This window comes from Medicago truncatula, chromosome 2, assembly GCF_003473485.1.
Source record: "Medicago truncatula cultivar Jemalong A17 chromosome 2, MtrunA17r5.0-ANR, whole genome shotgun sequence".
In the NCBI taxonomy this organism is placed as follows: Eukaryota; Viridiplantae; Streptophyta; class Magnoliopsida; order Fabales; family Fabaceae; genus Medicago; species Medicago truncatula.
The window spans coordinates 16,844,274-16,988,452 of record NC_053043.1 but is presented as its reverse complement, the minus strand read 5'-3'; the positions used below and the strand labels follow the sequence as shown (position 1 = coordinate 16,988,452).

The window sequence follows — 144,179 nt, the reverse complement described above, 5'->3', positions numbered from 1 at the left end:
GGAGTGAATGGTGAGGCATGGAAATGGCGTAAGATGTTGTTTGTGTAGGAGGAGGAGTTGGTGACGGAGTGTGTGGATCGATTGAATCATGTTGTTTTGCAGGTTAAGGTGGCAGATCGTTGGGTTTGGAAGCTTCATTCTTTTCAACGGTACACGGTCAAAAGTTCTTATGACAACTTAACTACTGTAGAAATCGATTTCAATATGGATTATAATCATGTTTTGTAGATTAAAGTGGTACCTTTCAAAGCTGACATTTTTGTTTAGAGGTTGTTTTTTAATCGGACTCAAACAAAGTATAATTTGTTTAAGTGACATATTTTGGTGAATACTGATATTAATTGTTCAGCTGATTGTGGTTATTTGGAAGAAAGAGACCATTTATTCATTAAACACGACCTATTTGGATGACTTTGGTCTTTGATTTCTGGTTGGCTAGGTATATCCAGGGGCGGATGTAGAGTGAAACATGGTGTGTCAGCTGCCACACCAGATTCTAGCCTAATTTTTTTTTTATATGCATAAACATAAGGCACGGGAAGGAAAGTGGAAATTGGAAAATATACACAATACAAACAAAACAAAACACATTGTTTCTTCTCCTTTTCTCTACTCTCACAAACAATCGGTTTCTTCTTCTCTTCTCACAAATCACAATTCACAATCGTCTTTCTTCTCACAACAAACAAACAAACCTCTCCTTCTTCCACTCTCATCAGTCAGCAACAACATTTTCTCTCTTCACTCCTTCAAATCTAGTGTATCTCTCAGTTCTCACTCTAAGTCTAAGTTAAGGTAAGTGAAATAGTCAATTGATTCTCTACTTTCTCATTCATTCTACAATTGCTTTTTTAGGGTTTTAGGCCTCCAATTTCAAGCTATCATCCTGACATCCAAGATGAGGTACGTAAAGCTTACTTGAAATTTTGCCACACTAATATGAAATGTCTAAATCCGCCCTTGGGTATATCAACGGCTCTTTATGGAAAATTACAATATCATCTTATGTAGTTTGGTGGGCTGCGGTGATTCTCCAAAAACTCTTGCTTGACCTTAAATATTATCTGGATTTCTATGCTTTGTGTCATATGAAAGGAGAGGAATGGGAGAATTTTCCAACATAAGGCTCATCAAAAAGTCAAGGTTCGAACTTATTAATGGTTAAAATCGTATTATGTTTTGTTCGATTTTTATTATAGGCAGGATCATTGTCATGCTTAACTGCAGTTTCTTAATTTTTTTTCTCCTTTGGTTCGTAGTTGTTACTGTTTTTGTAATGTAAATTTCATGGATTGTTAAGTTTCGCTGAAACTTCTTTAGCCTTTTAAAATAAAAATAAAATATAAAAGTGGTTAATATAACCAGATGCGGCGATTTTCCGAAGGAAAAGATTCTTCTATCACAAAATACTTCATAAGCAACAATATAATAATGTTTTGGATTTTTGTATTCGACCACATGTGTCTTTTACTTGTATTTGGCCGACACATAACCTTGTTTCGGTCAATTCTATGGGACAACCTTTGAATACTTCTCCTTCTATCTTTACAATGACAACATAGAATTAGATATAGATCCCAAAGAAACAAAATCTATCTAGATATTGTCCCAAAGCTCACTTTGCTCCCCAATTATGCCTCTCCGAGTACTTCAAGGTTTTATATTTCTACCAAAACTCATTACTCTCATTTAACTTCATTTTTGTTTTTAATTTTTGCAATTCATCGAATATTTATGATCATCATTCATTTTTCAGTGTTTCATGAGGTTTAATACTTAGGAAAACTTGTTGAATTTTATAACATCGATCATGCATGCAATATACACATATGTAGCTATATATATACTATTAAGATAATGTCAAGGCATTGATCCAAAAAATTTCTACATAAAATCATGATTTCAAATTGTGATATAGCTATTGTGTTACGATTTTTGATACTACAAGAAATTAGTCAAATGATCTAATGTGGCCCCAATTTTATTTTGTCGCAAATATTTTTGGTAATTAATCAAATTGTCTTTTATGAACCAATCTAGGAGAAGCTTCTTTACCCTCAAATGATGAGTCAAAGAAGTCAAGTGAACACAAACGTGAAACAATGTTCTTTGTCCTAGGAGGGATAGTAGTGGTAACCATAATATTGATTCTTGGTTGGATTGTATTTAGAAAACGTGTGAAACGATCACCAAATCCAGTGGGAAAGACAGTTCCAAATGAAGGTAGCTTTGAGAAATTTGTTTAAAACTTTACTTTGTTTTATATTTAAGTGCTTATGATTATATATAATTATATACAAATGATATAATAATTTTGTTATTTGTGGTTGGTGTTTGGGAAAATAGCTGAACCTACAGAGGTGATGAAGGCGATATTTCCATCCAAACAACAATCATCAGGTAATTCAAGGGTTGGCATTTGATATAGTCTAGCATACACTAAATTTATGTGTGGTTGGTTCATCATATCTAACAAATTTAAATTATTACAATTGATCTACCATGATGTCTAACAAATTTAAATTATTAAAATAGAATCAAGTCCAATTCTTCCACTAGTCCTAGCTTTTGGCAAAAATGCCTAAATTACTAATCCAGATCCGACTCCTTCATTCATGTGTGTGAATTTTCAATGATCCTTGTCATTCCATCTATCAATAAATAAATAAATAAAAGAATCAGATCTAATTCAACCATAGGATGAAACAATATTTTGTCGGGTCTTTGTTTCTCTTTCGGCCTAACTCTAAATTTCTGATTACCATGAAAAATGGAGGGTTAAATCAAAATAATATATTGACTATTTTCTTTTCATTAAAATTTGTAATTCCTCATTGTCTGCCTATATATTTCCTTTTTTTTTTTTTTTTTATATTCATAAAAGAAAAGTCAGGATTTCAAAGAGGAAAATTTTGGGTAATATGATTTTGGGTGAAGTTTAAAACCATGAATTGTTTGAGCATAAGATAATTTAATACAATTTATTTATGTTAAATTTTTGTAAAAGATACATTAATCCACATTTTCAACGCTGTAAGATTTTGATGATTGATGATGTCGATGTTTTTAGAATTTGTTTGGATTTATTGAATAGAATGAAAGAGAGTCTAGCGGTATGGAATGGGTGTTTGGATATTTAGAAAGTATGTAGAATTAAGTGGAACATAGGGATGGTAATGGGGCGGGGTGGGGATCGGTTTTACCTTCCCCATCCTCGGTCACGATTACCATATGTTATTCTACCCATATCCAACAGGGTTCGGGTATCCTCGTCTCCGACAAGTTTGGGTATCTCCACCACATTTCCGTATCCGCAGTGAATCATTTTTTAAATACAAAAATATGTTTTTTTTTTCAACCTCAAGGACAATATTATAATGCACAAGAGTGAGATCGTGGGTGTGATTTGTAGAAGGAGAAGAGAGAGAAATCGAGTGAGTGCAGACACTTATGTCGAGCTCTTCTCTAATTTGTTTTTTTTTTCTATATATTTATATTATTATCATAAAGCTTAATCATTTTAATAAAAAGTATACTATCTTTCAATTCTACATAATATACTTTTTAAATTGATTAAATTTTATGAGACATTCAACATATTATAACACATTTCATTCCCTTCACTCTCTAAACAATCAAATGGACATTTTATATCATTTTGTCGTAAAATAGTCAAATAATAAAATGAAGTATTTTTTTTTCTTTTCAATTTCACTGTTTTACCCCACCCCTTTTAAACTATCCAAACGCAGCATTCCAATCAATAGCTTATTGCTGCTCTCAATAATTATAGTTGACTTCGTCATTCATTCAAAGAGTCCCTTTAATTTGAAATAAGAAAACCAAAACGAAAGAAAATTGTGGGAAACCAAAGTAAAAAATAATACTATGTTGTGAGCACTAAAACAATTAAGTTAAAAACAAATCTGAGAGATTAATTTTGAAGAAATAATAATATAATTCTCGATCTAACACCCTATTTTCAACACTTATTTTTTTTACTGAATATAATACACATAAGTCTCGCCATTTTAAAAATATGTCGCACATAATGCGATTAGATTCACGTAAATTTGATATTATTAAGAGATTGAGTGTTGAAAATAGAGTATTAGAATAAGTGTTATTAGTGCTACTATTATTCTAATTTTAAACATGTTCTTACATTTAAAATTTTCATTATTACCTCTATCAAATTATGTTCATGTTGGATAGGGTCAATGGAGTTCTTTAGTGGGAGCCTTCGGTCTATTAGCTACTTTGATTACCAGACGTTGAGGAAGGCAACCAATAACTTCTTTCATGGAAATCTTCTTGGAAGTGGTGGATTTGGACCTGTATATAAGGTATGAATGGATAAGAAAATTGCTCTTTTAATTTTTGAAATTGATCATCTTTTTACAACTATCGTGCAGCGACAGTTAACTACCGACAAATTCTAAACCACAATATCTATTTATGTTTTGATAGGGAAAGTTGGAAGATGGAAGGATCATTGCTGTTAAGGCATTATCTCTTAACAAATCTCAACAAGGAGAAAGAGAATTTTTGGCTGAGGTTAAATTGATCACAAGTATCCAACACAAAAATTTGGTTCGCCTTCTTGGAAGTTGTATAGATGGTCCTCAAAGAATACTTATTTATGAATACATGAAAAACCGAAGTTTGGATCTCTTCATATATGGTTGGTATCCCTTCTCTAATTTTATAATTTTTCTTTGTTATGATATGAGGTGATCGAGGTTCGAGAGTGATGGCCGACATATGATACTACAAGTTTCTAATGCTAAGTCGTTAAGAGAGCGAGAGACAATTTGGATAGAAGATTGTGTACCTTGTATAGTTGTCGGAGATAAATTTGTACAAATGAGAATATAGTTTGTTGAGACTCTTACAGACGGCGATTTTAATAGGTGACACCGGTGATCATGGCGGGATAATAATGAGTTAGGAGGCGTTATAGATTGCAAGGATCGTAGGTCTTGTGACCATTGCAAGCATTATGCCATTCATGGATGAATGAGTGTTGAGCTCATATAGGATTGAGTCTTCACTTGGTCCGAAACGGATCCTCTTAATATCAATTATAGAAGATTTTGACAAAGCATGTCAACTCCTCTAACTTATAATTAAATTAATTGATGGTGAGACCTAGGTTGTTTTTGAAGCATCGTACATATTTTTCTAACACTTAATGAAAACCAATCACATGAATAAATTTGCATATGGTACACACAAGTTAATTTTTACTTAGACTTGTAAATTTACTCATGTGGCTAATTTTCATTGCATTGCATGTCGAATAAATTACCTACAATTCTTTAAAGACAACAATCTAGGAGGGAAAAAAAATCATAATATTTAACAAATTTTTTAATAAGACTAAAAGTTACCATAGTGTGTAGCAAATATCTTTTTAGATAGGGCAGGTCCAACGGCAATGCCATTAAAGTCATCGCTTTAGGCTCATCAACAAAAATAAATATTTTTTTATTAGATTTTACAAGCGAAAAGACCTCATATTATAACAAAAATGACTTCATATATTTAACCTTACTTTGATCTCACTTACTAAAACAAATTATTGGGCCGACCTTGGTTTTAAAATGAATTTAAGCTTAATTGCACTTTCGCCCCTATAGTTTGCCAATTGTGCGATTTTGCACCCCATAGTTTTAAACGAGCGATTTTGTCCCCTATAGTTTTCCCCCTTTCTGATTTTATGGTCTCCGTGACATTTAGTGCTGGTTTTTTTATCAATTAATGTGTGCCGCATGTGTAATTCCATTTTTTAAAAAATAAAAAAAAATGATATTTTTTCATATTTTGAGAGAAGGGTGCACGTGATTTTTCAGATTTTAAGAAGAAATATCACGTGCCTCCTTCTCTCAAAATCTGAAAAATACCATTTTTTTTATTTTTTAAAAAATAGAATTAAACACGTGGCACACATTAATTGATAAAAAAAACAGACATATCAACACTAAATGTCATGGGGACCATAAAATCAGAAAGGAGGAAAACTATAGAGGGCAAAATCGCTCGTTTAAAACTATGGGGTGCAAAATCGCACAATTGGCAAACTACATGGGGGAAAAGTGCAATTAAGCCATGAATTTAAAATGCTTAGTTAATAATTGATAATGTTTGAATTTTTAAACAAATTAATTCATGAAACAACAAGCAATTATTATATGGAATTTTTATTTTTATTTTTTGAAAGAATTATATGGAAAATGTTAAAAATAGCATATTAAGCTTTTTGAAATAAAAAAATTGTTGTTTTCAATATATATATATATATATATGAAGACATTTCTTTGATTTTGCTATAAATGTTCAAAGTATCCATTTTAGGAAAGAAGGTTGTAAGTATCCTAGAACTAGTAATTACTACATTCCTTGTTTTGATTACTCTTTTATCCCTTAGTATAATGTTTCTCTTTTAATCACTTAAAATTAATTCAATTATTATGTAATTGTAGATTATGAAAAGATGAAATAGCCTAAAGTTAAATTTGTATTATGATCCATCATTTACCTATTTAAATGTAGGAAACAATGATCGATTTTTGAATTGGAGCACTAGGTATCAAATCATACTTGGAGTAGCACGTGGACTTCAATACCTTCATGAAGATTCACACCTAAGAATTGTTCATAGAGATATCAAAGCAAGCAACATTCTTCTTGATGACAAGTTTTTGCCTAGAATTGGTGACTTTGGGCTAGCAAGATTTTTTCCAGAAGACCAAGCTTATCTTAGCACACAGTTTGCAGGAACATTGTATGTCTTCTATTGAAACAAATTTTACATTTTTATTAAAAAATGCATACTATCGACAAAACATTACTTTAATTTTCTATATCTATCCATGTTGCCTTAATTCAATGCGTTTATGGTGTTCGTCACATAAAAGTGTCCTACACCGTGTGATTATACTCAATTATGCAACTTTCAGAAACTATTTCATGTGTCGCATGCCAGTGTTGTGTCCAGTGTCCTCTTTTCTATGTCAATACTTCATAGTTGTCTATACTATATGTATTCATTTTTTGAACAATTAATTAATTATCTGCTACAGGTTTAGTATTGATTGTGTTTTTTTTTTTAGAGGATATACAGCTCCTGAATATGCTATTAGAGGGGAATTATCAGAAAAGGCTGATATCTATAGTTTTGGAGTTCTCCTTCTTGAAATTATATGTTGCAGGAAAAATACAGATCATACTTTACCACCAGATATGCAATACCTCCCTGAATATGTAAGTTTTTGAGTTCTAAACTTTAGTAGTGCTTCCTGCATTGAGGCTGATTCATACCATATCAAATTCGTAATTCTCAGCATTCACGTAGTTGGCATATCGTTGGCAAAGATTGAAATCCGACGTCCATATTTCAATTTAGATTTTGACTATATCTTAGCTAAAATACCAATCTTGCAATTTGGACCGTCTAATTACTATTCAACGTTCATCAATGTGTCAAATATGTAAATGCGGAGAATATTTTATATATATCTTGATAGTTTTTAAAATGAATCCTCGTGATATAGGCATGGAAATTATATGAGAAATCAAGTTTATTAGATCTTGTTGATCCAAAGCTGAAACAAGATGGATTTGTGGAAAAGGATGTTATGCAAGCAACCCATGTGGCTCTCTTATGCCTGCAACCTCATGCACATTTGAGACCACGGATGTCGGAAATTGTGGCATTGTTAACATTCAAAATTGAAATGGTTACAACACCAATGAGACCAGCCTTCCTTGGCCTTCGGTCAAGGAAGGATGAAGATAATCATTCTTTTGAAGTTACATCTATGGCAAACCACTAATTGAGTTTATGATCTCTATGAAGGGAATAAGAGAAGGAATTTGAAGACCATAATAGTCCATATTAAATTCTCATTTGCTTTTGGTGTTTGTATATACATTGTGTGAGTTCATAAAATTATATATGGTGTCTCAAGTAAATATCACAATGAATTCAGCAGAAGTTGAATTTCAAATTATATAAAATTCCAATTTTAATTGCTTTTTGTTCACCTATTAAAATAATGAATTTAAGATTTTATGAAATTTGAGGTATCCGAGCCATGAGGGACACATTCATAAATTTTTGTCAGTGGGACATGTTTGCAAACCTTATTATATGGTGAAGCAATTAATTATGCATAAAAAATACATGCATGGTCAATTCAATAATAAAATATAAAGTATGGCAATTTTTGGGGAAAAAAATTAAAAAGGGAAATTACTTTTTGGGAAAAAATGGAAATTACTTGGACTTTATTGTTGGTTTGATTGATCAGCTTATTTTTATCTCATGAAATTGGTTTGGTGCAATTTAGCTTATTTCCTCGTATTTCTCATTTCTAGACAAAAAAAAAAAAAAAAAAACTATGATATGACATGTTTTAAATAACATGACATACAACTTAACAACTTCTAATCATCCATATGAATTAATTACTTATATCTAATTAATTAAATTAAAAAAATCTAAAATGGAAATTGAAGTTTTTAGGTGGTTTTGATCATTCCACCCTTTTTTGCATATCCAAATACACACTTGCAATGGACGTATTGGTTCAATGGTGAAACTCGCGCCTCTCCATCCTCATGAAACATGGTTCAATTTTTAATCAAGGGTAATTAGATGAGATGACATGTGTTTGTTATAGCTTCACTAAGATCATGAGTTTGGGTATCCACAAATGTTAAAATTCTCGGCAACAGTTTGTAATCCATCTAGGTTTTGTTCTAGATCGGCTAGAAAGTCAGTCCCATAAAGACACGTGGACACGAAACCCTCCGAGCAAGACATTATGGTCTGGGCGAACACGCTAGTTCCCATGCATGTGACCGCACTCAAGCACCCCCCGCCTGCCACATTTCACGGAATCTGTTAGCGCCTCCTTCTTCTATAATAAAGGTGATTATGCGTCACCCATAAACGTACGATTCATTTCCCGCACACTTTTACACATTCAACCTCATTTTCTACAATGACTTGAGTGTCGCATGCACCCTTGGTTCCACCGTGAAGAACGCACTGCCACCATACCAGAACACCGCACTACCACCGTTGCATTGATCTGTCGTTACCGGACATATCTAGTTTCATAAATAGACGAAAGATTAATCTCCACAATTAGAGACCGAAGGTACCCCTTTACACTAAAAAAATATCCTAGCACATGGTGAGTAAATTTACGCAAAAACAACTAAGAAAAGTCAAACCATCTATTCATTTCATTACTAGATCCATTATAACGGTTTTGCATAGTATATTACATATGTAATTTTCTTTTCCTCAGTTAATATGTACTGTATTATTCCTAGGAGAACCAAGTTGAAGTATCAAAAAATGGTAGACAACGTCTTAACTTTTTTTCCTCTATGATAGGTCAAACTGTCTTCTGTTTCATTTAAGCTTCCTTTTTGTGGAGAGAAATCAGAGGTAACCTAGTGGAAGATAGGTAACAACTAGCCTCACTGTAGTAACAGAATTAGAATTTAGACCTATTTCCAGGTTGTCTCTCTATTAATGTTCCATACAAATGCTACATGTTCAATATGTTTGAGTAAATTCTTGTACATATATCAACACAACCATCATTCATTCAATCAATACTTTCACAGCAAACAAGTTTTTCGAATTTCAATTCAAGTGAAGGGAAAAAACACTCTGATTTGAATTCAATGCATGCACGTTATAGTGAAAAAAAACACATAATAAATTCTTCTGCATGCATTACCTTCTTCACAATGATGGTCAGCTTTTTCATGTTGGGTCCTTTTATCAAAGAGCACGTGGTGAAGTTTTATTGCTGAAGGAAACAAGTTGGTTTCATGATAATTAAATTTTAAGGGTGGTTTCTAGTTTCTTAGCTAGGGTCTCATCAACTATGCTTAAGACCCTGAGGTACAGAATGTTGCTCTTTGGCTCTATTAGGAGTACATGCTTTTCACTAATATAGGCCTGACTAGCTAGTTAACCATATTTTATAAGACAATCATATATTATATGTTTAAGAAAAATTTGAATTTCAAAGAAATATGTAACCATTATTTTATTGAAATTTGTAATATTTGAATGTCTAGTGCTAGAAATATGGTATCCAAAATTTTATTTGAAGGTAAATAAAATCTAACAAAGAATTATTCTATCCAGAATTCGAACATGGATTATCTCAAATGATTTATCGTAGGGGTTCATTTACAACTTTATTTCAGTCATTTAATGTCAAATAATTGTTCTATTCATAATTTGAACTTGGATCCTCTTAAATGATTCATCGTAAGAGCTTATTTACCACTTGAGTTAAATCACTAAATGTCCAGTTCTGATAAAAAAAGATCGAGTTTTTTAACATCTTAAACCAATATCAATAATAATTTAGATGAGAGGTTAAATTTTCCCTAAATAATTTTTGGGTCATGCTAACATAATTTTTGAAAAATAAATTGACACAATTTTCAGCATTTTCCATGGTTTTAACTTAGTTCATTTTAGGGTTGGATTCAAATTTAAGAGCACTACTTAATTAAGCTCAAAGGTACCAACTCAACTTGAGCTTTTTGTCTCTACAATATATGTAAAAAAAAAATCTTAAATGTAATTTGTAAATTGACATTGGTCAAGTTGAATTGAAGTCAATTAATGAGGTTTGGTACAATTTCTGACCAAATTGTGATGTATCAAGGTCTCTTTAACTGCATATCCGAGGTACCATAGTTAATGTCCTATTCCTTTAATATCTCACTTTTTCTCAATTCTACCCCTTATATCTTTTTTCACTAATATCATCATCACCAATTCCTTTTGCTTTGTCTTCTTCACTCACTAAGTACATGATCTTCCCCTTTTCTATCTGTCTCTATCTCTATCTCACTATCTCTAGTCATTTTATCAATCTTTTCTTTACCAAACTCATTTTTTTCTTGCTATTTTTGAAACAAGATTTAGTGCAATGAGATTATCCAAGTTGATATTGATAGTTATGTTGTTATGCTTTTTGTTCTCTGCTTGTGTTGGTTCCAACATGATGGTAAGAAAGACCTTGTTTCATGGTGCAAAGAAGACAAGTGATCAGACACTTCATGTCCACAAATGTAACCACAAGAAAAACAAATTTGTGCTATGCTCTAAGAAGAACACTGACTCAGATGACAAGAGACATGTTCCTACAGGTCCAAATCCATTACATAACAGGTAGAAGTAGAAGCTAGAATACTCATTGGCTTTAATTTGAAGCAACTTTTTCCTTGAGTTAATGTAGTTGATTTCTGTCTCTATTTCAATGTGATTTTTAGAAGATATGTAATTATACCTTTCTTTAGTTAAATTTTGCCACCTTCTTAATTAATTCTCTTTTCTATTAATATTATGTGCCTTTTTATATTTCATTTATTTATCATGTATATTTATGAGAATAACAAGAAGCTAGCTAGTACGTTACATGTAGTTATTTATATATAAGAGTGTGATAAAATTATGCTAGTGTGAGATATTTGATAAGTTTATGATTTTCTTCCTCTTTGTATCCATAATTCATCATTAGTTAATCAATAATATGAGTTGAGTTTGGTTTGTTAAATAAAGACTCCCTGAGGCAAATTTAAAATGTTGAACTCCAACCCTTGCATATATCATGCAATGTTTTTATCAATTGAACGAAATTCACTGGGATATTATAATTGCACTTTATGTTACAAGTTTTTTTTTGTTACAAGTTAAAATTTTATTAGGAAGTTTATATTAATGTAAAACCAAATTGCTACTTTTTTCTTTTCTAAAATTTTAAATTTGAAACAATATATATTAATTGGCACTTATATATTCTGCCAGTGTGAGTTTGTAAGAAATTTCAAACATGTGAATGTGTCTTCTGATGATTCTAGACACGGTGTTTTGGAGATAATTTTTAGTATTTTTAGATTTATTTATTTGTTTAATTTCCTTTGCTGAACGGAAAATAACATAGTACAGTCTACGGTTAATCAAAAATAGAGCGTAGTATTCTTTTTTTTTTTGTCAAGTAGCTTAATGGTTAGAGCTCACACAATTAATTGTGGAGAATTGAGGTGTACGGAATTCGAACTTCAACCCCTACATATATTATATAATATCGCTGTCAACTGAGTTAAGCTCACGGGGATGAACATAATATTCTTATTTGAGAGTGAATGAGGGGATGGGCAAAAGTACACTGCATGATTGGATTTCATAAATTTGTATGTCAATCTATATTCTGTCAAATTAAATAAATAAATTTGTTGATCAAAATTACAACGAGCAGCCGTGATTTTCAATAACATATTGTGATGTCAAACATACAAACAAATGAAATTGTTATTAGGGTCTTTTTAACGAGTTTATTTGGGACACTCTTTAAATATTTTAAAATAAGAAATTATTTCATAAACCAAATATTTCAATTATCAATACATTTACTATACAAGTTTTCTAAAAAGTTACCCCTCCGACCCATAATAAATGAATCTTTTGTAAAAAAAAAATATATTGTACCAAAATAATTTTCCTAAAAAGTTGCCCTCTCCGACCCATAATAAATGAATCTTTTGTAAAAAAAAATAGGCTTAACTGCACTTTTGGCCCCCTATCTTTCCAAAAGTTACGATTTTGGCCCCCTAATTAATTAAAATACAAAAGCCCCCTATGTATTAGATCTTTGTCAGTTTTGGCCCCCAAAGCCAATTTTGACTTGGTCTTCGCTGACGTGGACACCCCATCACTTAATTTTTTTAAAATTTTTTAATTAAAAAAATCAAAAAAAATATTTTTAACAAAAAATCATTAAAATAAATAAATATACTTTAAATAATTAAAAAATAAAAAATAATTTTTTTTAAATTTAAAAAATAAAAAAATCTTTTTTTTATTTTTTAATTAAAAAATATACTTTTTAAAATAATTAAAAATTACAAAAATTAAAAAAAAATACACGTGGTGTCCACGTATGCTTTGATCGAGTCAAAATTGACCTTGGGGCCAAAACTGTCAAAGATCCAATACACAAGGGGCTGTTTTGTATTTTAATTAATTAGGCGGCCAAAATTGCAACTTTTGGAAAGATAGGGGGCCAAAAGTGCAATTAAGCCAAAAAAATATTGTACCAAAATAATTGACTCATTTCATTTTTCAATGCATTATTAACCACTCCCTCTGTCTCAAATACATCAACCACTTCTCACATATTAATCCACAACTTTGACTGTTAATATCTTTAATTATCAAAGCAAATCGAACAACAACTTACATGCTAACATTTGTATTTATATGTTAGTTAAAAAGTATCGTCAAAGTAAGTCATATGAATATTGTATATTGTAAAAATGCGACATGTATTTTAAAATAGAGTGAGTACTTTTTTTCAATTATAACTCTAATTAATATCACTTTCATCATTCACAATTCAATATATTTCACTTTACATTTATGAAATGGTTAATGCATCAATACTTGACAAGAATACTTAAAACCATTTTTCCCAATCATTCACTTTATACATTTTTCTTAATATGTGTTAAATGAACAAATAGCTCACTTAATATGGAACGGAAGAAGTATCATTTAAAGGTCTTAAAGAATGCCTTAAATACTCATTCGTATTTTTTTATTTTTACAAAACGTTAGCATTTTCCTTGTTAATTACGAAAAAACTGGCATAATAATTAGGGAAGTTTCTTACTCATTTTTGGTGAGAATGAGTGTGATGCATGCATGGGTTAAAAAGAGAAATCAAGTGGTTGTGATCTGATCCAACGGCCTGTATTTGTAAGATTAAACGGCATTGAAGGCATGAAGAATTGAATGTGATACATATGGGGTATCTCTGCCATGCAGTACTATTAAAATCGAATGGCAAGGGTTTAACATAACAAGTACAACACATACATACTGTCGTTTTGCGTTTGTTTTTCTCCCTCTTTGCATCTGCCCAAAACCTACGTTTTGCATATACCACTATGTCTTTCCCTTCTTGTCATAGGTCTCTTTCTATTGTGACGTATACCTCGAGGTTATGGATGTACGTATAATAACTTGTGTTATCTACGGTCAATTTTAGGAATGTGAGGTCTAAGGCTGATGAGGGCCTCGACTGATCGTTGCTACAAAATGCATGTTCAATTAGCAGCTTTTGAGAATGTTTCTGGGCAAAAGGGACACATGAAGTATTGTTGAATAGTGACTTATAATAATTGATCGATTGTATCTATATCGGCAAGATGCATCTTTTCGATAGTTTATATCATAAGAGATCAAAGTTAAGTGTATTTTAGTGAAACAATTTTGAGATGAGTGACCTTTCGAGAAATGTTGTAGAAGTATGTTGGTGATCGATGACAAAACATGTTTAAACGACGTGTGTTGGTAGTAGCGACATTCGACAAACTAAAAGTAAAAATGATATTACAAATTCTATCAGAGAAGATATCTCCCAATACGACGTCATTCAGAAAGGAACCAAGTAGTAGTTGGCGGATATGTGATGCCTCAGGATGACTATGGCGAGAGTGATCGCAGGTGTAAAAAGTACATTCAATGAACGGCTCTTGGCATACTTTTAGTCAAAAGGACACATTGATGAACCCGATTTAACTCAGAATCTTAGGGAATTTGAGATTGTTAAAGTCTTGGACTTGTATGATTGAAGGACGACTTCTAAAAATTGATTGATATTATGTATACCAACAAGTGGTAACTTTTTGGGGTATCTCATACGATGAATATTTCATAGTTAATCGTGTTTGACTTAGAGCAAATTTGGGATGAATAACTTTATGGGAAGCTTCCTAAAAAGTAGGTGAGTAATTACCCCTTGAATAATTTGGGGTAATTTACGCTCAATGACAAGTAGGATTCGATTCTATAACGAAGGAGATGTAGATCACATATTGAATAAAGAAGATGAAGAAATTTGATGTTCTTGAGATGAAAATGGTAACTGATTGTAAGAATAAAGAGAAGAAAAAGGAATTTTTCTTTGATATGGATAAATTACCCCAATTCATGGTGGGGTAATGTAGAAAAAACCTAAGCAAAGAAACCAATCAAAGGAGAGATTTACGAAGTGCAAGAATCAGGAGCTAAAACCACTTTTAGCTTTGAATCCCTTATACAAAGCCTCGATTTCAATTCCATAAAAACCCTTCCGATGGCAGAATGTGACGGAGTTACGAGAAAAGGTGAGTTGAGGCTTAAAGTTGACCAGTCGACTGAAAAGGGGGAAACCTTAGCAAATCTCAAATTAAAATCAAGAAATCACAACAAAATCTTAGAAGAAACGCGAGATATTCAAACATCAATAAATGTTAATATATTAATTATTATGTTGGTATTTTTCTCGCTTGCCAGAACTTGAACTGTCAACCTTGAACTCCTTTAGAACAACGTGAGAACAGTGAGGTTGAGAAATGTATGTAACGTGAGAACGAGAAAGGAAAAAATGGAACAACGATAGAGTTTAGAACAACGAGATAACAAATGGTTTTCATTATCTCCAATTGAAAGGTATTATCTGATATTTTGGAGATTTGAGCTCAAACGATTGCTTTGTTTTGAATCTCTATTGTATTCTTTTTTCAAACATTTTGAAGAATTGTCTATATATTTTGACTCTATAGTGAATTGAATTGGTTTTGAGTTCTATTCTAGACATACACAACATTAACTTTAATTTGATATCATTTTGTTTTAAAAAAACAAAATGATATATATAAAAAATCACAGTCAGACGCTTTAGCAGAAGGAGTGCCAAAATGTCGAGACAATATCAAAGTTCAAAATACACTGTACAATGCCAACAAGGCGAAAATCGAAGAAAAAGAAAGAAAAACTAAAACTGAAGTCAAGCAAATTAAAGGACTCTGCCGCCATAATTGGTAGTCAAAATCGAAAGTAGCGTATTTTGACTTCAACCACCAAAAAGACTGAAGCTTCACCCTTTCACTTATCGGCAAGGGTTGGATTAATGAAGAGAATAAGTGGTAATATAAACGGTTGATAAAGACTAATGATGAGGAATCCTATAACTACAACAAAGGGTGTCGATGATTAATATTATATATATATATGTGTGTGTTATACCCTGTTTTTGGACCTAAAAATACTGGGCCCAATTTCATTTCAAACTTTGTCAATTATCAAATTTCAACTGCACAGTTCAAATTGTCTCTGCCTCGCAGTATTTTCAATCACAATTTTACCTATGTTTTTCTTGCATAAAACCTTTCGAAATGTCTCTACTTGTCTTGTAAGTCATTCAAAAGTGTCTCTGAATCATTACATTGCTTCTTCTACAGTTTATTTCAAAATTTGCAAAAAGTCGTACAGAAGGGTATTTTGGTCATTTCCTGCAGTGGGACCCATTTTCATCCTTGTGACTGTCTCTGAGTCTTTTCAGATTGATTTTTAACATTTCATCAGTAAACCTTGTTAAATTCATTTCAAACTTGCATCTGAGTCAGTGTCAAGTCAATTTGAATCTGTTTAGGTCATTTTTAGCCCTAGGGGCATTTTGGTCATTTCACACAAAATTTTGGCATAGAGAGGTTACTTTGAAGTACCTCATTTAGGCCATTGGTTCGTTTTAGTCCGTTTGTTGATTTTATTTTAGGTTCACTTTACGTTTGGTCAAAATTACAAATTTTAATTCATTTTATTTTTACTTTGCATTTTAGTCCCTTAATTTTGTTAAAATTGCATTTAAGTCCAAATTGTCCAATTTTTATATTTTTTTAGTTCTGTTTTTAAAATTGCAGTCCAGTTCCATATTTTACAAAATTGCAGGGAGGTCCTCAAAGTCCAAAATTACAAGGCAGCGCCCAAATCACAAGTCCAGGACATGTGTCAGTTTTCCATTGGCCAGACAGTACACTTGTCAGCTATAAAAGCAACACAGTGGCAATGAATTTCGAGGGGTTTTTTCATTCACCAAGCGCCAACTCACCAAAACAGAATCCAACTTTCTCTCTCTTTTCTGTTAGATCAAAACAGAATCAACAAAAAAGCTTCAAAGGTTCATCAATGGCAGAAACCCTAACCACCTCAATCCACCATTGATTTCCACCGAATCAACACAAAAACACCAAATTCAACAGAATTCAACAAAGTTTCTTTGATTACTCATTGATCCTCAGAGATTCAATACGGAATCATCATCACAGAACCAATTTCCTCGCAATTCAAAGTGCGAGTTCATCACTGAAACGCGACGAACTCAAGCACTGATCACGAGGAAGCAGTGAAGAGAAAGAAGAGGGAAGAAGCTAGGTTTAAACCGGTGAAGAATATGAAGATTCGCGTGCAAAAATACTGATTTATTTTCAGTGGCTCAACAACAAAAATCATCAAAAACGCAGCAAGCAGATCACGGTTTTCTGAAGAAAATCAACCAAAATCTCCATTAAAACCTCAGGTATAACTTCAAACATCTCGTTTTCCTCATAAAGAAGTTCAATCACTGGAGAACGATGTAGAGCTTAGTGATAAAAAAAGTTTTGGTTTAAGAAAATTCGAAAACCAAAAAACACCTTTGAAACCGAAACTGAAATCAATAAGATCTACATCGTAAAAAACGTTTCCTCTCAGTTTTTCTTCATCAAGAACAGTGGCGAGGCCAATGTGATGTGGATTTGTACGAATCAAAACATTTCGATTCGAAAAAGATGAAAAAAACCTCAAAACAGTTTCACATCGCGTCAAAGTTCTAGATCCACATCGCTTAGAGCCTCTGTTCACTTCATCTCTTTCGAAAAACATCAATCCAAGTGAATCAACGAAGATCTGTGCCAAATCCATAGAATCTTATCAAGAAAAAAAACGAAAACCCAACCTTCCGAAGCCGTAAAAGAAAACATCAGATCTGCGTTGATTCACGATTCGAATACAAAAACAGATTATGGATTCATGTTTAGAAGAAGAAGGCGAAGGATTTGATGCAATTTTCGTTGGTTTCTGGGCACTGGTTCACCGGAGAAGATGAAGCTTCCGGCGAACCACTTAGGTTTCCGCCGTGGCTTCATCAACTCCGGTGAGGAGGCCTGATGAGAGAAGAGAGGAGGTTTTGTGTGAAGAGAGAGAAGGGAACCAGTAAAATGAAAATAAACCGGTGTCGAACATATTTATAGACAGGGTGAACCAGAGCGGTTTATTTCGGTTTTACTCTGGATGAATATGAGCCCTTGGATCTAGGGTTTCAGCACTTTGGATCAATCCAAGGGCTCCTGTGCATCCAGACCCCTTTGTGTGTTTGGGCCTTGGTTTGGGCCTCGTTCAGTTTATTTTCTTGTTTTTTTGCTACTTGCACCATACTTGCCTGCTGTTTGCACCCTTTGTTCATGTTAATTTTTATCAATAAATTCCAAGAAATTTACCATGTCATTTTACTATTTTTCTTGATAATTTTCAGTGGTATTTTGCTTGGAAAAGTTGGTAAAAATTTTAGTGTTGTTTTGTCAAGGGTTTTTACTATTTTAAGTCACTTTTCTCGCATTTTTACCTGTTACTTCATGTGCATAATGTTCGTGTTCGTCATGTTTGATTTGCATACTATTCCATATGAATTTTGCTACTGTTTGCTATGCATATGTCACTGTTTTGATGTGTTGAGTTTTGTTCTTGCATCATGTGCATTATTCATTACATGTTTCCGGCTTATTTTCATCGTCACTTTACCGTTTTATGCCGTACTTTCTTCCATCGCTTCATGCCATATTCTTTCTTTTTTTTACCATTTTCTACTAACATTTCCTTTCATATTGATCACTTCATAGCACTTCACCATCTTCACTATTGTCTCCATTAGTTTAGTTTTCTTTTTTTTGCAAATTGTAATTCATTCGGTGATGTAATATTTTACCATTGGTTTGTAGCTTGGCAAAGGGGCCATAGAATGTATTTAGGGAATTTTTTGTAATATGGACTATGGACACTATGACGCACCGGCACGCACACACTCACCTTAGATGTATGCATAGGATTGTATGGTTAGATAAGCGCTTAGGCTTAAACACTTAGAAAAAAATCAACTTTTCCAAGACATGCAAATAACCTCACTTGAAAACTTTTTAAAAAAATAAAATGGAGTCAAAACTCCTTATTTCCCTTTATTTTCTTAAGTAAATTTTTCAATAAATCTTAATCCTCCTTGGACTTTATTTTTGCAAGATGACTAATTCCACCTCACACTTTCCAAATCTTATGCCCTTGAGGCCTCTCATCTCTATTCTTCAAAATCTCTTTTCAAACTTAAAATCAACCAACAAAAACAAAAACCATTTTTGAGAATGAACTACGAACGGTTTTGATCCCTTAAAAGGGTACGTAGGCAATGAGTCAAAACTCATCCAAGCCGAAATAAAAATCAAATTCTACTTCTTCTCACCCCCCATTCTTAACTAATCACACCTTCTTTTTTACAAATAAGCAATAAAATTAAAGCGTAGAAATAAACTTAGGAGAGCGGTTCTTATGGAATACCATAATCGCTCCGGGTGCCTAACACCTTCCCGTAGCGAAAACGACCCCCGAATCTAGAACTTTTTAAGGGTTTTTCTCCTTTTACCCTTCCCAAGAAAAAAGAGAGATATCAACGGTCAAAAGGTTCAAGTCCAATTAATGGCTTGGCACCCAAAAACCATGATAACAATATGTAATAAATAAATACGATGAGAGTGATGATGATTAAATTATGATGAAGATGTGGATGATAATGTTTATACTTTAGTGATGATGAGAATGACGATAACTATACTATTATAATGATGAGAGTGATGCTGTTTATCTATGATGGGATTAAATTATAATGATGGGAGTGTTGATGGTTAATTTGTGATAGATAATGATAGTGAGGATGTTGTCTATGATGATGATGAGAGTAGTGATGATTTGTGTGTTTGTATTAGAGTTGTGCATTTTAGGGAGGAGTCTTGCATTAATATGTGGATTATGTGATTAAGTGTATACATGTAATACTTGCCGAATTTAATTCTTCGCGTCCATATAAAGTCTAGGTCATGGTGTCGTGCATTATGATGAGAAAAGTCTAGTAATACAACTTTGGTGATTATGACAAGAAAAGTCCATTAATTTAATTCTGGCAATTATGACGAGAAAAGTCCGATAACATAACTTTGGCAAAATGACGAATAGGTGTGGTACCACATTCATATAGGTCGTTAGGAGAGTCCATATGCATGTATATGTGAATGTTTGTGTTTGGTGTTTTATGTGTGAAAATGATGTGTTGTGGTCATATGAGAAATGAAGAGATTATTATACATAATGGTTGTTGAGACAATGTGATAGTAGAGATTATATTCTTCGGATGCTTATTAAATGTGCGTGTTTATCCCTATGTTTATGTTATAGCTGGATTTCTCACCCCTTTCTTGTTGTATTTATGGTGTCTGTACCGCAGGACACCTTGAAGGCTGCGATTGAAATTATCTTTCGTCAAAGTTATTTTAATGATGATTAGACATGTAGTCGAATACGAGCTCTGATATGTAACACCATGGTTGGGGTCGATGTTGGATTTATTTATCTTTAAGTTCAAATCTTGAGAACTATAGTTATTTCTATCTCGATGTTGAATGACAAGAGAAAATTTTAATAATGAGATCAGAGGATTGTCCTTTCGCTGTTGGAATTATTATTTTAAAAAGGAAATTTATGTTGTTATGTGACATCATTCGAAATTTTGTAACATCCTAATTATTAAATTTATTCTTATTATTTTATAATTATCGTCAGGAAATAGGGTGTTACAGATTGTCGTTTAACTTAGCAATTAATAGAAATTATCAGAGTAGAGAGATTAATGGGTTGCCAGTTTTTTAATTGTTATGCATAATGCGATATTAGGTTTTTTGATTCAGATAATTAACGGCGATTATGATTTCCTTGAATCCCTTCTACTTTCTTTGTTGGAATTAACTCGAGGTAGAGACTTTTAAATTCTTGGGGGACATAGTAGTGATGGACATGGCTGAGTGTCTAGTGACCTTAGGCACACATTTTCTAGCTACTTCAAAATCTTGAATCAACTTGGAGTATAAAGAGATTGGGCTTAGGTCAAAGGTGAATACTTGATACATCATATCTTACAAGAAAACATGAGGCAAGATGCATGTATTGAATGCAATGTAGTTGAAACCATCTGTTATACCCTGTTTTTGGACCTAAAAATACTGGGCCCAATTTCATTTCAAACTTTGTCAATTATCAAATTTCAACTGCACGGTTCAATTTGTCTCTGCCTCGCAGTATTTTTAATCACAATTTTACCTATGTTTTTCTTGCATAAAACCTTTCAAAATGTCTTTACTTGTCTTATAAGTCATTCAAAAGTGTCTCTGAATCATTACATTGCTTTTTCTACAGTTTATTTCAAAATTTGCAAAAGTCATACAGAAGGGTATTTTGGTCATTTCCTGCAGTGGGACCCATTCTCATCCTTGTGACTGTCTCTGAGTCTTTTCAGATTATTTTTAAACATGTCATCAGTAAACTTTGTTAAAGTTCATTTCAAATTTGCGTCTGAGTCAGCGTCAAGTCAATTTGAATCTGTTTAGGTCATTTTTAGCCCTAGGGGCATTTTGGTCATTTCACACGAAATTTTGGCATGGGGAGGTTACTTTGAAGTACCTCATTTAGGCCATTGGTTCGTTTTAGTCCGTTTTGTCAATTTTATTTGTGTTTCGCTTTACGTTTGGTCAAATTACCAATTTTATTTTAATTTTTAGTGTTTTTATTATTTTTGCATTTTTGTCCTCAAAGAGTTCCAAAATTGCAGTTCAGTCCACCTTTTTTTAATTTTCATTTCAGTCTTTTTTGTCAAATTGCAGTTTAGTCCTTGAAGTTTTATTTTTTGCAGAAAAGTCCAAAGTTCATTTTTCAGGTCCAGGCCGTGCCATTTCCATACAAATCCAGGTGTCACATTTTCATTGGCTCAAGTGTACACATGTCAACTATATAAGCATTGAGTCAGAATCAAAGCCATAGAGAACACGCCACTTCACCAAAACAGATTCAATTTTTCTCTTTCTTGTCAGTTAGATCAAACCAAGAAAATCACAGAGAAATCACCAAGAACACAAGAACCCTAAGATTTCCAGAACCAAATTCATACACAAATTCATTGATTTTCACATCAATCCTCAGAGATTCGTGTGAATCTTCATCACCGGATTGAAGATTTCCCCTACAATTCAAAGTGCGAGCTCACATTGAAGCAAGCTCAAGCACTGATCATAGGGATTTTTCACGCAGATTCAAAAAACGTTGAAGCAAGCTCAAGCACGTAATCACAGAGAAGCAGAGAAAGAATCAGAGAAGATGAAGATGAACCAGTAAACCGATTTATTTTCGGTCCAAAAGCAAGCAAAATCATCAAAACCGTCAAGAACATTCAAGTTTTTTCCAAAGGTTTTCCTCCATTAAAGGTTTCAACCAAAACCTTAGGTAAAACTCATACTCTTTTTCAAAAGCAATATCACTGTTAAACCTAAAAATCACGCAAGCAAAACAGATCCAAAGGTTCCAGAATTCAAAGAAAACCATAACCGTAAACATCAAAATCTAGATCCGTAAGGATCAACGTTTTGAAAGCGAAAACAGGCGTCAAAAAGTAATCAAACGACGAAACGATGTAGATCTTTAAAGATCTAAATGATCTCATTCAAAAAAATCAAAAATCATTTCAAAACCGTAAAAGCTTTTTCAAGATCTACGTCGTTCCAAGCCGTTTTCAAAAAAACAAATGCCGGATTCGTGTTTAGGGTAAGAAGGCGAATCGTTTGATGTAGAAACTTTGAAGTTCTGGAAAATTAGGTCACCGGAGTGGTTTAGGCGCGCCGGAGAAGATGAAGCTTCCGGCGGACCTTCAAGGTCTCCGCCGTGGCTTCATCCTCACCGGCGGTGAGGGTTTAGAGAGAGATGAGAGAAGAGAGAAGAGTTAGAGAGAGAAAGGTGTGTGACAAATGAAAAAACCGGCGCGTTAGGGTTTTATATAGGGCGCTAGACCGGACCGGTTCAAGACCGGTCCAATCCCCTGCGTTGTGAGCCCTTAGATCTAGGGTTTGGGACCTTGGATCAATCCAACGGTCCCTGAGTATCCCTGTGAGATCCGTTTCCTCTGGTTTTGGGCTGGGCCTTCTGTTGTACGTTTTTTTGCTTCTTTTGCTGCTTGCACCATTTTCTTTGCTATTTGCACCTGTGGCCTGCTCATTCTTGTTTACAAAATTTCTAAAAAAATCCTAGTTGTTTCTTGGTACATTTTTGGCATTTTTATGGTGTTTTCCTGCATGTAAAAAATATCAAAATGGCATGAACAAATTTCCATGTGTTTTTACACTTTTGGTATACTTTTTGCTATGTTTTTGTTCTTGATACTTTGATATGTGTTATGAATAAATGATACCATATCTTATGATGAATATGCCTCTGGACATGTGCTTCTTTTTGCTGTTTTGAATATGATTTTATGGATTTCTTGTTTTACAAGCAACAAATGTTTGTTTTAGAGAATAAAGTGTCAAATTTCTCTATGAATTTGGTGTGATACCTTGCTTGCATATGTTTCCATTAATTTCATGTCATGGCTTGAAACCAAATTTCTTGCAAAATTGCCATGATGTGATGATTATGGGTTGCAAGCACCTTTAGGTATCACATCAAAGTTTTTAGGTTCATTGCCACTTTATTACCTTTTCTTTGCCATTTTTATGTATTTCCTTTTGATTACTTCCTACTATTGTGTGCTTTATGATTACTAACCATTTCATCTCATGTGCCATACCTTTCATAGCATTCCACCACTCTCTCCACTTTCTTTAGCTTAGCATTTATTTTTTTTTACAAGTTTTAATTCATTTGGTAATGTAATTTGTTATCATTGGTTTGTAGCTTGGCAAAGGGGCCATAGAATGTATTTAGGCAATTTTTGTAATATGGACTATGGACACTATGGCGCACCGACACGCACACACTCACCTTAGATGTATGCATAGGATTGTATGGTTAGACAAGCGTTTAGGTTTTAAACCCTTAGAGAAAATCCATCCTTTTTCCAAAAAAAACAATTGAACTTCACTTCAAAAATTTTCATAATAAATATGAAGTCAACACTTCATTTTTTTTTTTCCTTTCTTTTTTTCTTAAGAAAAATTCAATCCATCTTAATCATTTAGACTTCCTTTCTAATCACTAATCAAACCTCGCTTTTTTTGCTAAATCTAATGCTCATGAAGCCTCCCAATCTCCTTCTTCAAAACCTTTTTTTCAAAACTTAAAATCAAACAATTAAAACAAAAACAAGTCTTTTTAGCAAGAACTACGAACGGTTTTGATCCCTTAAAAGGGTACGTAGGCAATGAGTCAAAACTCATCCAAGCCGAAATAAAATCCAATTCTACTTCTTCTCTCCCCCATTCTTAACTAAATAAACCTCCCATTTTCAAAAAGTAAGTAAAAAATAAGCGTAGAAATTAACTTAGGAAAACGGCTCCTATAGAGGACTATAGTTACTCCGGGTGCCTAACACCTTCCCGTAGTAAAACCGACCCCCGAACTTAGAATCTAAGGGTTTTTTCTCAATTTTTCCCTTCCCAAGAAAAAAGAGAGATATCAACGGTCAAAAGGTTCAAGTCCAATTAATGGCTTGGCACCCAAAAACCATGATAACAGAAATGGCGACTTCACTGGGGAACTTTTTAAGCGGGTCACGCCTAGTTTTCCTTAGCTTATTTACGCTTTGTTTTATTGCTTACATATGTGAATACTTGTTTATTTTCATTTGACGTGTGGGGTGAGAATATCAAAAGTCCTATACCCGGGCTGAGTGAACTTATGTTTAGGTAGAGATACAATCGACAATTCGATCCGGGGGTTGCCTCGTGTATTGGATTATGCGATCAATCTCACATAGCTGAGGCATTTTGGAGGTGATATTGTCGGCATGTGTTGTCATGCTTAGGCACTTCACTTTCAATTGTTCGACGAAGCTATGAACCGTAGTTACCAAACCCATCCAAGCCTTTTTAGGGCGTAGTGCGGTGGCTAAATTGAGTGTTGTCTCAAACTTTAGTCGTCACGCGATACTACACTCAAACTAGACCTTCTCACAAATAATCATGGAACGGGTGTCGTCCTGTACTACCATGATATATGTGAGAGAGGTTGCAGTTTGGGAACTGTGTTAGAACCTTGGTTACTACTATCCAAAGCCTTAGTTCACCGGACGCCGTGTCCATCCGTGGCCCCGTTACTTTGAACCTCAACCCACATTGTAATTAAACAACACAATCATGCATACATGCATTCATGCATAAACATTTTTCATGCATTCATCGAAGGGTTTAAACAAATGGAAATTTTTGTAAATAATCACAGGTATGAAGAAGACTAAGTGCTACAAGTTCAAGGAAGTGGATTTGGTTAGTTTGAGAGAGTTGGCACTCAAGGTCAAGAGTCAAACAGGGTTCCGACTCCGGTATGGGGGATTGCTTACTTTGCTCCGAACCGATGTGGACGAGAAGCTAGTGCACACTCTGGTGCAATTTTATGATCCGAGCTTCCGCTGCTTCACTTTCCCGGACTTCCAGTTGGTTCCTACTCTCGAGGCTTACTCCAATCTAGTGGGTTTACCTATAGCCGAAAAGACGCCTTTCACCGGTCCCGGGACTTCTCTTACTCCTCTGGTTATCGCTAAGGATCTCTACCTCAAGACTTCCGACGTCTCCAACCATCTTATTACCAAGTCTCACATCCGGGGGTTCACTTCAAGGTATCTTCTTGATCAGGCTAATCTCAGTACTACTCGTCAGGATACACTCGAGGCTATTCTTGCTTTGCTTATCTACGGGCTCATCCTCTTTCCGAACCTCGACAACTTTGTGGACATGAATGCTATCGAGATCTTTCATTCCAAGAACCCGGTTCCTACTTTGCTAGCAGATACCTACCACGCCATTCATGACAGGACTCTCAAGGGCCGTGGGTATATTCTTTGCTGCACATCTCTTCTGTATAGGTGGTTTATTTCGCACCTTCCGAGTTCCTTCCATGATAACTCGGAAAACTGGTCCTACTCGCAGCGGATTATGGCTCTCACTCCTAATGAGGTGGTCTGGATCACTCCCGCCGCTCAAGCCAAGGAAATCATCATGGGTTGTGGAGACTTTCTCAATGTACCTCTTCTTGGTACCTGTGGAGGAATCAACTACAACCCCGAGCTTGCTATGAGACAGTTCGGTTTCCCTATGAAATCGAAGCCCATTAATCTTGCTACATCTCCAGAGTTCTTCTTCTACGCGAATGCTCCTACCGGACAAAGGAAAGCTTTCATGGATGCTTGGTCTAAGGTCCGAAGGAAGAGTGTGAAGCATCTAGGTGTGAGATCCGGTGTCGCTCATGAGGCTTATACTCAGTGGGTGATAGATCGAGCTGAGGAGATTGGTATGCCTTATCCAGCTATGAGATACGTGTCTTCGTCTACTCCATCTATGCCTCTACCTCTACTCCCCGCGACTCAGGATATGTATCAGGAGCATCTAGCTATGGAGAGTCGTGAGAAGCAAGTGTGGAAAGCTCGGTACAATCAAGCCGAGAATCTAATCATGACTTTGGATGGTAGAGATGAGCAGAAGACTCATGAGAATCTGATGTTGAAGAAAGAGCTAGCTAAGGCCCGGAGGGAACTAGAAGAGAAAGACGAGCTGCTTATGAGGGATTCCAAGAGAGCCCGAGGACGACGAGACTTCTTTGACAGATACTGTGATTCAGATTCCGAGTCCGATGATCTTCCGACTACTTCCTATGCTTGAGAGCTCTATTTGTTTACCTTGTTGAAAATGTTGTGTAATTTTGTTTATTTGCAAGATTTCTAATTTGTTTTAAAATCCTTCGATAAAAAAATAAGTCTTTTGCATTCGCATTTGCATATCATGCATCATATGCATCATGCATTGGTCACAAAGGCTTCCAAGTGCTCACTATCTCCTGGTTCCTCTGCCGCAGTGTGAAAGGTGGCTCGTGCTCAGAGAGTTTACGAACCAGATAGAATTGATCGAACCAGAGAATACAGAAGAAAGAAAAGGGCTATGGAAGAAGAGAACGCTCAGCTTCGCACCGAGGTAGCCTCTCTAAAGGAGGAATTGGCTAAAGCTAATGACGTCATGACTGCTCTACTAGCTGCTCAAGAGCAATCAGCTACAGCTATCCCTACAACCACAGCTGCACCAGTAACTACAAGCGTGCTCCCTACCACTTCTGCAGACAATCGCTTTACTATGCCAGTGGGGTTTCCGTATGGGCTTCCACCGTTCTTCACTCCCGTCGCTACAGCAAGTACCTCGGGCACTGCTAACAATGTTTTGATCCCGGCAACAAATGCCGCCTCCGTCATTGCTACTTTGCCACAAACAACAGTAGCCGTCACTGAGCCTCTGGTCCACACTCTGCCTCAAGGTATTAACATCAACACACAGCGCAGAAGCATCCCCGTAACCAAGACTATGGAAGAGATGATGGAGGAACTTGCTAAAGAACTCCGTCACGAAATCCAGGCCAATCGAGGGAGTGCAGACTCTGTCAAAACTCAAGACCTTTGCTTAGTGTCAAAAGTGGATGTTCCTAAAAAGTTCAAGATTCCGGACTTCGACCGGTACAACGGGCTAACTTGTCCTCAAAATCACATCATCAAATACGTCCGGAAGATGGGCAATTACAAAGACAATGATTCCCTTATGATCCACTGTTTTCAGGATAGTCTGATGGAGGATGCCGCAGAGTGGTATACTAGTTTGAGTAAGAATGACATCCACACCTTTGATGAGTTAGCCACCGCTTTCAAGAGCCATTATGGGTTTAACACTCGACTGAGGCCAAATAGGGAGTTTCTCAGGTCCCTATCTCAGAAGAAGGAGGAAAGTTTCCGTGAATATGCGCAAAGGTGGAGAGGGGCGGCTGCCCGTATCACTCCTGCTTTAGATGAGGAAGAAATGACCCAGACGTTCTTAAAGACGTTGAAGAAAGATTATGTTGAGAGGATGATCATCGCTGCCCCGAACAACTTTTCGGAGATGGTCACTATGGGAACCCGTCTTGAGGAAGCAGTCAGGGATGGAATCATTGTGTTTGAGAAAGCTGAATCTTCTACGAGTGCATCGAAGAGGTATGGTAATGGACACCACAAGAAGAAAGAAACTGAAGTGGGGATGGTGTCAGCTGGAGCCGGTCAATCCATGGCTACCGTTGCTCCCATCAATGCAACTCAAATGCCTCCGTCATACCCATATATGCCATATTCTCAGCATCCGTTCTTCCCACCGTTTTATCATCAGTACCCTTTGCCACCGGGCCAGCCTCAAGTGCCCGTCAATGCAATTGCCCAACAGATGAAACAACAGTTGCCGGTTCAACAACAACAACAAAATCAGCAAGCTAGGCCTACTTTTCCTCCTATACCAATGTTGTATGCAGAACTTCTTCCAACCTTACTCCAGAGAGGTCATTGTACAACTAGACAGGGCAAGCCACCACCTGATCCGTTGCCTCCAAGGTTCAGGTCTGATCTTAAATGTGACTTTCATCAAGGTGCCTTAGGTCATGATGTCGAGGGGTGTTATGCTTTGAAGTATATCGTGAAGAAGCTCATTGATCAGGGAAAGCTGACTTTTGAGAATAATGTCCCACACGTCCTCGACAATCCTCTTCCAAATCATGCCGCTGTGAATATGATCGAGGTGTGTGAAGAAGCTCCGAGACTTGATGTCCGCAACGTCGCAACTCCTCTGGTACCTCTACACATCAAGCTGTGCAAAGCTTCTCTGTTCAATCATGATCATGCCAAGTGTCTGGGATGTCTCCGTGATCCTTTGGGTTGTTATACTGTTCAAGAAGACATCCAAAGCTTGATGAATGATAATCTTCTGACTGTCAGTGATGTTTGCGTGATTGTGCCGGTTTTTCACGATCCGCCTGTCAAGAGTACACCTTTGAAGAAGAATGCTGAGCCTTTGGTGATAAGGTTGCCAGGACCAATTCCTTATGTTTCGGATAAGGCTGTTCCATACAAATACAATGCTACTATGATAGAAAATGGAGTAGAGGTGCCTCTAGCCTCCTTTGCCACAGTAAGCAACATTGCCGAAGGGACTTCTGCAGCGCTAAGAAGCGGGAAAGTCCGTCCGCCGTTATTTCAGAAGAAGGTAGCTACGCCAATCGCTCCACAAGTTGAAGAAGCAACTCCAACCGTTGTTTCACCCATTGCTACAGATATGAATCAGCCAGGCAAATCTATAGAGGATTCGAATTTAGATGAGATTCTGAGAATAATAAAGAGGAGCGACTACAAGATCGTTGATCAATTGCTGCAGACTCCTTCAAAGATATCTGTATTGTCATTGCTCTTGAGCTCCGAGGCTCACAGGAATACCTTGTTGAAAGTGCTGGAGCAGGCATATGTTGACCACGAAGTTACGGTAGATCGTTTCGGTGGCATAGTGGGAAATATTACTGCTTACAACAACCTCTGGTTTAGTGAAGAAGAGTTGCCGGAAGTGGGAAAGAGTCACAATCTGGCTTTACACATCTCAGTGAATTGTAAATCAGACATGATATCAAATGTGTTGGTGGATACCGGTTCCTCTCTCAATGTAATGCCCAAGACGACTCTAGATCAGTTGAGCTACCGTGGGACCCCGTTGAGGAGAAGTACTTTCTTGGTCAAAGCTTTTGATGGATCTCGAAAGAATGTGCTGGGAGAGATAGACTTGCCGATAACCATTGGCCCTGAGAATTTCTTGGTTACTTTCCAAGTGATGGACATTAATGCATCCTACAGTTGCCTGCTGGGAAGACCGTGGATACACGATGCAGGTGCGGTAACCTCTACCTTACATCAGAAGTTGAAATTCATAAGGAATGGAAAGCTTGTTACCATTCATGGTGAAGAGGCATACTTAGTTAGCCAGCTATCTTCCTTTTCTTGTATTGAAGCAGGGTCTGCTGAAGGGACTGCTTTCCAAGGATTGACCATTGAAGGTGCGGAGCCTAAGAAAGCTGGGACTGCTATGGCTTCATTGAAAGATGCTCAGAAGGTTATTCAGGACGGTCAGACTGCCGGTTGGGGCAAGGTGATACAGCTCTGTGAGAACAAGCGTAAAGAAGGTCTCGGGTTCTCCCCGTCATCAAGGGTTTCCTCGGGAGTCTTCCACAGTGCAGGGTTTGTTAATGCTATCTCTGAAGAAGCCACTGGATCTGGTCTCAGGCCTGTATTTGTTACACCAGGAGGCATTGCGAGAGATTGGGATGCCATTGACATTCCTTCAATCATGCATGTTTCTGAGTAATGTGTCTTGTTGCTTTAATGCTTTGTTTTCAAAATAACAATCCTCTCGCTCTGCCCAAAGCGAGAGTGATATTTTCTGTAAGGGCATGTTTGTTTCGGCATTGCCGTTGATTAATAAAATTTTGTCGTTTCTTCCACGACTACTTTTTTTTAGTGCTTTTTCCCTTGGAAACAATGGTAATGCCAGAAAAAACCAAAACGTTTGTATTTTCTTATTAATTTCAAAAATCTGCATGAAAAAAAAAAACTCTTTCTAAAATCATCCAATCATTATATGCAGGTTGAACCATAATAAACCCGTTGAACACAGTAATCCTGCGGTTCCTCCGAATTTTGAATTCCCTGTGTATGAAGCCGAAGATGAGGAAGGTGATGACATACCATATGAGATTACTCGGTTACTTGAGCAAGAAAAGAAAGCCATTCAGCCTCACCAGGAAGAGATTGAGCTTATCAACATAGGTACCGAGGAAAACAAGCAAGAAATCAAGATTGGTGCTACTCTAGAGGAAGGGGTTAAACAGAAGATCATCCGACTCCTCCGGGAATATCCGGATATTTTTGCATGGTCCTATGAAGATATGCCAGGTCTAGACCCTATGATTGTGGAGCATCGGATCCCTACCAAGCCTGAATGTCCTCCCGTCAGGCAGAAATTGAGAAGGACTCATCCTGATATGGCTCTCAAGATCAAGAATGAAGTTCAAAAGCAGATTGATGCGGGTTTCCTCATGACAGTTGAGTATCCCGAATGGGTTGCCAATATTGTGCCTGTGCCAAAGAAGGATGGTAAGGTCCGGATGTGTGTTGACTTCAGGGACTTGAACAAAGCCAGTCCGAAAGACAACTTTCCATTACCTCATATTGATGTGCTTGTTGATAATACTGCTCAATCTAAGGTGTTCTCCTTCATGGACGGTTTTTCCGGTTATAATCAGATCAAGATGTCTCCTGAAGACAGAGAAAAGACGTCTTTTATCACTCCATGGGGTACTTTCTGCTACAAAGTGATGCCGTTCGGCCTAATCAATGCTGGTGCTACCTACCAAAGGGGAATGACCACTCTGTTTCATGACATGATCCACAAAGAAGTTGAGGTATATGTGGATGACATGATTGTGAAGTCAGCAGATGAGGAGCAGCATGTTGAATATTTAACAAAGATGTTTGAAAGGTTGAGAAAATACAAGCTGCGATTGAATCCCAACAAATGTACATTCGGTGTCAGGTCTGGAAAGTTATTAGGCTTCATTGTCAGCCAAAAGGGCATTGAAGTCGATCCTGATAAAGTCCGGGCCATCCGAGAAATGCCGGCTCCACAGACAGAGAAGCAAGTCAGAGGTTTCTTGGGACGTTTGAATTACATCTCCCGATTCATATCTCATATGACTGCAACCTGCGGGCCGATCTTCAAGCTACTTAGAAAGAACCAGCCTGTTGTATGGAATGATGAATGCCAAGAAGCTTTTGATAGCATCAAGAATTACCTGCTGGAACCACCTATCCTTGTCCCACCCGTGGAAGGAAGGCCTTTGATTATGTATTTGGCAGTGTTTGATGAATCCATAGGATGCGTGCTTGGTCAACAAGATGAAACTGGAAAGAAAGAGCACGCTATCTACTATCTAAGCAAGAAGTTCACCGATTGTGAAACTCGGTATACAATGCTTGAGAAGACTTGTTGTGCTCTAGCTTGGGCTGCCAAACGCCTGCGTCATTATTTGGTGAATCATACAACTTGGTTGATATCCAGAATGGATCCGATCAAGTATATCTTTGAGAAAGCTGCTGTTACTGGAAAGATTGCACGCTGGCAGATGCTTTTGTCTGAATATGATATTGTGTTCAAAACTCAAAAGGCAATCAAAGGTAGCATTCTCGCCGATCACCTTGCTTATCAACCTCTTGATGACTATCAACCAATTGAATTCGACTTCCCTGATGAAGAGATCATGTATTTGAAATCCAAAGACTGTGAAGAACCGTTGATTAATGAAGGTCCAGATCCCAATAGCAAGTGGGGTTTAGTCTTTGATGGTGCTGTCAATGCTTATGGTAAGGGAATTGGGGCAGTCATTGTATCCCCGCAGGGGCATCACATTCCTTTCACCGCTCGAATTCTGTTCGAATGTACCAACAACATGGCTGAGTATGAAGCATGCATCTTCGGGATCGAGGAAGCAATTGACATGAGAATCAAGCACCTCGACATCTATGGAGATTCTGCGCTCGTCATCAATCAGATAAAGGGTGAATGGGAGACACACCATGCTAATTTGATTCCTTATCGTGATTATGCGAGACGTCTTCTGACATATTTTACAAAGGTTGAGCTGCACCATATTCCTCGTGATGAGAACCAAATGGCTGATGCTCTTGCTACTCTATCTTCCATGTTTCGAGTAAACCATTGGAATGATGTGCCATTAATCAAAGTGCAACGCCTTGAAAGACCTTCGCATGTGTTTGCTATTGGGGATGTGATCGATCAGGCTGGTGAAAATGGGGTTGACTATAGACCTTGGTACTATGACATCAAGCAGTTCTTGCTGAGCCGTGAGTATCCGCCGGGTGCTTCCAAACAAGATAAGAAGACCCTGAGAAGATTGGCCGGTAGATTCCTGTTAGATGGAGATATTCTGTACAAGAGGAACTATGACATGGTATTGCTAAGATGTGTTGATGAACACGAAGCAGAGCAGTTAATGCATGATGTACATGACGGTACCTTCGGGACCCATGCTACAGGGCATACTATGTCAAGAAAGTTGCTACGGGCAGGTTACTACTGGATGGCCATGGAGCATGATTGCTACCAATACGCCAGGAAATGCCACAAATGTCAAATCTATGCTGATAAGATTCATGTGCCTCCGCACGCTCTCAACGTTATGTCATCCCCATGGCCGTTCTCAATGTGGGGTATCGACATGATTGGAAGAATTGAACCAAAGGCTTCAAATGGTCATCGTTTCATCTTAGTGGCAATTGACTACTTCACCAAGTGGGTTGAAGCAGCATCTTATACCAATGTGACCAAGCAAGTGGTAGCTAAGTTCATCAAGAACAACATCATCTGTCGATATGGTGTTCCCAGCAAGATTATTACTGACAATGGTACCAACCTGAACAACAATGTGGTGCAAGCTCTTTGTGAAGAATTCAAAATTGAGCACCATAACTCTTCTCCCTATAGACCTCAGATGAATGGTGCAGTTGAGGCCGCCAACAAGAATATCAAGAGAATTGTCCAGAAGATGGTAACCACTTACAAGGACTGGCATGAGATGTTACCCTATGCTCTGCATGGATACCGTACTACCGTGCGCAGTTCAACCGGGGCAACCCCTTTCTCTCTTGTATATGGTATGGAAGCAGTTCTTCCTTTGGAAGTGGAGATCCCATCTCTCCGTGTGATCATGGAAGCAAAGTTATCAGAGGCTGAATGGTGCCAGAGCCGGTATGATCAGTTGAATTTGATTGAGGAAAAACGTATGGATGCCATGGCTCGTGGACAGTCATATCAAGTAAGAATGAAGACTGCTTTTGATAAGAAAGTCCATCCCCGAGAATTCAAGGTAGGGGAACTTGTATTGAAAAGGAGGATAAGCCAGCAACCCGACCCAAGGGGCAAGTGGACGCCTAACTATGAAGGTCCTTATGTTGTCAAGAAGGCCTTCTCCGGTGGTGCTTTAATCCTTACACACATGGATGGTGTAGAGCTTCCAAATCCAGTAAATGCCGATATAGTCAAGAAATACTTTGCCTAGAAATATGAAAAGAACAGCGTGGTAGGTCGAAAACCCGAAAGGGCGGCCTAGGCAAAAATGCGCTTCCCGGTGGATCGAAAACCCGAAAGGGCGGTCCAGGCAAAAATAAGGGACAAAAAAATATATATGAAAAGCTCGCTGAGATTGTAAACAACTCAGGCAAGAATGAGCGTCTCGATGAGCCGAAAACCCGGAAGGGCGGTTCATGCAAAAATGAGATTGAAACAAAAGGCAAGTAACTATATCTGGCTAACCACCGTCCCCTTGGGGGGCATCTGCAGCTGTTAATGACCGTCTTCATCAAAAAGCTTCTGTACTTGTGGATTCAAAGTTCCCAGGAAATGTAATGATTGCTGTGTTCAATGTACCACCAACCAATAAAATTACCATTTTCCAAGCTTTGTGAATCCGTGGAGTCATGCCTTCGGCTGACCACCACTCTTATACATCAATTTGAGACTGTGCTTTTGTTTGAAACTCTGTTTTCTTTTTACTTTCAAAGCTATATACAAAAACATTTTCTTTCTATTTTGATAATGACAATGCTTGAAACAAACATTTTGAAAATTGAAAACCTTTTGTCTATTTTGAAAAGCAAACCCGAGCAACAGGGTACAATCAAATGAAACATGCATGAGCGAGGGTATGTGAATGTCTATTTCAATATATGCTACAAGCAGGTTCTCCTCCAGGATAGTCTGTGGTCAATGGCAAGAATGAAAAAACAGAATGAAAATGCATGAAAATGAAAAGGCTCGCTAAGTCGAAAACCCGAAAGGGCGGCTTAGGCAAAAATGAGCACCCCGCTGGATTGACAACCCGAAAGGGCAGTTCAGGCAAAAATGGGGCATTGAAAAGAACTTATTTCCCCGGTGGATCGAAAACCCGAAAGGGCGATCCAGGCAAAAATGGGATGAAAAAAAATGATGAATGAAAATGAGAATATAACATGCAAAAGCATTGACCACAGATGCAATGTCTACAACATACCCAGCGCTGAAATGCCCAGCACAACGGCGTTTTCCCCGGTCGGGTCTTCCAAGATTCTATCCCCAGCAAGATGCATAGCTACCTGCCCTCAGCTATGGTTCCGACACGTCTCCCAACGACGTCATCTCCAAAGAGGATTTCCAAGAATGTGTAATATAGCACGAGCCACTACGTGCCCAATACTCTGATGTCTTGTCTTCCCCGTGAAGTCGTGCCTACAAAATGCCAACAGTCATGCATTACAAGCATTCATACATGCATAATCATGCATATTACGTGCCCATGCATTTAATGAAATTGTTATATCATCCATGCATATTGCATTTCCAATGTCAACATCAGTCTCAATTCAATACTCATGTCAGGTTCTCTGTCAAAACCTTGTGAGCCAATAATATCAGTCAATTTTTACCTTTCAATTCAAATCGACGTCAAGTCAATCTCAATCTATATTTTGTCAACAAACCAATCCCCAGTGAATGTGTTTCTGTTTGGTCAAGTTACTAGTTCGCATCCAAGAACGACTTGTACCCGTTTACTTTTCAATGTTATCGGTCGAGTGCCTAGCTCAATCCAAGAGCAGCTTGTACCTGGCTATCTGTTTCTGTCGGTGGAGTAACCAGTTCGCATCCAAGAACAAGCTCGCACCTGTCTTTTTGCCTTGCTTTCAGTCGAGTAACCAGTTCGAATCCTTAAGAACAACTCGTACCTGCCAATTTTACATGTTTTCAGTCGAGTCACCAGTTCGAATCCGTAAGAACAACTCGTACTTGCCAATTTTCTTTTTTTCCCAGTCGGGTCACCAGTTCAAATCCATAAGAACAACTCGCACTTTCCAATATACCCAAGTGAGTTACCAGTTCGAATCCATAAGAACAACTCATGTTTGTCCGGTAACCTCTATCCCCTGTGAAGTGACCAGTTCGAATCCATAAGAACAACTCGCAGTTGTCTGTTTGTTTCATCCCCGGTTAAGTGGCTAGTTCGAATCCAAGAACAGCTTGTACCTGTCCAACTTGTTTCTAGTTTCCCGTTACTCTGCTATTCACTATCTTTGTCAATGTCTACCAATCCCGCAATGGATACGACATATTTTGTTAATTCCAATCCCCATGAGGTCTTGCATCCATAATCCAAATGATGCATGGCATGCATATTATTTGAATATGGGTAGGCGTATTTTTACGTCCAAACATAGTGCAAATGCTAATATTTAAGTATCTTCGTCCTGTCAAGCCAAAGACTCCGTCTCTTGACTCTCCAGACAAAGAAACTTAAATAGGGGCAGCTGTTATACCCTGTTTTTGGACCTAAAAATACTGGGCCCAATTTCATTTCAAACTTTGTCAATTATCAAATTTCAACTGCACGGTTCAATTTGTCTCTGCCTCGCAGTATTTTTAATCACAATTTTACCTATGTTTTTCTTGCATAAAACCTTTCAAAATGTCTTTACTTGTCTTATAAGTCATTCAAAAGTGTCTCTGAATCATTACATTGCTTTTTCTACAGTTTATTTCAAAATTTGCAAAAGTCATACAGAAGGGTATTTTGGTCATTTCCTGCAGTGGGACCCATTCTCATCCTTGTGACTGTCTCTGAGTCTTTTCAGATTATTTTTAAACATGTCATCAGTAAACTTTGTTAAAGTTCATTTCAAATTTGCGTCTGAGTCAGCGTCAAGTCAATTTGAATCTGTTTAGGTCATTTTTAGCCCTAGGGGCATTTTGGTCATTTCACACGAAATTTTGGCATGGGGAGGTTACTTTGAAGTACCTCATTTAGGCCATTGGTTCGTTTTAGTCCGTTTTGTCAATTTTATTTGTGTTTCGCTTTACGTTTGGTCAAATTACCAATTTTATTTTAATTTTTAGTGTTTTTATTATTTTTGCATTTTTGTCCTCAAAGAGTTCCAAAATTGCAGTTCAGTCCACCTTTTTTTAATTTTCATTTCAGTCTTTTTTGTCAAATTGCAGTTTAGTCCTTGAAGTTTTATTTTTTGCAGAAAAGTCCAAAGTTCATTTTTCAGGTCCAGGCCGTGCCATTTCCATACAAATCCAGGTGTCACATTTTCATTGGCTCAAGTGTACACATGTCAACTATATAAGCATTGAGTCAGAATCAAAGCCATAGAGAACACGCCACTTCACCAAAACAGATTCAATTTTTCTCTTTCTTGTCAGTTAGATCAAACCAAGAAAATCACAGAGAAATCACCAAGAACACAAGAACCCTAAGATTTCCAGAACCAAATTCATACACAAATTCATTGATTTTCACATCAATCCTCAGAGATTCGTGTGAATCTTCATCACCGGATTGAAGATTTCCCCTACAATTCAAAGTGCGAGCTCACATTGAAGCAAGCTCAAGCACTGATCATAGGGATTTTTCACGCAGATTCAAAAAACGTTGAAGCAAGCTCAAGCACGTAATCACAGAGAAGCAGAGAAAGAATCAGAGAAGATGAAGATGAACCAGTAAACCGATTTATTTTCGGTCCAAAAGCAAGCAAAATCATCAAAACCGTCAAGAACATTCAAGTTTTTTCCAAAGGTTTTCCTCCATTAAAGGTTTCAACCAAAACCTTAGGTAAAACTCATACTCTTTTTCAAAAGCAATATCACTGTTAAACCTAAAAATCACGCAAGCAAAACAGATCCAAAGGTTCCAGAATTCAAAGAAAACCATAACCGTAAACATCAAAATCTAGATCCGTAAGGATCAACGTTTTGAAAGCGAAAACAGGCGTCAAAAAGTAATCAAACGACGAAACGATGTAGATCTTTAAAGATCTAAATGATCTCATTCAAAAAAATCAAAAATCATTTCAAAACCGTAAAAGCTTTTTCAAGATCTACGTCGTTCCAAGCCGTTTTCAAAAAAACAAATGCCGGATTCGTGTTTAGGGTAAGAAGGCGAATCGTTTGATGTAGAAACTTTGAAGTTCTGGAAAATTAGGTCACCGGAGTGGTTTAGGCGCGCCGGAGAAGATGAAGCTTCCGGCGGACCTTCAAGGTCTCCGCCGTGGCTTCATCCTCACCGGCGGTGAGGGTTTAGAGAGAGATGAGAGAAGAGAGAAGAGTTAGAGAGAGAAAGGTGTGTGACAAATGAAAAAACCGGCGCGTTAGGGTTTTATATAGGGCGCTAGACCGGACCGGTTCAAGACCGGTCCAATCCCCTGCGTTGTGAGCCCTTAGATCTAGGGTTTGGGACCTTGGATCAATCCAACGGTCCCTGAGTATCCCTGTGAGATCCGTTTCCTCTGGTTTTGGGCTGGGCCTTCTGTTGTACGTTTTTTTGCTTCTTTTGCTGCTTGCACCATTTTCTTTGCTATTTGCACCTGTGGCCTGCTCATTCTTGTTTACAAAATTTCTAAAAAATCCTAGTTGTTTCTTGGTACATTTTTGGCATTTTTATGGTGTTTTCCTGCATGTAAAAAATATCAAAATGGCATGAACAAATTTCCATGTGTTTTTACACTTTTGGTATACTTTTTGCTATGTTTTTGTTCTTGATACTTTGATATGTGTTATGAATAAATGATACCATATCTTATGATGAATATGCCTCTGGACATGTGCTTCTTTTTGCTGTTTTGAATATGATTTTATGGATTTCTTGTTTTACAAGCAACAAATGTTTGTTTTAGAGAATAAAGTGTCAAATTTCTCTATGAATTTGGTGTGATACCTTGCTTGCATATGTTTCCATTAATTTCATGTCATGGCTTGAAACCAAATTTCTTGCAAAATTGCCATGATGTGATGATTATGGGTTGCAAGCACCTTTAGGTATCACATCAAAGTTTTTAGGTTCATTGCCACTTTATTACCTTTTCTTTGCCATTTTTATGTATTTCCTTTTGATTACTTCCTACTATTGTGTGCTTTATGATTACTAACCATTTCATCTCATGTGCCATACCTTTCATAGCATTCCACCACTCTCTCCACTTTCTTTAGCTTAGCATTTATTTTTTTTTACAAGTTTTAATTCATTTGGTAATGTAATTTGTTATCATTGGTTTGTAGCTTGGCAAAGGGGCCATAGAATGTATTTAGGCAATTTTTGTAATATGGACTATGGACACTATGGCGCACCGACACGCACACACTCACCTTAGATGTATGCATAGGATTGTATGGTTAGACAAGCGTTTAGGTTTTAAACCCTTAGAGAAAATCCATCCTTTTTCCAAAAAAAACAATTGAACTTCACTTCAAAAATTTTCATAATAAATATGAAGTCAACACTTCATTTTTTTTTTCCTTTCTTTTTTTCTTAAGAAAAATTCAATCCATCTTAATCATTTAGACTTCCTTTCTAATCACTAATCAAACCTCGCTTTTTTTGCTAAATCTAATGCTCATGAAGCCTCCCAATCTCCTTCTTCAAAACCTTTTTTTCAAAACTTAAAATCAAACAATTAAAACAAAAACAAGTCTTTTTAGCAAGAACTACGAACGGTTTTGATCCCTTAAAAGGGTACGTAGGCAATGAGTCAAAACTCATCCAAGCCGAAATAAAATCCAATTCTACTTCTTCTCTCCCCCATTCTTAACTAAATAAACCTCCCATTTTCAAAAAGTAAGTAAAAAATAAGCGTAGAAATTAACTTAGGAAAACGGCTCCTATAGAGGACTATAGTTACTCCGGGTGCCTAACACCTTCCCGTAGTAAAACCGACCCCCGAACTTAGAATCTAAGGGTTTTTTCTCAATTTTTCCCTTCCCAAGAAAAAAGAGAGATATCAACGGTCAAAAGGTTCAAGTCCAATTAATGGCTTGGCACCCAAAAACCATGATAACACCATCAAACATCAAGAATCTCATAGAGTCAAGGAATCGACAGAGGAAAAACCATTTAAGGGAGAAAAAGGAGTCAACATGAACATAAGTGGAAAAGTGGAAAGAGCTATTGGGGGCTCCTAGAAGGATGAAGAAGAAGACTTTGAAGTCGGGGATCGTGTCATGTTAAGACATCCAACAAATTTATATGGTTTCTTTGGGAGGAAAGCTAGGAAAGGATTGGATAGACCATTCATGATCAAGAAGGTTTGTCATAACAAAGAGATTGTGATTTGAGATGAAGTCATCTGGTACTCCTATGTTGATCCAAGTGAAATAAAGATGGTAGAGTATCATGTTGGTGAAGTTGAATCTGATGAAGATAAACCAACAACAAAAAGACGCAGGAACGGTGCATAGACATATCTATCAAGCTAGAGACGTAAAGCACACGCTAAATAGGAGGTAGCCTATTTCATCAAGCTAATGACTGATGTAGTATTTTTGCATCAAACAATAGTAAGTATTTGTATCGTCTCCTCAGGGACTAGTGCGATATCGCGGACCGTTCGACAGCAAATATCATTCAAAGTTAAAGATAATTTGTTGTTTGTTTGAATAACTAAGTTGCAAATGATAAAGTTGAGATTAATAGGGCGTAACACTTGTTAGGATTAGAGTTTCTTGATCAAGCGTCACACATAACCTAATGACCATACATGGATTCTAGCTTTTCTTTGATATTATCACATATCCCTCGACAACACCATTCGTGTCCAAACAATATTGTGAAATCAATTGTATCATTCAATTGTCGATGTCTCAAACTATTGAATGATTCAAGAGTCGATCTTATCGTTCAATCGATGATTTCTCAATCTATTGAATGATAAGAAAGCTTTAGGTTTGGATGCACAAGGTGATTATCAAAACATCGATTCCATGTCTAGAACCAATGTTTTGATAGATGGTTATTCTAAACCTAGATTCAAAAGTATTTCTCAATCACAATTAAATCAAAGATAAACATTAAAGTGCAAGAATAACATCAATATCAAATCAAATGCTAGAACCATATATTTATAGATCAAAAAGTTACATGTTAAGCTAAGATCAAGTACCTCTAATCCCAACAAAGGAGATTTAGCTACTCATTGTCATGGAAGCCTTGCAAGAATGAATTGAAGAAGCAAGATTCATTACAACTTGTGATTTCTCAACAAAAGATGAAGAATCCACTTTCTATCACTCTCACTCTATGAAGAACAAGCCCTATCTCTCTCTCTCTCTCTAGAAATATTATAACATGAAAAGTATGAAAAACTAAGATTCCAACTGAAATGGTTGAGTGGGCTATTTATAGAATTCTGATTCTGCATGAACTCGCCTCGTGAGCTCCTTCATTCGCCATGGCGAGTTGAGGTTCCTTCACCATTGGGTTTGTGCCACGTCATCTGTGAAGAGTTAGACCGCCCTAACTCGCCTCGCAAGTACATCCATTCGCCATGGCGAGTATGCTCGCCTTCCACTCGCCATGCGAGTTGAGGGCGAATGAAAAACTGGTGCTCACTGGAATTGCTCGCCTTTGAAGCTCGCCTGGCGAGTTGGAGGCGAGTGATCTTCATTTTTCAGCCTCTTTGTACTTTTCTTCATTTTTGCTCTTTGCTTGATGTCTTGAGTTCAAATTCTGCGCAAGTGGGTAAAGTAAGATAGATAAAGCGTAAAAGGGCAATAATCACTTATCTCTCGGCTTTTCTCTCAATAACTTGCAAAACAAGTAACAAAAGTGCCTAAAATATATCATGAATTTAACACTTCCTAGCACTTATCAATGACTCAAAAGAATCACTGAACAGGAGGAAACCTATTGATCATCGGGACTAAGACGTTAAACAAGCGCTGAATGGGAGGCAACCCATTGATTTATTTTCCTGCTTTTTTATTTTCTGCTAAGCTAAGATTTCCTAACTGATCAATTTCATTTCTTAAATCTATTACTAATCCTCAAGTTTATCTTATAAAATTTTATTCTTTGCATTTACATTTACAACCTTTCCTTTTATGTTTAATTTTGTTTTACTCTTAGGAAGTCATTTCAAAGCACTTACGTTGGAGGCTAGTTTACCCTTACATTCAAGAGCACGATACTTTCTGAGGCTTGCTACTGAATAGCATAACCGGTGAGATTTAGAGCCAAATATTTTCATATCCATTCTAGGTTGTTTCATAAATTTTTTCCATTATGAGTGCTCCATATGAATGTTATTTTTGCTCGAATTTGCGGCCGTTCTTTACGGACGATCGGTTAGATTATAATACACATGACACTTTTCTTTGGTACCTTGAGCCTTTCAAGCCACCCTTTTATATTCATATTATCCTTTGTGAAACCACTTTGAGCCTCCAGATAAAAATTTCTTTCTTGTTACTTAGTGAAGGATCATGTCACAATCCTGAACTTTAAATGCACCCTGTTTGATTTCACTTGGAGTTAGATAGGTATTATTATGAGTGAGTATGTTTTGAAGTTAAGTTTGGGGTTGCTTTTTGGATTTAACAACATTTTAAGTTTGGGATCGGGTAACAATAGAACTTATTTAATAATAAGAAAATGAAAAAATAAACTATAAAAGTACTATTCAAACCACACACCAACCTTCCATTTGTCATGAAAATCATTAAAAAAAACATCAAGAAATCGTGTTTATGTATTTACCAAAAATAAATTACACCATCCGAACCTAGAGTCTTAAACCTGTTACAATCTCAAAGTGCCTATTTTATTTCTTCCAATGTAAACTGCTGAGTTAACAAAGCTCCATCTAACTCTGCTAAACTTTGTATAGGAATTGAAAATAAGCAAATTTTATGGTACACCTAATAAATTTGGGTGTATCGGTACACCAAATCGTAAAATTAATAATAAATAGTTGTTTTTTTTGAAGAAAAATAATTATTTTCTATCATTGACAACTAAGATAATTAAATTTTATATACAAAAGCTTCGACGAAATAAAATTTAATTTTTAAGAATTTTTATTACTCATAACAATGAATATTGATTATTTTTTATGATAAAATGTAAATTTTGTAATATGATCCTTATAAACAATGAAATGATGGTTTTTCTTATGAAATGATATTTTCTAAAATATAAATATTGACAAATACCTTTTTATTTCATTAAAGTGATCTTTAATTTATATATTTTGTGAAACAAGAGTACCGGTACACTCAAAATTGTGAGTGTATCATAGAAGTTCCCTTGAAAATAACATGGATCTACACAAATTTTTCTACTCAAAATGCCTTTTAAAATTATTAAAGACCTCACCTTTCATTTCTTCCACCCGTTCCACTCTTGCACCACTAACATATAAGCTTTGGATAAGTTATTTTGATTCCAACTTTTAACCATGTCATGAAAAAATATCATATTTGCATCACCTTCTTTCAAGCATAACGATAGAGAATAACTTTTGTGCATAGGCTCTTTCCTAAAAACTTAATCCTCTGAAGTTAAACTTGCATCTTTGCCTTGTAAAGAAGATTTGGTTACTGATATTCGTTCTTCGATATTTTGACTATGTTTTTTGCGCCAATCACGAAGACAACATTTCAATCTTTTAAATTTTTCCTTCAAAACATAACCACTATAATCAATAACTTTTCCTTCAACACTTCACAAGTCTTCCAAAGCCAAAAAGATTTGAAAATCACTTAATGAATTTAAATATATCCACACACATTTTCATGAACGAATTATGATAAAATCTTGATCACACCGACTCTAACGTGATTAGTTTTGCAGATGAAATTTAAAATTTTACACAAAGATTGCAATTACATATACTTATAAACCCACTTGGGTTAGTTGGTGCTATTGACTTGGGACGTGAGAGTGTGTTCCTTCTTAAGGTTTCAGGTTTGATTTTCTCCGTATGTTAATTTGGGTGGTCTGTGTTAGCTTCTTCAAAAAAACATATACTTATATTTTAAATATTATAATTTTTTTACGCATTATTTTAACTGTTTTTGAAAATCTGATTCTTGATCCAAGAATATAGTAAAATATGCCTTGATTTTGTTGTTGAAATAATATTGGGAGAGAAAACAATGGAAAGAGGAAAATACACCGAAAAATGAAATTTGATATTATACAACCGCTTTAACATAAGATTTGTAAAATTACCATATAATCCTCTAAACTAGTGAGATTAATTTACCATATATTAATCATATTTCGAGTTTGGAGGGGAGAAAGGGAAAGCTTTGAAGGGTGGAAAATATGAGGGAAAATAAAGAAATCTTTTAAAAAATTTAAAAGAGTGGTTTTTTAGAGAATATAAATTAATGCATATGATTACTATATTTTTAATTTTAAAAATATGTAACAACATAGATTAAATTTAAAGAATTTATATAAACCCTCCAAAACTCTCCTCCAATACAATTTTTTAGTTTTTCAAATAAGGAGAGTTTAGTATTATGAAGAAAAGTTAACCATCAAAGCATTTTCCTCTGATTTTCCTCAATTTTTTCCATTTACTCGTTCTTTTTTTCCTAGACCTTCTCCTCCCTTCCCCTCCAAACTCGCAAACAAAGCCTAAGGGATGACATATTATAAAATATGGTATAGATTATTTTTCTTATAGTAGATTTTCCTTAGCCCCTAAAAATACGCTAAAAAGATTTTTGGTTGATTTTCTGCATATTGTAATAATGCGATTTTAAAAGCAAACTCGTTCTTCCAAATGATTTCTTTTGGATTAGAAATATTAGCACTTAAACCTAGTTGTTTAGGCTCCACTGACAAGGAGCTCCTTCCAAGGACGTACTCGGAGAATACCAAGTTCAACTTTCAGGGGAACAACGTTTGACCAGTACGCATGCCTCTATGCACGAGCCGGATTAGTCGTCCATCTTTGGTAGGTTGGAAATCAGTGCGAAAGGAAAAAAATAAAAAATATTAGCACTTACTAGGAAAATGCAACGAATGTGTCAAACTATACTCTTGTGACAATGGCCCAATATGATGTGTGACCCCTTGTTTTTGTGTGTCGGTGGTTTATTGACCAAATTAAAAGCAGTCAATTAAAGAGATAAATCAGAAGTATTGATGTTTGGTTCACTTGTAAATCTTATATGATTACTTAGCAATAGCATCCAAGTTCCAACTACAATTGACTAGTTTTCATATAATACTAAGTGACGGTCATAAGAGGTAATAGTTGATACCAAATGATAATGATATATCTCTTCTATATATATGTCCACCTTTCTTATTTTTGCTCTAATTGGTCTGTTTCTGATACCTAAGTTATTTAAATAATTAGGATTTTATTGCTCTATAGAAAATAATTGCAAATTGCAATAAGTTAATGATGATGCGGGGTCAAAAGAAAGATAAAATTTGTAGGCAGAAAAAGAAAAAAAAAAAGTTAATGATGAGGCCAAGAAGTATAAGAAGTAACTATTGGTTGAATTGAAAAAATATTGACCAATATTCCTTAAAATTTTGTTCATTAAAAAAATGCATGGGGTTGAATCCGTTATGAATATGATAAATTCGTTAATGAAATATTATAAATATTTTTTGAAATAAAATATATAAATATTTGTGTAAGTATCTATTTAAATGTATTGAGGTATTTTTCATTTTTCACATGAGAAATGTAACTGATCTGAAACTGACTTGTGATGACGAACGAAGGTAACTGTATACGTAGGAGGACACATGAGTTGTTCTGTATGTAGTGTCTCTAACACTCAAATAATTGATGAATTTAGGACAATCATGTTTAGCAAGAACAGAAAACAAAATCTTTCATCAAAGTTTGATGGCCTTTTATATGTAGGCAACATGAGGTTCTGAGATGGTTAAACGGATCTATACTTTGATTTCATTGTGATTCACGGATCAATGTATGATTTTTATCAAAGGACAATGATTTGTTTACAAAGATTTATATGGTACGTCGCGGGATCCGATTAGTGTTTATTCATTTAAGTTGTGGATCTTTATGGGATGAGTCTTTATCAGATACAAAAATTAGACCAGATGTTATTTTATAATGTTATTTTAAATAATTTTTTTTATAAGTCAAGTATATTAGTGTGCAATTGCGAAGATATACTTTTCATCAAAAGTCATAAATCATCTTTATAAATTTTAACGTTGTTGCATCTCGAATTCAAAATCTCTTATTGAACTAAAAATATATATTTCATTTTATATAAACACTATTGGATGATTGAATCATCATCAACAAATAGATTTCTTTTCTAGATTTAGATTAAGTTCAAAAACGCGTTTTTAGATTTAGATTGGATTCATGTCTCAATCTTTACCTACGGGCAATGTTGAATTGAATTAGCCAGAGAAACATTAGTAATATTATATCATATAAATTTCAACGTAGATACTCATACCACACATCATGTGTGACACATAATATAAAAGAATTTTATCCTTGACTTTAGGTTTCAAATTAGTTGACTATAGATAAGTCACACACTTGACAAAAAAGTGACAAAAAAAATAGTTGACTAGGCCAAAGATAGTGGTCATATAATTTGTCTCATCTACTGAATTTCAATTCAACCAAACACAAACACGTACTATATCCGTACCATTTTGACTAAAATTGCATCTTATTTATTCATTTATTTATATACATTTACAGAAAATTCAAAAGCACAATACAAAATAAATAAATTTGTTTTCTTAATTTTGATAATAATAATAATATATCTAATTAAATCTTTAGGTAACCTAACCGCAGTCCTATACATCATAATTTGGTGTGCGGACTGAGATATTGTGTACTTTTTTTTCATCTAACTCATTAATATTGATGTTAATAATAATATTCCAATCAATTAATTAAATTCTTATAGACTTTAATCTAACTCTATGGTGCTGTGGCTGCTCTTAATAACAACATCTTCCTCATTGGGTTTCCATATTTTCTTGCATGATGAACAAATGGTCCAATTTGCAGCTTTAGATGATTGAGTTGTATTTGATGGTCCAACTTTTAATGCACGCAGTTCTTCTAATTCCTTCTTCAACCTAAGATTCTCTTCACTTAGTTTCTCATGACATTTTCTCAAGTATATACAGTTCACCTCTGTTTGTTTCAGCTTAGTCCTGAAAAGTCAATTGTATATAATTGCTTAGAAAGTATAGTCAAGTCAAACAAAAAAATATTCAATTTTTAGTCTCAAAATTTTAGTGTTCAACAATCTAATCAACAAAAATATTTTTTTATCCTCTATTCCATAATAACTGTCAACTTTGTTCACTTCACACAAAATAAGAAAATGATAAGTATTTTTATAAAACTTTTATTATTAATTATTGATGTATTTTTTAATATCATAAATACAACATAAAATTTTATAATTTGAGTGATATACATAATATTAAAATTACATTGAAAATTAAAAATAACTCTTTTTTGAGATAAATTATTTTTGCAAAAACGAGAAATATCTCTTTGAAATAGTCAACAAATAATAAATTGGATGATTTACCAACACAAATTATTTCTTGAAAAGATAATTTTGTCAAGAATATCAGGCATAGTAGTCAAGGTAAAAATGATGGAACACATTAGTAAAAAAAAAAAAAAAAACAAGAAGAAGAAGAAGAAATCTAAGTGATCAAAAGTGAAAAGTTGATGAAGAGAAATATGTTGGATTAAGATCAAACCAATATTGAGCCATGAAAGAAAAAAAAAAATCATAAAAGATTGAAAATTGAAAACAACCAATGATTCAAGAATCATACCTTGCTCTTCTGTTCTGGAACCAAACTTCAACCTGTCTTTGCTTTAAATTCAATTCCTCAGCAAGTGCCCGTTTTTGAGCCTGCATGTAAAACCGAAACAAAAAAATCAATTCTCTTAAATTTTGATAAATGAAAATTTAACAATGATATATAAAACAGTAACGAATAAAATACATGATAAATTATAAACCATAAATAATTAATCAAAAAAAATGATTTTAAAGCTAATGAAAAAATGAAAAATGAAAAGAAAATTCAAAGAGTAAAATATATTACGGTGTTAATTGTGTTGTGACGCTTGAAGGCATTTTCAAGCTTGTTTGATTGCTCAGTTGTAAGCCTCAATTTCTTTGGGCACCCGTTGTTATCATTGGTGGTGTCAATAGCAATTTCTTCTTCAACAGTGTTTGCTTGTTCTTCATGCACTCTTTTCAAACTCAATTCATTTGCCCTATCATGGTTCAAATCAATGGCCAATTCTTCTTTTGAATCAACCAGTGGTTTGTTCACATTGTTTTGCACATAACTTCCTAATCCAAGTTTAAGATTAAGATCCAACGTGGATGCCATGTGATGATCTTGATCATCATCCATGGTAGAGAGAATGAAGAGAAGAAGAGAAGAAAAATGTTTATGTGAATTAGTCAAAGGGGAAAGTGGTGGGTTTTATGAAGGAGGTGAATTTAATATGAAAAATTAAATTATTAATGGGGTTTTGGTCTTATTCTTTGTGATTAAATTTCAATCAGTTATGGAGTATTGGCTTCTTGTATTTATCATAAATAAATCAAAAGTTGTGCATGTAGAATAATTTTAAAAATAATTTATTAATGATGACTTGTACATTAAATGCAATAATAAAATGAGGGAAAAAAGTAGTAAAAGCATGCGTTAGAATTCTGACTCCTTTGAGGAAACCAAAACTTCCTTTAATGACAATAAAATGTTTGACTTTTCCACTTTTTAATTCGAGACATGTTCGATTCAGTCACCAGAACTTATCTTTCTCATCACTTTCCTATCATATTCATATTATTACTCCCTCCATTCTAAATTAAATAACATAATTTGATTATGTGTATATTCAAATAATATATCTCGTCTATAAAATAGTCCCTTTTTTATAAGATCATTTTCCTATTTTCAACTATATTAATTATTTATTTACATACATGTCTCTATTTAATATACATCTTTTTTTCAATCGGCATTAAATTACATTTTGAAAATATAAACTAACTCTCTCTTTAAAAGATAAAATTGTAAAAACAATAGTGATTACAAACAACTTTAATACAAATATTCACTTTCTTAATTCCCACGATTTTGGTAAAAGAGTCTTATATACAACGAAAGCCAAGCATTATATATAATCCCAATTTGCCGTTTTAGCAATTTTTTTATGAAAAGTTTTGAGTGCAATTAATGTGTATATTTTATGTATTAATATTACTAAATTGTCATTTGTTTGTATGTATATTAAAATTAATTTTTCATATTTCAAGACAAGTTAGTAGTATAAATTAGGGATATATTTTTTAAAAAAAAATGCATCTAGTAATTTGAAAATGAGTACATATTTAGAGACAATTTTTTAATCAAATGAATATTTATATACTGGGACGGAGAGAATAATTCAAGATATTTAAGGTCAAAGAGAAACATTGACTTATGTGAAACAATCAACTAAAAGTTAATGTATTTAGCCTCGAATTGTGTTTTTTTTACTAAATGGTCTAATTGTGGTTGGACTGTTATAATTAAAATTTGATAATTTTAAATAAAATATTAAATATATATAAAGGCTGAATTAATGATGTATAAATTATTTGACTTAGCTTTTTATATATAATAATATATTCTTTGTTTTTAGTAAATAATTATAGAAAATTATGTAATTATTGCTTACATTTTTTAAATAAAACTTCTTTTTTTAGAATTCTTTGAACAATATCATTAGGACACTTGTTAGCATGACTCTAAAATATAATAATAATAATAATAAAAAATTTGAATATGACAATAAGTTATAATGCTCAATTATTTATGATACATTAAGGAATTAGACCAATATCCAGTCAAAGGAAAAAAAGGATTAGACCAGCATTTTCAATTTACAACAATAATAATGAAGTTTGTTTCTAGTAAATAAATTATGAGAAAAGTTGATTAAAAAAATATTGATGTGGGTTCAAATTTTAGACTAAATACATTAACCTTCTTTATCAACTTTTGCTTATATTTGAAATCAGAACAATAATAATATTGTGCATCAAAAAACCATTATTTAAAAAACATGATACGATTAATCATCTACTATACATAATTAAACTGTGATAATTATGTAAGAGGTTATTTTTCATATGTGTCGAAAAACTGTCTGAAATACATTTTTTGCATTATAAATTTCTTTTAGAAAATATTACTTCCTCCGTCTCACAATAATAGTCGTTTGGTTTGTTGATGATTTTGAAGCAAATGATTACTAAACTAATCTTATTAATAGTAGTTAATAGAGTTGTTGAGTTAGATGAAATTCAATAAATAAAGATATATTAGTGGAAAAAAATTAATAAATGTTACTCTCTATGTCCCTTTATATAGTACTCTCTCCGTTTTAAAATGAGTGTCGTTTTAATAAAAAAAATTGTTTCAAAATAAATGTCACTTTAAGTTTCCAATGCAATAATAATTTTTTCTTTTCAATTGTACCCTTCAATTAATACAATGGTACACCACTTCCAAAGAATTATATTTTCTTTAATGAAAAACAAACAAATAGTTGATTAGAATAATTTGATAAAATTGTTATGACATTTGACTACTTTATTCCATTCATTAATATGTGTGCAATTGGCTAAAGCGACACTCATTTTAAAACGGAGGGAGTAGTAGTTACAAAAAAATTGAGAAATGCTAACCGGTGCCTCCGAGGCATTGGTTAAGGATGTTTAAAAAGAAAATTATATAGTAGTTATTGCATTGAAAACTGTGTAATTAATACTAAAAAAGTAAAATATGTTTCCTTTTATGCTAATAATTTTCCCTTTTTGGATCCTTAACGAGTGCCCCGGGGGCACCGGTTATCAATATCTAGGAGAATGCTAAACCGTGTCATCAGGGCATTGGTTAAGCAACCAAAACCCTTTATTTTATATCTTTTTCTTATGTTGAATACATACACTAACTCTCTCTCTCTCTCTTAAAGGATAAAATTGTAAAAACAATAGTAATTATAAACAAATTTATTACACCACTTTCAATTTTCTTCATTTCCGATATTTTTCCAAAAGAGCCCTATAATTAAGGGCAGAGGTAGTATTTAATTAAGGATAATCTAATAATAGTCATACACATTTGAGATAACTTTATTACTCTAACAATTTTTCTTAACAACCTGTGATTTTTGTAACTACTCATATAAAAAGGGACAGAGGGAGTACATTAATATTCTAAAGTAACAATTATTTTAAGACAAGAAAATAATATTAATAAAAATATAGAGAGTATTAATCAATCCTTACACTTCCTTAAAATAAAATAAAAAATCAATCCTTACACAAACTTGCTACTCCCTCTGTCTCTAAATAATACTCTCTTCGTTCCTTTTTAAGTGTATTTTTAGGGTGAATTTTTCGTTCTTATTTAACTGTCTTTTGGTATTTTAGGGATAAGATTTGTCAATTATACCCTTTGTCAATTACACTTATATTTTTCAAAAAAAACTAATTAATGTTGTCTATTTGAAAAACTAAAGTTATTTTTTTAAACAAAATTTGATTCTTGTTATCCTCAAATTTAAACAAAATTTTGTTACAAAAAAAAAGTTTGAGAGAAGAAAAATAAAAGACTTCGTGAATGTTCAAAAGGAAGAAAAAGTGGAAGACTCGTTGGAATTGTTGATGAGAGATGAAGAGGGAGCAATAGTTGAAGACTCATTTGACAAGATACAAGAAAAAGAACAAGATGACAATGAAGAAGAAGAAGTTTCATCAATATAATTTTTATATTGACTTAAAATAATTAAATAGATGTCCACAATATTTAGAAAATTGACAATTGTTTGTTATGAGAGAGAGAGAGCACAAAAAATATGAATTTGTTAGAGAAAAAGATAATAACTGACAATTGTTTGTTACGAGAGAAAGATAACATATTAAATTTATTGGAAAGATAAAGTGTGTGCAAATCATTGGTGGATTAAAATTAGGGTATAATAGGAAGAAAACGTGCAAAAATACACATCACTATTTTGGTTTTAATTTTCTAAAAAGACACTTAAAAAGGAATGGAGGGAATAGTAGTTTAAGGTTTGTGCACGATTATTAAAGAAATGATTAATTGTGTTGATTTTAATAGTAAAATTAGTATCATTTACTAAAATATCCTTATTAATTGTAGTTAGTGGAGTTGTTAAGTTGGATTAAATTTAATAGATAAGGGATAATAATGAAAAAAGATAATAAATGATGCATTGATATTCTAAAGTGATACTCCCTCCGTCCCTAATTATAAGATCCTTTTGAGAATTTTTTTTGTCCCTTTTTATAAGACCCCTTTGTTATTTCCAACTACATTAATTATTTCTTTACATACATGCCCCTATTTATTATACATCTTTTTCTTCAATCAGCAATAAGTAGCATATGGAAAACATAAACTAACTCTCTCTCTTAAGGATAAAATTGTAAAAACAATAGTGATTACAAACAACTTTAATACAAATATCCGCTTTCTTAATTCCCGTAATTTTAGCAAAAGAGTCTTATAATTAGGGACGGAGGAAGTAATTATTTTTAGAAAAATAAAAAAGGCTAAATTGACAATTATTTAGTGACATGGGAGTATCAATGTATCATAGTTGAACCAAAACCGTGGACAAGAAAACCATAATCCCAAAGTATGGTCCCATTTTCAATGAAAGAATTCCCCCTATACACTGGCATAATTCTTGTGTAGTAGGGTACGAGGGAGCATTTTAGTCATTTAGTGAATTGAATTTTATTAGTTCGGTGTTGATGATATTGCAACTGATTAGTTGACACAAACCCAAGCCATTAATAAGGTTGTAGGTAATTGGGGTACTGTTTCAAAATATTACTACTACTCTACTACTTTGGCTTTGAGACTTGAGTGTCAATTAATAATTTGTTGTTAAACTTTTACTAATATTGAAATTGGACCAGACTAAGAGTAGCGTTTCCCTAGTTAATTATTGAATATTCAACAATAAACGGCTTGATGATAATGATAAACATTAAGCAACGCATAGGGAAACTGCAATATTGAAACTTCTCATCATGATTTGTTCCTCTTTTTTGTGCCCTAAATGTGATATGATTCCTTAACTAATGCCACCGGTCTGGACCATTAGTTAAAGTTTTTCTTTTTCTTTTGTACCGGTTTCCAACTCATCAATGGTGGACGATTATCCAATTCATGCGTAAGAAGATGCGTTAAATTTAGATTATTTGTAGTCATTATAGTCACATGTATGACACATCTCACTCGTCTAATAAAATCAGATAGTTTAAATTTTGAACTTAGTATAGTAGATTTAAAGAATTTTTTTAAAAGAAAAATAACTAACATAATATCATAATATTAAATCAGTAATAGAAGTTGCAATCTCATTAAAGATACGAAAATTAGAAAAGAATGTGGATGTCTTAACTAACTCATGGGCAACTATATGAGTCATAGTGCATCTAAATCAAATCCATATCATATTATTGATGATTAAGGACCTTGAAAATTGCAAAGAAAATTCGAAAGATGGTGACAACTATCAAAAGCGTGTGTGGCCACGTTTGTGATCTTATGTCAACATAATACAATGAGACGTTATTTACTTCAGAGTACAAATAGAAATTTTGAAGAAAATGAACAACAATGACTAGAATAATTCAGAAAACGTGTACAATCAATGATATGCGTTCTACATTTGACATTCAAGTCACATAATTTGTTCCCATATCCTGATAAACATGATTATAGAGGGTTAAAGGTTACTAATATCTTGCCAAAGTGACATGTTACTTTTTTTTTTTTGAAGGAATAAGTGACATGTTACTGTCAAACAAAGTTGAATTTATCGTTTCAAATTTTAATTTATTCAATTATTTTGGTTATTCTGTGATTAGAATAGGTTTAACGTTTGAGTGGTGATACATGTACACCCCTATATGACAATACACCTCTTACACCCACACAAAATTCTGACATGTGGCAAGGAAAAGTGTGAAGAGATGAAAGAGAAAGTATGGTTGTGAGATGAAATTATCAAAATGTCCCTAATGCATGGGATGTACAATAGGGTGTATGATTAAAGGGTGTTCATGTAACATTTTCCTTAACGTTTTGATTAGGGTTCAAACATTTTCACATATTTATCCAATCAAATCATGACAAGTAGACATTTGTGAAGATATTTAGGGCTGTTTGTTTTGGGTGACAACATAAGGAAAGATTTATGAGGGTCATAAACAAAAGGATTAGCTATCTTTCCATAGTTTGGAACCACCATAAAAAAAAAAAAGGAATGATACTGTTGGTTGGGTCCCACACAAAAAAGTGTTTCTGCTCTATTCACGACGGAAAGCTTGGAGAATGCACTGTTTTAAGCAAAATTACATAAAAATCCACAAATACAAATGCTTTTCAAAGTGAGATTAATGTATTAAATTAAAATTAAAAATAAAGTAACGAAAGTGAATTTTTATGGTCGTGTTCTATCAAAATAAAAAAATCATACAGTTATGTAGTTTTTTATTATCCATAAAATTGTAACTTTAAGTTCTTTAAAAAAAATATAACTTTAAATTAGTTTTTTTAGGAACTTTAAATTAGTTATATATCAACTTCTTATAGGGATATTTTAGTCATTTTAATAAATATAAATCTTTCTTTCCTTCTACTATCACTCATACCAAACAACTAAAAAATCATCACACTTTCCATTCACTTTCTTTTCACTTTCTTTCTTATAACAATCATTCCTTTCACTTTCTTTCTTTAAACTTTCCTTTACCATCCAAACACACCCTTAAGAAGTTAACTTAAACAGATGACACTATGAAGTGATTTGATTTTATGACCCTATCAAGTGATTTGATTTGATGAATGTGTCAAAAATATATATGCACGCTTGATGTATACAAATTAAATCCAACAAATTTCATCTATTGAAAATAATTGTGTCAAAAATGTATTGACAAAATGTGAATACATACCCTAATAAAACTTAATTTTTTATAGATTCATCGTGTTGTGAAAGACTGATTTCTTTTGCCAGTCGCAACTTCAAAATTTTATTATCCAATACAAAATGTGGACACTCCCAATAACGTGCTTATAGAAGCTCATAAAAAAAAAATACCATGCTTAATCAACAAGGTTGAAGGGTATGATAAAAAAAAAAATCAATGTTTTATTGATATTTGTAAAATGATTTATAATTTGGAACAATTTTTTTTTTTGTAAAGTGACTAATAAATATGAACGAAAGAAGTAACCATAAATAGAATTTTATAAACTAAATGAAACAAAGTAGAGTAATACACTAAGGACCCATTTGGTGACAAGGATAAGAGGCATGATATGATAATTGTATCGTGTAATGTATCAATTTAGTGTTCTCTTCACTTCAATTGATAATGTTCCTCACATTTGATTGTACGATCTTTCTCCAAACAGAAGAGGTGAGGTTCTTTAAAATACAGATGTGGAATTGTATTAGCCAGTTTACTAGTGTCCCGTCAAGTAGGAATATTTATAGAAAAGAGTTCGTCTCCACTGGAATTGTCTAGTTTCAACATAACTATTGTTATTATGATTAGGTTAATTGTAACAAATGGGAGAGTTTTGCACGTGGCAAAGTAATTGGTTTTAGTTCCTTAAGAGAGAGTAATAAAGCAACTAGGTCATGTCAGATTTCCTTCCTTGAATTATCTGAATAACCACAAACATACATGAATACAATGTTATTGATTACTTGATTTTAAAACCTTTGAATAAAATAGTCAGACCAATGTCTTGGTCACTAACTCTCTTCAATGTTTAGGATTCCTAAATTCTTAGGTGAGTATAACCATTAAAGGTTTAAGAACACAAAGTAAGTAAAAATGATCATTAGTTTATGACAAAGTCTAATCAATAATTGAACAATTAAAATATGTTAAGTCTTATAATTAGGTATAATAATCCTAGTTGACCTAAAATTGATTTATGGACAAAGTTATGGTTAATAATCTTTTAACACATAAAAAGCATTAGAATAAGATTAACTAAATATAATAACAAAGTAATTGATTAAAATCTATAGAATCATATAAAGTTACATGAACAAATAATTACAGAAAAATTCCTTTTTCATGACTTAACCTAGAGAGTATTTAGCTACTCATGATTTCTAAGCACATATAATTATATATGAATAAGAGAACATGAGAAAATTAACTCTTCATGAGTAAGTTCAGAAAATATATCATCACCATTCTCAAAGTCAGAATCAGATTCAGATGATTTGGTTTGCATTAGAGCAAGATTTGCTTCATTTTCAAATATTCTCATGTTGCCATGAGACTTTTCTTGACCTTGTTTTTGAAATCTTCCTTCTAGGAACTTTTATTTTTAGGTTTATGCTGCTAGAGCTCAAGAGTCAAGTTATTCAACTACAAAATGTCCAGGCTATTTGTAGTTGAAGCAGATCTTAGGTTCATCCTATTTTTCTCTGAAGTTGGATCCTTTGACACCACTATTTCTTCTAGGAAACCTTTTCTTTTTGTACAGATGTTGAAGCCTCCTTGACAAGAATGCAACTTCATCATTAGATCCTTCTATAGTCTCATTGTGTGGAGTGTTTTCTTCAGACTATAAAACTTGAAGAGCTTTTGTTGTTTTCCCATTAGACTTAAGAGCAATGGACTTTCCTTTTCTGGAAGGATCGTCCTCTAATGTGTATATCTCATGACTTTTCAAATAGTTTATCAGGGTTTCCATTCCCAGATTATTCAAGCCTTTAGCTTCCTGAATAGCAGTTATCTTCGGTCTTCATCTGATAGGAAGACACCTCAAAATCTTCTTTACATGATTTGATTCAGTGTAGCTTTTGATTAGCACTTGCAGACAAGAGACAAGTGTTTGAAACCTTGAAAACATGATTTCAATATCTTCATCATCCTTCGTTTAGAATAGTTCATATTGTTGGACTAGAAGAGTTGCCTTTCCTTCCATCACTTATTGATTTCCCTCAGCTATTTTATTATATTCAACGAAGGGAAGAGTATTCACCATGATACTGCAAGCTTTATGATGTTTCTTATAAAGTTTTTTCTACTCCTTTGTCAAACTTTTTTTTATTTAGAGCTGCTCCATCTGCATTTACTAGAATGCTAAAACCATCTTCGATTATATCTCATAGTTCTTCATCAAGAACTATATCATGACTATACAATTTGCTTTTCCAACAAGAAAATTGCTCAGCATCCCCAAAGAAGATTTGAGTTCTAGACAGGTAAGAATCACATTTAGAATTGGATTTTGGAGCAATGTTATTATTAATTTCATGAGGAGGAGGAGGAATAGTTGTTGTCATTGTTTTGATTTTTCTCAGGATCTTTTAGTTATTACATTGTTAACTGTTAAATCAACAGACCGGATGCTCAGATACCAACCAAAGGTGAGAAAAACATAAGAAATGGAGGCTTGAGTTGTGTTGTCCTTTTCTGAAGAAGAAAAAATTATAAGTTAAAATAAATCTGAGGATATGAAAGATAAACATAGGAGGGAGGGAGGGAGAGAGAGAGAGAGAGAGAGAGAGAGAGAGGGAGGGGGAGAGAGAGAGAGAGAGAGAGAGAGAGAGAGAGAGAGGAGGGAGAGAGAGAGGGAGGGAGGGAGGGAGGGAGCGTTCTGCACAATCTGAAATTACGTCCGCACAATCTGAAATTACGTCCAATAACCTCACACTTCTTGAAAGATTTCTCCACTATAATCAACCTTGATAACAAAAGTACTTAGACACCACATCTAAGATTTTCTACCTCTCATTGAGGACTTCCTTCAACTCAACAAGATTAAGAGTTTACAAGAATTTGTTATTGTATACACTTCAGACTCAAAGAGTGGTAAACTAATTTAAGCACAATTAACTAATTTTCTAATATTTCTAAACACTTAAGGAATTCTAAGATGAGAGTCGTAAGAAATTTTCTAAGTGTTTCCCTAAATTTACTATCTACATACATGAAATGAATTTTCTACATCTAAAAGAATTTACATTTTTTTACATTTTTGGTCAACAAAGTGAAGTTTCCTTTTATAATGGAAAGGTCCAAAACGATAAATCATACACCAAATCCGTAATAGCATCAAATTAAATCACAAAAATGACAGACAACCATCAGCACAAGGTACATCTCAAACAATCACTCAATACAACATGTTATTATTGCAGAACTGTGGTGATGGTTAAAATTAGAACAATGTTATTTGAACATCAATTTAGTTGACAACCATATTTTTACAAAGAAAAGTACGTGTTAGCACAAAAATCAAGGAAAAGAGAGAGAAAATAAAAATATAATATGAGTATGAGAGAGAAAGTTATCACAAAAATTGTTAGGAAATGGATGTACAAATATCATTTCCCTTAAGATTAATGGTTTGTGCTTTAAGACAAAAAAAGATTAACTCGTTGTCTAATAGTGTCATCAGATAAATTTCATGTTAGTTTTCACTGTAAAGCCTAGTCCTCTATTCTTCAATAATAAAGATGGTGAAAAAAGTACATTATGCCAAACGAGTATATCGTTAGCATTGTTTGTCAATGTAGTGAAAAAATCATGTGTAATGAATTCATCATATCAATTGCTCTGATTAATTTCCTTTTTTCATTCTCAGTGACTCCTCAATAATCATTTCACATTATCATACTCAGTAAATTAGTTGAAAAAAAGGTAAGAGATAAAAAAGAAGGAAATGTAAAATATAAGCTATTGCATCGAAAAATGAGGAACCTGCCTGAAAATGTCCATTAAAAAGTAGCTGGAAAACTAACATGGCATTTTATAGATTAAAGCTATCCATTACATTTTATAAATTAAAGCTTTAGCAGTGAAAAAATGTAATCTTATCATGTCCTTTATATGTAAAGACTCATTCATAGTCACAGAGTAGAATCACAGCGTTGCAAAAGAGTTTCCCCTCATCAATAATCCGACTCAGAGATCATCATGATCCACGGTCTCAATTCCTAGAAGTTTAGCCAGAAGCCCACTCTCATACGCTTCAACGGTTTCTGGAAATCAGTCAATGAACAAGTGTTTGAGGGAACTTCAAACAGAAACGCATTTTGTTTCAAATGTAAAAGTTTTTTTTTTCCTGGCTAAAGAAATACTTACCATCTGATCCTCCAAGGTGTTTTCCATTGATGAAAACTTGTGGCACAGTACGCTTCCCGACAATATTAACCAAAACATCCTGAATCTTTGAACCATCATCTGCAATGAAAAGGTCTTTTAATATCTCTGTAACAATTCTTCAAAAAAATATCTCTGTAACAACAATGACTCCTTAACATCTATCAAACGAAAAAGTAACATTATATACTCATTTTTCAGTTTCCCTATCTCTACACTTAGCAGTTGCTGAAAGAAAAAAAACTATCTTCTTTCACAAGTTATAATGCTTTAATATTTCCCCCAACAAATGGGATGCTAACTTTCCCTGCTTTTGATAAATGTCAATTATGATTTACTCACTTGATTCGTTTTGTCAAAACTAGAATCAATTTTGGCTTAAGTTGTTTGTGCGTAAACTGTTGAATTGAACCTAATGAAATAGATCGAGTTAAAAAACAAAATCATACAATTAACAACTAATGAATACTTCATTTTACCACATTATTTATATAATATGTATGCTATTTGAAACATGAGCAATCCTGTTAAAAAAAATATAATTGAAACACAAGTAAAAATTTATTTAGATTATATAACTAACTCATCACAACATAAGGCACTTGGTATGTGTGTGAAAATTTAAAGCAAGCCGAAATTTTCAGTATACCTCTCTCGTCAAGCTCCACAACATAAGGCACTTGGTTCAACTCTTTGAAAACAGCTTTTGCTCTTCTACAGTACCTATATTCAAAACAAAGAAATCAGCAAACACAGAACAATGAATACAAAATAAATCACTTCATGAGCTTTTTTTCCTGCTGTAAAGTTACAATTTTTTTGCAAAGTTAAGAAACACTCGATAGTAATCAACAAAGTTCATGATTATGAATATTCACATTGTGTGGCCAGCCAGAAACAAAAGGATAATGAGAAGAAAAAAGGGCAAAAGAAGTACAGTTGCAACATTTTTATTTTAGGGGTAAATAGACTGTGATGGGTACGTCACTTTGGAAGGTCATTTGGATCGGGAACGAGCTGCTAAACATTTGATTTCCTTGATTGTTTAGATTCTCTGACAAAAAAGAAGCTAAGGTGGGAGAGGTAGGGGAGTGGGAGGATAATCATTGGCCGTGGAGGCTCGGGTGGCATTGGGAATTCTTCACTTGGGAGAGGAGGCTTTAGTAGAGGAATTAAGGGTGGCTGTTGATGGAATTACATTGTCAGTGGGAGGTGACACTTGGGAATGGTTACCAGAGAATGGGGGGTGTTTTACGGTTAAATCCACATATCTACTTCTTAGGAGTCTTTGCCAGCCTCATCTTAGTAAATCTCCATTGAAACTCTATGTTTATCGTAATTTGTGGAAGAGTTGGGCTCCTATGAAAGTGTCCACCTTGTCATGGCAACTACTTTTGGATAGGCTGCCGATGAAATTCAATTTGCATCGGAGAGGGATTATCCCTCAAGTGGACTCCAAAGTGTGTGTGTGTGTGTGCGTGCGTGTATTGTGCGGGAACTCGTCTAAACAGGCTTTACATCTTTTCCTGCATTGTAATTTTGTATCCGCTGTTTGGTATGAAGTGTCCCATTGGCTTGTTGTGGTTCAAAATATTCCCTCAGGTTCGGTAAGCTTGTGTACTAGAGGTTAGTGTCTGTTTTTCTGTTTTGGAGTTGTAAGGTGGGGACTGGGGATTAGTATCAATCTGTTGTAATCGTTACGTACTTTGTCGGTCTCTTTCGGATACATCTTGTGTTAGGATCATCCTTTATGAGGATATTGTCTTTCGCTGTTAATAAAAAAGAGACTGTTTTGAACAACTATAATGCGATCCAATTTTTTTGATTCGTACAATCCTATTCAAAACATAAGCAGACACTCAAGGATATCCAAACACAACAAGATATGATCCAAACACACATCCAATTCCAATTTCCCAAGCACCAAACAATTAGAGCTTTGAAGATGCTACAAAGAACATTTACAAATATGACCTATTGAATGGAGAAAATGATTGGTCATTTGAAATTATAAATTATAATTAACGTGTATTCTGTAAAATGGGCAATTACAGAGATTTTAGGTAAATAAAGTGAAGATTTACAATGGTGAGAAAAAGCTGCTAGACCTCTTGAGTAATGAGTACTAATATAAATAAGCCAACCATACAAATCAGAATCAAAGCAGAGTGATCAATGTAATCGAACAGGAGCTGATTCCAAATTCCAAATAAAGAACAAAAAGACTTATTCCATAGCGCTATACTAAACAGATAAACGACGCTAAATGGTGGCGCTATAGCGCTAAGCCCTATGAAGCACAGAACCGACATAGACACCCGACACAACACAGACACAGACACGTCAACACTGCAAATATAAACATGAGCCATACTCAAAAGAGGGGTATAGTATGGTAAATACTTACGGACAATATGTCTTGGAAAAGATGGCGATCTTGTTGTTATTAATGGTCTTGTCAACAAACTCACCAACAGAAGAAGCTGCTGAAGCTGAATCCAAATAAACAGAAATTGCTAAAACCATCATCACCATCATCATTGTTACCTTCATTCTCGCTGATTTAACTGTCAACAAACATCATAAAATGAAACCAATAAAACAACAAAGGAGTGTCTTTAACAAAAATGGAAGAGACATGCTTACAGGGCTGATCTCGTCTGTCTGATGATTGTGAATAAGGGGGATACGGATCTGATCTGATCACGGAAATGAACTCTTGTTTATGGATTTTTTGTGTGCTCTTAAACGGCACCGTATTCATGCCATTGTTTATTGATTTTTTACAATAATTCATGCATTTTTTTTTATTTTTTTTTTAAGAAATAGTAAATTCACAATCTATCAAATTTTTAGTTGTTAGAAATTGTGGTTACATTACACAATTTTACAAAACTATATTATCGAATGATGATTGTCACCACTTATAATCTTTTACTCATATCATTTATCGATGATATGAGATTCATTACACTAAACTTTATGATTTAAGTTAGAAAATGTTTTGGTGTTTAATGTATCTCAAATAGATACTAACAATCAAGAATAATATACAATAATTATGAAATTTCTATTTGAAAAAGTTTTAAAACAACAATTGTTCCTTCTTCTTTTTGGACAAAAACAAATATAGAAAGAAAGAGTAAAAATACAGTTTTTTTTAAGAGTAAAAAACAATAAAAAAAATTGATATTCCCTAAAACTCAAATTAGTAGTTCTTTTTAAGTTTTTGACATTATTAAAGAAATTATTAGTAGTTTATTTTTTTAAAGGATTAGTAGTGTTAAAAATAAAATGGGTTTCATTTACTAAAATACATTTATTAATTATAGTAAATGGAGTTTTTGTAAAAAAAAATATATTATAATTAGTGGAGTAGTCAGATGATTAAAATATAATAGATAATGATATGTTAGAGAAAAAAATAAATAAATGTTTTATTTATCCTCTATCTAATCCTTTGTATAAGAAACAGTTCGTTCACTTTCTAAATCCTAGAATAACTAGTGTATATGTGAATTGTTTTTTGTAAAAGGATTATATAAAATATTATAAAAGGGACAAATACTCTTAAGCCAGAGAAAAATGACAGATGAAGTGAGAAAAATAAAATGTAATACTCATGAATAAATCAAGTTTAGCGTCCAAATAGTCAACAAAAAATTAGGCGCCGAAACTATATTATCCTGCCTAACAAACACTACCATGCAAAGTATTTACACCATTAGATTTCCCTCTTTTATGATTCTAATAAAAAAAAAAACTTCATTCACATTCAGATAGAATAATGAGTAAACCAATTTTAGCAACCTAAATAGTAAGAAGACAAATCAAGACGCCTGATCTGGTATCATTCCGCCTGACAATACCTCCCTTTTCGACTACACAGTCGGAGGAGGCATCATCCTAAATCTTTGCCTCTCGCCGCCATTTTCACAACAACCTCTGGAGACCTCATGGATCTGTTAACCACCATCGGTTGGTCATTTGACGGCGGTTTCTGGTGTTTGGAATCCGGTAAGGGGGCTGCACCATGAGAGTATAGTGTAGTATTATCATCGTCAATTGATCCTAATGATCAAATAAGCCACAATTACCAAGCTAAAATTCAGAGATTCCATCCCAAGGGTAAAAAGCTATAAAATATAATATGAATCAATTTCATTAATTTCCTCAATCCTTAGACATTTCCCTCCTATCATAGCATATCAGAAGAAAATACGAAATACTTTATCAAGGTGTGCTATTATTAAAATCATAAAGAAAGATGAGAAACACAAACTATTCAACAACGGGTTTGGAGCAGGACAATTAACAATGAAGAACAAAATCTTAACAGCAGCAGTATATATTAAGAGCAATTACAGACTACAATCTAAATCTAAACACTCATTGTATGTCCGGCAAGAACAAAAGAAAAAAATACAAGAAAGGTGGTGGAGTACAATAAGGGAAGATATGTACATAAGGAAGCTGTGAAACTGAACTTGAATTATGAGAGCTACACAGGAGGTATGTTAGAGAAAGAGAACCCTTTGTATCCTTTGTAAGCATAATATGCAATCCTCGTGTAGTAGAAACCAGGTATGAACAATAACATTCCCAGTATTGCAAAGAAAAGCCCTGTCAGAACAACCATTCACAAAAATTTCAAAATCAACAATAAACAAAAATAATAGAGAACTAGCTAATTAGTTATACTCTGGTCATGTGCTAGCTGAATTTCAGTTAAAAAAAAGGTTTTCAACTTCAGCGAAAATCAGTGCTAAACAAACAACCAGCTGGGTTGATGAACTTAGGAACATCAACAAAGTTCCAATCAAAAGGTATACGGTTCAGACACCATAAAATAACAGTCATTAACTTACTAGCATTTATCTATGAATAAAAATTGAGTTGCGTATCATTTAGGACCCTTAACTTACATTTTTGGCGCAAGTTGGTCCCTTAACTGTTAAAAGTGTCAGTTGGGTCCCTTAACTTGACCAGGTTACTACAAGTTGGTCCATTATGTTAAAATACACAAAAATTATTAGTCGGTACTGATGTGGAAGATCAAATCCGAACATGGGGGACAAGGGTCGCTGGTCTCCCTTGCTTCCCCAAATCAAAATGGTTTTCCCTACATAACTTAGAGATAGGGTTTTCCCAAAATAAGAAAGTGTCATTTTTTTCCTCCAAATTTCTCAATGTTTTTGTAATTACATATCAGGATGTCCAACAATCGTTCTTCCTCATGGTGCTCACAAGCAGAATTGTCTAGAAATCACGGCAACAACCAATGTTCCTCAAGTTCTCATGGTATAGATCATTGGGTGCCTAGAGTTTAGTGTGGATACATACACAATCAAACAAACCCCAACATCTATATTTTATAAGTAAAAACAAACAAATTCATAGAAAACCCTAAACCGAAAATGCAAACACTGCATATAAGAATATTCACACAACTTGCAGGATAACAAAAAAGCTATAAAACTAGCAGCAATTGGTAATTTTGCAACTTCCCAATTCACAATTATCACTCTTTAATAAAAGAAATAAGAAATTGAACATTTTTACAAGTGAAAAGATTATTACCATGAGCAGTGTCACCACCGACATGGTTATAAGCCATGAGAGAACCGATGATGATACTGAGAAAACCAAAGACGAGAAGTGAAACAGCGAGTGCGATCTCTTTGACGGGTGGTTTGTTGTTGACAGTGTACGAGGTTCCTATCATGATATCCTCGTCTGAAATCGAAAAAGCGTGATCTACGTATGCCATTGTTTTGTTTTGCTTTGTTGGTAGCTAGATTTGGATTTTGGAGGTTGTTGTTTGGGTGGAGGGTTTTGGGATGGGTTGAGTATTGATGAATTTTGTTGCTTTGGGTTGAGATTTCTTATTAGTTTGACAATTAAATGAGTTTATTAATATGGTCTCGTCTCGTGTTGGAATCCTATGGGTGGATTATTTTGATGGTTTGATCATGGATTAATGTTTTGGTTTAAACAAACTTTTGAGTTTTGACTCTTATTTTGGGGTGATTCATCATTTTGGTTCAATTTTAAAATTTGGAAATGTAATCTTCCAATTCATAGAATTTTTAAAATTCTCTCAAACATTTAAATTTAATGTTTATTTGTCTCTGAGCTTAACTTTCATATTATAGGAAATAAACATAAGCTCTAACATTATAAAAAATACTCCCTCCGTTTTAAAATGAATGTGTTTTAGGTGTTTACACATGTATTAAGAAATGCAATTATTATAAGAAAGATAATGCTTATTTTACCAAATTATCCTTATTAACTATTGGTTAGTTTTAAAAGTAATGTGTATCTTCCAATGCAATAATACTTTTTCTTTGAAAGATACAATTGAAAAGAAAAAGTTATTATTGCATTGGAAACTCAAAGTGACATTCATTTTGAAACAATTTTTTTGCTAAAGCGACACTCATTTTAAAACGGATGGAGTAAAAAGTAGTAGTTTCAAGGGAATATGAAATGAAATTTTCAAAGCCTCACAATCTTATGTGATCGGCAAATTATTAATTTTACATTGGTGTTATTTGGTTTAACTCAGTTTGATTTTGGAGTTCTGATTTGAAAACCGAACCAATCAGTTCTTGTTCAAAGTTGTCCATACACATCTAAAATATATCAATTGTTAATTGTTTTCGGTTATTTTCGATCGATTGCGGTTTATTTTTTGGATTGTTTAGATTTGAACACTCCTACCGTTAATTAGAATAATGAGCTAGCAAGTAGGGATGGGAATAGATTGATCTAGTAAGGATAACAGTGGGACATAAGACTGCTAGACATCCACAAAAAATACACAGGGTAGATATCCACATTTATGGACTTGAGCGTGGACTCTGGTAAAACCTACAAATTTAATGGGGTATTGACTCTCTAATGTTTAGCCCTCCCAGTGCCCACACATATACAAATACATAATTAGTTAATCGTACGCCATTAATAATTATTGCAATATGCACTTATTTTTTCTGTTTTTGATGTTTTTTATTTGGCTAAATACTGTGAATTTTAATATTTTATAAGTTGATTGAAATATTCTGTCATATTTAACTATGTTGTGATGCTATTTTGTTGTTGTTTGGTGTCTTTATTGCTAAGAGCATGTAATGAGTGCGTACGGATCCTTAGGTTCCCAGAGGATACAATGACACACTAAATTTCTTGTTCATGACGGTATGTGCATTTTTTACTAACGTGATATGGAGATAAACACTATAGTACCCTGTTGATGACATCTTGTCATTACATAATTTTTATGTACTTTTATCACATTTTGGAGTTCACAAAGCAACTTATGCAGCAAGAAAAGCAGAAATTCTATAGAAAATACAAAGAAGCAAATCGTGTCACGATTTCCAGAAAACGTGCCACGATTTGAGAAGACCAAATCCAGTTTCGACATTGAAGAAATCGTGTTACTATAGCAGAATCGTGACACGATTGGAGGAAACCCTAATTCAGTAATTTGCGATTCAAAGAGAATCGTGCCACGATTTTAGGCGAAATTCTGTGCCTATTTAAGCTGAAGACTATTCTGAAAACAAAGGTTGCGATTTGGAGAGAGCAAAGTGCGATTTTGAGACTACAAGACGGCGAGAAGGGCGATTTCTTCACTCTTTTACCAGTTCATGTATGTATTGATTCCTCTAATGATTATGTTATTTGTAAACACCATTATGAGTAGTTAAATCCATTAGAGGTTAGGTCTGAGATGATTCTTTGTAACCCTAATTTAAACATGTTGTTGTGAAACTCTATTATTTGTGAATGACAATCTAGTTTTTATTCAATTCAATTGTTCTTAATGCTTTTTATATCCTGATCAAATATAAATATGATTTAATGAGAACGAATGACTACTGACCATAGCTTTCGGCTTAGACCTAATTGAATTGTTCTAATAAACATGGTTAGTCTAGGAATGGATAATCATTTGTTAGTGATATTAGGTTAACACGTGCTTAAACCTTCAAAGGTTATTAGACCACCTAAGGAATTAGGGGCTGTAGCCCTAGAAGAGGGTCCTAACTCAAGGGATTGATTAGGACTATTTTGTTAACTATCGTAAGACTAGTGACTCTTTCACAATAATAGGTGCAGTATACCAATTAGGGGAACATAGATGATTCGAAAGACCTAAACTCATCTCTCTCTTATTCTTTAAACCAATCTTTATTTTCTGTTATTGCTTATGCAAACAAATCAATCAACTGCCTAGCGGCAAATTAAAAGAACTTTTATACATCTTAAGTTACAACGTAATTGAATTATTGAGATTAAAACCAGTCCTTGTGGAGCGATATTTTTACTACTTCGATAGTATTTGGTACACTTGCCAAAAATCTATCAAGTTTTTGGCGCCGCTGCCGGGGACTGTTGAGTCATCTCAATTTGGAAATTTTGTTTTTATTTAGGATTTCTGTCATTTATATTTTTGTATATATATATATATTTTTTTTTTTAAAATAAAAAAAAATTATTTATGCTCTTCTTTTTCTTCTCATTGTACTGTGCTACTAAAAAGTTTATCCAAATTTTGCAGATATGATAGACAGGTTATACCTCCATGACACAAAAGAGATTGGTATGTTGAAGTATGAAAAATATATGCTATCTTTGAAGATAGGATATTTGGACAGAAAAATCTCAAGATTAAATGAGAGATGTTGTCGTTGTGAGGCGAATCAACCAGATAGTAATTGTGAAGAGAAGAAGGAGGTGATCAACATCGATTACAATACTCAACTTAAAAATATTTTAGATGATTTCTTGGTGTCAAATCAAGTTTCATTTGAGAAGTTTGATGTTTAGTGTTGTGATTTTGTTGAGAAGGCACATGAGTCTCAAAGGAAGTTGGTTAAGATGGAGACAGAATGTCACAAGGTTGTGGTAGAAGAAAATCCCAATGTTAGGAGTGTTGATATTGGTCCGAAATCTGAACCAATGGAGGTTAAAGAAATAACTTGTGTGCAAATGGATGCACGTCCTTCTCTAAGGTGGGAGAGCTTAAATTCCAAAAGATCAACAGTGAGTGCATGGGAGTATCTGAATCTTTATGCCAAATTTATTGAATTCCTACCAAACAAGAGGAAGAAGAAGGATGATATATTCTTTCTATCATATTTGCCACCCTAACAGTGGTTGGAGTGTCAAGCTCAATGACGTAAAATAAAGCGCTTGGTGGGAGGCAACCCATCATTTTTATTTATGTTTTTATTTTCAGTATTTTATTCCTATTGTTGAGTCAGACAATTGTCAGTGTGTTTGAATAACTCAGTTGTTTCCCCCTGTTATGTGATTGAATCTGAACTTGTTTATTATTGATGAATTTGCTTGTTTGTTGACTTTTTTCAGTTTAGTAACAAATGTTTGCTCAAGTGGTATTCCAAAAGTTCAAAAGGAGGAGTGACTTGTGTTTCAAAGGCGCAGTGTACGGCAGTGAAAGATAGGTAGTCACAACTCCTAGAAATCTAAACTGTAAGGTTCATGGCCAAATTTTATTCTCCAATTTACTTCTAAAGAGTGTTCCATGCATTTACATTTCTAGAACTTGCATTTTTTCTCTACTGTCGATTGATCTTTGTCATATACACACTGAGGCAAAAATGTTTGGTCCTGTGAGCCTTTTGAAACCTACCCTGATTGTTTTGAAATTTTATTCTTTCTTTAGCCAAATTGAGCCGGTAGGTTTAGATCTTTTTGTTCGGTGACAAACTACATTACAAGCTTAGAGACTTTTAGGATTTATCCCTTTTTGTTTTTCTGAGTTAGGCATTGTAGAATGTTGCTAAATATTAAGTTTGGGGTTGCTATTGGAATTTGCAACCAATTAAGTTTGGGGTGGGGATACTAGAGAACAAGAAAAAAAAATTAATAAGAACATTCTCATGAAAACAATATGCCAAATGGTGTATTAAAAAAAAAAAATTGAATGAAAATGGGACAAAATATTGAAAAACCGAATAACTTCAAACTCGATTGTCCCAATTATTATAAATAATCTCTAGTACCTTGCAAGAATTGTTGTTCCTATTATGTATATCCAACAATTGTTATAAACGTGAATTCTGTATATCCAAAAACCGTCGTATCTATTGTGGAGTGTGGCTTCTTTTATAATGTTTTAAACCTAAGTCCTTGCTTTTCCTTCAAGCCAATCACGTTAATTCCTGTAGTATTGTGCGGCTGGCTTTTTTTATCTCAAATGTTTTCTTCTCTCCACTTGTTATGTGCCACGTGTTTCTTTCCCTTTGTAAATGGTTCTAAAATCGTGTCACGAAATAGCCATCGTGACACGTTTTAACCAATATCGAATAAACTCCATCCTGCGCTCTAAATCGTGACACGTTTTCAACAATCGTGACACGATTGTGCTTTCATCAAAATCTTATATTTTTCTTGCTTTTCTTGTTGCTTAAGCTTGCTTGTGAACTCAAAATTATCATAAAAGATTCTAAAAATAGCAAATGACTGACTGTCATCACCTGTCCAAAGGGTGCACAATGTCATCCCTGCGATCGAGCTATACTTCGAGTTCTTGTCGTCGAACAGAAGAATTCGTCGGAAGTGGTGTAAAGCAACCGTTGAGGTGGTTCATTGTGGTCAAATTTAGTTCTTCACCAATGTGGGGGTTGTATATGAAAAAACACTCCAACGCTTAAGTCAATGAGGTTTCAATGAGTTTTGAGGAGATTTCTCGTAATGAGAGTGTGTATACCTTGTTTTCGGTGTGACACACCCTATATATAGACGCCATGAAGGTGGGTATGAAGGTTTTGCCTTTGTGGCTCAGTAGTTGGTCGACCGTTGGATCAAGTGAAAGGCTTAGAGGTGCTATGAGCTTAATATCCGGTGCGACACAAGCTCTTTACCGGTGCATGAGGATGCTGCAACATGTGGACGCTTTATTGGCCCATGGTTGCAATAGTGGACTCATGGTCCAAAAGATTAAGTCTTGGTCCGGTTCGGAGCAATAGCCCTCAAGTCGTTAGTTCTTGGCTTGAGACAAAGACTTTGTAACATTCACATATTTGGGTTACCTTTGATCGCCGATTTGTAAATATGATGATTCTTGATCTGAATGATGTTTGCCTTCAGATGATTTGGGTGTAGCCCCAGAGGCATCCCCCCTAATTCAATATACGCGGATATGTTAAAATATACGATGCTATTTATGATATTGACATTATCTTTACTCCTCACAACGTGTAACCTAGAAAGAAAAATAATATCAACATGTAAATCTAGTAACTTATTCGATTTAGAAAATGTAGATCTAAATAGATCTGCTTCACATTGTACTACCTTAATGATTCCTATATTCCAAAATCGAGACTGTTACACTTGTTCACCCCATCTTTGATATACTTATGTGAGTGAATGAAGGCCACAAATTTTCTCCCTAAATTATAATATTTTTCAACCAAAGAAAAGTGTACAATGTATCAAAGTGTTTTACGGCTCCAAGTTTTCAACTATTTCCTACCCATCTTACTCCTTTATGGTTTAATTTTTACTTTTATGATATTTATGTTTGCTTTATTTTTTTATTGATTTACCGAATGATAAAATTTAGCATTTACTTGAGTCGAGAAGTCTTAAATGAACACAACACCAAATCAATTTATTATTTGTTCGAAAGCACGACACATTTGCTCCAAACTCGCATCTACCAAGAAGCTACATAATGTGGCTTCTACATTTTCACATTTAAAGTATCTCGAAACGTGATAATCAAGCGGCAACGTGCATCCAACACATATTTGTATGTGGTGATTATGCAAATTTTGTAAGCTCTATTTAAACAATATCTTGGACCTTTCTTCAATCTACTTTTCTTATATTTAAAATATTGAATTATTTTGTTTTCTGATTTATGTACTCCACTATACCCTGTCGACATACAATTTTGAGGCCTGTCACATTGACTTTATTGTCTTCTAATTTCTTGGAAGATGCTAGGAACTTGTCTTTCTTTTAACTACTATCTTTTCACTGTAAATTCTAGAATATAATGCTGCTACTAACTTCAAAGTCAAAGTCAACTCCAACTTCTTCTACTCTCCTCATTCTACTAGTTAAATTGATAGAAGCAGTATTCAAATTTGATACTAGATCTCTATTGTTGAAGCAAATGGGTTGTGAATAATCAGCAAAAATAACAAGCTTTTGTTTGGTGAAAAAAGCAACGATTTTTGCAAGATGGCCAAACCAATAGTAGACTTCACAGTACAAAAAATCAATGATTTACTCATTGATGAAGCTTTGTTCTTATATGGAGTGAAAGACAAAGTGCAAAGTCTAAGAACTGAATTAAGGATGATGGAATCTTACTTACAAGATGCAGATAGAAAGCAAGATGAAGATGAATCTCTCAAGAATTGGATTTCAGAAATCAGAGAAGCTGCTTATGATTCAGATGATGTCATTGAAGCATATGCACTCAAAGAAGCTTCAAGAAGAAACATGACAGGTACCTTAAACAGAATCAAAAGGTTTGTTTCAATTATCAATAGGTTAATAGAAATTCATCAAGTAGGTTCACAAGTTGATGGTATCATTTCTAGGATAACTAGTCTTACAAAAAGTTTAAAAACTTTTGGCATAAAAAGTGAAATAGGAGAAGCATCAAGTTCAATACATGGGAGAAACAAAGCTTTGAGAAGATCTTACTCTCATGTTATTGAAGAGGATATAATTGGTGTTGAAAATGATGTTAATATTTTGGAGTCATATTTGGTTGATAACAACAATAAGGGGTGCAAAATTGTTGCTATTTGGGGTATGGGAGGTTTAGGAAAAACAACATTGGCTAAGAAAGTATATCATAGTACTAAAGTTAGGCAAAATTTTGAGAGCTTAGCTTGGGCTTATATATCACAACATTGTCAAGCAAGGGATGTTTGGGAAGGAATTTTGTTGAAGCTTTTATCTCCTTCTAAAGAGTTAAGAGAAGAACTCGTGAGTATGAAAGACGAGGAAGTTGCGAAAAAGCTTTATCAAGTTCAAGTGGAGAAGAAGTGTTTGGTAGTTCTTGATGATATTTGGAGTGTAGGTACTTGGAATAATCTGAGTCCTGGTTTTCCAAATGAGAGATCATTGTCTGTTGTTGGTAGTAAAATATTGCTTACCACCAGGAATACTGACGTTGCATTGCATATGGATTCTACTTGTTATCGTCATGAACTGAGTTGCTTGAATGAAGATGATAGCTGGGAGTGTTTCCTGAAAAAGGCATGCCCAAAACATGATGATCCAGATCCAGGTATGAAGATTTAGACTTTGTTTGATTTGATAAACAGCTTAGTTAAGCGCTTATAACGTAACTGCTTTTGTTTAAATTATTTCATATAAGTTATACGATGTTTTCATAAGATATTTTGATCCAGATCCATGTATGTAAATGTAGACATTGTTTGGATAAACAACTTAGTTAAGTGCTTATCAGATAAGTTAGAAGTTGTTTTCATAAGATATCCTGAAGAGTTTATGGAGATAATCTGAAAACAGCTTATAGACTTCTCATAAACTGTTTCCATAAGATCTCACAAATGCTTATGACAGTAAATAAGCTCAACTAAGTCAATCCAAACTAGTACTTATCCTCTTTCAATAATGTACTGTCAACGAACCTGCTAGTTTCAATCTTCTTTCAGCATCATTAATTCATAGAAGAAATGAGTTGGAGAATCTTATTCCTGCTCTTATTTTTCAAAGAATTTGTTGTCGAAACCATGTTTGTGACCTGTAGAAATTTTCTCTGCATGTTGCCTTAAAGTGGAAAATCATAAATTCCAGTTTTTCAGTTATTTTCTAGTTTTGCCTACACTTTCTGTACTTTATTTTCTCTTAAAAAAGAATTGTGTCTAGCTCATCATTATGAAACCAAACGGGATTGTAATGTGATAGATGTCCACAACTTATAACCACTATTCAAGTCATACCATTAGGAGATACGAGACTAAACCCAGACCTTACACCCAACACAATGAAAGGTGTTCGAGGCTGCATTGCAAGCAGCTTGGGTGGACTGTGTAATTAAGATAGAATTTTTAACGAACTCAATTGCGTCCAGCTCAATGAGCCTAGATTGTGGACAATGCAGACAACCTAACAAATGATCTAAGATAGATTTTGATATCATCAGAGTTTGAGACATAATATCTAATCGTACTGGAACCACGTCATTTCTAATCTTGCTAGAAGTTACAATAAAGGCTTCTAGGGAGCGCACAATTAAGGCGTAATTTCTATCATGCCCCTTAACTGAGTGGATTGTTCCCTTCTTTTCTCAGAAATTTCTGTCTCCTTTAAATGTCAACGCTGTTAACAGTGTTTGTTTTCTTTCTGAAAGTTAAACAACTTGATTTGTGGCGAAACAAACAAGCATTCACAACTATGGTACTCATCCAATGAAATTATTTTTGTTTCATTTGAATGGTTTTGCACCAAGGAATAAAATATATGATTTGTGCATGTAACTGAAACCACGCCCTTTTACCAATTATGGAATAGGTTTTACAGTTCTTCCAAGTTGAATTATTGAAATTTAAATTTACCTTTATGCTTTCTTTTTGCTTTTCATGCAGACTCTAGAATCAGCACAGAGATGGAGAAATTGGGAAGAGAAATGGTTGGAAGATGTGGAGGTTTACCTCTAGCCATAATTGTCCTTGGAGGACTACTAGCATCAAAGCCAACATTTTATGAATGGGACACAGTGAGACAGAACATCAATTCATACCTAAGAAAAGCAAAAGGCAAAGAACAACTTCTAGGAGTATCTGAAGTACTAGCTTTGAGCTATTATGAATTGCCTTACCAATTAAAACCATGTTTCCTACACTTAGCACATTTTCCCGAAAACCTAGAGATACAAACCAAGAAACTCATAAGAACATGGGTGGCAGAAGGTATCATATCATCGGTTCAAAACGCTGGAGATGGTGAGGAAGCTCTCGAGGACGTGGCACAACGTTACTTGACTGAACTCATCGAAAGGTGTATGATTCAGGTGGTTGAAAAGAGTTCAACAGGAAGGATTAGAACAGTTCAAATGCATAATCTCATGAGGGACCTATGTGTGTCTAAGGCATATGAAGAGAACTTTCTTGAAATTATTGATTCGAGGAATGCAGATCAAACTAGTACCTCAAAAGCAAGACCGATTGGTAAAGTTCGACGGATCGTGTTATATCTTGATCAAGATGTTGATAGATTCTTCCCTAGACATTTAAAAAGCCATCACCATCTTAGGTCTATACTTTGCTACCATGAAAAAACAGCTAGGTTAAGTGAATGGAGTTTGATGAAATCAGTTTTCAAAAAGTGCAAGTTACTTAGAGTTTTGAATTTGGAAGGAATTCAATGTCAAATGGGGAAATTACCAAAAGAAATTGGTTTTTTGATCCATTTAAGGTTTCTAAGTCTAAGAAACACAAAAATTGATGAATTGCCAAATTCAATAGGAAATTTAAAGTGCTTGCAAACCCTAGACCTTCTCACAGGAAATTCAACAGTTCAAATACCAAATGTCATAGGAAACATGGAAAAATTGAGACATTTATATCTACCTGAATCATGTGGCAATGGCATTGAAAAATGGCAACTATCCAATCTGAAAAACTTGCAAACTTTGGTTAACTTCCCTGCTGAGAAATGTGATGTAAAAGATCTCATGAAACTAACCAGTTTAAGAAAATTGGTAATAGATGATCCTAATTATGGAGATATCTTTAAAAGTACTAATGTAACCTTTAACCACCTCGAGTCATTGTTTTACGTTAGTTCTGAGGATATATCAATCCTTGAAGTTTCTGCAGGGTGTCCTAATCTCTACAAGCTACACATAGAAGGGCCAATAAGTAATCTTCCACAACCAAACCAAATTTCATCAAAACTTGCTAAACTCAAATTACAAGGTTCTGGACTTGTTGCCGATCCAATGACAACATTGGAGAAGCTACCAAATTTAAGGTTGCTTGAGTTACAGCTTGATTCATTTTTAGGAAAGCAAATGGTTTGTTCAAGCAAAGGTTTTCCTCAGTTAAGGTCACTTGTTTTGAGTGATTTGTCTAATCTTGAACAGTGGAAGGTTGAGAAAGGTGCTATGTGTTGTCTTGGGAAGCTTGAGATTTCAAATTGTACTAAGCTTGAGGTTGTTCCAGAAGAGATTAGGTTTGTAAGTAGTCTTAAGGATTTGGAGATTAGATCAATGTTTGCTGCATTTAGAATTAAACTTGAGAAAGGTGGTGATGAACATTACAAAGTTCAACATGTTCCATCTTTGGTATTTCGTTACTGTGACTATTAGATTTTGAATGCTTTGTATCTGAAATTCATTCTAAATGATTTCATTTTTTTTCTTTCAGTCTTGTAATTTTTTGTTACATTATTTTGAGGAATTCAATAACACCAGAATGAAAATCTACATTTTACTGTCAAAGAGTTAAAATCAGAACCACATAAGGTTGCATAATGCATTCATAGACTTCACACCAATATGTGATGTTACAATAGGTGATTTACTGAATTATATCAAGCATGACAACATTGTTATGCATAATTTTATCAAACTCATTCCAAAACTATGTATCACTTTGTACATGTGCATATTTCCACTCTTGGTTAATATTTATAAAGATTTGAAGGTATGATTATTCTTAAAACTCGAGATTTCTCTTTCAACCGTTCCAACACAGACTTGCATACATAATCAAATAACACATGTACCCAATCAAAATTTGAATGTACCAAAAATGAATTGGTCCAAGGAACTTAGACTACGGCACCATTTGGAGTTACTGTTGTGGGGGCATTTTACTTCACTCTCTTAAATGCACAAAAGTAGACTACGGCACCATTTGCTGAATGCAGTACAACCACTTCATAATCATAAACACTGATGAATAGCAAAATCGTTCGTTCATCTCGCTTCATAATTATAATATTGTTGAGTTATATATGGATGAAATATGGTTGGAAAATGTGTTTACATTGAGAGATATTGTACATCTTAAATAATTTTAGTTCCTAAAAAAGTTTAATTTATTAGTTTTTGTAAAAACTTGTCTCTTCTAGTCTAAAAGTATTTTTTATCACACCTTTAATTCCTATATTTCTTAAATTCCATCGCAATATATAGTGGTTGGATCACTTCTACACCACTTGAGAAATATTATGTCTATTTTTTTTATCACACTTTTTTTAATACTCACTCTTTTATTAAGTAAAATCAACGTACGTTTCACACTTTGAAAACGAGTCTCATTTAAAGTGGTGAGACTCAAGTTTCACTCAACAAGAGTGATAAAAAAAGTGTCTCAAGATCAAACATTAAGTTTGTCCCATATTCTCTTTAAAAATCCGAAATTCCAATATTTAATACTCCCTCCGGTCCTTAATATAAGAAGAAAAACCAAATAACATCAAAACCAATGTAATCATTAATTAGTCTAATTTTTTGAATAATTATACAAATATACCCTCATTAAAAATGGTGAAACATTAAATACACCTACTAATATTACAAAGACAAACATTAACTAAGGCGTAGAAAAGTCTTTTAAACATTAATTATACCTTAAAGTTGTGACTTTTTCTTATAAATATGACCAATGTTTTTTTTCTGAAAATTTCCTTATATATAAGACTGGAGGGAGTATTAGTTTAATTATAAATAATAGGCTAAATATCACTTTTGGTCATTTTAGTTTGACAGAATTCTCAAGTTAGTCCTTTTAAGTTTTGAAAGTTTTAATTAGGTCCTTTTAGTTTGACAAAATTCACAAGTTAGTCCTTTAAATTTCAAAAGTTTCAATTAGGCCCTTATGATGAACTATTTTACCATCACTGTTTCAAAAGTTTCAAATAAGTCCTTTTAATTTGAAACTTAAAGGACTAACTTGAAAATTCTGTCGAATTAAAAGGATCAAAAGTGGTATTTAGCCATAATAATAATATATAAAAATTAAATTTAATAAAAATCCGCTAATAAAACAAAATTAATAATGGAGTTCCAATTTTATTAAAAAAAAACTAATAATGGTGAACATCACAATTTACAACTATGTATCTTCCAACACTTAGATATTGAAAATATAACACTTAGCTTAGATATTCAAGGAACGATAAGAATAAACAAGAATATTCAAATATATACCATTGCCATTGCTAGCTAGCTCAAGAAATAGAACTAAATTGCCTAGCTAGCTAAGAACTATATATTTCTGATCTTCTTGCAATGTTTGGTTTGCGAAACACAAACACAGAAGCCAGATCGTGAGGAACTTGAAAGAACACTTGAGATGGTAGAGCTGAATTCTTGTTGCGTTGTGTTACTCTTGATTTCTTTGGAGCTGGTGGACAAACTAAAAAATTATGGCTACTTTGACCTCGTGATGAAGTTGGTGTGTGACACTCTTGTTCATTCTCTCTTAGAACCTTCTTTGTTGTCTCTACCTCGGATACATGTTTCAATGTTTTAGTCATAGGAGCAATGGTTCTTATGGGAGTAATTGGTAGAAACTCTTCTAACATTTCAAGACCCATCTTCTTGGTTAGCTATGGCTTGTATTACAATGTAGGAAATTCTCTTAAAATAGAACCAACTTTTTTTTTTTTGCTTCTAGAAAGTGTGTGGTGTGTGAGTGAGAGAGAGAGAGAGAGAGAGAGAGAGAGAGAGAGAGAGAAGGCGTGCAGAGTGAAATTGAGAAGGTGATGATGATTAGGGGTGCTGAAAGAGAGACAGATATATGAGAGAGACAGGGTGTGGAGGAATTTGGTGGGGATGTTGCTTTATGGGGTACACATGGGATGAAGGGAATGATAAAAAGATGAAAAGGGGTAATAATAAGAAAAATGAATGATAACAAAGGTAAGAGAAAATGAAAATTGCAAGAGAAAAAAGGGAAAAGCTAGGAAAAGCAAAATAGAAGTTTGTACTCATTGTAGTAAAGCATCAACAAAAAATTCAGCAAAAAAGTGTTTTACTATAATAAGTGGTATTTAACTTTCTCTTGGTTTCTGAGGTAGTCTCTAAGGCACACCTTATGCGTTTAGGACTACCCTATTTCGTATATAATTTCATTTTGGTTTGTTCAAAAAAAACATTGAAATAGAAAAATAAACAAATTTTTTAAATAGACGAAAAGACAATAGTCATTAGAAACTTTCACATAAATGAAGTAGTCAAAGTTAAAACCCCAACCACGGCATCCGCTAACATTTTTTGCAAGTTGAGTTATTGAACACATTGGTAATGCGTAATTTTATGTGTTCAAATGACTTGAATTTGTAGTTGTGACAATGTAAGAATTATTTGCAAGACTAATATCTCAATATAATTAAAATTTATTTAAGTAGTTGACATCTCTTCATAAATGTTCATCTAAAAAAAATCTTCATAAATGCTTTTCTATATGTAACACAACAGTCATAAGTGAAAATCTTAATCAAATATAATTAAGAGATTCAAACATCTAAAACCATAAGATTATGTGTAGCACACCATCACAATATGATCCATTTCTTGAATAGATGGAGAATTTCATTTATGGAAGAGAAACATACGTTAAGAAATTTGGTGGATTCACCAAATATTGGTCCTATAAAAAATGACATCGACCAAACTTTTTAATATGCTTTTGTCTTTCATTTTTGGAGTCCTCCTTAAATGTTTGTTTGATATTTTAAATTGAATTTCTTACATTTTTGTTGTTAATATTTTTACTTATCTTATTATATAAAAAAAAGTCATGCAGGAAGGAAGCAGAAACAGCACAACATTGCATCTGACACAAGGCACATGATGGGGTAGGTTTAGCTGCGGAACATGTGGTCGCTTCCACAATAGTGGTGAATTTGTTTTGTCTTTTCCTGATCTGCATGTCTCTCATTCCATTTGCCTTTGCTTCGCTGTTCAGATTCAATCAACCACGTTCTTCTTTTTTATACTTTCCCTTATCCTCAGGTCAACTTAACTTACTATTGCTTTTCACGTTCTTCTCTCACTTTTCTTGCACAATCCCTTTTGCTTATTCTTTCGGAATATACTGTTTTCAGTTCTCATCAATGTTTGTTTGATCTATTAATAAGAGAACTTATTTCTCTAAATCAAAATTTAAATGTTAAATACTTTTGATTTTTTGTATTTTTAAATGTGCTCAAGTTGTATTACATAAGAGAGATAGACATATGATGTAGAGAGGTGAGAGAGAGAACAAGTAGACGACTGTGAGAAAATAACAAGGTATTTCACTTATGAGAAAGAATGACTGATTATCAACTAGTGGATCGAGGAAGAAGATATCAATGTGGAGCAGAGACGTAGTCAGGAATTAAGCTTAGAGGGGACAAATAGAAAATATGATTTAGTGAAGAAAAAAATGAATGTTTATATGCACAATATTTACAAGATATTTAAGAAATTATAAGATAAAATTATAAAAAAAATCAAGGATATAAGAAAGATGAGAGTGTCTTGAGGCTTGTCTGAGAATGATAAGGCTAAAGCAAATTTTGAATATATAGCAGCGAAAGAAAATGTGAAGCAGCAAAAATACAATTGTATGAAGATGAATTTATGATGAAATCGTAACCAATGAATCAGTAGTGTGCAACCAAAATTGTAGACGGTGATTCAATCTTTGTAAACGAAACTGCAATGAGAAATCTTATATTGATATTCTAGTATAGTATTAATTAGGGTTCTTCTGTAAACGAAACTTGCTTTGGTTCTTTTTATTCGTTGTTGTTAAGGATTTTAGTTATTAGTGCAATAAACGCAGGTGTTAAAAACCCAATCTATTGAGTCAAAATAGAACCATAATACAATATCATATAAAGTTCACAAAAAATATGTGTATAAGATTATAATTTTTTTTAAATGTTCGGGGATCGTGGTCTCTGCTGGTCCCCTAGCTCCATGGAGTGTGAGTGAAAAAGAATGCAGGCTTGATGTGGGGTTGGAAGGAGGAAAAATAAGGATTATTAGGTGGAGTGGTCAAAATTTTAACATGTTATATCATTAAAATTAGTCACCTGAGTGTTTTTTGGTCAAAATATGCATCGGACTAAAGAAACTGAATCTATTATTGAATAAATTTAGAGCAATGATACATGAACACACTAAGGTGGCATACACCCTTATACCACCACATAAAAATGCAACACGTGTCCTTCTCTCTCACAATTCAGCCTCGTCACTTCTCATTATCTTTCTTCCTTTCTCCTCACCGCACCCCTCCCCCTCCAGCCTCTGTCACCACCACTGCCACCGCCACCAATGTCACCATACTTGTCCATAGAACTCACCTCTGCCCTCGTCGTCTGCCTTCTCTCCCCTCTCTCTCAACCTTCGCCGTCCTCTGTGTTGGAACAAAATGTGTTTCACAATGAACCTTATTGAGTTTTGATGATAACAAGGTATTAAAAATTGTCAATTGGTTATTACTAATAATTGTTCAAGTGTACAGGACCAAAGGCTACTCAAGTTATTTCAATAGGTCTTGGAAGAACAATGGAAAGAAAAAGAAATTCTGAGCATCTGAAGAAAACTGCTCCTGAAGCTGAAATGCTTCTGAAGTAATGACGTCATCAGAAGCAGAAGGTCATCAGAAGCAAAAGTTTTCATCAGAAGCAATATCTTCACCAGAAGCTACGTTTGATCCTTTAATCAAACTGAAGATTCAAAGTAGCTGATTCTCAATTCAGTCTTATCCAAGAAGAACGAAGAATTGAAAGGAAGGTATCAACGGATATATTGGATAGTGATGAGATAAAACCGCAAGTGCACGGTCTTACCGAAGTAATATAAAAGAGTATCGTTCCGACAGGGAGTAGTTCAATTTAATTAACCTTTAGAGATGATTAGAAGAGAGAAGAGAATTGTAAGTTGGGGGTTTTTAAACGGTTAAAAAGCAATATAATAAAGGAGCCTTGGGATCGTTGGTTTCATCTAAATAACAAGTCCTTCTCAAACCAAAACCATAAGCTTATAATGTTATGTTAGACCTAATTTCTCAAGACAGTTTCTCTTAAGTTCCTCTAGCAACCAAGCCTATTTCGCTGACTTGATTACTATTGGATTTTGGTTCCTCTAACAACCAAGCCTATTTCGCTGACTTGATTGTTATTAGTTCCCTTGAAGATCGAAACTATATGTCTCAAAGATTGCAAAGCCTATTTCGCTGACTTTGCAATCCTTGTCTGAATTCACTTGTTCGAATATCAAAGCTCCACTTTCGTTTTATGAATTGATATTTGGAATAATGGACGAACAATTATCAAACCCTCCACTTTCGTTTCCACAGTTTGATAATGGTTAATCCATGTTAAGACGGTGAATTCAGATAAGAAACTAGGGTTACATAAGATTAAGGCTTAGGGCTTGGTTTGATTAGGATTATGTCATTTAGACTTATCCAACAATCCCAAGACAAGAAGAAGTCTACTCACTCATGTTCATCGTAGACATGGGGGAGAAGAGAGAAAGCATGAAAGTAAAAGACAGGAAAATAAAGGAAAGGAAAAGACTTTATTTAGAAAAGCAATTGTCACTTATTGTATTCCAAGTAAAGATGAATATTTAGTGATGGCTAGCTACTCTATTTATAGTACACAATTGACTTAAAATCTAAGCAAGTATATTCCTAGAATATTCCTCGGTAGATTGTGCGCCAAAATAGAATAGCTTGGAGTCAAAGCAAAAGCAGCAAAAGGCATCTGGAGGGTGGCACGGCCGTGCCAAGGCTAGCACGGGCCGTGCCAAGCTTCTGACTTGTGGGAGATATATTTTGTTTCCCAATCTTCATATTTTTGTGTCCAATCTGCTCCAAATCCCTTTCTTTTGCTCCAAGACTCTCTCCATCCAATATTCTTCCCTGAAATATAATAAATTGCATTTTAAAGTAAACTATCCTAAAAAGGAAATAATACTAATATAAAATTATATAAAATCTAATTAAAACTAAACTAAAAAGCATATTAAAATAATATATAAATGACTCATCAAACTCCCCCATACTTGAATCTTTGCTTGTCCTCAAGCAAAAGGCATAAACATAGTAGCATCAACAGTTAAATCAAATGACAATTAAATTAAAGCACATGTCTCCTCAAGGGCTTAAATCCCAAATGTACACTAATCACAAACTCAAGTATTTCTTGAAATCTTTATTCTACCCAACGATCAAGTTTTAAGTGAGTGTGTGTGTGAAGTCCAACCCTTTTCTTGCTCCTGTATAAGATAGGCATTATGAGGAAACATGGTCTAATCCTAGCACTAAACTAACCAAGAAAGATTCCTTCTACAATTCATATAAGAGAGATGGGAGTATTTGAGAATCTTTGTTCTTTGCCATATGCACATTTTAAGTTCTTTATTTAAGGAACAACATTTTCACGTAGGAGGTCGGAGGGCCTACCCCCTTCCCCAATCTAGATTCAATGGTATCCCTTAAAACATCGTCTTCACGTAGGAAGTCGGAGGGCCTACCTCCTTCCCCAATCTAGTTTCAACGATGCCTTTTAAAGTTTTTTCTCAAGATAACAATCACCTTCACGTAGGAAGTCGGAGGGCCTACCTCCTTCCCCAATCTAGATTCAGTGATGAGATCTTGGAATTTATTTTGCTTTTTAGCTTTTTATGATCTCCCTTATACTCACTTATACTACTGGCGCTTTGAGAGTCCTTAAAGGTTAATGCACCACTAAGATTAGAACGCGTTTCCTTAAAATACCTATTCATACATTTACTCAAGGGAAGCAACTTTGTGTTTTTCTCATTGGAGAATCCTATTCACTTTAAAACAAGATGTGGTTATATCAAGAAGGCTTAAAACACAAGAGTTTGCTTTTATGTACAAGAATCAACAAAATAAGAGGAGACAATGAAAATTTGTGTGTCATGATTTTTTCAATAAAAATTAGCTACTTAACTATGCCTTTTTACAATAAAACAAAACAAAAGAATGAAGTTCAAGGGAGTTTGGAAACACTACGACTAAAGACACTTTATTAGGCTCCCCCCACACTTAGGAGAAGCATTGTCCTCAATGATTCAAGATAAAAGAAAAATAAAAGAGAAGGAGAGGTAGAAGAAGAAGAAAGAGAAAGAAGGGAAGAGTGGAAGAGGAAAGCTCACATTTTTATCATTGAGGTCCATATGGAGGACCTTGGAGGTGAAAGTGGTGCATCATGTTCCGAATCATTTGGTTATTTTCTTCGGATATGCGGTTGCCCCTTTGGACATCGTGTCTTATGCTCATGAGTTCAACACCTTGCCTTTGTTGCTCGGTGCTTATTCTTTCGACCTCGGTAGTCATCCATGCCCATCTTGCATCTTCATTTGTTTCACCTTCATTAGGGTCATGGTGTTCCTCATCATGGTGCAGTTGAGCACCTTCCTCTTCTTGATGCAAGTGTGCACCCTCTGTTTCTTCATTATGCTGTTCTATGTGCACCTGTGGGTCATCATCAACATACAACAAATTTGCTTCCACCTCGGTGTTAGTTCGAGATGGGTTAGGCAATAAAATCAAGATGGGCACATTGAGTTGGAGTGTATAGACAAAAGGGACTCGAGTTTTGATGAAATTCATAGAGATGAGAGTTTCTATGTTTAGTCTATTGTTACCCTCGATCTTGTTTATCCCTAGGTCTTCACTCACACCGAATCGCCCAGCTATGTATGTTATGATACCACCAACTACTATTTCTCCCCTACTATCGGACCTATTTCCTATAAGGGAAAGGTAGTCAAGCAAGTAAAAACAAGTGTTAATGGGTTGGTTGTGCAGCATAGCCCAAAGCATGAAGAGTTCATCATTCCTAGTGTTCCCTAGTTCTTTCCGTCCCCTAATGGTGCAAGCCATAACCCTTTGAAGGTACCTAAGTACGGGGTTGTGAATGTTGCTAGCTTTGTTGGCACGTGTGTTAAATTGGTCAAGACCGGTGATTTGCTCCCAAAAGGCGGCGGGTTGATAGTCAACCGGTTTTAAATTTTGATCCCAAGAGTCGTGGATGAACCCCGCATTTGCGAAGCCCATCTCATCACAGAAGTGCTGAAGAGACATCTCGTAATCAATATTCAAAAGCCGGAAAGAAACTCTATGGTTAGGGTTATCAAAGTTCAACCTATCTTTCGTAAAAACAATAGAACTTAAAAATTCATAGGTGAAATTCTCATACCCTCGCATAGGTCTCAACATATCAACCCATCCTAACCTTTCTAGCAGATTCAACACATTATCTTTAATACCTAGCTTATTCATGTCATGGTTATCAGGGTACCTGCAAGGTTGTAGAGGTTTAGAGATTAGAAGTTTGTACATATCCCGTTGCTTGTTGTCCCGGAAGATGATGCCATGATTTTTGGCTTGTGCTTTCTTCTTTTGGGGAGGTCCTCCGGAGGAGCTTGCAACTTCCTTTCCACTTCTCTTTGAAGTCATTGCCTTGACCTTGCCTTTGGTGCGGTGGAAAAGGTTGGATTAGTGTTGTGGTGAAGGTTTAAGTGAGTTTTAGGGGTTGGGTTATGAGATTGGTGGAGAATTTTAGGTTTTTGGGTTAGGTTTATGAGGGTTACGAATTTGGGTGATGTTGTTTGGATGGATGAAATTGGTTTTTGAATTGTGGGTTATGATTGGAATGGTGTTTGTGATTGATTGGGTGGAGAAATTTTGGGAATTGGTGAGATTTGGGGTGGGTGTGGAGGTTTGAGGTTTTATGGTTATGGAGGTTTTAGAGAGAAGGTGAAGGTAGAGAGATGTTTGTGTTTGAGAGTGAAGGAAGAAGATGAGGGAAAAACAAGCAAATAGCCTACCTGGGTCGGACACGGCCGTGCCAACCTTAGCACGGGCCGTGCCAACATTCTGGAATTTTTGCTGGTTTTGGGTAGGCAAGGTCTGGCACGGCCGTGCCAGTGTGAGCACGGGCCGTGCCAAGGTTCTGGACATGGGGCCTCAAAATTTTTCTCGTTTTCTTGAATCACCTTCGGACAATTACCTACAAAATAACTTAAAAACAACAAAAACAAACAAAACGAAAGCAGTTAAATGCGTGGGTTGCCTCCCACGAAGCGCTCTTTTAGTGTCATTAGCTTGACGTTAAGAAAGTGTCCTTAGAAAGGATCAAAGAGATCATATTGTGTAGTTGACGCTAGGAAACGTTCTTTCACATTATGTACTTCAATCATGTTACAAGAATAAAGAGCGGGACCTTTCATAACATTTTCCAACTCGAATCCAATCATCGCATCACTCGCTTGAAAAACTATCCTACCACTCTGAACATCTACTATAGCACCTGCAGTAGCCAGGAAGGGTCGTCCTAAGATTATAGGGACATCATGGTCCTCCTCTATGTCAACCACCACGAAATCAGTCGGGATATATATCCCTTCTATTTTGACGGGTATGTCCTCGATGTAGCCAACGAGAGGGATAGTAGAACGATCCGCTAACTTCAAGATCATCTCGGTAGGTTTAAGCTCTCCTATTCCCATCCTTTTGAAGAGGGATAAGGGCAACAAACTTACACTAGCCCCTAAGTCACACAAGGCCTTGTCAACGGTTTCTTTCCCTATAACACAAGGGATGGCAAAACTACCTGGATCTCTAAGCTTTGGGGGTTGCTTCTTGACGGTTGCACTACTTTCCCTAGTTAAAGCTATTGTCTCTTTGTGATCCATAGCCTTTTTCTTTGAAAAAATTTCTTTTAAAAACTTGGTGTATAGAGGCATACGAGACAAGGCTTCAGCAAAGAGAATCTTAATGCAAATCCTTTTAAGTATGTTGAAGAATTTAGCAAATTGGGCCTCCAAGTTGAGCTTAGTGAGCCTTAATGGGTTAAGGGCCGTGTTCTTATCAAGCGGTGTCTTTATCGCATCCTTCTCACCTAGAAGCTTAACACTCTCTCCCTTGACACCTTTGGCTTTGGTAATGGTCTATTCTAACTTATTGCCCCCAAGAGAAATGGCATTGACATGGGCTTTGGGGTTTGTTTCAGTTTGACCAGGAAAGACTCCTGGTGTTTGAGAAGAGATGGCCACTTGTTGGGCCACTTGGGGAGATTTGGGTTTCAAGCATTTTGGTGTGTGTGGCGATGGAATCAACCTTGGTATTGAGCTTGGAGAGAGAGTCGTTTAGAGATCCTGTTTGGTTTTTTAACTCCTGAAGTTGTTTGTTTTGATTCATCATGCAATTTTCCAACAGTATTTCCAAACTAGATTTCTGAGCTACTCTCTGGTTGTTTGTATAGCCAGGTGGTGCTGTTTGCCCATAGGAACCTTGAGGATTTTTGTAAAAATTTTAATTTGGCCTCATTCCTTGGTTGTATTGAGCGTAATTCAGTTGCTCAATATTGGCAGCACTACCTAACTGACAATCAACACCTGTATGACCAGTTATACCACAGACTTCACAAGTAGGGGATGCAGGGGAAGGTTGGGCAGCATTAACATTAAGTTTTTCAATTTTTTGTGTTAATGCCTCAACCTTAGCAGCAAGGTGGTTATATTCATAGACTTCGTGTATACCTGCCTCTTTCTTAGAGGGAGTAGGAGTGGTGACGGCTCTTTCGTTGGTCCATTGATAGTGATTTTGACCCATGTCCTCAATCAAAGCATAAGCCTCCGTGTAGTTTTTGTTCATTAGAGCTCCACCTGCAGCTGCATCAACAGACATTTTAGTGGTATATGACAAGCCATTATAAAACGTGTGGACTATAAGCCACTTCTCTAGGCCATGGTGGGGACAAAGTCTAAGCATTTCCTTGAAACGCTCCCACGCCTCATAGAGAGACTCCCCATCTTTTTGATTGAAACGCGTAATTTGGTCTCTAAGCTTAGCTGTTTTAGATGGGGGGAAAAATCTGGCGAGGAATGCTCGCCTCATATCGTCCCATGAAGTAATGGAACCGACTTCTAGGGAATGGAACCAAGCGCTAGCTCTATCCCTTAAGGAAAAGGGAAAGAGATGAAGTCTTACGGCTTCTTGGTTCTCTTTTATGGTGCCACTGAGTCTAAGGAAGGAAGAAATATGGAGATTTGGATCCTCAGTGGGTGATCCAGAAAACTGGTTTTGCTGCACTAAATTGAGTAGTGCAGGCTTGATCTCGAAGTTATTACCCGCAACCGTTGGGTACACGATAATAGCTTGTGGCTCTTCCGTTGAAGGAGTAGCATACTCTTTGAGAGTGCGTTCAGCCATAGCAGTATTATTTTGTGCCTCTCTCTTTTTCTTATGCAAAAATCTTTCGATCTCAGGAATAAATTCTCCGAGACTTTTACTTCTTCGCATAAGAAACCGAGAACCCAAGAAGTTAGTGGTAAAACAAAAGAAAGAAGTAGAAGAAAAGAGGAAGAGAAAAGAGTTCTAATCACAAGGAAAGAGTTAATCAAATTAGTTTACTCCCCGGCAGCGGCGCCAAAAACTTGATGAGATAAAACCGCAAGTGCACGGTCTTACCGAAGTAGTATAAAAGAGTATCGTTCCGACAGGGAGTAGTTCAATTTAATTAACCTTTAGAGATGATTAGAAGAGAGAAGAGAATTGTAAGTTGGGGGTTTTTAAACGGTTAAAAAGCAATATAATAAAGGAGCCTTGGGATCGTTGGTTTCATCTAAATAACAAGTCCTTCTCAAACCAAAACCATAAGCTTATAATGTTATGTTAGACCTAATTTCTCAAGACAGTTTCTCTTAAGTTCCTCTAGCAACCAAGCCTATTTCGCTGACTTGATTACTATTGGATTTTGGTTCCTCTAACAACCAAGCCTATTTCGCTGACTTGATTGTTATTAGTTCCCTTGAAGATCGAAACTATATGTCTCAAAGATTGCAAAGCCTATTTCGCTGACTTTGCAATCCTTGTCTGAATTCACTTGTTCGAATATCAAAGCTCCACTTTCGTTTTATGAATTGATATTTGGAATAATGGACGAACAATTATCAAACCCTCCACTTTCGTTTCCACAGTTTGATAATGGTTAATCCATGTTAAGACGGTGAATTCAGATAAGAAACTAGGGTTACATAAGATTAAGGCTTAGGGCTTGGTTTGATTAGGATTATGTCATTTAGACTTATCCAACAATCCCAAGACAAGAAGAAGTCTACTCACTCATGTTCATCGTAGACATGGGGGAGAAGAGAGAAAGCATGAAAGTAAAAGACAGGAAAATAAAGGAAAGGAAAAGAACTTTATTTAGAAAAGCAATTGTCACTTATTGTATTCCAAGTAAAGATGAATATTTAGTGATGGCTAGCTACTCTATTTATAGTACACAATTGACTTAAAATCTAAGCAAGTATATTCCTAGAATATTCCTCGGTAGATTGTGCGCCAAAATAGAATAGCTTGGAGTCAAAGCAAAAGCAGCAAAAGGCATCTGGAGGGTGGCACGGCCGTGCCAAGGCTAGCACGTGCCGTGCCAAGCTTCTGACTTGTGGGAGATATATTTTGTTTCCCAATCTTCATATTTTTGTGTCCAATCTGCTCCAAATCCCTTTCTTTTGCTCCAAGACTCTCTCCATCCAATATTCTTCCCTGAAATATAATAAATTGCATTTTAAAGTAAACTATCCTAAAAAGGAAATAATACTAATATAAAATTATATAAAATCTAATTAAAACTAAACTAAAAAGCATATTAAAATAACATATAAATGACTCATCAGATAGCACTGAGCACTTGTCTCTCGTTAATAGAGTTGACAAAGTACAAGTGTACAACCACTACCTCCACTACTCTGTTTTCTGTCTACGCTACAAGACAAGACAACAGTCATGCCTGCAGAAGTTGTACGTTCAAGATGGGAATGAATTTGAAGCTTATTCTTCAAAGGACCACACCCAAATCAGGCAAAGTATTACTGGTGAATAATCAAAGGATTTCAAACGACTCTTTAGACGTGCTGATTATCTCAACGTCTCTTTCACGCCTTTATATAAAGGAGTGAAGACTTGAAGATAAAAGATAGAGATACATAAGTTCAAAAGCGTCAAAACTCTGTCAAATTGATTCTACAAAGCACACTGAATTTCTGCACTGATTTGATACATCTTAGAAATTCAAAGTCTAGAGTCTTTATTGTATTGTATTGTGAACACCACTGATTGTATATCAAGTGTTCAAGTCAAACTCAATTCTCTGTATTTTTGTTTGATCAGAAGTCTCTTGCCTGCGTGCTTGAGCATTAGAAGTCTCTTGCTTAGTGCTTGAGCATTGGAAGACTCTTGCGTGTGTGCTTGAGCATTTTTGTGAAGTCTCATACTTAGAAAGTATTGAGCATTTGTAATCTTTGTGATTATAGTGAAATCTCCTTGGAAGTGCAAGGGGGACTGGACTACTTCCGTGTTGTGGAAGGAACCAGGATAACTGCTTGTGTCTTTGTCTTTCTTTTCTCTGCTCTGTTCTTTTCCGCTGCAATCTGACTCTGATCATTTCATCAGAAGCACTCAAACTGCTTCTGAAGTTTTATCAGAAGAAGTATTTTTTAAGAGAAAAAGAAAACACAATTCAACCCCCCCCCCCCCTTCTTGTGTTTTTCACCTTCACTCTGCTCCACCATAACCGGCCGTCTTCTGTTCTCGACGGCGACAGCGACAAAACTTCGTCCTCACCGTTCTCATCTCTTTCGTCCCTGTTGTCATCTCTCTCTCCACTCGCCGTCGAATTCCTCTTCCTCTCCTGTCTCTATAATTTTAGATCGGTGACGGCGACGTCGCCGGAAACGCTAGTCTGAACCACCGACTACGGTAGTGGCTGACTAAGAGAAGGATGAGAACGATGGTGGAAGTGGTGGTCGGTGATGGGGGAGGATGATGGTGTGGTAATTGATGTGTCGGAGAAGAAGAGGAACGAAAGAGAGATGGGATAATGTGAGAAGGAAAGGACATGTGAAGTCTCAATTTTGCCCCTGCCTATTTAACGAAATTACAAAACTGCCATCCACATGGGCAGGTGTACAAGAGTGGTAGCAGGAAAAGAGTGTCCATGTATCTTTTTCCATAAATTTATCTAAGTACAAGTTATTTACATATATGCTATTTCTAGGGGAAACTAGCTAACTGGTTAACTTGTCTAGCAAGTTACCGGTTGTAACTAACTATAACTAACTAGAATGTAGTGTAACCATATTCCTGTGGTGGTGATGAACTGTCCATATGACTTACTATAGCCGGTTGAGGAGTGGAATCACTTTATCTTGTATTACCAAGCATACAAGTCGAGTTAAAGAATTTGGTTTAGGTATCTTTAATTATGAATTGATTCCTATATTGTTGAACCTCCTCGCAATCTAAACGCATTTGCACGATGGTTTAACGTTATATCTCACACGAGCAATATATCAAGAGAGATTTTATAAAAAAAAAATTAAGAATAATACGGTAGAATAATCACTCTTAAATTTTATCAAGAAATTATCCTGAAATTAATGTTAGCCAATAAAATCTCAGTCTGGCCGGAAATCATAGGGTGGTGGGTGTTATGTATTTTTATTTTATTTTATTTTATGAAAGGTTAATAAATGAGACTGAAATCTAAGAGTGATTATTGTGTCATGTCATTCTTGAATCTTTCTTGATGATCTGTAAGGTTTTCAACATTGGAATTTTGCTTCAGGTCAAAAAGGAAGAGCAAAATCGAAAAATCATAAAATCGCAATCAAAATTGAAGGATTTTACTTCAACATTGGAATTTTACTTCTTGAATCTTTCTTGATGATCTGTAAGGTTTTCAACATTGGAATTTTGCTTCAGGTCAAAAAGGAAGAGCAAAATCGAAAAATCATAAAATCGCAATCAAAATTGAAGGATTTTACTCAACTACTTTTATAGAATCGATATAAGAAATCGTAAAATCGCAATCAAAATCAAAGGATTTACCAAAACAAAAATAATGCTAAATATTTGTTATAAATTGTATACAGTCATAAATGACTCAGTTTAAAGTCCACAAAAAACTTAACATAAATGACTGAAAAAGAGCAATTTTGATTTCGATGCGATTTTGTAAGATCTTGTATGGATTTTCTGATTTCGATGCGATTTAACTAAGATCTTGCTTATTTTAGGATTCTGCTATGGATTTGATTCGTTGAAGGTGAATAAAATCGTAAAATCCTAAATTTTAAGATTTAAGTCAAAATTTTGACAACAATAGTGAACTCTCACTACATTTTTAAGCAAGGAACCATAAACAAGCTTCTAGAGAAATTCCTGAATCCGAGTTGTTCCCTTTGTGTCGAACCTGATCAAACAAAAGAGTGAGTATAAGTAGTATCATTATCAAAACCACTAATAATATTATAAGCTGTTTTTAAACTAAAAATTCCAATAGTGGAGAGATCCCATTTGGGGACACTGTTTTCATTGGCTGAAGCATTTAACTTAGCTATCAAGCTGCAAATAGAATCAGGAAGAAGGTTAGCAATCATATTCCAATTTCAATCCTCATTTTAAAATTAACAATATGGTAGGAGGTGGGATTTGAATGCTCATTTGTGTCAACGGAAATCACAAAGTTCAAATAATGCTACAAATGTACGTGCTTGTTTGGTTTAGCTTTTTTTGTTAGTCTAGAAGCATTTCTCCCTCCTCAAAAGTGAAAAAGAGCAATTTCACACATGTTTGTTTTGGCTTTTCAAAAGCAATTCTCTTGTCCAAAAGCAATTCTCTTTGAAGTTGGGAATCCTAGCTTTTGAGTTTGGTATAATCAATTCTACATTTAATTTTATACTTTGGTTATTAGAGCTCACTACTTTCCAACATTGCCCTTCATCAATTCTTATTTCCTTCTTTCGCCTTTCACAAATTATGTATTGCCCAACATGAATTTTTGATGCGTCTATAATTTTGGTTGGACAACCGTGTTGAATAAAACGAGTCATATAATCCAGTAGTATGAACGCTAATTTTCTTGTGATTTTTTTTCTGGCCATTATTTAACTAGTGATTTAATAATCGTATTTATTATTTTTTAAATTAATATATAAAGAATTATTTATTAAATTAAATAATATATCTACATTTAGTATTGATCAACATACACATTTTAGTAATTATACATTCAAAAGCAATTTTGATCAAAACTATCCAAATAACATTCAGTTTGTTTAATCAATTCTACATTATTGTATCTAAACATAAATCAATTCTCTCAAAATTAATTCTGTTAGAATCAATTCTACCGGAATCAATTATATTCAAAGCTGACCCAAACACACACGTACTATTCCTTCCGTCCTTGATTATAACCCACACATGTAATAAAATTTATCTCTTAATAAGTCCATTTTTAAATTATTAGATACATATATCAGTTCTTTTTTAAATAAACATCTAATTAATATCACTAATAACTATGTGTCTTAGAATATTAAAAGTTAAGATTAACTATATACATCAATAAAGAGTATATATTAACTATCATTTTTCATAATAACGGTTAAATATGCAATATGAACTTATATTTAAGGATGTAGAGTTTTTTTTATTTTAAAGAAGTATAAAGGGTATATATAAAAAAAAATCAACTAGAGTCCGACTGCAAGACAAAGGGGTGATATGCCCCACACATTGTGTCAGTTGTGATGACTCCACCCGAATCTTACTCATGTTTTCTTTCCTTGTTTGTTTGCAATTCAAGTCTGGCAAATGGTTGGCCTTTGGGATGCAGTGAAGCATGCAATTGTTTCCAATGACTCGATGATGGAAGTCATTTTCTCCTTGCTTCACAATTTGCAAGCAGAGCTTCGTCATAGGATGGTTGTGTTATTGTGGAGCATATGGAAACATCGTAACCTAACACTTCTCCAATTTACCCTGTTGAAGTGGGTGAAACGCTTGGTTTGTTCCATGCATTACACTAACTGCATGACATGCAATTCGATAACCTAGTCAATTGAAAAGATCTTCTAATCAATCCGAGGATCATATAAATTCCGTTAATTTTGTGGTTGACTCAAAGTTAACGGTTGATGCTTTCAACTCCAATAGGAGCGATATGACAGATTTTGGTCACATCATTACAACATGTCACGATTTCCTTTCTTCACACTTTACAAATTCTATTATGGTAATAGACGACAAGCAAATGTGGTAACTCATGCTCTTGCAGGTGAGGCCATTTTATCATATAGTCCCACCATTTATTTTGATATTCCCAATTGACTAATACCTCAAATTCGTCCTTGAATTTTGAGAAATCGGCCAATTTCGTCCCTGAATTTTGCGAAATATCAAATTAGTCCCTGAATTTACAAAATGTCAATCAAACCAGTCCCTCCGTTAAGTTGTCTGTTAACGGAGGTGACGTGTAACGTTAACCTCTGACAAAGCTTACCATGTCAGATGTCACGCAAGCAGAGACCAAACTGATTGATTTACACAAAATTTCCAAGGACCAAATTGATGGATTTACACAAAATTTCTAAGGACCAAATTGATGGATTTTCAGAAAATTGGCAACGGCTCTTTCCCTTCTTTGTGAGTAACGACTCTTTCTCCTCTTCCTCATTAAGGGCTATTTCTTCCCCAAATATATAAATTTGGAACCCTAATGTTATAATTCCTTACGTAGAGTTCAAAATCCCCAAAATTTCTTCCATGAATTGATGTCAAATTTCTTCCCCAATTCAAAAAACTTAGAACCCTAATTTTTTTGATTAAATTCGAAATTCATAAATCAAGTGGTCTGCCTTGTAGATTCGGTGTTCAGAAATGCAAGGTTGATGGAGAAGCCAAATGATAGGGGCAGAGAAGAGGTTTAGAGGGCAAGGTTGATGGATAAAGTTGATTGTGTAGGAAGTGAACTTAGGTTGATTAAGATATTGATAGGAGTATTTTGTTTGACTGAGTTGTTTAAAATGCTATTGTATTGTGCCAAGTCCATGTAATGTTGTAATGAAAAGAGGTTGTCAATGAATGAATCAAACCTTTATGTCAAAAAAATTCAATCACATTGGTCCTTGAATTATATGCATATCCATCATTTCGATCCTCAAATTAGTGAAAATACCATCAAATAGGTCATTGAATTTACACAACAGATATCACTGTGATCCTTGGTGCATACATTTGCTGAACAGAGTAAAAAGTAAAAGATAGACACTTTGATTATAAAAAGACACACATTTGCATACTATCATAAGTCATATATTTGATGTTCATAAGTCACTACATAGCCAAAAAAAAAAAATAACATTACATAGCCATCAAGCCATCAAATCATTTGATGTTCTTAAGTGATTACATATCCAAAAAAGCATAAACTAAACAAGTCCAAAAAACATTAATTTAGTCCAGGAGCAGTTGGATTTTGTGGAGCAGGACCCCTCAGTGGTGTTAGTTTATGCATGTCATTTGAAATCACTAGTCCTCTCATGCAATATCTCCTTGTACTCATTCTCTGCAAATAAAATCAATCATATCAGCCCTTAAATTATAACAAAATCCATCAAATTAGTCCTCAAATTATGCCAGTAAGTCTCAAATTGATTCATATTTTAGAGGGGTATAATTGGAAACACATGAAAAATTATACTGAAAAGTTAAGTCTCGAATTTTTACCATTTTCATCAATTTAGTCCTTGTACACGTGGCTGCCTTGTTGACACGTGTACAAGACAAAACAACATGCAAGGGACACGTCATCGCCACTAACAGAGATTTTGGACGGAGGGACCATTTTGATGGACGTCTGTAAAATTCAGGGACTAAATAGATATTTCGCAAAATTCAGGGACGAATTTGACCGATTTTTAAAAATTCAAGGACGAATTTGAGGTATTAGTCATTCCCAATTGTATTAACTCTCTTATTATAAATGAAATGCGATAAACATTTTTTTCTTCAATATAATATATATATATATATATATATATATATATATATATATATATTAAATAAAAAAACATTATATATCATAAGTCATATTATAGTATATATATTATCCACTAGCAAATAAGTCTTGAGCACCTGTCCTCTGAGCATAGCTCAGTTGGTAGGACAATGCATTTTTATATGTAGGATTTGGGATTCGAACCCGAACACCCCACTTACATTTCTGATAAGGTGAATTTTAACCACTAGGCTACCTGACCAAAAAAAAAATTTAAATGGGTCAAATCCTAGATAAACATTCGTTTACAATAACAATGCTTTGTTCCCTCAAAAAAAAAAAAAAAAAACAATGCTTTGTTGATATTAACATCTAGAACCAAAAATCTTTTGGCAATCTCGTTTTCCTTCATCATGCCATTTCCATCCCCGACAAGATACTATTTGACTTGCTTACTTTATTTTTCTGTTACTCTTTCTATGAAAAAAATATTGTTCTAATCCAATGCTTATATGCACTAACAAGGAAGGATCAGATATTTATAAGATTTCAACTTTCAAAGCTGGATTCCTTAAAAATAAAAAAAAATAAAAAATAAAAAACTTCCAAAGCTGGATATATCTTTCTTCAAGAAGAGGATTTATATCAAACTGATAAGAAGATGAAAGAAAATAAAATTGATAATATTTTATCAAAATAAAAAAAGAGATTTTATATTATTTGTTTTATTAGAAGAGATTTTTTGTTCACAAAATATTACAAGAGATTTTATATTCTATACATTAAAAAATTGGTGTAGTGTGAAGCATAATACGACATTAAGACTCACATCCGTTATATTTGCAGGTTCAAAGTTCCACTTATTTTTTAAGGTAAGGTAAATCAATGTAGTTTTCTTTGTAAATATGCACTAAAAAAATCGTTTCTCTACCTTATATTAGATGGAGGTAATATCTCTACCCTTCACTAATTTAATAATATATACAAATTAAGAGGATTTAGATCTTCTTATTCAAGTCATTTAATGAAAAAAAAATCATTTATTAAAGAAAGTAACTATTTTTTGAAGTTTTAATCTGTCTGTCAAAACTAAAAATTGCCTCAAGTTAGAATTTTGAGTAGATTCTTAAGAAAAACATTTTCTATAACAATTTTCTTTTAAAAAAAAAAGTATTTTTCGGATATGCTTATACTTTTTTAAAGATAAATATATCAAAATAAATCTCTAAATATTTTTTTTACCAAAAAATCTCTAAATTAAAAATATCAAATTACTTTTTTCAAATCTCTAAATACACTTTTTTGACCAAAAATATTAAAATTACTTTTTTCATAATCTCTAACAGACCCTTTATATATCCTTCACATTATTCATTTAGTACTTACATTTTCAGATTAAATTAAACACCATCAACATTTCACAATCTCTTACAGTTTCATCTCATATACCTTTTTCTTTAAAGATCATCTCATCTCATATACCTATATTCTATACATCAGCTATAAACCATGATCAAAGGTAAAGATGTATACAATATTCTTGAGAGTATTATGCCCCTATATGTAGCCATGATATTAGGCTATGGGTCAATTAAATGGTGGAAAATCTTTACACCAGATCAATGTGCTGGTATAAACCGTTTTGTGGCAATGTTTGCAGTTCCTACACTTTCTTTTATTTACATATACCCAATTAACCCTTATCATATGAATTGGAGGTTAATACTAGCTGACACACTTCAAAAAGTTGTGACATTGGCTTGTCTAGCTCTATGGAACATTTTCACAAAACGTGGTGGTTTAGATTGGAGTATAACTCTTTTCTCACTTACCAATTTACCAAACACACTTGTTGTTGGGATCCCTCTTTTGAATGCAATGTATGGAGAATTTACAAAACCACTTTTGACCCAAATTTTGGTTTTGCAAGGTGTTGTATGGTATACTATTTTGTTGTTGATGTATGAATATAGAGCTGCTAAGCTTTTTATTTCTCAACAATTTGTTGACACTAATGAAGGGTCCCACAAGATTGAAATTGAATCATCACTTGATGATGTAGAATTGAGAGAAATTGGTAATAACCTAAGTGTCAAGTCTCATTCAACACCTAGAGTGCCAAATCTTACTAGGGTTGAGGTACATTCAAGCTACACAAATAGTCCCCAAAGTAATGGTTTTGAAGACAATATATTCAACATTCATTGGACAAGATTTAAGAAGAGTAGGAGTTTGACCAATGTGAGTGCATTTATGAAGAGCAAGAGTTGCACTACTATGGGTGCTAGGGTTTCTCCTTACCCAATTCTAAAATCAACTTTTTCAGAAAAAATCATTGATGACCAAAGAAAGTTCAATTTCAGTGATGGCTTAGACATGCCACAAGAAATTGAAGCTTCAAAAGGTACTCTCACAATACACATTATATACAATATATTTGGTCATGTTTTTTGTTGACTTAGACATTTATTTATGAATTGAGTTCTAACAAGATTGAAAAACCCTAGACTTTTATATGAAACTTTGATTACAAATATTTTGTATTACATGCAGGTGTTCATGAATTGATTGGCAGAAGTACTTCTAGTGGTAAAGTAAGTGGAGACAATGATCATGAGAGTGAGGAGAGGAAGAAGGAGCTGGTGGAGATTAAAGAAAATGTTACCAATGAACATCAAATGCAACCTGGTCATGGCACGATGACAAAGCTCATTCTTTTTAGGGTTTGGAAGAAGCTATCAGTAAATCCTAATCTCTATGCTTCAGTTCTTGGCATTGTATGGGCTCTCATATCAGCTAGGTATTTTGCGATACTCTTGCATCCTAAACAATTTTACAACTCTCTCAAGCTCAAATATATATTAATCCATTAGATTAGTCTATTAACTGTTAGACTAATCTAATGAATTTGCGTTGCAAAACAATTCACGCGAACAATTTAAGATCTATATATACTAATGCATTTTTTTTCCTCAACCAACAATGCATTAGTCTATTAATCTTATGTAATCCAATAAATTACAAGGATAGTTTGACATAATTATTCATGATCTTTTGTGCACAAACCTTAAACGACGGTTATTTAATCGCAGGTGGAATATCAAAATGCCTTCAATCATACATGACTCGATTACAATAATATCTCATACTGGACTAGGAATGTCCATGTTTAGTCTAGGTATGTTTGGTCTTCACTCTTCACACATTTTATTTGTCCTTTCAATATATGCCAAACAAACTAGGGATACTATTGGTGTATGTGCCATGAACACTAGAAAATGGTGCTTGTTTGTTTTTTATGTCTCATTCTTTAATTATTAATGTTTCCTTAAATAGGAATATTCATGGCATTACAACCTAAGATCATTGCTTGTGGAAAAACTCAAGCAACAATTTCTATGGTACTTAAGTTCTTGGTTGGTCCTGCATCATTTGGTGCAACCTCTGCTGCCGTTGGTATTCGTGGAGTTGTTTTTAAAGTAGGAATTATTCAGGTAAAAATAAAAATCCACTTGTAAATTTCTCAAAAATTAGCTCAATGTCATGTGTATAGCTATGCTTATATTTATATGACTCCATATTTAATTTTGCAGGCTGCTCTTCCACAAGGTATCGTTCCATTTGTATTCGCCAAAGAGTACAATCTCCATGCCGAAATATTTAACACAGCGTGAGTGTTAAAATTAAAATACAAATGTGCATTTCAAATTTGTGCATTGTAATTTTTTTGGTCGAATTTCGTACCAGATGTTAATTATGTGACATATCAACATAATTTTTTATACTTTAAATTTTTTGCAGGGTTTCTCTTGGATTGGCAATTGCGTTTCCTGTAGCAATACTATACTATGTTCTACTTGAGCTTAACAAATCTTTTTAACAAGTGAAAGAGAAATGAAGTTTGCTATGTCTGATTTCACAAGTATACACTCTCAAGCATAGATGGATGGAAGATAATTTTTTATTATTAGTTTAGGCAGAAGAGAAATAAAGTTTGCAGTAGCACAAGTTTTGTTTTTGTTTTTGTTTTTGTTTTTAGTTTAGGCAAGACAAGCATTTGGTTTCACTGAAATGCACAAGTTTGTTAGGAAAAGATTGTCGTGAAATAAATATACATCATACATGGATTAAATATATTATTAAAGAAGCAATTAAAATGCTATAGTTTGTTATGTGGAGCATAATGTATAATATTTGCTCGTGTAACCGAGACAAATTCACTACAATGCTTTTTTGTTTCCACAACACTTCGTAGTGTAAGTTTAGAATAATGATTTTGTTAAGTTTTAAAGTGCAGCTTTTATCAAAATTACAGTATCACACTAGCACAGTGTAACTCTACTAAATTTACGGCCAATTCAATCATGAATGCAATCATTTCCCAAGGTTAATACATTTATCTGTCTTAATCCCCAACCGTGAAAGTTTAAAATACTTCAGTTCAAAAACATGGTAGCCGAATAGGCTCCATAACGATATGCAGCAAATGGTGACAGCCATAAAAGGGTATAAAGAAATTTTGATAAGTGTTGACAAACTTTTTCGATTGCTGCTTCAAATTAAGGCAAGTGTAAACAGATGTGCCACCGCTAGCTGTGAATGCGAGGCAGATACGGGTGTGCCACATATACTGGTTGTACTGAGATTCGATCCAAAGAGATAATAGTTTCCTAGATGAAGGATGCATGTCTTAAACTCCCTGAGGACTACGTGTGAGACAGCAGATTTAGCACCGTAAATTGCAAACTTAATAAGAGACAAAGTATAAAGAATAAAACCTTCAATAGACAAGTGAACACAGTGCCATTTCATCCAAATCATAGCATTGTTATTGGCACATTTAACATGTTAATGCTCAACCAAACAACTTATACTACTCCATGTGGGACTTGGGAACCCCATAATACTCGTATGAGTTCTCCTTTGATGCATTGATGTTCAGATGACTCGGTGGCAAACCAAGTTCTAGATCAATTTTTGGCATACTCTTGCATGAATCAACTAACTAACCTATTACCTTGTGTCCTCATATTTCATTTAGCAGAGTCGATGTATTTTCTAAATTCCATCGTCATTGTCCTCTTTTCTCCATATTGTTCATGTCTCTTCATGAACATTCTTTCCTCCATATTTTTAGATATATCACTAACAATCTTACTTGACTCTAACTCAGGTATGCAAATTTGTGTCACTCAGAGAAACACATAAATGTAACTTTTCAACTCACCGCTATTATTTCAAACGCAGGGAGTGGATTCAAGATACTTGACTCGTTTGCATGTATATATGTGAGGATTACGTTACTTGACTCAATTGCTGAAAATCATGCCCAGTAAAAACAATCATTATACAGCTCAAGACAAAAAAAACAACAAAAGTCAAATCCAATAAGGTAATATTTCAGTGATTGTATTCAGGATAAAGGTCGCCAATGGCGGAAGACGAGGTGGACGGTTGCCTGCTCTTGTATGTAGTAATAGGGAATGGTATGGCGTAATCTAGTCCCCAAGGATGCGGAAGGCAACGTCGATGGTTGACTCATTTTGAATGTTGTAATCGGCAACAGTCCGGCTGTCATCTAGTTGCTTGCCGGCAAAGATCAATCGTTGGCTCTGCATCGAGTACTCTGTCTCATCAAGAATCTTCTCTTTCACACTGCATATCGTGTCTAAACTATTAACCTCCAAAGTGATTGTCTCTCCAGTCAGTAAATTTACGAAGATTCGCATCTGCACCACAGTTGACATTAAATCAATAAAAGAAAAATTGAGACTGATATTTCAAGAACTGGTCCAAAATTAGAAAATTAGTAGACACTAACAATCTTAGTTTTGCATGCGAAAAAATGATGAATTTGAAATAAATTGCTAGAGTATAAATTCAAAACATAAAAGATAATAATAAGACTTTAATAGGAAAAAAACAAAGCAAAGAAAAGGAAATAGGTGGTACCGTGGGGGTTGTGGGAGTTATGCAAATTACAAGCTCGAGAGGTTCAGAAGAACCAATTGGAATCACAAGGAACTCTGATGAAAGAGTTGCTAAAGTAACTTGATGCAAATTCTTTGCAAACGAGTGTAATTTCAGTTTGCATTTCTGAGACCTAGCCGATATATCATAACTATACTCGGACACAGAAGCAGTTGGACCAAAGCAACAAATATTGACTGCATTTCCCAAAAGCATAGTACTGTAATTTTTTTTTGAATAAAGCATAGTACTATTATTGAGAATAAATACTTTGCCACTACGTTTCTCTTGAAGAACAATGACTTCATCATCAGACTTCAAGGAGACAAGAAAAGAAAATCCATAATAAAAATTGATTTGAGAATCCTCGTGTTTATGGCTGAAATGGTCGGACAACACCTCTGATGAAGCAACAAAGTCACAACCTGAAAGGGGGCAATAACATGGCACATAGATGCATTCTTCTTCATGCTTCCTCTTCTGAATGTAATCGATTGTCTCCTTGCAACCATATTTTTCATTCAGACATGGCATTTTGATATATTGCAATAGATTCTCAAAGGCTCTACAACGTTTTAAGCTAATGCATTTTGAGCACTTGTCACACTTGTTCCCAAACTTAGAGCAGCAGGTAGAGCAAACAATATGACCATTATCACACTGAATTTCAACATAATTGTATATCATTAAATTAGACTTTCAACCATTTGATGAGTAAAATAAAGTAAGAAGATTCTTGTAAGGCTTGTTAATATGTTATGCAACCAAAAGTATAACCATCGTAAATAAATCAGCAATGTTATATACAGCGAACCATATGTTCCCGAAATGCATTGTGTTATAAATCAAACCACTTCAATCTTTGACTTAGCAAAAAAACACAGCAGATTCAATAGCCAAACAAATTGAATCGGGATGATTTTTCACGGGAAGTTTAGCATTTCCCTAAATATATAATCATCTCAATTATTTTCTTATCAAAATCTATGTAGTCGGTGGATGAGTACAGCTGGAAAGTCGCCAAAACACTATAGCTGTATAGCAAGTAACCGTCTGATAAGTCGCGAATAATAATCAAAGTTCATTGTTACAAGTATTCAAACCCTAATATGGTTAAAGTAACTCATCCAAGCATTTAAAATAAATAAAAGTGATTCCTTAAATAAAATTTCAATTTGTAACAACTTATAACTTATTCATCAACATCATCATGATCACTACTCCTTCAAAAAAAAAAAAAACATCATGATCACTATTTTCACTACTAAGCCTCATTTGTTATGTATCCTCGTCCTGTTCTGCCTATGCCACGTGATATTGTTGACTACAAAATATATAGCTTAAGATATACTCTTAAGTATAGTATCATTCAAGGATAATAAAAAGACTCTTCCCATACTTAGAAAACAACTAAAAGAAAGGTCACTTGAATACATACCTGAAAGATTGGAAAGCTTAAGAGTTGAAAACAAATGCTGCAGTCGAACACTTTAGGGTTTGAAATCATCACAGAAATGGAGCTATTCTTGCCAACATCTTTTGCTGCATCAACAGGCTCCATTGCACCGTTTTTTGTGACTAAAACAAATTACAACTTCATTATATAATCAAAATCAAAATGTTCAAAAATTAAACATTAATAATATTACACACATTTAGGAAAATACTGACCGAGAGATAATAGAGTCAGAGGTGTTGGCTTTTGGTCTTCTGGTTCTGTATTGGATGTTGCTTTTAGCCTTGCTGCCTTTCATTTACTTATTGTCCGCTTCCAATTCCACTCATGTTTTCAAGGCAATCAATTCCACTGATGTTGATTCCCTATTAAACGTTTATACTTGCTCTATATGGAAAAGAAATTGACTCTTGGTCAGAAGAACGTTTATACTTCCTCCTTTGATTTTTTTTTTAGGGTTTTTTCTATCATGTGCAAATTTGCAGAAGTTTAAAATAGAAATTTTATATTGGAACTTGCACATTTAATATCAAAAATATAAAACTTTTGAATATATAAATGTTGTTTTCCAAAAAAAAGTTACTACTATTAGTTGTTTTAACATTTGCAATGTTGCACATGTTAGACAAACCCTTTTTTTTATTATTTTAAAATTATTTTCTCACTTTAAGTTTAATATTTTGTACATGTAAAAGAAATATTATTTTTGATGAAATTATTTAATTTTTTCATAAATATTCTTAACTATTTATTATTTCATTCCACAAATTTATTTTCAAAATATCAAATTTATTTGTCAAGTAGTCTAGTGGCTAGAGCTCTCACAATTAAATTGTGGAGAAGTTGAGTGTTCGAGTTCAAATTTATAATTTTTTATTATATATATTAAAGATAATAAATATGGTCAAAGTTGTGTATTGGCATGTATGTAGTGGTTGCCTGCGATATGTATTTTAAAACGTATGAAGTATTAACTAAATAATAATTTATTTATCACCACGATACTCTAAACACCCTAAGAAAATATAAAATTCTTCTTGATATATCTTGATCTAATATGTAGATCTTGAAGAACTTAAATAAAACCATTTTTTTGAGTTCAGGAGGAATTCTTGCACAATGTTATATTAGAAGAGTAGTGATATATGTACAAAGAAAAAGTTGTCAAAAAGTTGTTAGAAAATTGTTGTATAAATATCATTTCTCTATTAGTTCCCAAAAGGATTTCCTAAAGACTTAATTTTATTGTTGGATTTGTTGTATAGTTCCTAAAGGAGTGGTTTTCTCTATGAATTCAATAGCCATGCATATACGAAGGATTGCATAAAAATTGGAAAATGCTGGTTATCGCCAAGCGTTTAACGAGGTCGTCTCGAATGATCTGGCACCCGCAACTACTCTATTTTCTTCTTTTGAGCGATCCTCAACTACTCTTTTGTTGAAACTTGCATCTGCAATTAACAATGACAGTCGGTGTTTTTTCAAACTCAAGTGCATCAAAGTGAAATATATTTATTGTAGGATGTAGATTTTACCTAATTTTTATTTATGCTCGGTGGTTTTTTGTGTTCGATAGTGGAACATTGTGGATTGGCACCGACAATTGCGTTTCCTATAGCAATAATATACTATGATCTTTCCTTCAAAAAATATATATATATATATACTATGATCTTCTTGAGCTTAACAAATCTTTTTAACAAGTGAGAGAAATGAAGTTTGCTATATGTGAATTCACAAGTTACACTCTCAAACAAGATGGATGGAAGATAATGTTTGATTTGATAGGACTTTAGAGTGTTTGTGTAACCGAGACACAAATTCACTACAATGCTTTTTTGTTTCCACAACACTTCCTAGTGTAAGTTTGGAAATAATGATTTTAAGTTTTAAAGTGCAGCTTTTATCAAAATTGCAGTATAACTAGCACAGTGTAATTCTACTAAATTTACACCCAATTCAAACATGCACACAATCAGTTCGTAAGGCCAATACATTTAGCTGTGAATGCGTTGCAGACACGGGTGCGCTGCAGATATTGGTTATACTGAGATTGGATCCAAAGAGATAATAGTTTCCTCAAAGCAGAACGCATGTCTTAAACTCCCTGAGGACTACATGCAAGACAGCAGATTTAGCGCTCTAAATTGCAAAGTCAATGAGAGACAGAGTATAAAGAATAAAACGTTCAATTAAATCAGACTCTATTGCATGTCTTATTGTCAATTCACCACTATTATTCCAAACACAGGGAGTGGATTCAAGTTAATTGACTCTTTTCGATTAAATCAGACTCTATTGCACGAGTCACTGCATGTATCTATCTATGTGAGAATTAAGTTACTAGCTAGTTCAGCTAGTGTTGAAAAGTAAATATATTTTTTCAATTGCTGAAAATCATCCCTAGTAGAAACAATTATCATACAGCCCAAGACAAAACAAAAAGAACAAAAGTAAAACCATTAATAAGAAATGCAAAAGTCAGAGACTTTATGGCATAAAGGTCGTCGACGCGAAAACGGGGTGGACGGTTGCCTGCTCTTGGATGTAGTAATCGAGAATGGTGTGGCGTAATCTAGTCCCCAAGGAGGCGGAGGGTGAGGTGGAGGGTTGAGTCTTTTTGAATGTTGTTATCGGCAACGGTCATGCTGTCATGTAGTTGCCTACAACAAAAGGTCAATCGTTGGTCCTGCACTGGGTATGTTTTCTTGTCATGAATCTGCTCCTTCACACTGAATATCGTGTCTAAACTCTTAACTTTCAAAGTGATAATCTTTCCATTCAAGTCCCTTACGAAGATTTGCATCTGCACCACAATTGACATTAAATCAATAAAAGAAAATTTGAGACTGATATTTCAAGAGCTGGTCTAAAATTAGAAAAATAGAAAACACTAACAACCTTAGTTTTGGCATGTGAAAAACCGAAGAATTTGAGATAAATTGCTAGAGTATAAATTCAAAATGTAAAAGATAATAATAAGACTCTAATAGGAAATAAATCAAAGCAAATAAAAGGAGATAGTCAGTACCACGGGGTTTGTGCAAGTTATGCAAATTTCTAGCTTGAGAGGTTTGGAAGAACCATTTGGAATCATAAGGAACTCTGGTGAAAGAGTTCCTAAAGTAACCTGTTGGACATTCGTTACAAAAGAGTGTAATTTCAGTTTGCATCTCTGAGACCTGGCCTTGATACCATAACTATACTCGGACTCGGAAGCATTTGGACCAAAGCAGCAAATATTGACTGCATTCCCCAAAAGCGTAGTGATAGTACTATTAATGAGAATAAATAGTTTGCCATCATATTTCTCTTGAAGAATAATTGCATCATCATCAGACTTCAAGGAGACAATGAAAGATTGACCATAAGAAAATTTGATTTGAGAATCCTCGTGTTTATTGCTGAAATGGTTGGACAACACCTCTGATGAGGCAACAAAATCACAACCTGAAATGGGGCAATAACATGGGACATAGATGCATTTTTCTTCATGCTTCGTCTTCTGACTGTAATCTATTGTCTCTCTGCAACCATATTTTTCATTCGGGCATGACATTTTGATATATTGCAATAGATTCTCAAAGGCTCTGCAACGTTTTAAGCTAATGCATTTTGAGCACTTGTCGCACTTGTTCCCAAGCTTAGAACAGCAGGTAAAGCAAACAATATGACCAGTTTTACACTGAATTTCAACATAAATGTAAATCACCAAATTAGACTTTGAACCATTTGATAGAGTAAAATAAAGTAAGAGGTTTCATTGTAAGGTATTGTTGATATGTTATGCAAACAAAAGTATAACCATCGTAAATCTATTCATCTCAAATATTTTCTTATCAAAATTTATGTAGTCAATGGATGAATGCAGCTAGCAAAGTCGCCAAAACACCATAGCTGTATAGCAAGTAACCCTAAAATGATTAATAAATCAAAGTTCATTGTTATTTGTTACTAGTATGCAAACCCTAAAATGATTAAAATAACTCATCACAGCATTTAAAATGAATAAAAGTGATTCCTTGAATAGAACCACTGTTTGTAACCTTATAAAACTTATTCATCATCACCATCATCACTGTAAAAGAGTATCATTCAAGAGCAACAAAGGGCCCATTTGTTATAGCTTTTTTAAATTAGATTTTTGTAGTGTAATATGTTTTTGTTGTAGTAATTTTTTTAACAAAGAAATTTTCAAGGAAATCTTCAAATGAAAAATTCGTTTGAATAACTTAACTTAAAATGCCATTATAATTATTTCATCATTTGGTTATAATTTCTTTTGTATACTAAAATTTTGAAAAAATCTCTAAAAAAAATAGCTTTTCATAAAAATCATTTTTGAAAGATTGTCATTTTGAGAAAATATGTGATTTTTACTATGTAAAATCTCAAAATGTTAGTGAAAATCAAAATCTATTTTTTAACTCATATAAAATGAGTTTTTTTTATAGTGATATCAAATGAGTTTGAAATAACTTTTACTATTTTAGAATAAATTTAAAAAAAAATCATTTTTAAAAATACAAAGAAAAATCCATTTTTTTTTAAATTTAAAACAAACGGGCCCAAAAAGACTCTTCTCATACTTAGAAAACAACTTAATAAAAAAAAATATTAAAAAAAAGTCATTTAAATACATATACCTGAAAGATTGGAATGCTCAAGAGTAGAAAACAAATGCAGCAATCGAACACTTTAGGGTTGGAAATCATCAGAGAAACGGAGCTATTCTTACCAACAGCTTTTTCTGAATCAACAGGCTCCATTGCACCGTTTGTGACTAATAATATTGATAAAAATGTTATATAGTCTAATCAAAATCAAAATGTTAAGAAATCAAACATTTAGGAAAGGAAAATACAGACCTAAAGATAATAGAGTCCAGCAGCTTGAGGAGGTGTTGGCTTTTGGTCTTCTGGTTCTCTATTGGCTGTTGCTTTTGGCCTTGCTGCCTTTCTAAGGGTGTACATGGGTTAACCCAAAAAAACCCATAAAACCCCACCAAAAAAAACCAAAAAGGTGGGTTGGGTTGGGTGATTGAATATGGTTTTAAAAAATGAAAATTTCAGGAGCATTACTTTTTCCACAAATCCCCTAAACACTCTTTTTCAAGGTTCGGATTATATAATTCGAACTGTATCAGCATAAATTCTAATATGTTTGTAATATGGATAGTCATTTTAGGAACAATATTAATCTTCTAACTCTCATCCTTCTGTTTTGGGTCATTGTTATCTGTTCTTAGTAAAAAATCGGATTTTCGGACTACTTGATCGGATTGTACCGAAACTTCCCCAGACAATCAGAAAAAATTCAAGGACCATGACTTCCTACAGGACTCCGCCCCTCAAAATCCAAAATTCCATCGTTTAGACCCATTTTTAATTTTTTTTAATTTTTCATATTCTCAAAAAAATCTGAAAAAATTTGCATTAGTTTTATTTGATTTTTAGAATTTTTTGGTGTTATTTTTATGATTTTTATTTGACAATTTTTTAGCATTTTTTTACTTAGTTTTTTGTTGTTTTTAAAAGCAAAACTCAACTTTTGAAATGTGAGAAAGTCTGATAGCTGATTATACATAAGAATTGTCCGGATTATAAAATTCAAAATAGTAAACATGAATCCGGATTTTAAAATCCGGAATGCAAAATAGCAATTTTGAAAATTTTACAGGGCGCGGGAGAAGGTCATAGGGTGGGAAAGGTAATAGTCAAAATTCAGTGTTTCGAGTAAAACCAGACACAGACCAAATAAACTCACTTATCAAATAATGTTCATAATTTTATTTTTATTTTCATTTTCATACGGGACAATAACAAAGGTTTGGGTCATAAATTAAGTCTAATTTCTAAAATTGACACAACACATTCTCTATATTGAAAATCAAAACATGTTAGAGTTACAAATTATGATGTTTAGTTATTTTTATGCTAAAACAATTTTACGTCATCCAACTTCAATTTGTTGCAAGTATTTTATAATAATATTTGTTATTTAATATCATAATTTATTATTTTATGACGTTAAAATATAGGGAAAATAGTTTACATAATTTATTAAGAAAATCAAAAGTTGAATAATTTTTATGAAAAAAAATAATAAGAGAACTCGTCATTTAGTCATTTAATATTAACAAAAAAAAAACAGAAAAATAATTTGGTAACCCACTGCCCAACCCAAACCCACTTATTAATATAACCGATGGACATTTTACTTCACCAAAATGAATTATTCTATATGGTTCGGGTTTTGGGTTTGGCCAAACTCAATCCAAACCGACCCATGTATACCCCTAGTTTTAAAGGCAATCAATGACACGCATACTCCAAAAATTATTTACCTAATTAGTTTTAGGGACTTATTTACCTAATGTTAATATTCCGTCCATTTCTTTTTGACGTTTACACTTCCTCCTATTTTTTAAATATATATATGTATATTGTTTTTATTTTTTAAAATTATTTTCTGATTTTAAAGTTCAGTACTTTGTACATATAAAAATTTATTTAATTTTTTCCAAAATAGTCTTAACTATTTATTATTTCATTCCACAAATTTACCTTTCTGCAAAATAAATACTTAAATGAGTGTATTATTAACTAAATAATAATTTATTGTAAAAAATATATAATAATAATACGTTATCGGCACGAAGCTTTAACACCTTAAAAGTGTATATAATTCTTTTTAATCTATCTTTCTCTAGCATGATACCTGTGTCACATAAGAAATTAACATACTTATAAAATTTTAATAAAAATATATTATAATTAAATTAAATTAAAAGTTAATTTACCCAACCACACTTCACCTTCATCCACTTCCACCTTCTCCACACAAAATTTAAATCAATTGTTACTGATGTAACCACGACTTTGTGGTGGTGTGATCGACCATCAAGGTTGGGTCATCATCAAACCCCAACTAGCATCGCTCAACGTAGCTCAATGCTACAACCGTGCTTCGTCTAGGTTCTATGTGTGGTGTTTCTCACATCTAGGTTTGTTATTATTATTAGTCCTTTTAGGGTTGCTCGCCACGCTTTTGACATTCATCTGATTTGATCTACTCCTTCTAGGGGTTATGCGTAGTGTTCGAATCTCGGTTATTGGAAACTACAATATTTTTACCAACTGAGAGTTATGCTCATGAGGTCTTTATGAACTTATAGACAACTTTAATAAAGCATTGATTAATCAAACCAATTGTTTTGGAAAAGAAAAAAAAAACGTAACACATGTATGTTTTTTAGTAGACGAAGTGGCAAGTACAACCTGAAACTCACACAATTGATTAACTAAACCAATTGTTTTGACATGTTGATATTTCATCATAGTCTAAGTCTTCAGAGCTTCTCTTGAGTACCAAATGCATTCTTTTGCGTTCAGATCATGGTGTTTCAGAACCAATAAATTGATTTCAAGTCAAAATTTGATTTTATGGTTCTACACATTTGAACACACATTAGAGTATTCAACTGTTCTTTCATACATTATTATCATCAAAATCTTAGAAACATTGTTCTAAAACCCATTTGGTTCATCAATTTCCTCCTTTTTTATGATAACAAACTTATGGATTTAAAGAACAATTGTCTATTTTAATAAAGACATTTTAATCAAATAATACTAACCAAGCAATCAGAAGAAGTTAAATCCAGATTGTGCAATATAGGCAACTGTTAGTAGAGAATTAAATATGTCTTCTAACGGCACTCAATTTGTAAAAAATTTGATCATATAGGTGTATAGCATTGTTGAGAAGGTACTATAGCAAGCATTGTTGCTTGTGATAGATTCATTATTTTGAGGAGGTGTAGTCCTTATTTTCGGAATTTTTTTTATCATACATTGAATAACATACTCCCAAGTATCCCGTTTCATTTAATTGGGAAATGCTCTACAGATTTTTGCAACTTTGTTTGCTTGAGAAATATGTGAGCTAGAAAAGTTGTGTTTGCATCCCAAGTAGGACACACGAAGTTGTGTTTGAAGTCGAGGATTGGCTTAACGGTAGCTACTTGCAACTATAATAACTCAATTTGTTGTTCAGGATGCTAAATCCAACAACAACATTATATGGAACTAGTATATTGAGTATTGAGTATAGAATATTGAAACATAATAGGAACCTGAACCGACAATGATGTCGGCGTTGTCGGGTTGATGCGTTGAAGCACTAGTCGAGCTTATAAGTCGAAATAACATATATTTTGAAATCAGTGATGTGCAACTTGATTTGGCAACGCTGTGCTGGTTTTTATTTTTAGATGCTGGAGAGGACGCTGAAGCGTTTTGAGGTTGCTATTTTCGGTGAAAGGATATGGGCTGATATCAAAATGTAGTATCCCGTTTGAAGCGTTTTGTGCAGTCGCTCACGGCATCTTGATGAGGAGTATGTGCCTCGATTTGTCCTTGGTTGTTTTTCCTCAGATAGTTTTACTGAAGGTATCAGAACAAATTGGCTTTGCCGATGGTACTGATGTTGTGATCGGATTCATATTTTGTATTGAAGACGAACACATTTTGAATGGTTGTTCCAACAAACTTGATTCTATAGTGACCGCGAACGATCACAAACTACCTTGTTCAATTTTCAGTTTCAGCTCCTCTTTTGGAGTGTTGTGTTGGTGTATGCCATAGTACATGTTAAAACTATAGCATCAACCGAACTAAATTTGATTCAATATTTTACCTCGGATAGTTCAACTTTGGCGACGAAATCTGTCGATGTCAGTGAATTTGGAGTCCATCAGCCTGCGCAATTTCATACATTGCAAGCAAAATGAAATATCAAATCTATCATAAATTTGTGTTAGATAAGGATAGTAGGAACTTGAAACCATTTTGGCATTGCTCTTTCAGAGAGTTATGTAGCCTTTTGGGGCCATAGTACATGCAGTTTGGAGTGGTTGATGACAATGAATTTGTCATTTATGTTACTTACCATCTCCTATTTCGATGATTCAACAAGTAGTTTTTTGTTGCAGACATGTGCTTAAATGATGATTAAGCACATTAAAGATTCTATCTAAATAAGAAAGAATTAAATATATATTCTCTGAAATATATTAAAAAGTCATTACGTTAAGGTGAATATTATCATATTATGTCTTTATTGGTGATCCGTTATCTCTTGAAAGGGCAAGAATCAAAGTATTGTTGCCAGATCAAGTGAAAAAACAGAGAATCAACCAATGTCTTCACCAACTTGTTAAGTTATATAGCTCAAACAAGTAACAAGTGCTTAAAGAACTGAGATTTAAATGTCTCAAATAACACTCATTTGTGACATTTGCATCTGCTTAGTAGAGACGCACAAATTCACTTCAATGCTCCCTTGTTTCAACATTATATAGTGTATGTTTGGATCGGCGATGGGTTTGGCAAAATCATGACGCTACCATGTTGTTGTTGAAACTCCAAAGTGTAGTTTTTGTTAAAATCACTGGAGCACACCGTATTTTGACAAATTCATCGCCAATCCAATCATGTAGGTAATCAACTTCTAAGGCTAACACATTTATCTGTCTTAATCTCCAATAATGAAAGTTTAAAATAGCTTAGTTCAAGAATAAGGTAGCCATAACGAATTTCAGCAAATGGTATTGGTGGGGACAGAAATTTTTGTTTTCTATTGCAACATAATGCAGCTATAGCACCTATTACAAAATCATAAGATGAAAAGAAAGAAAAAAAAAACTAGTTTTCATGAGGAATCCACCAAATCATTCATATACAATTGCTGTTCCAAGTTTTCAAGAGCAGTAGCTGCCATGTCGAATAGATTCATGGGTCAGTATCATAGTTCGTCTCTGATCATATATTCTAGTTGACACATCACCATCTAACACCTCAAAATGGTTAGATGAGAATCATTAAACATGAGAAAAATAAATAAAAATTGCTTGGTTAATTGGTTATATCACAGCATTGTGTAGGTTTAGGCATCAAGTTATACAGATTCAGCCCCATAATGTCCATCATTGCCATTGGTGCTGCCGTTTTCTTTGCCAAGTTTTGATTTGGGTAAAGTGGAAGGCTGTCGAGGAGAAACCTTGTTTGATTGCTGCTTCATATTAAGGTAAGTGTAAACAGATGTACCGCCAATGGCTGTGAATGCGCCGCAGATACTGATTGTACCAGGATTAGATCCAAAGAGAAAATAGTTTCCTAGAAGCAGGATGCATGTCTTAAACTGCCCAAGGACAACGTGCGAAACAGCAGATGTAGCACTGTAAATTGCAGGGTGGAAAAGAAACAGCGTGTTAAAGAAGAAAACCTTAGATAAGTAAACACAAACTTCAACAACGATCACATACAAGTGGAGTCTATGTAAGTTGAACAGAATAGGTTCTATTCATTCTACACAAAGTCGAAATTCTTTTACCATGTAAAACTATTCAATAACAAAAATGGCACTTACCCTAGTGCCAAAGCACCAGACCACTGCAGCAAGAATCCAAGAACGGCTGATCCGAAAATCACCAAAGTGTTGCTCAAGTTCCAATCGAATGAAAGTACACCTGGAGGGTCTAAGCAGGGTAACATAGCAGCAAGGAAAATCAAAGTAATCGGTGTTGTTTTCCACATCAGCCTGTCGATCAATCCACAAATCAGACAAACAGACAAAGATACACAAATAGAATCGATATAGGAGATAAATCGTAAAATGTAAAGATTATTATGTATCGTCAGTGTACATGTCGTAAAATATCTCATCAATATGGAACTTGGCTATGTTAGTTCCTACGGTATCTCCGCAACTATGAGAGAAAATGTGATTGGATGCATGAGTAAAACGTTTTTACACCGACAGTGCATACCAATTAAACTACTTGTAATAAATACTCACGACAAAGCTGTCCAGTTCTCTTGCTGCTGCAGTCTAGACCAGAGGATCTTATTTACAGCACTCGGTATGATCCATGCCAATGCTACACAAGCACCAAATAAATGGAACTGCAGATCAGTCACTGTAGCCACCGCAACGCCAATAGATACCAGCGTCAATGCTAACACCTGTATAGTTTCAAATATGGTAAAAATCCATATTAATTTAAAAATTCATAGCATAAAATGTGCACATATTTCATATTATTTGTGCTAGATGAAAAATTGACATCTACTATTATCTGAAATACGAGCACAAACAAGGTGAGTGCATGTACCTTGGGCAAAGATACTTTCTTCCTATACAGTACGAATTCTGCAAAAACTATTGACGGCGTCACTGCAATCTTTGCCATCTGATAGAAACCAATGCTGAAGACACGGAAATTTAATTAAGAGTAAAAAATAAATACTTCAAAAATATCAATGTGGGTAGTTGGGTTACCTATTATACTTCAAGCTAACATTAGCAAAGCCAGTAGATAGAGACATAACAAATCCAAGAGCAAATAAAGTTGACATTCGAGTTGATTTTGTGGAAGGAGATGGAGGAAGTAAAGAAAACGCTTTTAGTACTGCCATGAAGAACCAGCTCACTACATAGTGAATTAGTGTGAGAAGTATAGGGAATTTGAATTTAACAGTTTGAAGCACCTGAAAAAAACAAGAAAAGAGAATACTAGGAAAGTCAACAACTACAAACCATGCTACACTGAAATTTCGACACAGAACAAAGCTTTAGAAAGATGGAAGAAATGATAGGAAACGAACCATTTTGTTTACGAAAATAATACCGACTGCAACCAGAAAATTGAAGGTAAGTGCAGTAGCTGGTCCACATATCCGCCGCTGTTGACGTTTTGAACCATCGGAGAAATTAAATTGATTAAATAGAGAGGCTCGTAAATCTTCCAAAGCCCTTCCTGCAAAAGATAACGGAATGTATGGCCGAATAATTACATTACTGTGACATATTGTTTTGTACAGAAAATTCACAGTAGATGTCAAACTTTTTTCAATTCTTTTTCTCATAGGTTTAATTCAAAGAATATCTAAGTTTACACAGAACACCTTTAAATAGTACTAAAGAGTAGGACTATAAGTACTAGCAGGTGGCGCAAGATTAATTACTACTCCTAAATAAACACATTCACATATATAGAAAAATACTAGAACAGGCAAACCACGGTAAATGGTAGGAAAGTATAAGGTATATAATAAAAAAAGGAAAGAAGTATACTTAAGACATGAAAATATTTTAACACTTGCTATTCCTAAAAAACTATAGTATTCAATACATTGAAGGCTATTTAACCAGTACCTATATATGTATATAAGTTCAGATTTTACAGTCAGATCTATGTATCCCTACAATTCTTTGATGGAATAACAAGGAATCTAGTAAAAAATTAAAGCCTTTTCCGGAAGTTCAATGGATCCGGATCTGCTACCTTTAAGGCAGGAAAGGCATGGTCTTTGTGTCTATCTCTCTCCTATATCGCTCTCTCTCATCTCATCTATTATTTCTCTTTCATCTTTTTCTAATTTTTTTATTGTGCTATTGACCTAGTAACCAATACATACATAAACAAATAAACACACGCGGTGACTTGGGTTTGAACCTGGATTCCACGTAAAATAATCGGGATCCAAGTTCAATAAGAACAAAAACATGCTTCTTATAAGCCGGAAACATTCGCGACTAAAAACCTATGTAGCACCAACACTTCATATCGAAGGTGTGTCTGATGTCCAACCCGTGTTAGTGTCCGACACCGATACATGTGGTTACTTCAATCATTTCATTTTCTCAAATTATTACTAGTGTCAATATCTGGACTACCATTCTGTGTTTCATAGCTAAAAACATAAAATTCTCTATCATATCTTCATAAAGCACATAAAAAATAATCAAAATCAACCCCCAAAACACATTCCACAAGAAATCCCCAAAAATGGAAATCAAAATTACATAAGTCAACAATTTGCTCAAAAAAGAACACAAATATAACATCCCTTGCATGCACCAAGATTATCAAATTCAAAACATAAAGCAGACAGTAACATGCATCAATAAAGTAAAGAATCAACAATGATATGGAACAATTGAAAAACTCCATTGTATAAATCAAATTTCACAGATCAATAAACAGTAAAAAAAAAAAAAAAAACACCAAATAACAAAAATTTCCCAAATGCAGACATAAACAAACACTCAAATCCAAATCAAAGTAAAAACTAAAAAAAGGGTATTAAAAAAAAGTAAAAAAATCATACCTTTTTCACCAGCATCGCTATCTTTGCGTTTAAGAATCTTTCTAGCGTCTTTCCCAATCAAGAAGTTGAACATTGTAGTGTACTTGAATTGAAAACAAAACCCTAATGAAGAAAAAGAAGAATTTGACAAAAGAATGAAAGTGAAGTGTGTGAAGTGTGTTATAGCTGAAGAACAAATACAAGAACAGAAAAACAGAAACAACCTTTGGTTGAATTCAAAACACAGACAAAAAAGGAAGACAAGACAAAAAAAGAAAGAAAATATAAAAGGCAAGTGACACGTGGCGTGAATAACGGTGATAGCTATATATACTGCAGCTGTCCGGTACTCAAGGAATTTGATTATGAAATTTTGTAAGAAAAATAGTTGAAGATGAATTTGATCACTTTTTGAAATTTGAAATCATTTTGAGTTGACAATAATAGGGTGTATTTGACAGATTTTTATAATTTAAAACCATTTATATTGAGAAATTAAATTATTATGAATTAAAAACTGAAAATAATAATTTCAATGCATAAAAATGTTAATTGAGAGAGTTTTGTTACTTAGATTAAATCTATTTCTTTTTGTATTAACAAAGTATTCATTTAAGAAAGACATTTTTTTTTTTATGAATGTGATATTGAAATTAAGTAAGTTGTTATTTAAAAAACTTAAATAAGCACATGAGTGATTCTAGACTTTCTTTAATTACATTGATTGGTTACACTTAATTACATTGATTTGTAACGGTAATTGATATTAATGTGCAATTATTTTCATTCTTTTTTTGGATAAGGCCAAGAGAAAAGTTAGGCATGGAAACTGAAGCAACCTAACAGAGATCTTCATCCTCTATCGCCGTCCTGATACGTAATATATTAAAAAATGGGAAAAATATATACAGAAAGAGGAGACTAGATCAAAACTTTCAAAAGAAGAAAAGAAATAAAACAAAAAGAGATAGAAATGCCAAAGGAAAATAATTAGGCAATTATTTTCATTGATGTATAAATATTCTCATTCAATAATAGTAAAATTTATATATTCTATAACACCGCTAGAAAATTGTTGTATACACATTCAAAATCAATAAATATTAATAATGACAATTTATGGTTTTTGTCAAAAAAAAAAAATAGGTTTGAAGTTTCATCGGCAGTTAATTACAGAGATTTTCCTCGGTAGTTTACTGCCGATGAGCATTTGAGTAATTTACATGTATTTTTCAGGTTAAGCAAATGTGTATACAACAATTTTCAACACCGCTATGGTCGAAGTGGATATTGTTATATGTTGAGATTGTTGTGAAAATCTTAAAGAAGTATGCATGAAAGTTTTTTTTTTTTAAATATGCGTGTAAGTATTTTAGTAAAAAATGATTTAGTTTAAAAGTTAATTGAGAGTTTTGTATTTTGGAAGAAATTTTTTTATGTTTTTTTTTGTTGGAAAAAACAGTTGAATAAAACTTTTTTTTTTTTTGAAGAGTTGAATAAAACACTAGTTAGTTGTTTAATTCTACCTTTTTTTTTTTTACTTACCTCTAACTTTTTTAACGAAGGTAGGGTCTTTTTTTAGTTGTTTAAATTAGAGTTTTATTACTTAACTCTACCTTTTTTTTAAGGAATATTTAACTCTACCTTAAAATATCATTATTACTAACATAATAATGAGAAACAATAGTTATAGTTATCGACAAACAATCTAGAAAAATGAGCTTAAAGACAAAAGATGCGTTTAGGACCGTCCGTCACGCATGAGTGTGTGTTTGTAGCGTTACCATTTATTACGGAAAATTATGCCGCTTTTATAGGCTCTAAGGTGACTCCGTGAGTGAGTAGTGACCTCCACACTTGAATAAAACACACACTAGCCAGTGAGAGTGATCATGATAGAGACTCTACCTCACCACCATGTGAGGCATTCCCTTATCCATTTTTTTATTTATTTTCTTGAGAAGATGTATGTGATTGATTACTTTTTGTCTTCATTTTCTTTCTTTGACAACAACATGTGTCATGCATGCCTTTGCTAATTTCATATTAGTATTATTTTTTTCGATGACTTCAATCTAATTTCATATTATTATTAAATATTTGTATAATAACTTATGAAACAATCATAAATTTACAATAAAAAAATTGTTAATGACATGAAAACCAAAACAATAGAGAGATTTACATTAAAAAGTTGTTATTGACATGAAAACCAAAATAATAGAGAGGGAAAGTAAAAACATAATGTGAGTATAATAGATAAAGTTCTCACAAAAATTGATACAAAACGTAGATGTTTACTCTTCATATTTTTTGTAATTTGGTTTCGCACCCGTGCATAGGTTTGTTTGATTGCGCCCGTGATTAATAAATTTTTGTTAGGATAAATTAGAGTTGATCCACTTAATTTGATTTATCACGATGTACTCCTACTTGGATTATAATTCGGTCAGGTTTAATGTCCTCTAGTCTTTGTATATCTGTATTTTTATTTTATATAATTTTTGTTTTGCCTAAAAAATTCAAAATCAAAATATTGGCTCTTGTATTTTGTTGGTGGATATCTGTGAGCTGGGTTGGACTTATTATCCTTTGACATGTTCGCTTATTTTTTTAAAACATTAAATAAAAAACTATTACTTATTTTACCTTGCTATCTTCTCGCGCGTCCTGCAAAAATTCCAAAAATACACCTGGTTTGGTTTACGTTTTTCGAACCAGATAGTTAGTGTTTCCGGAAAAGAAAATCTGGACGCATACGCTATGAAATTTTGTGTCTTTCTTTGATGTCAAAGGGTCTCTGTTGACCGTTATACGACCCCCGCATAAGCTGCAATGCAATTGCAGAGGTCGTATGAATGGTCAACAATGACCATGACACCACAAACACTCTTAAACATTGAAGAAAATGTAAGAAAAGAGGTGAGAAGAATAAAGGAAAATGTTGAAGATCCAAGCCTTTTTATAGCCTAAAACAAGTCCTAGGTCATTTGGAAGTCAAGAAAAACGTGTTTTTCATTCAAATCCGTCCAAAAAACGCATTAAAACTCCACTAATCGGCCAAACCATTGGTGAAACGTCACCGGCCAAAATGTTACTGAGTTGTTCCGGATTTTATAATCCGGATAGCATGTAGTTGTTCCGGATTTTAAAGTCCGAACTGCATCAGGTCCTTTTATTTGGAGCGTTTTCTTGGCGAATGGCTTGGAAAAAAAAAATAGAACAAAGGTACATAACATAAATAGAAGCAACATAAGACAAATAAACAGTTAAAAAAAACCATAATAACAGCAATGATGAATCTTTTAGATCTGCAACATAATGAAAAAAGTCAAGGTGTTTGAAGAGGATTTCTCTGAGCTACATCGTGTTGTCTTGCCATATGAAATATTCATCTGGCAGGCAGCAAAATCTAGCTCATAGAAACCTCTTGATATTCAAATGTAGAGCAACCATAAACGTATCTATTTATTTTTATCAGCATGCGGAGGATCTTCATCACACGGACGCGGTCAAATAGAGAGCTATCTATTTGCATCTTTTTATTAATAAAATGAAAAACATTGTGAAAAAAAAAAGCCTTTCGGATTTTAAACCCAAGCCATAAAACAGATGCAATCCCGAAAGTAATACCAATTCCTGCACTGGACCGATCAAAGTATCACATAAGCAAAGATAAATTGTGTCATTATCCAACAGAGAAGAAGTGGGTTAAACCTACGCTCCAAGTGAAACTTGTGCTAGAAATTTGATTATGGCAAGCCAATTGAAGGTCTCTCCAAGAAACATCTAATAGAAAAGAGTATAAACCACAATAGCCACCCTGGACAAGAACAAAGATTAAGCTTTCTAGAAGACCAAATAAAAAACATCTAAAAGAACCATCACATGCAGAAATAGTCACTCATTATAAATGATCAAGGCTTTAAGCTACTTCCTACAACCTAAATTTAATAGCAAATTTGGTAATCATCTGAAGGGAAGAACGTTGGTGAAAACAAGAGTCAAGGGTCTAAACAAAGTACCCATCATTCATCACGGATTCCCCTTCAATTATTGTGCTTAATTTTTTGCTGGCACCCAGTTCTTTCAACAAGGCTACAACAGCAACAGGATCAGATGCACCAAGAAGTCCCCCAAGCAAAAGTGATGTTTTCCAACTCCAGCCATACGGGAAAGTCAGCTGTATTATGACAAATGACGTATAACTTTAACCATGTGACACAAATGAATTCCAAACACATTGGTTCTCATACCTTCAAAAGAGTTCCAAGAAAAATGGTCGAAAGCACAACACCTGGACCAGCTAGTAATAAAATACACCTCTGCACTCAATTGAAACAAATCGAGATTAGGGAAACTTGCGATGCAATATCAGTCATTTATAAGTCAACAGGTGATGACTTACATTATAATAGAAACATCAAGTTTGCACCCTACTCGGCAGGGTTTGATCATAGCAACTTCTAGTTTTGTTGATCTAGTTTCCTCATCTTCCATTTGGGATCACAAGTAACTCGGAGATAGAGCTATTAGTTTCATAGTAACATTTAGTGCAGTAAAGATTTCTAAGCCCTTGCTATTTACATTATAATTCTTAGTATTTAGGTTAATTTTCAAGATGGTCTCCTTTAGTTTATGTTAATAAAACTGGAGAGATTTGCTGGGCATCTGAATTATTTTGTGAGTTTTCCATTATTGAGGATTTTCAATTGTGATCGTTTGGTGAGTATGGAAGGTGCAATGCCGAGGAGGAAATCAAGTGTTATTCATATAAATGTTTGCTGTCAAAGCTGTTGCTGTGGTAAAATAAGCATAGTTTTTCCTTAAGTACAGTTAGCATAATTCCAGTGGCTGAGGTGAGCTAAGAGATAAATCTACAATTGACATGTTGATCACTTTCTATGGCTCTCTCTTTTTGCTACACTTTTTTTTTTTAGATTTCTGGCTAGTATTGTTCATATATTAATAAAATGAGTTGGTTTTACGTTTGTGTCTTTTTATTTCTGTTTTTTATTTTATTTGCATTTTATTTTACGAATTTGAAAGCTTAAAATGAAAAACATTATGGAAAAAGAGCCTTCCGAATTTTAAAATCCGGATAAATCTGGAAATCCCTATCAATGCAGTTCGGAAAACGAAATCCGAACCAGGGTAAAAATGAAAAAAAAAAAAAAAAAACAAAGGGCGCGCGAGAAAAGACATACGGTGGGAAAAGTAATTCTCTAAATAAAAAGTGTTTATTTGGCCTTTTGGGTACTATATAAAAAAGTTTGAGTCCACGAAAATTTGAGGCCCAACTCGCTCCATAAAGTTGGATGCTCATGGCTGTGTTGGCTGTGCTCTTATACATTTGCCGCCCTCTTCATTAATTTTATCTATCTTTCTCTCTTAAATTGGCAAAGAGGACTCATTTAATTTGTTTCATCCCTTTTAATAATTAAGTTATATTTATTGTTGTCCAACTTAAAGGTTAGTCGTATATTTAGCTACTAGATCGTAATAATATTTATATTTTTTTTCTTCAAACCATTGTCAAAGAAGAAATTTGGTTCCTCGATTGCCAATTTCTTAACTCCTCCAAATGCGTTGACACCCAATTTTATCCGCCCTTGCGTGATTTATAAAAAAAAATATGGATTTGGACTAAGTGAACCCGATCTTGTAAAAACTCTATCAAATGATTTTTTTCGATCTTTATTTATTGTCTTTTACTTTTTCGCTATATGATCTTCTCACGAGTCCTATTTTTTTTTCTTTCAAAAATACTATGTTCATATTATATAATTTGAACTCCTTTTTAGGAATTTTTGGATTATATAATCTCAAAACTTGTTTTGCCCATAATTTCATAACAGCAGTGGCATATATTATTTAGACGACATAATTGACAATGACAAAAAACTAAAATAAATGTAAAGAGACGGACATGATACAAATTCTCATTTTATTTATTAACTAATGGCTAAATTGCACTTTTGGTCCCTTAACTGTTTAGGTTGTATCGCTGTAGTCCCTTAATTAAAATTCGATTTATTTCGGTCCCTTAACTTCTCTCTGTTACACATTTTGGTCCTTTCCGTTAGTTTTAATTCAGAAACGTTAGGTTTTCTTCATTTTCTTTTGGAATTTTTCTGGGATTCTTGTTAAAGGTTGATGAAGATGATATGAAGATGAAAAAGAGGAGAATAAGATGAAGAAAACCTAACGTTTTCAAATTAAAACTACTGGAAAGGACCAAAATGTGTAACTGAGAGAAGTTAAGGGACCAAAATAAATCGAATTTTAATTAAGGGACCAAAGCGATACTACCTAAATAGTTAAGGGACCAAAAATGCAATTTAGCCTTAAGTAATCAATAATTTTGTAGTACATTTATATTAACAAAATGTTTATTACAAGAAATTATTAGATACTTAAAGTTAAATCTCTAGTAGAAAAGGATGGAGGGGAGAAAGTGAGGTAGAGCTAAATTTTGCGGGAAGAGGAGATTGTGATGTGTAACCTTACACTCAGATGGATAGAGTAAACTTACACCTAGACAAATGATCCAAATTTATAAAGTGGAACTTTTAAAGGTGAGAAAAACACAAGAAGAGAGGTTGAATTGTGTTAGTTTTTTCTTCTTTTTAACTAAGTTCAAATTTCAGCTTCTGATAGAGTTCAGAACCTGAAGAAATGTTTAGAGCTAAGTGTAGCGGGTATAAAGTGGTATATATATATATATATATATATATATATATATATATATATATATATATATAGAAGAGAAATACACAAGCAATTTATCATGGCTCCTTCCACAATCTGAAAGTAGTACACTCTCCTTGTCACTTACAAGAGATTTTTCACTATAATCACACAAGATTACAATTGCTTAAGCACACAAGCAAGAGACTTCTAACAAACAAAGATTACAAAGAAAGAAAATTGTTTGGTTGAACACTTGATATACAATGAGATGTTCACCAATACAACACACTTCAGACTCTTAAACTTAAAAAATTCTAAGATATGAAAGTTGATAAGAAATTCTAAGTGTTTGATGCATATTGACTTAAAAGACCAGACCACATGCCTCTCAAAAAGTCTCTTAAGTTTATTAGGCCGGCCTATGTAAGTAATATGAATAATATTATTTGTTATTATAATATTTTGTACTTTGAATTAAAATATAAATTTGTAAACTTTTTCAATAATTTAAGCTTTATTAGTACATTAATTTTTTGCATGCATAAATGTATTATTATAAACTAGAATAGAAATATGATACAATATATAGTCGAATTTCCTAAAACCTCGTGTTGATTATCGAAAGAGAGTTTAGTTTAATTGAACTATTAGTTCGCTAGTCCATTTAAACTTACATCACATTACTTATTTAAAGATGTTCATAAGATATAGACTTTTAAACAGACTAGTAGTCTGTATCAAGCTTTTAGAAGGCCATGCTTAGGCTTTAAAAAATATGACAGGCCATACTTAGGTGTTACAAAGCCTAACTCGGCCTAACCTATCTCCATCCCTAATTATCTATTCCCTCCAGTCCTATTTATAAGAGAAAGTTGAGTAAACAAAAGTTGATGTATTTGGTTAAAAATTCAGTCCAGATACATCAACTTTTGTTGACCAAACTTTCTCTTATATATTAGACCGGGGGAGTGTTATAATCTTATAGACTTGATGATTTAATCTCTACGGTTAAAAATGATATTTTCCAAACAAAAATAGAGTGAATAGAAAGAAAGAAAAACCAATTTGGAATTTTATCTTACAATCCATTTTCTTTGGAGTTATTAGTATTACGCACTCATATGCTGACATAAATAACCTCAGCCAGCATACTCTTCTCTTCCGCGGTGCCTTAACCCGACCCGAAAATGAAATCCAAATCAGAAAACCCGGTTCAACAAACCACCACCGTCACCGATCCATCCTCCGCCGCATCAATCGATCCCATCTTCCACCTCCTCCGCATCCTCCCCTTCTCCTTCCTCCGCCCACCACGCCTCCGTCTCAAACTCCCATCCTTCTCCCTCCCCTCCTCCAACCTCGTCTTCGCCCTCGTCCTCCTCACCTACTTCATGGTCGTCTCCGGCATCGTCTACGACATCATCGTCGAACCACCCGGTATCGGCTCAATGCAAGATCCCTACACCGGCGCCGTTAAGCCAGTCGTCTTCATGTCCGGACGTGTTAACGGTCAGTACATCATTGAAGGTCTCTCATCAGGATTCATGTTCGTGCTTGGTGGAATTGGGATTATTATGCTGGATCTTGCTCTTGATCGAAACCGGGATCGCTCTGTCAAGGCTTCTTATGCTACTGCTGGTATTACCAGTGTTGTCATTGCTTATGTTATGAGTATGCTCTTCGTTCGTATCAAGATCCCGGCTTATCTTAGTTAAATTTGGTTTTGTTTCATGAATTTGTAGTTTGAGTTAATTTGAGAATTTAGGTTGCTGAATTGAAATGGTTATAGTAATTGGATCTTATTTTGTTATATTTATATAATAAGTACTCTAATTGGTTTGGTATACTTGAAATTCGGGTTAACATATTTAGGATGAATTGTTGTGGTTATATTATGTGGTTTGTTTCATGTGCCATGATTTATCTGTTACTAAAATGTGGTGTGGTTTGTGTCAGTGTTGTCAAATAGCAGCACTATAGCGAAATTTGAATAAATTGCTATTGTTCTGCGATTCGCTATTTAGTACACAGTGTTTTCAAATAGAGGCTATATCAATTAACAGCGCTGGAGCGTATTAGGATTTGAACAAACTACTATTTTCTGCGATTGACAACAGTGGTTTGTGTAGCTTGTTGTGTATTAAAGCACGTCTGCCAAGGGCAATGCTGTTTGGTGTACTATGGCTTCCTTTTAGTTGGTTTGGTTTACTTGAAATTTAGGTTAACATTTTTAGGATGAAAATTGTTTTGGTTATATTATATTTGGTTTTTTATGTTTCTTTGATGTGCAATGATTTGTCTGTACTTGAATTGTGGTTGGTCTCAAGTAGTAGCGGTACAACACTATAGCATAGGCTATTTGAACAATTCGCATCGCTATTTTTCTACGATAGGTTATTTGCCACAAAGTGTTGTCAAATAGCATCTATAGTGTGCTGTAGCATATTGGACTTTGAATAAACTGCTACTTTTTGTGTTCCGCGTTCCACTTTACTGGTTTGTGTTACTTGTTGTGTATTAAAGCGTTTGACAAGGGCAATGCTGTTTGGTGTACTATGGCTTCTTTTTGTAAGTGTGTATGGATACATGTTTGTTTTGTTACTGATTGTGTTTGATGTGAAAATGTTGTGGCTGCCACTGTCAGACTATAGGTTACAACTTACAAATAATTCTGGTGAATCAAAGAGTAGGGCATGAAAAGGGTAGTGTTGATTTGTCTATGGATAGGTTGATTGTGTTATGTTTATGTGATTTCTATATGTTTTTTCTTGCTTGTGTGATGATCCTGCTTTTTCTGTCTCATACGGCGGTATACCTCTTTGTATTGATCCCTTTCTCGAGGTCCTGCTCTCTTGAAACTTCAATTTGTTTGTATTAACATAAATCCTCATGTCCTAGATACATAGACAAGGCAGTTTTCTAAAATGCAACCCTCTTCAGTGTCGAGTGACTCTATGACATTGATAACCATTCTTCCCCCGTAAACTTAAATATACTTGATAATTACACACCATTACATTGACTGTTGAAGCAAAATAGGCTTTGATATCACTCGATGTAAAGGGCAACACTCCTAAAACCAGGCCTATAACTCTAGGAGGTGTGAGACTCCAATGTAGATGGGACATGAATGTATAATACCCTGTTCATACTTCTGAAAGCATAGAATAAAACTGTAAGGGTGATAGCGTACTTTTTTCTTTTCTCATTTCAATGGTGATTAAGGAAAGGTAGTTTTTGGTAGTTCTTTTGATTTATTAATTTAGTAACATAGCCTTGGATCGCATGGCACCAAGTATCTTGGAGACAACATGATCTCAGGATGGAACCCCTTGAGACTGCTTTGCCTCTAGTTTGTTTTTTCTGGATCTTCTTTTGCCTCTCTCTAGTTTATTATACATTGGTACTTTGACTTAAGTGGAGCAGTTTCTTTCTCTATAAGAAAAAGTTCATCATATTAGATGCTGCCATATCGATGCTGCAAAAACCTTATTGAGGCTCAGGTGTGTCAATTGACCTTGCATTTTTACCCTTAAAAAATAATCCATTTTGGAAACAAGAGATGGACTCGTGGCTTTGTTTTTAAAATACAAAAGAACCCATAGGGGCACTTGAGCAGTTAAATATATATAGTTAAGGTTGTCGGTGTTGGTGCTTCAGATATCCCACTGATTGTCTCTGACAGTGAGGCTAAGAGCTTGGGGAAGAAGGTTGGAAAGGTTGTAGCGGGCGACTCTTTCCTCTTTGAGGTGGAATGGAGAGGCTGGTAGTTTCAAGGGGTTAACACCATTAATACAAAGGATATTTTCAGTTCTTTTTCTACGATTTTTTAATATTTTGTAGTTGTTTGTTTTGTGAAACTATGGCAACTTAGTGCTATATAAATCTCCAGTAATAGTGCGTCTAGGAAAGAGTTAGACTCATTGGATTTTGCATATATTTTCACTTTGATTTTGCAAGAGACTAACTCCAAAACTCGAATCCATGATCTCTTGGTCATATGACGACAACTCTGCATCTCAGACCTAGTCTTATTAGGCCTCTCTCGTTAGTGTAACCCAAAAAAAAAATTGAAAGATTTTTGGTTTAAACTTTAGATTAGCTTACGTGGTTGAGGTGCATTGGTGATAGAATTGGAATATAATGTGGTGAATGTTTGTATTAATTACTGAACTTTGGTTACTGATATGGTTAAAGTGTTTGTATTAATTACTGAACTTTGGTTACTCATATGGTTAAATATCAGTAGCAGAAAACTGCATAAAAGGTTTTGAAAATCTCAAGGACCATAGAAAATAAAGTATCCCAGGCAATTTAAGAGGTCTGGTTTTCTCCCATTCTCAACTTACTTCATTCCTTTTTCTCTTCTATTATCTTCCCTTCCCTCTTAATAGTTCTATCACTTTCTTCATTCTCTTTTTATTGCTTTCATGCCATTTGGCTGTCACTGAATTTTCTCATATCTTTGTCTTTATTCTCTCTTAAGACTGAATTTTCTCTTTTGTATTCTCGTATATTTTCAAAATACACATACAAAGATACTCTGTCATGTGTTATAGGCCAACTCTATGGTGCAAAAGTGAGACAATCATTGCATTATGCACAAGTTAGTTTCCACCATTAAATCTATAAATCTCATCATTAAGTAATATGAGTCGTGATGAAACTTAATAATCCAATGGTGAAAACGCTTATGCACGGTGCACAAACATTTTACTTTTGCAAATTAAACAAAATCCAAGTTTGATACGTATACCTCTGTCTTCAATGTTCTTTATATGATACACACGTAGCTAAATTCAAGAAACTTGGTTGCATTCTTTTTGAAGTGCTAATGATAAATTTGCTCCATGGGAAAGTATTTTCGGATTTGTAGACATGTTGATCTTTCATGTATTTGAGCTGCATGCCTCTGCTTAGTGTTTGTATAATTCTGTTAACACAGTCGAAGACCAGATGTTTGAACAAATGGATATCTGAACTGATGAGATTGGTTTTTTGTTCTGGTAGTGTGCATACTTCTTCCTCTTTTTTACTAATCATCCCACGGGTAAGTAATTCCACGATCGTGGCTACCGTTGATCTCCATGTTTTGGAAACATGCCCTTTGTTCCGAACATGTATGAACTGCTATAGTCTGCTACTTTTACTGAGTTTTTCTCATACAAATACATCTGCAATTTACCGATTCATGTTGTGGTAGAATTTCTCATTCCATTATGGATGATTATATGCAGTGAAGAACGGACCTTCAACCTTTTTTTTTGTTTTTTGAAACAAACATATGTTGAACCTTTAATCACAAACTAGCAATGCGTTAAAAATTAGAGTTTGTGCATCAGATTGTAAAACTGAAAGAAGTATAAAATGAACCCGTTATGAGCTATTAATTACATCAGAGGAATTCTTCAAAAAAAAAAATATTACATCAGAAGTTTCACATGAACATGTTTACTTAGTTTTACAGACCCACCATTTTCAAATCCATGATACACACGTACATTTTCTGCATGCATATCTCTAACCAGCAATTATTCACCTTTACAGTAGCCATATCCTGATTGTTTGAATTCAAAAGCAACACAGCTATTAAAACTAATCAACTGGCAAGGATTATATACAGATAATTTACAAAATTATTTTTGTGGCTTCTCAACTTAAGGAACGACGGGGTGAGAAGAGACGAAGAGGCGACAACCTCCCCATGAAGCCTGGTGAAGCAAGACCATTCATGGGTTGATAATGAAGCTTGTGGAAACCCTTATGTTCTGAACGTTTCATTTCTCCATTGAAGGTCCCACATTTCACCATCCACCATCTCTTTTTGGTTGGGATATGATGGCTTGAGTTCATTTTGTTGCACATGTACTCTTTTACCACATGCAATCCCTGCTCCACCACCTCCTGTGGAGGCGAAATGAGTGGGTTTCCCTCCACACTTAGCTTTTGGAGCTTCTGGAGGCATCCGATGGAGTCGGGCAATGTTTTGATATTGTTGTAGCTAACATCTAGTTCAACTAGGGACAAGAGGAGTCCTATGGAGTAGGGCAATGACTCCAAGTACCGAAAATTCTGACTCACATTCAGGGTTTCAAGATTGACGAGGTTCTCAAGGTCGTCGGGGAGACTCCTGAGGCAGTTCAAACGTACGTCGAGAACCATAAGAGTCATCATGTGAGAGGTGGATCTAGGAAGACACACCAGCTTATTGGAGTTCACTGCAAGCTTCTTGAGTTTTATGAGCTCAAAGCCTATTGTGTCTGGAAGTTTGCTCAACATGTTGAAGTTGAGATTCAGTTCTTCTAAGGCTCTGGTGGATCAAAATCCATATGCACACGTGCATGTTAGAAAAAAGAAAGAAAAATTGTGTAATAATCAATATCAACAATGATATGTAATAGTAACACACATAACCCTTTAAGCTTTTGGCACAATTGCACTCCAATTTTATCATATAATAATGGTGACATAGATGTGAGCCTTATAAAGACGTGAAACATGCAGGCATTATTCAATCAATATCTAGTTGGTAGGTTTAGAGATATAATATGCGTAGAGTTTACAATATTGATTTTGTGATGTTGGGTCTAGAAATTCTTGATTAGAATTGAAAATTTGAGGCAATTAAATATATTTTTTAAGAGAGAGACAATTAAAAACGAGAAATTCATGATGGGGGTATTTATATTATATCATTGCAAAACAAGTATACAAAGTCTCCCCAAAAAAAAAAACAAGAATAAAAGTCTATCGGACCGGATTTTTAATCATGGTTAGTTCAAACAGTTTATTTTTTTAATAATCTTTTTTTATTTGTTAAACCAGAATTTGGAGGTTTTGTCTGTTAGATCTACAATCCAGTTTTTAAAACATTAATAAAAAATATATCAATTTACATCAAAGTCAATTTCTCTTGTTTTTGTTACTTTTTTATTTGCATGACTTCATTAGGTGAAACTAAAATGTGAATACTAGATATTCATTGAAATATGATTAGACACCTACATCAAATGTAATTTGTTGATAAGTCTTTGGTTTGCATGGTTCATGGGAAAATTAAATATGATTATGTTTAATTAGAGATTATTAGATAACTTGTTTGAAAAATCACAAGAAAAAAAGATAACTTGTTTGAGTTGTTAACTAATAGCAATTAATATTTTTTTGAAAAGTAATAGCAATTAATCTGTTAAACAAAAATTTGATTAGCTTGATAAGATATAATTAATCTACTTACTCAAAAAAAGGATATAATTAATCTATTTTCTAGATCTTAATAAATTTGTGAAAATAGACAAAAAAAAATTAATTTTTTTTTTATAGATTCACAAATCAGTTGAATATTTGTTATGCAAAACACAATAATGAACATGGATGTTCTAGTAATAATGTCAACATTCAAAATTTGAAAAGTCATATGTATGCTGAAAGAAAATAACAACACCTATACACAACTAAAAACATGTATATCTAGCCTAGGCATGTAAATGGACCGCATCCGTTGACATCCGCTGTCAAACTTTCTAAAATAATCTCTAACAATAACTTGATATGAGTAACACTTAAAATTGAAAAAGTTATAGCATGGGATAATTTTATTATATATTTAATTATCAATAAAATCATAAAGAGAAATTAAGAAAATAAACCTGCAATTCTCAATGGTTGCAGGGAGGGATTGGATGAAGTTTCCAGAGACATTCAAAACTTTGAGTTTAGAGAGACAACCAATGGAATTGGGTAGGGATCTAAGCTGGTTGGAGTGCACGTCCAACATTTCCAAGTTTAATAATCTTGCTGTTAATGACTCCGGAATGTTCTGTTATATATAGTTAAATTGTTATTTCATATCAAATAATTTATATAATAAGATATTCAATCAATTGTTCATAAAAAAAAGATATTCAATTAATTGTTCATAAAAATAAATGTTAATGTTCATAAAAAAAAAGATATTCAATCAATTTGGAAGAAGATACCTGTATATATCAAAGCTAACCGTTATATTACATCTAATATATTAAGTTAAATATGTCTTAATCAAATATATTTTTTAGACTTAATAAAATGAACATATACTAATACTAGTTGCACCAGATACTTATCAAAAAAATCCAAGTAGTACAAGATTATGCTATTTTCCCTTCAAAAATGATTATTCTATTTGTTATGGACAGCTAAACCACTATGATTTTAAGATTTGGATCTACATCCAAGATTTTGGTTCTCTAGTGCATCCTATTCCTAGCTATTGATCTCATCATGAGTGTCAATCATATATATTAATTGTGATTGTATAAATTGCATTGTACAACAATTTTGATGAAAAGACCTAAACTTCAAAACTTACACAAAATTGCATTGTACTAAATTAATTGTGATTTTGTCAAACATGGAGATTGTACCTGGAGATTATTGTTAGATAAATTGAGCTTGGAAATAATAGCTAAATCAAGAGAAAGTTTTGGAAGTGAGTCCAAAGACATGCCATGCAAGTCCACAACATGAACTTTATCTTCCTCCCTCGGCGGCGACGGCGACGTCTTTTTTGTCTCTCTCTTCCTTGTTGTCATATGATCCATCTTCATTGTCATCTGATGATCCTGATGAAGAAGCTGAAATTGATCCAAAGCATACATATTTTAGTTGATATATGAGAGAAGCTAGCTAGCTAGATTTTGTGAAATAGATGGAAGAGAAAGTTGGAGATTTATAGAGAGAGAGAGATGATAAGAGAAAGTAAACGATATATGTACGGATGAGGATTAAGGGTTTGTATAGTGACGTATTATGAAAGTACGAGAACCGTATAGTCAGGGTTTGCGTGCTAAGCCACGTTCTATTCTCATTTCATTTCATTACTTATCTATTAATTAATTAATTTTGGTTTAATAGTATGCTAAAGTCAGAAAATAAAGTCAATGGCTGCGTATTTGCTTACATTATACATGATAAAATCTACACTGGTTTATGTCTACTTAGTATATTATAAAAGTAAGTCCCTAGAATTTTACCATTTTGCTCATTGGAGGGGTATTTTAGTAATTTCCTATTAATGGGGTGTGGTTAATGCCACCTCATCATTTTAGGGTGCATTTCCCATTTTGCCCTTCACCATTTTTTTTTAATTATTTTATAATTTTTATATTATTAATAACTTTTATAATTTTTATTTTTTTAACTATTTTTCAATTTTTTAACCCAAATTCAGTTGCTTCTAAATTGCCGTTGTGGGAGAGTAAGGTATCGCTTGATCCTACTTTTTTCCAACTTCTCTACATTTTTAAGGAGAAGTTAGGTCAAACACACTATCAATTACTTTAATTTCAATATTGTTTAATCATCACAACCTCACAAATATTTTTATTCACACTGTCATTTAATGATACCAAATACTATTATTTCCTTTCTTTAACCTCGCAAATATTTACACACACATTAACGTTTAGAGTAATATTTTATGTCCGTCTGTCTGTGTTTTTGTTACGCTGATGCATATAATTTTTTTTAGTGTTGCTTGGTTGAGTGCTACCTCACCATTTTTTTTAACTATTTTCCAATTTTTATATTTTTAAATACTTTTAACAATTTTCCAATTTTTTCTCCCAAATTCAGTTGCTTCTACACTGCCATTGTGGGAGATTAAGATACCGTTTGACCCGGTTTTTTTTTTTACTTCTCTACATTTTTAAAAAGAAGTTAGGTTAAACACAATATCAATTAAGTACTTACTAGAAAGGGAACATTTTTTAATGCATAGAATTGAATGGAATGAGCTTTGGCCAAAAGTTGTTGAATGCTACTTTAAAAAACTACTTCTCGACAATATATTTCGCAAGTAACTCTTTTCAACTCACGCTGAGAACCTTTTCTTTTATTTTTAAATATTATATTTCAATATATTTTCTTTTCATTTAACTTTATTTTATTTTATTTTATTTTTTTTGAACAGTTCCATTTAATTTAATTATCTTTTTTTCAAAAGATTTTTATTATCTTTTTATCACTTATATATTTAATTTCAATATTGTTTAATCATCACAACCTCACAAATATTTTTATTAATGCTGTCATTTAATGATACCAAATATTTTTATTTTCTTTCTTCAACCTCGTGAATATATACACACACACATTAACGTTTCAAGTAATATTTTATGTTCGCCTGTCTGTTTTTTGTTACGCTAAAGCATATAATTTTTTTTAGTATTGCTTGGTTGAGTGCTACCTCACCGATTTTTATTAACTATTTTCCAATTTTCATATTTTTAAAAACTTCTGACTATTTTCCAATTTTTTTATTTTTAACTATTTTCTAATTTTTTTTCACAAATTCAGTTGCTTCTACACTGCCGTTGTGGGAGATTAAGATACCGTTTGACCTTTTTTTTTTCAACTTCTCTACATTTTTAAGAAGAAGTTAGGTCAAGTACAAAATTCTTTTAGGCATCTACATTTTTCAACTTCTCTTTTAGGCATCGTTTAGATGCCTAAAATTATATGCATTTACCTAAAAAGGTATAGATGCCTTCGAAGACATCAATGTCAAATGATGCTAGTTATATATGCACATGCGGAAGTGATGCTTAATTTCCATTTGTTTCAACAATGTTAATTGGTCAACGGGATGCATATAATGTACATGCATGCATTTATCTAGACTTTATATGAAGATAATAGGATGATAAATTAGAAGTCATGTTACATTTTCTTTAGCTTAAAATCAGTTATGCTACCTTTATTTTATAAATTATATGTAACTATATTCGCATACATCTTAGCCATGTAAATATGCATTAGACTAATATTGCAGTTATTTTCCTCTTTAGCATTTCCCAAACGAGGTGTCAAGAACAATTCTGAAAGGAAAGCGCAAAACAATCACTCTCATTGATGACCAGACATAGAGACAGTATAACTGTCATCTCATTATCGCAGATAGAGCAAGCTATGAAAATTACTTGGTTGGGCAGTGGTTCAATTTCTGCAGATAATGAGTGATGGAAGAAGGTGGTAAGCTCATCTTTGATCTCGAAAAGTCACAGAAGAACTTGCAAATTCGAGTTGTTCCAAAGTAGATCTTTGTTGTTGAACTATTTTAACTTCTACTATTTTGATGTATCGCTTTGGACTGTAGTCGTAAACTATCTTGACTTTGGGATGTCATTTGTTCTTTTCATTTTGTCTGATGTAAGTATTGGCAAAAATTCCTTTTTGGTTAGTCTATGAAACTTGCAATCTCTTTTATAAACCTAACTATTATGTAACGTTAATCTGTACATTGTTGGTTCCTTCATTGGTTCCAATTAGTATCATGTTAATTGTAATGTTGTTTTCCTAATCTCTTGAGAAAAATAAAACATGCTATTTTCCTACAGTAAATCCTTACAATCCTTTGGTAAATGTTTTAGAAATGTACATATATATAACTTCTAATTAACACTGCAATTTGTTTTGTACCTAGCACTTCTCAAATGAGATATCAATGACATTTCTAAAAGGAACACGGAAAATAATCACACTCATCGACTAACAAGCTCAAAAAATGTATAAGTGTCGCTTGATAACGGCAAAGAGAGCAAGTTACAAAAAATACTTAGGCGGCCAATGATTCAAATTTTGACGAGAACATGTGTTAGAGATAGGTGATAAGTTAATTTTTTATCTAGAGAAGCCACCTAAAAATATGCACGTTCAAGTCGTTTCCAAATAAAAATTTGGTGTTCATGATCCGCACTTTCAACATATCACCTTAACATTAATCCTAGACTAGATTATCTTCACTCACTGATGCTACTTCTTTGCTTGATTTCATTTGATGTAAATATGGGTATTACAACAAAACTCTTTTTTATAATTTTCGATAATATGTAAATTCACACATCATTGATTCTTTTATTGGTTCAAATAGTTTTCATTCTAAATATTATGTCAATTCCTAATCTCATAAACTGATTATATGCTCTCTAAATCAGGCCATACATATTTTATGATGAATCACAATGTTCCGTCGTTTTAACATCTCTTCTTTCAAAGATTTTTTTTTATCGAATACGTTATTGAACTCGTGCGAAGCACGGGTTTGTAACTAGTTGAAAATAAAACCTAAATAATATTTGATAGAAAACTATACTAGTATATTGTAATATTTTAGTTTTTTTATGGATAAATATTAGGGTTAATTATTTAAGAGAAGTCATTCAATATGCCAACACATATCACGGCTCTTTCGATGATATATCTATATTTATTTTTTTCGTAAGTATATATCTCTATAAATTTAATTGGATGATAAAATATTTGTTATTAAATAAGATAAGATAATCTTTTGTTTGGGCACTTGATCAGTTATAGTGGTTGTTATTGACCCACCCCAAAGTACGTGTTCGGTAGGTCTGGACCATGTTCCTCCCTACTAATTTAACATGCACAACCAACTTACACTCATTAAATAAATAAAGTTACTTTTGTTTACTTTTCTCTTCATTCATCGTGAAAATATTGTTGATTTTGTGCATGGTTGATGCTAACAAGGAGTTGTCATAATCACAGTGACTTCCTCTGATATTTTAAGAGTTATAGTGTAATTTTTGATAAGTTTTGATGGTATAGTTTCATTTTAATTAATCAATGTTGCCCCATTTCTCAATTTGTTTTTTTACATAAATGAATAGTTTTTGTTTAAAAAAGTATGAGTTTAGTTCAAATTTATTTTATTGACATTGTAAATATTTGGTTTTCTTTATACACCGGTAACATTTATTTATTTCCCTGAAAAAATCATTTATTTGTTTATTGGTTTTTTTTTTATAGGTTGTCTCCACTTGATTAATTCTGTTTGAGACATATAAGATATTATAAGTGGATACATCTTTCAACCTGAATCAAATATTAGTTCGTTAAGTTGTAGAAATTTAGAGACTCAACTCCCATTAATCTTACTTTTTTTAGGGATCCCATTGATCTTACTATTATAATATGTAAATATCTAATATCTTTTACTCCCTAAAAAAAATCTAATATCTTTTATATTTAGCATGTATTCGTTTGTATTTGCTTTGCTTAATTCATTGCATAATCATGTATATATACAACAGTAACTTGATTATCAAGACTTTATCAAATCGTAAGGTAATATTTCAATCAACGAGATTAATTGCTGAATAAATACAAATTGATACCTACTAAATATAAAAGATTTTTTTTTTTGTCAAGAAATAAAAGATATTTACATATTCTAATAGTTACATTTATTTAATGAAACTTGAAAGCTAAGAACAGTTGTCGTTTGGACATATATTTATTATATGCTTTTCTTACAATGTTTAGAAAAATCTGTTGTTGACTGAATCATATAGTATAAAGAAAAATGTGAAGATAATTTTGAATTTATTATTAGATAAAAAAATTGAAAAGAATAAATTAAAATGATTTGGTTTACTCAAGTTATATAGTACTGTACTGCAACCAAACCGGTCTGGTTTCGTATAAGAAAATAATATAAGAGTAGTATTTTTCTTCAAAATCAACTCAATTCAAACCAAATATAATGAACATATATGCTTATATTTTGACTAAGTAATTGCTATGCACTTTTACTATGGTGCTGTTGCTTAAACTTTGGGCAGCTGCACATAGGTTCTGTAAATTGGTTACGTTTGATTTTGAATCAAATTAACCAAGTTGATTATTTTTGAAGGTATTTCATTTATAATTGAAAGTTGTACAGTTAGGTGATGGTCACACTACACTACACCTAATAGAGTGGTCTTCTTTTTGTCAAGTTGTAATAAAAGTCTTGAGGTTCTGCATTTACATTCATGTCTTTAGGTGTTGCTAGTTTACTTGACAAATTATTTACTTTCAAAGCCCTCTTGTCCCTTATAGAAGTTACAGCAGCTTTCATTGCTTAATTTATGGCTTGTTAGAAGTCGATGGAGCTTATCCTGCTGATGTCTTAATCGTTTTTGTAGCAACTTGATTTCAAGGGGGGAATGGAGTGTACATGAGTTTCTTGTTTTTTTTTTTTAAGGGAATGATAATCGGTATGAGCACTAGTTAAAGAAGTAAGTAATTTAAAAGTAAAAATATTCTCTCAAATTTTGTGCATTTAATTTATTACAAACTTAAAAATTAAATTTAATCAACACATTCCAATAAAAAGTTACTATATTTGATTATTAACTTGTGCATAGGCACAAGTTAGCATTTCCCAAATAAATATATATAGAAAAAAAAATTGGGATTTATATAGTCAAACTATTAAAAGTGTAAAAAAAAACTATTTTTAAATGTAAGTTTTTCTTCTTTTATTTTCTTAACTAATGTCCTATTTAGCGTGACCCATCTCATCAAGAGATTAGTTTCTTTTTAATTAATTTTTTAAAATTATGTATAGACCTCAAAAAATCAATAAATTTTATAATTTTTTATTGATCATTTGTCTTTTTCTTATTATTATTTATTATAAGAAAAAGACAAATAATACAACATTTTGAAATATAATTGTTGATATTTAAATGTATTTTTTAGTATAATAATTTATTTTATTTTTTTGTAGTTTCTAAACTTTGATAATGTTTGTGTTTTAGAAATGACACCTATATCTTATGGTCTTGCTGTGACTTTTATATTCACATAAATTGTATTATGAAGTTGCTTAAAATAATACAAGTTAACTTGATTTGAGTAAAAATAATTAAAATCTTTTAAAATAAATAAGCCATTTAAAAAACTAATCTTTGCTCTCTTTTTCCTTTCTCTCTTGGGAGCCGTCACCAAAATCCTAGTTTTCTTTCCTTCATCCATCAGAGAGAGGTGATTTAGGGTCAATTTTTGATTTCGTCGTCTTTGTGCGACGTTGGTTTGTTCGCCGTCCTTGTGCAATGTTGGTTTGTTCGTCGTCTTTGTGCGACGTTAGTTTGTTCGTCGTCTTTGTGTGACGTTGTTTGTTTTTCTTGTTACTTTCAGGTATTTGTTCGGTTCAGATTATCAAATCAGCTTTGATCTCGTGCAGATCCAATCAACGATTTTGGCTTCATCCACGTTGCAGATCCAGATACATGATTATTCTGGAGACTTAAATATAGTCATATGTGTAGGCATTTGTACTTTGTCATTTTATGCTATTAACATGGATGATGTGAGTCTGTTCACAAATTCATCCTTTTTATTTTTAGCAAATTTGCATTATATCGTTGTATTATATCAATTTACATGAATGAATATCATTTATTTTTGTCAAAATAAAATAAAAAAATAAGCTACTTAATCAACAAGATAACAACCAAGTGAAATAGAAATAAAAATTCCAAATGTCACATAATCTCATAGATTAAAATTGGGGTAGATTGAAACGGGTGTTTTTATGAGTTTATGATATTTTAGGTTTTGATAAATAGTTTTACTATAAATACCATGTTCATACATTGTCATTAACATATTCAATCAATCGAAAAAACTTATTTTCGAAATTTATCTATTTATCTTTCTACTTTTATTTATGATTTTTTAGTGTAGCTCAAAAAACTTAAAACAAACGCATCTAACGCTCGACTAGAGTAGTTAGATAACCCATAACCGAGAAACAAAGTTCTTCCTTCAACGTTAATCACTTAAAGCAAGAGAAATACCGTTGAGAAAACTCACTCGACCTTGACTAATTTCAGCTTTCATCAACAACTGTCCTATGAAAATGTTTGTTTTTTTTTATACGGGTGTCAATCTAGTTGAAATATCTATAAAAACATATCGATTCATGTACATACTCTTAGTTAAAAATAATAATACTCTTGAAAATAAAATTAATTATAGTGTTTTATCAAAAAGAAAAGTAATCATAGCGTAAAATACTCTGATATAATATCAAAAATGGGTTTTGCTAGAAGACACCTTTTATGAAGGTGTCTTTTAGCTAGTTATTCCATGAATATTTGTTAAAAGACACAAACTAATTTTTATGAAGGTGTCTTTTAGTAAAGTTATCACTAAAAAAATAAAAATCACAGCCTGAGATGTGAATTGCTAAAAGACATCTTCATGGGTGGCCTCTAGCAAAACCCATCAAAAATATTATAAGGTATTTAGAAAATTACCCTAAAAAATGTTTAGATCAACTACTACAAGCAACTCCCTTGAAAAAAAAAAATGCTAGCAACACTCACTTTTCAACACTGTCTTTAGCACATACTCTTTTATTAGATGAAATCAATGTATATCCCACCATTTCATGTAGGTTCAATTTTCAAAATGTAGACCCGCAATGATTTAAACCAATACAAAAATGAGTATTAAACAAAATGTTAAAAAAAAAAGTGTTGCTAGCGTTACTCTAAAAAAAACTACCAGCAACAACAATATCATCATTGTTGAATATTGAGTGTAATTTTTGTTTTTGGAATACCTTATCCTACGAGGACATTAAATATTAAATTATAATATACCTTGCAACTAAAACATTTTTTTTTGTTACCTCAATCATATAGGAGAGGCACCGTCCTATTACATAATACTCAAGTATATTTTAGATTAGAGACAGAAAAATTAATCTTATCCTTATGATTAAAAAAACTCAAAAAATTAAATAAAAAGCATACCAATGAAGTTGAAATGAAATGAAAGAGACATTTTTGTTCGGTCTTCAGCAAGCCGCGAATCTCGGAGATCATATTCTCCTCTTGTACGGGCATTTTTTATCGTACGGTTTTTTTAAAGGGAGTTTCTACGATACACCTTATAAATTGAGATGTACCGATACTCTGCTTCATAAATTTATAAATTAATGATTATTTTTTGAAATAAGTTGTTATTTATTATTATTTATATTTTAGAAAACACCATCTCATGAGAAAAAAAACATCATTTCATTGTTTATATGAATTATATTAAATTTTTAACATTTTCTCATAAAAAATAATCAATATTCTCCATTATAAGCAATAAAAATTCAAAAAAAGTAAATTTTATTTCATCGCCGCTTTTGGTAAATAAGATTTAATTATTATAATTGTCAATGATAGAAAATAATTATTTTTTCTTCAAAAAACAATCAATTTAATTATTAATTTAATGTTTGGTGTACCGGTACACTCAAAATATTGAATGTACCATAGAATTTGTCTTTTTTAAATACTCCAACCGTTTCTTTTTAGTCAGTGTTTAAATACATATTTGGTGTTTTTATTTAAATATTGTTTTAATAGTTTAGTGTATAATTCCCTCAAAAAAATAGTTTAGTGTTTAATTTCCTTACAAAATAAGTTTTGTGTATAATTTGTTAAGAAAAATTATATTTTTACATCCATTTTGTGATAATTGTAGGACATCTTTATCATATTTACATCATATTCTTGTTTTATCTCTTTCTCTTTTCTCTCTATTGTTTTAACTAGAAAACAAAGATTATCACAAAAGTTGTCAAAAATAATTGTACAAATATCATTATTCATTTGTCAATTATACCTTTTCTTAATTACTCATATTTCCTCTTTTTCAATAAAACTTTGTCATTCATTTTGAAAATTCAAGTTTTGTATTTTTTTAAACAAAGTTTATTTTTTGTTATCTACAAATTTAAACTTTTCCTGAAACAAAATTTAATTATCTTAAATAATGGTTCTATGAAAAGTTGAAAATTGAAATTCTATAAATAAGATGAGTAATATTGTTAAAAATTTTAAGGTCAGAATAAAAAAACAGTTTTGATAGAAAAAATAAAAGACTCGCATCAATATTAAGAAAATGTATGTATAATATTGATGGAACTGTATATAGATTTTCTCCTTCGTTCCTCAAAAAGAGTTTTTATCCTTTTATAAAATATTTAAAGGAATACATTTTCTTTAAAAAAGATTATGTGCGGAAACGATTTTTCAAATAAACTTTTTCAACACGATTTGACTATTAAAATGGGATTGATAATACTATGATAAGAGTATACAACAAATCAATTTTAACAACATGTTCACAATTCATATATTGTTTGAAAATTAATTAGTAACCCTCAAGAAAAATGTTAACGAGTGTCCCCGGACACTCTTTAAGGAACATAAGTAGTAAGTATTTATGAAAATGCATATAATCAATGCTTTGGAAATCAAAATATTTAATTTTTTTAAAGAATAATTACTTATTTTAGAATGCTTAAAGAGTGTCTGGAGCACTCGTTAACAAGACCCATCACTTAATTACAAGACCTATACATTCTCAAATCAAACCTAAAACTTAAACAAGAAATTATGACAAATTGAAATATAATTACAAGATCAATGATGAATTGATTGATACAAAGATTCCTAATATTGATCGATACAAAGATTCAAAATACGTCAAGTGATTTAAAAATTATTGAAAATTCAATGTTCTTTAAACACAAACAAGTTATTGAAACTATTAATACTTGACACATATTCAATCTAAACATATCACAATTCATCAATTAGCAAACAAACTTATGGGAAAAATAAAAGATAAGGGACTATAGTACAATGATATATAGTGGTTCCCCCAATCGCTCTTGTTAAGGGGTACATTCACTCTTTGTAGAAAATTCTACGGTCTTCCACTTTGCTTGAATGTTTGCACACTAATGTTATAAGGTTTGATTACAAGTAGTTAATGAAGCTTGTGACTCTTTAACCGTATAGATCACCAAGACCCTAAACCATTTGCAGCAAGATCTCCTTCAACTTGATCTCAGCCCGAAATCCTCTGAACTCTTCTCTCTCCTGCATCCAGCCTCCATGTCACCCAAGTATTTTCCCTCTCTCTCACGTTTCCGATGTCCCTCTCCTTGCCTTACCTTGCTGCCGCCGCCATCCCTCTCCTTGCTTGCCGGCTTCCCTTGCGGTTCTCCGACGGCGTCCATCCTCCTTTCTTCTTTTGTTATTTGTTTTCCCGACCGCCGATCTATCACCGTCGGCAGATGCGACCAAACGTTGTGGTGGTGGCTTGATCGAAGACCGGCGGGAGAGTGTGAGGGAACAGAGAGACTGGCGTCGAAAAAGTGAAGAGGGCGGAGGAGATAGTGTGAGGAACAGAGAGACTGGCGTCGGAAAAGTGGAGGGGGTGGAGGAGAAAAGCGGCGGAGGAGAGGATGTGAGGGAATCGAGAGACACAGTCTTTCCTTGTTATTTTTTTTTTATTTTTTTATTCTATGAGTTGATAAATTTATTATTTATTGCTGCCACATGGGTGCCGCATAGGGGTGTATAGAGGGAGTTTGCCACATAGGAGTGTTTATGTATCACTTCTCTAAAGATAAATGGGTGTATGCCTATCTAATTTTCTCTTCATATGTGTATCCAAAATAATGCATAAAATTACTCAAAAAAAAAAAAATGCATAAAAAAATAGTTTAGAGACCGAGGAAATAGTAGTACTTTTCTCTTGTTAGACCAAATCAAAATCAAGTTGTTGTTATTCTTTTGGTATTAACCAAGTTGGTATTCATTTAGTGTCTCAATTATCCTTTTGCAGCATTATTTATCGATTATTCAGTTGAAAGTTTTTGGTCACAAACAATGTCGTACAGTCATAAAAAGAATATCGTACAAGGTACTAAACGTTAAAAAGAAATTACAATTTTTATTTAGTTAATATATGTCACTTGTCAAAAAATAAAATAGTTAATATATGTCAACTAAGAGCCACACTTCAAAATAAATGACAACATTTTTTGTTTCGTATGTTTCACACTTGCGTTTTTGTTTGCAAGTTACTTTGTGTCAAATAAAAATTGATTTATCCGAGAACAAAATTAGAAGGATGCGATCTCGACATTCATGCTAGCGATGATCTGGTATGACGAAAGAAGAGCTCTGGTGCAGCAGAGCAGAGGTTCTCCTACGCTCAAGTCATAATGTGATCGAGGCGGAGAAAGTGTGAAAAAATGTGTAAAGTGTGCATATTTGTGAAAAATAAATCATTTTTCAACGTTGATATGAATGGGCCAACCTTCACCCACTACTAAGTCGAGGTTAAGGTCATCATTCAATTTCAAATGCCAGTGCCACCAAGGAACACTCATTTCAATAACTAGATTACCCTGGTTGGATACTCCAAGTTAAGTCAATCATCTCACACATTTATTCTCCATGTTCGCTAGGAGACTTTTTATTCTTTGAATTTTTGCTTGGCTCAAAAGTAACAAAAAGTGATAATAGATAGATTTTCAATCAAGTTGTACTTTGAGAAGAAAAAGATATAACTTTCACTTGCAAATATAAGAGACAATATACAAGTATTTCAAGAACGTAGACATAACTATGTCTATATATATATATATATATAGTTACCAAAGAAAATATGAGCATATGATTTTTTTATATCACTCATTATGTCACCACCAAATGTAGGTTGTGGGCCTAGGTACGGATTGCTTCGAACTTTTTTAATGGAACACCGTTTATTTTAAAACGATAAGATAAAAAAAATAAAAAAAGTCAAAATGTGGAAAATTGAAACTCATGTTTTAGAAACTGGATAGAATTAGTTGTCTTGGCTCTTCCAATTGAACAAGGAAATCAATGAGTTTTTATTTTATTTTATTTTAATCAACAATGTTCCGGATGCAATCGGATAAATTAATTTCTTAAACTCTTAGATCCTTTATAGATGGTAAGATTTTCTTTCAAGAGATTTAATATGATTTATACTTTCATCGTTGGATTTGAATTTGTATTCCATGTATTGGAATTATATTTTTCATTTTTACTTTTTATTAGTCAAAAAGACTAACTAGAATTGGTTGGGAGAATAAACAATAGGGTCTCTCAAAAAAAAAAATTGGTTGGGAGCATAGTGTGATAATTTAATTTAACTTATTTTTATTTTTTGTTTGTATTTATTTATGCACTGAATACATGAATCGAATACAAATTTAAATATTATAAATTATATTGTATTAAATACAAGATTTTTCATAAACACATCCTATTAAAGGTTCTTAAAAAGTGATTCACGGATATATATATATTTCAATTATATTTATTGTTTCAACTAACTTAATAAAGTATTTGTGCCAAGTTGATTTATTGTTTAATTAAAATTTCAATTGACAAACTATAATTTCAAAGTTAAATGTATTTTAAGATTAAGACCAAAATGACAATTATTTATACCTTGTTTTTACAGCTTTGATAACTTCATTTATAATTGTCAAAAATAACTTTATTCATAACGACTAGATCTCTTGAGTCAAAAATTTTACAACTAGACCTCCAATTGATTTTTTAAATTAATACATTAATCTAACTATTTGTCGTATTACTAGGAAGATAAATTAATCATATGATCAACAAATTCCTCATATAAATTTTAATTAATTATTTCCTAAACATAAAATATCTTAATATGTTTAGGGCATGACGACTTAAATAAAATTAAATACTTACGTTTGGTGCTTTTTTTCTTTCTTCTTTTTATGGAAGTAAACTCATGTCATTTCACTAGGCAAGGATATAGCCACCCAAACAAAAGTGTCAGCAACTATATTTGTCGATTTCTTAATAAACTCCACCTCCAAAAAGTTTGGTTAGAAACTAATAATATTCATTTACACTAACTAATAATAAAACCTGCAAATGGACGGTAAGATTGATCTCCTCAGATTAGTCGATCTTTGTATCGGATACTAAATTTTTTTAATAAAAAATACTACAATATTCACTACGATTCTTAAAAAAATCTAAACTAATCTTCAACCTTTAAATTTAACACTGTTGTCAACAAATTTTTAATAACTGTTGCCAACAATTTGTTAGTACAATTCAAAAACGAGTTGATGAAACTGTGATAGCCTCCGCCTCTATTACGTGTAGTCTAGGAGTGGATCCACCCTAAACAAGCAAGTATGAAGCTAATTCCCATCATCACATCATATGATTGTG

General features: G+C 33.6%; 11 protein-coding genes and 1 non-coding gene across 13 annotated transcripts; 5 read left to right on the top strand and 7 right to left on the bottom strand.

Moving 5' to 3' along the window:
• Positions 1–1,530: 1,530 nt before the first annotated feature.
• LOC25486412 (cold-responsive protein kinase 1) lies at positions 1,531–7,977 on the top strand. The gene is made up of 8 exons (XM_013607976.3): positions 1,531–1,655; positions 2,041–2,223; positions 2,347–2,400; positions 4,216–4,346; positions 4,471–4,684; positions 6,556–6,787; positions 7,116–7,266; positions 7,557–7,977. The coding sequence occupies exons 1-8, from the start codon at positions 1,634–1,636 to the stop codon at positions 7,836–7,838; spliced, it is 1,269 nt and encodes a 422-aa protein (XP_013463430.1). The 5' UTR covers positions 1,531–1,633; the 3' UTR covers positions 7,839–7,977.
• Positions 7,978–46,579: 38,602 nt separating this feature from the next.
• Positions 46,580–48,465, bottom strand: LOC25486406 (homeobox-leucine zipper protein HAT4). The gene is made up of 3 exons (XM_013607970.3): positions 48,008–48,465; positions 47,732–47,811; positions 46,580–47,089 (listed from the first exon to the last, which is right to left on the bottom strand). The coding sequence occupies exons 1-3, from the start codon at positions 48,323–48,325 to the stop codon at positions 46,840–46,842; spliced, it is 648 nt and encodes a 215-aa protein (XP_013463424.1). The 5' UTR covers positions 48,326–48,465; the 3' UTR covers positions 46,580–46,839.
• A 10,260-nt stretch (positions 48,466–58,725) lies between these two features.
• LOC11438755 (glutaredoxin-C4) lies at positions 58,726–61,944 on the bottom strand. 2 transcript variants are annotated; one of them, XM_003595081.3, is made up of 5 exons: positions 61,795–61,927; positions 61,556–61,706; positions 59,798–59,871; positions 59,131–59,229; positions 58,726–59,027 (listed from the first exon to the last, which is right to left on the bottom strand). In XM_003595081.3, the coding sequence occupies exons 1-5, from the start codon at positions 61,910–61,912 to the stop codon at positions 58,951–58,953; spliced, it is 519 nt and encodes a 172-aa protein (XP_003595129.1). In that variant the 5' UTR covers positions 61,913–61,927; the 3' UTR covers positions 58,726–58,950. The 2 variants fall into 2 exon arrangements, with proteins under 2 accessions (XP_003595129.1, XP_003595128.3); XM_003595080.3 differs by having other exon boundaries at positions 58,731–59,027; positions 61,556–61,715; positions 61,795–61,944.
• A 1,430-nt stretch (positions 61,945–63,374) lies between these two features.
• LOC11444401 (transmembrane protein 230) lies at positions 63,375–65,083 on the bottom strand. The gene is made up of 2 exons (XM_003595079.4): positions 64,729–65,083; positions 63,375–63,771 (listed from the first exon to the last, which is right to left on the bottom strand). The coding sequence occupies exons 1-2, from the start codon at positions 64,916–64,918 to the stop codon at positions 63,650–63,652; spliced, it is 312 nt and encodes a 103-aa protein (XP_003595127.2). The 5' UTR covers positions 64,919–65,083; the 3' UTR covers positions 63,375–63,649.
• A 6,060-nt stretch (positions 65,084–71,143) lies between these two features.
• Positions 71,144–75,556, top strand: LOC11443640 (putative disease resistance protein At1g50180). The gene is made up of 2 exons (XM_003595076.4): positions 71,144–72,442; positions 73,767–75,556. Exons 1-2 carry the CDS (start codon positions 71,380–71,382, stop codon positions 75,488–75,490), a joined length of 2,787 nt encoding a protein of 928 aa, XP_003595124.1. The 5' UTR covers positions 71,144–71,379; the 3' UTR covers positions 75,491–75,556.
• An 11,357-nt stretch (positions 75,557–86,913) lies between these two features.
• LOC112419574 (small nucleolar RNA R71) lies at positions 86,914–87,020 on the top strand. The gene has a single exon (XR_003009701.1). It is a non-coding gene; the product is annotated as a small nucleolar RNA R71 (small nucleolar RNA).
• Positions 87,021–96,528: 9,508 nt separating this feature from the next.
• LOC11444400 (auxin efflux carrier component 2) lies at positions 96,529–98,899 on the top strand. Its single transcript, XM_003595072.2, has 6 exons — positions 96,529–97,423; positions 97,573–97,819; positions 98,112–98,197; positions 98,356–98,513; positions 98,613–98,689; positions 98,821–98,899. The coding sequence occupies exons 1-6, from the start codon at positions 96,529–96,531 to the stop codon at positions 98,897–98,899; spliced, it is 1,542 nt and encodes a 513-aa protein (XP_003595120.2).
• Positions 98,900–100,517: 1,618 nt separating this feature from the next.
• Positions 100,518–102,550, bottom strand: LOC120578306 (E3 ubiquitin-protein ligase SINA-like 10). Its single transcript, XM_039830976.1, has 3 exons — positions 102,428–102,550; positions 101,002–101,649; positions 100,518–100,748 (listed from the first exon to the last, which is right to left on the bottom strand). The coding sequence occupies exons 1-3, from the start codon at positions 102,548–102,550 to the stop codon at positions 100,518–100,520; spliced, it is 1,002 nt and encodes a 333-aa protein (XP_039686910.1).
• Positions 102,551–104,721: 2,171 nt separating this feature from the next.
• LOC11437704 (putative E3 ubiquitin-protein ligase SINA-like 6) lies at positions 104,722–107,450 on the bottom strand. Its single transcript, XM_024776962.2, has 4 exons — positions 107,314–107,450; positions 107,092–107,228; positions 105,477–106,130; positions 104,722–105,251 (listed from the first exon to the last, which is right to left on the bottom strand). Exons 2-4 carry the CDS (start codon positions 107,212–107,214, stop codon positions 105,021–105,023), a joined length of 1,008 nt encoding a protein of 335 aa, XP_024632730.2. The 5' UTR covers positions 107,215–107,228; positions 107,314–107,450; the 3' UTR covers positions 104,722–105,020.
• A 4,608-nt stretch (positions 107,451–112,058) lies between these two features.
• Positions 112,059–115,958, bottom strand: LOC11437703 (nucleotide-sugar uncharacterized transporter 1). The gene is made up of 7 exons (XM_003595067.4): positions 115,621–115,958; positions 114,115–114,266; positions 113,789–113,997; positions 113,622–113,715; positions 113,306–113,472; positions 112,877–113,047; positions 112,059–112,685 (listed from the first exon to the last, which is right to left on the bottom strand). The coding sequence occupies exons 1-7, from the start codon at positions 115,691–115,693 to the stop codon at positions 112,406–112,408; spliced, it is 1,146 nt and encodes a 381-aa protein (XP_003595115.2). The 5' UTR covers positions 115,694–115,958; the 3' UTR covers positions 112,059–112,405.
• Positions 115,959–123,369: 7,411 nt separating this feature from the next.
• On the top strand, positions 123,370–124,182 carry LOC11441160 (oligosaccharyltransferase complex subunit ostc). Its single transcript, XM_003595065.4, has one exon. The coding sequence runs from the start codon at positions 123,480–123,482 to the stop codon at positions 124,005–124,007; it is 528 nt and encodes a 175-aa protein (XP_003595113.1). The 5' UTR covers positions 123,370–123,479; the 3' UTR covers positions 124,008–124,182.
• Positions 124,183–127,638: 3,456 nt separating this feature from the next.
• Positions 127,639–131,021, bottom strand: LOC11438753 (plant intracellular Ras-group-related LRR protein 6). Its single transcript, XM_003595064.4, has 3 exons — positions 130,698–131,021; positions 129,942–130,111; positions 127,639–128,602 (listed from the first exon to the last, which is right to left on the bottom strand). Exons 1-3 carry the CDS (start codon positions 130,929–130,931, stop codon positions 127,945–127,947), a joined length of 1,062 nt encoding a protein of 353 aa, XP_003595112.1. The 5' UTR covers positions 130,932–131,021; the 3' UTR covers positions 127,639–127,944.
• Between the last annotated feature and the right edge of the window lie 13,158 nt (positions 131,022–144,179).

Coding starts and splice junctions, on each gene's coding strand:
- LOC11437703 (XM_003595067.4), bottom strand. CDS start 115,693: ATGTTCAACTTCTTGATTGGGAAAGACGCTAGAAAGATTCTTAAACGC. Junction 114,267..115,620: donor TAGCGATGCTGGTGAAAAAG/GTATGATTTTTT, acceptor TATCTTTTGCAG/GAAGGGCTTTGGAAGATTTA. Junction 112,686..112,876: donor TCTGGTGCTTTGGCACTAGG/GTAAGTGCCATT, acceptor TGCAATTTACAG/TGCTACATCTGCTGTTTCGC.
- LOC11444401 (XM_003595079.4), bottom strand. CDS start 64,918: ATGGCATACGTAGATCACGCTTTTTCGATTTCAGACGAGGATATCATG. Junction 63,772..64,728: donor CGGTGGTGACACTGCTCATG/GTAATAATCTTT, acceptor TTGTTCTGACAG/GGCTTTTCTTTGCAATACTG.
- LOC25486412 (XM_013607976.3), top strand. CDS start 1,634: ATGCCTCTCCGAGTACTTCAAG. Junction 4,347..4,470: donor GATTTGGACCTGTATATAAG/GTATGAATGGAT, acceptor ATGTTTTGATAG/GGAAAGTTGGAAGATGGAAG. Junction 7,267..7,556: donor TGCAATACCTCCCTGAATAT/GTAAGTTTTTGA, acceptor CTCGTGATATAG/GCATGGAAATTATATGAGAA.
- LOC11443640 (XM_003595076.4), top strand. CDS start 71,380: ATGGCCAAACCAATAGTAGACTTCACAGTACAAAAAATCAATGATTTA. Junction 72,443..73,766: donor ACATGATGATCCAGATCCAG/GTATGAAGATTT, acceptor CTTTTCATGCAG/ACTCTAGAATCAGCACAGAG.
- LOC11437704 (XM_024776962.2), bottom strand. CDS start 107,214: ATGGAGCCTGTTGATTCAGAAAAAGCTGTTGGTAAGAATAGCTCCGTT. Junction 106,131..107,091: donor TGAGCATTCCAATCTTTCAG/GTATATGTATTT, acceptor GTTGAAATTCAG/TGTAAAACTGGTCATATTGT. Junction 105,252..105,476: donor TAACTTGCACAAACCCCGTG/GTACTGACTATC, acceptor ATTGTGGTGCAG/ATGCAAATCTTCGTAAGGGA.
- LOC25486406 (XM_013607970.3), bottom strand. CDS start 48,325: ATGGATGATGATCAAGATCATCACATGGCATCCACGTTGGATCTTAAT. Junction 47,812..48,007: donor GTCACAACACAATTAACACC/GTAATATATTTT, acceptor TTTTACATGCAG/GCTCAAAAACGGGCACTTGC. Junction 47,090..47,731: donor TTCCAGAACAGAAGAGCAAG/GTATGATTCTTG, acceptor TTGACTTTTCAG/GACTAAGCTGAAACAAACAG.
- LOC11444400 (XM_003595072.2), top strand. CDS start 96,529: ATGATCAAAGGTAAAGATGTATACAATATTCTTGAGAGTATTATGCCC. Junction 97,820..98,111: donor TGGGCTCTCATATCAGCTAG/GTATTTTGCGAT, acceptor ATTTAATCGCAG/GTGGAATATCAAAATGCCTT. Junction 98,690..98,820: donor GCCGAAATATTTAACACAGC/GTGAGTGTTAAA, acceptor AATTTTTTGCAG/GGTTTCTCTTGGATTGGCAA.
- LOC11441160 (XM_003595065.4), top strand. CDS start 123,480: ATGAAATCCAAATCAGAAAACCCGGTTCAACAAACCACCACCGTCACC.
- LOC11438755 (XM_003595080.3), bottom strand. CDS start 61,912: ATGAATACGGTGCCGTTTAAGAGCACACAAAAAATCCATAAACAAGAG. Junction 59,872..61,555: donor TTTTCCAAGACATATTGTCC/GTAAGTATTTAC, acceptor TTTTGAATATAG/GTACTGTAGAAGAGCAAAAG. Junction 59,230..59,797: donor TGTGGAGCTTGACGAGAGAG/GTATACTGAAAA, acceptor TTTTCATTGCAG/ATGATGGTTCAAAGATTCAG.
- LOC120578306 (XM_039830976.1), bottom strand. CDS start 102,550: ATGGAGCCTGTTGATGCAGCAAAAGATGTTGGCAAGAATAGCTCCATT. Junction 101,650..102,427: donor TAAGCTTTCCAATCTTTCAG/GTATGTATTCAA, acceptor GTTGAAATTCAG/TGTGATAATGGTCATATTGT. Junction 100,749..101,001: donor CTTCTGAACCTCTCGAGCTT/GTAATTTGCATA, acceptor ACTGTGGTGCAG/ATGCGAATCTTCGTAAATTT.
- LOC11438753 (XM_003595064.4), bottom strand. CDS start 130,931: ATGTATGCTTTGGATCAATTTCAGCTTCTTCATCAGGATCATCAGATG. Junction 130,112..130,697: donor TATCTAACAATAATCTCCAG/GTACAATCTCCA, acceptor TATATATAACAG/AACATTCCGGAGTCATTAAC. Junction 128,603..129,941: donor GCAACCATTGAGAATTGCAG/GTTTATTTTCTT, acceptor TTGATCCACCAG/AGCCTTAGAAGAACTGAATC.